The sequence below is a fragment of the Rhinoderma darwinii genome, chromosome 11 (genome assembly GCF_050947455.1).
Source record: "Rhinoderma darwinii isolate aRhiDar2 chromosome 11, aRhiDar2.hap1, whole genome shotgun sequence".
NCBI classification, from domain to species: Eukaryota; Metazoa; Chordata; class Amphibia; order Anura; family Rhinodermatidae; genus Rhinoderma; species Rhinoderma darwinii.
The window spans coordinates 57,466,509-57,597,477 of NC_134697.1; the positions used below are offsets into that span (position 1 = coordinate 57,466,509).

General features: G+C 42.4%; 2 protein-coding genes across 3 annotated transcripts; both read right to left on the reverse strand.

The window, feature by feature from the left end:
- Nucleotides 1-14,075: 14,075 nt before the first annotated feature.
- On the reverse strand, nucleotides 14,076-78,598 carry SEC31B (SEC31 homolog B, COPII component). Of its 2 annotated transcripts, XM_075841579.1 has the most exons (27): nucleotides 78,454-78,598; nucleotides 65,496-65,577; nucleotides 65,047-65,170; nucleotides 63,515-63,710; nucleotides 62,431-62,526; nucleotides 61,094-61,234; nucleotides 59,301-59,443; nucleotides 57,964-58,063; nucleotides 55,594-55,755; nucleotides 54,437-54,589; nucleotides 53,765-53,995; nucleotides 52,989-53,063; nucleotides 46,510-46,602; nucleotides 45,958-46,066; nucleotides 43,795-43,973; nucleotides 40,977-41,103; nucleotides 39,935-40,080; nucleotides 34,363-34,536; nucleotides 32,779-32,937; nucleotides 31,143-31,347; nucleotides 26,582-26,896; nucleotides 26,113-26,151; nucleotides 23,792-23,850; nucleotides 19,562-19,705; nucleotides 18,782-18,898; nucleotides 17,671-17,742; nucleotides 14,076-14,436 (listed from the first exon to the last, which is right to left on the reverse strand). In XM_075841579.1, the coding sequence occupies exons 2-27, from the start codon at nucleotides 65,572-65,574 to the stop codon at nucleotides 14,257-14,259; spliced, it is 3,618 nt and encodes a 1,205-aa protein (XP_075697694.1). In that variant the 5' UTR covers nucleotides 65,575-65,577; nucleotides 78,454-78,598; the 3' UTR covers nucleotides 14,076-14,256. The 2 variants fall into 2 exon arrangements, with proteins under 2 accessions (XP_075697694.1, XP_075697695.1); XM_075841580.1 differs by lacking the exon at nucleotides 26,113-26,151.
- A 13,040-nt stretch (nucleotides 78,599-91,638) lies between these two features.
- On the reverse strand, nucleotides 91,639-106,498 carry NDUFB8 (NADH:ubiquinone oxidoreductase subunit B8). The gene is made up of 5 exons (XM_075842731.1): nucleotides 106,341-106,498; nucleotides 103,612-103,738; nucleotides 102,707-102,806; nucleotides 98,616-98,771; nucleotides 91,639-91,802 (listed from the first exon to the last, which is right to left on the reverse strand). The coding sequence occupies exons 1-5, from the start codon at nucleotides 106,456-106,458 to the stop codon at nucleotides 91,707-91,709; spliced, it is 597 nt and encodes a 198-aa protein (XP_075698846.1). The 5' UTR covers nucleotides 106,459-106,498; the 3' UTR covers nucleotides 91,639-91,706.
- Between the last annotated feature and the right edge of the window lie 24,471 nt (nucleotides 106,499-130,969).

A 130,969-nucleotide genomic window follows, 5' to 3' on the forward strand; every position in this document is an offset into this window, starting at 1 on the left:
GTCACCTGTAAGTGCTCAGTTGTGGCAAAGCTGGCATCCTATGACTATGACACTGCTATGTTCAAAGTCACACTACTACCCATGTGAGTCTATGGAGATCGCATGGCTGTGTGTTTGATTTTATCCACCAGTTTGCAATTGTGTCTGAAACACCTAAACTCACTCAGGATGACTGTCCACATACTTTTGAAAAACCGTTAAATATACCCCAATATTATATCAGTAATCTCCTTGCCCAAATCCTGGGAACTTAATGTTACAAGACTATAAGTTAATCATTTATGGACTGCCCATGGTAAACATACAGTAAGTGGTCCTGGTCCTTAAAACAACGCCAGTGCACATTTACTACATGGGTTTGAGCTGCTTGACTAACATAAAGTGCCCAGCTATCAAAGACTGCCAGTCACCCAGACGAGAAGACAAAAGCAGTTTTCATAAATTCTAACCTCTGATTTCATGTAAAACAAGTACTCCATGTGTATTAAAGAGGCAGCGGGAGTGCCTCACACTCTATTGGCCCGTAGTCATGTGACTGATCACATGATCATGTGGCTGATCTAACTGCACTTAACAGACTGGGGGTTCTGCAGAGAGCGCTCTCAGTCTGTGTGTGTTATCGCGGGAGGAAACACAGCGCAAGCCGCCCTGACACTGTCCGTAGCTGATTGGACAGTGTCAGAGCAAAGAGATCACGCCCCATTGCCACTTAGATAGAAACGCCCCATTGACAGTTCAGGGGTTTATTTACATATCGCGCCCCAAATATAACGGCACCGATATATATATATAACAGAGGAAGATGGGAACAAAGTGTAAAGTCAGACCGTGTTTGTGAAGACCGGCCTATTACATGCTGCACTCAGTTACACATGGATGGGCAGGAGAAAGATTTTCTTTAACTTGTTGCTTCTTATGTTTTAAGAAAGTGTTAGAGACTGGTAGAGAATTATAAGAAACACCTGCTGGACTTATTGCTAAAGGGGCAATACTTACTTTTTCCACAGAAGGAAATGTAATCTTTACATGAGTTTCTTACTTTTCCACATGATTGAGTACTTACATTATGTCCCATAGAGCATGCCAAATATATGGAGACGTGCCCACAAATCTCTTTGGTCTTATGTATATTTTCCAATTAAATCTTCATGGGCTCATCGGTTCCATTACTTTCAAGGTGGATTTCTTCAGTCATGCAGTTTTTCCTATTTCTTTTAATAGCTGCTAAACAATCAATCATCCACTTTTTGTAAGAGATTGTTCCTTTGGTGGTACTAGAGTTACTTGGGATTTTAAAAAAAATAAATAGGAAACTTACATGCCTGCGTGACAAACAAAGTCCATATAGATCTGGAGACATCGGTTAGCTAATGCGGTTTATTTAACTTCTCTATTACTACATGAACTTTGCAAAAGTCCGACAAATATTGCCATGTAAGTGCTGCTGCTTAAACTATTTTATTAATCCTTGCTCATTTTTAATACTGTCCAAAGAGGCAATAAACATCTGTGGAGATTATATAAGCATGGACAAAAACATAGCCAGCACTGGACTCTACCGTTGGCTGAATATTGTGTTCGGTGGGTCTTAGAATGGGTGTTCGCATTAGATGACTGTTGCCTGATCAACACATAAAAAAAATAAACACAAAATTGGGAGAAGTAACTTTTTGGCATTGATGTAACCAATATTCGGTACTACCGAGCCACATCTGATCCCTCAAATATTTGGTAACCATGAAGGGCTTCTAAAAATATTTGGAGGTAAGATAGTCCACCCAATTCTATAATGAAGAAGACCTCCATGATTACTGGTGTGCCAACAAACTACTAATCTCTTAGTGTCTAAATACTGCTCACCAACAATGGAAATAAAATATGGTGTAGTGGTTGTCACTGACCTTCGCTATAGATAGGTTGGTTACGACAGTTGCCTTGCTCTTTTTCAGCATACCCTCTCTCTTACTTCCTTTAGCGTTTATGAACACATTTCTTCATATTTCTCCTGACTAAAGTGACACTTGACCTGTGCTTATCCTTGACCTTATTGGCGTTCCTGTGAACCTCCTTGGCTAATACTTGACCAAGGTTGCTAGTCAGGGACCTGAGCCCACCCCTGACTTTGTGACAACCTTGTTGCTATCCTTACAACATTCTTCTACTTCTAATTCACCCGATCAAGAACGTCAGTTCTGATTGTTGCAATCCGCAAGTTCCTTGTGAGCTCCCCAGTGCAGACCAGGGCGGACAATCTTTGGTCCACATATAAACTAACGGTAATTTCAGCACAAAAGCTGAGGAGTCATGTGAACAGCAGAAGATTTTTGAATATAAGCCACTTAAAAAGGTGACAATCCCTTTGCTATTAGAATTTCATTGGAGTACAGTAAATCCGCAGAAGTCTAGCTAGTACTTAATATTTGTGTTCTTCAAAACTTAAGCCATGAGAATTTTACATTTCTGGTATAGAACTTCTTTAGTCGTGATAATCTAACTTAATTTTGATCAATCTTGCAGAGATCCCATTTCTCTACAAGGAACGCAGCCTCGATAATTATCCACTACATTTAGAGCGTGGTTACAAAGCAAATGAAAGGTTCACTGGCTTGGTATAATTAAGCGTTTCCTCTACTCATAACACAGACTCCTCTTATGCAAAGAAAAACACAATCATGTTCCATTTCCCAAGGCATGTGTCAGTTTCATGCCTTTCAGAAACCTCCTCATTAACAGGAACATTCATCTTTTCTTACACCTTTCATGCAAGGGGAGGAAGAATTTGGATAGTGTCCAACACAAAGCCCAGGGAGGGGGAAACAACACAGATATCAACTCTCAAATTCCCTTTTCACGATCTGCTCAATCACGGTTTGTGTTTCCCTGTCTTAGCCAGCGGGCAGCTCGCAATGCTTTTCATACAGTGCCTGGTAGCACATCTCTTTATGGCATGTTTTCTTGTGACATGAACCTACTATGGAGGTTTCTATTCACTGCAGAGGCACCTGCTGCCAAGAGTAAAACACTATGAGCCCTCCTGTAGCTTCACCAAACCATTACCATGCTGCAGACTTTGTCACGCAGTTGTGCTGGTATTTGTTTCCCAGGGACAATGTGGCAGATTGAGGGGGGAAGTTTAAGGGGCAAAGGCCAAAGCAGCCAAAATCACCACAAAAAGAAATTGCGAAGAATGTTCTACATAGAACTCCACAAAATTGTGTTATCTTCTAAATTTCTTTCCAAGAAAAAGCGAGACAAATTGAACACACTTTATTTGGAAGTGCATTTTGACATTTCATGGATTTGTGTGACTAGCACTGTAGAACATTGGCTTTACAAATTTTAGACAGTTTAGTTAAAATTTCGTTGCCACCTAAACAGAAAGGAAACAATATTTGTGGCCTTAACCGAATATGAAAAGTCTAGGTTCGGACAGGATCGGTAAGGTATCCGATATATACTACAACATTACCAAGGCCGATTAGTTGAGGACATTCAAAGCTCATTTTGTCCCTAAATATGAAACATTTAAGTGCACTCTCAAGACAGCTCAACATTTTGTAATAATCGATTGTTCTTTGGTACAGGTATGGTTTGCCTTCAAGATGTGTAGGCAACAGTGGTAAAGACTTAAGTCCTTTGAAAAATCAGTTTTAAGTTAAAGATATGTCTCAGACATTGGTGGCATGATTCTGGGATATAGATAAGAGTGCAAGTATAGACTAACATATAGAAAACACACCTCCAGGTAGAGGCATAGCTAAAAGCTCATGGGCCCTGGTTAACAATTCAGATTGCACCCCTCCTCCTGCATCATATGGATAGGGGCTCATGCACACAGTCATAATGGCTCTGTACAACTATGAGTCAGGGGTGTAGCTAAGGGGGGCAGGCAGGGCATTTGCCCCGGGCGCAAGTCGGTGGTAGGGAAGGGGGTGGCGCCATTGGCATGGCCTAGCAGGCATTAACTGGGGCAGTCCTGGGGGCCTTTATTAGTCCCCCGGCTGCCATAGAAGACAATGACACCTTGCGATCACACGCAGGGTGCAGGTGGGGTTAGAGGGGGAGATCCCTCCCTCTCTCCAAATCCACTCAGATTCGGCGCTCGCTATTGAGCGCCGCATCTGAAGGGTTAAACGAGCGAGATCGATACTGATATCGATCTCGTCCGTTCGAGCAGGGACGCCCCCAGCTCTATCAAACACTGTAAAGTACCACACGCCCCCTGTAGAATGTGCCACTCACAATGCCCCATATAGAACGTGCCACTGTGCCCTATTGAAAGCGCCACTCAGTGCCCCTTGTAGAAAGTGCCATTCACAATACCCACTGGAAAAAAAAAAACATTACACACTCAGGGGTCATAGTTACCATTTTCCTCCGGCGACACAGGACTAGTCTCTTCTGACCAGGCCTGATCTGGCGCGAGACTGATCAATTGTATCCAGGTCCTAAGGAAACGGATACAATTGAGTGCAGGGGGACCGCTTCTCCGAACCGGCTGGAATTTTAAAAACCGGTTCATGAGAACTGGCGAGATCCCACCCCTTCTGCAGGTCCTTTTGCAGGAGATACACAAAAGCTGCTTTGTTGCTTTTTTTTGTGCCACGATTCGCTGCAGAGCTGCGATATACTTTCACTCTTTAGCCCATTTCAGTGGGCGTATTTTGCCAAGATTTTGGGATAATTCCAGACCAACATTTATTCAGATTCCCAGACTGGATACCAAAGTTAATTCAGACCCCAAAATAAATCTAGACCCTTCCATTTACCTACCGCTCCTTACTCCAGGATCTTTTTCACCTCCAGACAGCACTGCACTGGGATCAGATGCGGCACCTGCAGGTAGGTAGGTCTCGGGAACGAGATGGGTAAGTAAATTGAGGAGTCACTATAGAAACTAGTGTCTGTAGGCTAACCTAAAAGGAATCGACACAGGCCCCAGTTACTACAGTAACCCCTATAGCTACGCCATTGCCTCCAGTATTTTCTTTTATACTACACAAGATTCTCACAAATTCATTGTACTTGAATCTCAAATCTTTAGTGAGCGTAACAAATTTTTTTGTGAATAAGGAATCACATTTACAAAGCTCCATTTTAGCATAAATAGTGGAAGGCATCCTTGCAAGAAAATAGCAATAAGAGGTAATGCATACAATTTCACAACAGCTCAAATGAGCTTCTAAAACAAGAAACTTAACTTGGGTTCTTGTCAGAACTCCTCCACCTGATCAGCTAAATTACACCTGGGCTTTTTCCTCCTGCTGAAGTAACCCATTCACCATATTCCAAAATAGATGTGGAAAAGTCTTGGTACAGAACATGGAGCACTCGGCAGACTGAGTTTTTTTATGGAGTTAAGTTTGTGGTTCCTGTGTTTGTCTGGGTCTGGTAGAGATGGATAACTTTTTTTTTCCCCCTTAACCTGTATTTAAACAAAGACTTCAGAGTTCATCAACCTCCCACCGAAATTCACAGCTGCTGAACACACTAATCCCCTCTCCCTTTATTTATGTCTTTCAATGGGCTCCTTGCTTCAAAGACACTTTGGGAAAGGACTTTGCAGAGTTTCGTAGAACTCCCTCAAAAGAAGTTAGTGCAAGTATTATTCACAGAGCAAGTGGCTTTACAAACAAATATATCCTAACAATCCCCTCTTCCCTCCCAAGCACACACATGGACACAAAAACATTCTAGCCCCCAGACACGATGTTATCTAAAACAGGATTAGAGGCCTGATCTCTCAATGTGGTGGATCTGCCAACTAACACTCTATCACCTCTCCGTACCTTTTGTCATAACAAATCCTACTCCTGAATGCAATAAATGCTGGCCCAGCTCTGTTGCATCCGGATGTTTGGGGACACAAGTAACCGTGAAGGCTACTTTGTCACAAGACAAAATGTGTCATCATTTAAATATGCAATGAGAAGTATGCAGCGGATGCAATGCACAAGGAGCATGTCTGATGTACATTAGAAAAACGCAAAATAAAATTATATATTATATGCACACACATATTGGGAGAACATGTATTTTCCAAACAAAGTTAGGGTATGTGCACACACACTAATTACGTCCGTAATTGACGGACGTATTTCGGCCGCAAGTCCCGGACCGAACACAGTGCAGGGAGCCGGGCTCCTACGGTAGCATCATAGTTATATACGATGCTAGGAGTCCCTGCCTCTCTGCAGGACAACTGTCCCGTACTGTAATCATGTTTTCAGTACGGGACAGTAGTTCCACGGAGAGGCAGGGACTCCTAGCATCGTACATAAGTATGATGCTAGGAGCCCGGCTCCCTGCACTGTATTCGGTCCACTACTTGCGGCCGAAATACGTCCGTCAATTACGGACGTAATTAGTGTGTGTGCGCACATACCCTTAAGGCTACATTCACACGAACTAAGCCCACCTCGGACGTGAAAAACTGGCATTTTCCACATCCGAGGTGGACCGGTGCAGGACGCGTTCTCACGGATCCCCCAGACTACAGTCCATGGAGGGATGCGTGACACACAGTAAAATAGGACAAGTCCTACTTTTCAACAGAGCGTTCACACGCTCCATTGAAACGGTTGTGTGAACGGCCCCATTGAAATGTATGGGTCTGTGTGACGGCCGTTGTTTTAATGGCCGTCACACGGACGAGATTCACGTTTGTGTGTATGAGCCCTAAGTTTTCTTGCAGACTGCAGCAGGTTTTCTTAAATTGACATTCTATAATCTGCCTTCATAAGCCTTCCTGCATATGTTCACCCTATGGCAAATGTTTAAAACGTTGACATAACTACAGTGACTCTTTGCCCCGCTCTCCTAAAACTGCTAATGGGCATACAACCATTTCCCTGGTACTTCACCAGTTTCATCCATCTTAGACATGGAGGGAAAGTGTGAAAGGAGGCCACTAAGAGGGCTATTAAAAGTCAGTTTATAAGGTTGGTCTGATCTTGGCAGATGTTTTCAAGATGGCTCCAACTTTAAATTGTTCTAGCCAAGAGTAAAAGAGTTTGTAGAAATGGCATAAACCATAATACCCTAACAAAACGTTGTTTAAAAAAATTCTGGAAGCATTTCAATAGTAACCCACCGGATTACAGACTGCATTGTGTTTGCAGAGTATGTGCTGGGATTACTCTGTTGAGAAAATACTGGCTTCTATAAATGGTACATGTGTTCTGCTATAATGGTGTGTAGTAAAGGCGGATCCAGCACTCAAATTTAAAAGTTACAAGTTTTATTCAGGTCATGTTAAAACAAAAGTAAAACAAAGAATCCCGGGACAACGCTTACGCGTTTCAGACCGCTAGGGTCCTTAATCAAGCACAATGAAAAACGCATTGGAAACGCAACCATAGCGTGGTGGTTATGAGGTGAGCGAAACTTTCAGTAAATTTATTTTCTATTTTTGCCTGTGTTCTGCTGACAGACCTAGAGGGTAAGAGTAGGGGACTTGAAATTCCCAGAAACCCTGTAGGTTTATTCATAACACTCCTTTGGCCAAAAGAGGAAACTGTGATATTATATCAGGGAACTCCTAGTTATGTAATTGCCTGAGAGATTATCTTCATATGGGCCAACTAGAAAGTATAGAACTTGACTGAAATTCTTAAACACCACACTATTATTGCTCATTACATTTTGGAGGATGATGGAATGGAAACCACATACTATTTTGTAGCATTACATACATAAATGTACAACTACATATTCAAAGTAAAATACATATAAAAAGGCAAAATACTGAAAATAAGGAAACAGCATTCTCATTAATAGTTTTCACCTTGTGCCAGTGCTTTGATCTAGAGTCCATGTACCAGTTGTTTCTAAGAAGCTGGCATGTCCATTGATCAGGGCACAAAGCAAGGGGTATAAGCTACTTATGAAGTAGCGTCAATTACTAAGACTGTAATCCTGCTAGTTCAGACCTTTAAAAGAATAACACACCCCTAGTAAAATAAAAAAAATTGGCCAAATGTTTTAGCTTACCCTGGAGGTTGCAAGAGTTCAATAATACTAAATACACGAGAAAAGAAGTCAAAACTATTAAGCAAGAAGCGCAAAATATAGAAAATGACAAATTTTATTGGACAATACAAAAATACATGGTTAAAAAACAGACTACAAACCCAATAACTGCATATCTCCAAAGTAGGAGACAATGTGGAGCCACAAAGCTACTTTAATTAATACAGTTTTTATATGTCACATACATCGGGAAAGTTTCCATAAACAGGTTATCAAAAAATATGCTCTAAAACAAGTCCCTAGAACAATGTAATAAGGCTAACAGAACACTTGTGTCCAAAGTATTTTCTAAAACTTCCCAGTATAATGCGTCTCTGTAAACAGTAATAGGGGATACCGAGGCTTTCATTGGCCTGATAAATCAGCTGACTTCCCGACCTATCGTATTTAAGAGGTCTAATTTGTACAACTCAGAACACCCCTTGAAAAAGCAATCTACGCGAAACACGCGTTGGGGTTTTTCTCCATACTTGGGTGCTGTCACAACTGAGGAGCCACATGGGTTAGTACTTGCTGGTTTTTTCCACTAAACTACTACTTTTTGTCATGCTGTTACCGGGTTATCTGCATATTTAGACAATGTCTTAAAATAGGCTCTCTACACTATTGGTCCTTTTTGAATTAATTACTAAACTGGTACTGAGTGGATTAAATGTACTCACTACTATAAATAAATCACTATCTCGGTATCCCCTATTACTGTTTACAGAGACGCATTATACTGGGAAGTTTTAGAAAATACTTTGGACACAAGTGTTCTGTTAGCCTTATTACATTGTTCTAGGGACTTGTTTTAGAGCATATTTTTTGATAACCTGTTTTGGGAAACTTTCCCGATGTATGTGACATATAAAAACTGTATTAATTAAAGTAGCTTTGTGGCTCCACATTGTCTCCTACTTTGGAGATATGCAGTTATTGGGTTTGTAGTCTGTTTTTTAACCATGTATTTTTGTATTGTCCAATAAAATTTGTCATTTTCTATAATTTTGCGCTTCTTGCTTAATAGTTTTGACTTCTTTTCTCGTGTATTTAGTATATGATGTTTGGAGTTTCTATTTCATTATTGGGGAGCTGGGAATTTTTGCACTTGCTGGTAGCTCAACCCATATGACATTATAGTCCCATGAGACATTTGTTTATAAAAGAGTTCAATAATGCAAAGAAAATCCCATTTTAATTATATTTTTATTTTATAGAAACTGCATTTCATGTGCCCTATCCAAGCAGACATGTTTTAGTAATTCATCTCTATCACCCCAGACCGAACCATTAACATGTATCTCAACACGTAGATAATCTGAGGGTTTAATAAGTTTTAGGAATGAGAAGTACAAAGCAAAATAATTTAGCAAAGCAACTTTATTTTACTCAACAAAAATACAACATATTTAAAACGATGACATATACAATTGCCAATAACGGCAAAATACCTCGAGAGGTTCACAAATGAGGCACTTAACGTCGACGAGGAAAGTAAATGTAAAAAATTGCCAAAACACCAATTTCCCGTCACGCAGCACCAATACCTTTCACTTTACAAATGGATAATTTACATTTTCCAATTGGTGTATGGCATGGACATTTTCGGAGATCTTCCCAATAGGTTTTAACTAACGTAAAAGTATCTCAGATACCTGAAGTCGCCACAATGATCATGTATTTATAAATCTGTCCTAAATATAGATGGAGGTTTGAGGGATCTGCAAGAAGTTTGCTCCTTATCTCACAATCCAGACAATTAATCTTCCCTTTGTATAAGATTCATATAGAAATGGACATAAAATACCCAAAACAATAATGTGCTAAAACGGTATTTGCCCTGAATACAAGCATTATATGCAATTACTATGGCTGAATAATGATTTAAATAGAAGGAAGGATGGAAGCAAGCAACAAAGAGTAAAGGGATAATCGTAAAACTAGCCTGTAACTGTAATACACCAATAGTAATCCCGAGTGTTCGCTACCGACTTCCAGATCATGTTTCACTACTTACTGGAGAAAAAAAAAAATGCAGTAAATTAAAGAGGCTCTGTCACCAGATTATGCAACCCCTATCTGCTATTGCAGCAGATCGGCGCTGCAATGTAGATAAGAGTAACGTTTTTTTTTTTTTTTTAAAAACGAGCATTTTTGGCCAAGTTATGACCATTTTTGTATTTATGCAAATGAGGCTTGCTAAAGTCCAACTGGGCGTGTTTAAAGTAAAAGTACAACTGGGCGTGTATTGTGTATGTACATCTGGGCGTGTATTATGTGTGTTACATCTGGGCGTGTTTACTACTTTTACTAGCTGGGCGTTGTGTATAGAAGTATCAGCCACTTCTCTTCACAACGCCCAGCTTCTGGCAGTGCAGACACACAGCGTGTTCTCGAGAGATCACGCTGTGACGTCACTCACTTCCTGCCCCAGGTCCTGCATCGTGTCGGACGAGCGAGGACACATCGGCACCAGAGGCTACAGATGATTCTGCAGCAGCATCGGCGTTTGCAGGTAAGTCGATGTAGCTACTTACCTGCAAACGCTAATGCTGCTGCAGAATCAACTGTAGCCTCTGGTGCCGATGTGTCCTCGCTCGTCCGACACGATGCAGGACCTGGGGCAGGAAGTGAGTGACGTCACAGCGTGATCTCTCGAGAACACGCTGTGTGTCTGCACTGCCAGAAGCTGGGTGTTAACGAACAGAAGTGGATGATGCTGATTCGTCAGCATCATACACTCCCATTCCTAACGCCCAGCTAGTAAAAGAAGTAAAAACGCCCAGATGTACATAAACAATACACACCCAGTTGTACTTTTACTGTAAACACGCCCAGTTGTACTTTAGAAAGCCTCATTTGCATAAATACAAAAATGGCCATAACTTGACCAAAAATGCTCGTTTTTTAAAAATAAAAACGTTACTGTAATCTACATTGCAGCGCCCATCTGCTGCAATAGCAGATAGGGGTTGCAAAATCTGGTGACAGAGCCTCTTTAAGTAATTTCCTTATTCCAAATACAGGAGGAGGGGAGAAAAAACCCCGAAAACCATGGCTGGGAAACACAAGGACAACTGTAGAGTAAAGAGCAATGTACCATCCTTACAGATCCGTAATACACAAGAAAATAGAGGTCATGGATAATACCCTAATAAAATGATTACAAAAACACAGCTAAAAGATTAACTGAAACCCAAGCGCATCTGCCAACAGAAAACATTTCACAATGCTCTGATAGGGGGTTAGACCTCCATTTATTTATCTTTTTCAATTCAGCGCTCAAAATCCCCTTTTTCCCTTTAGGCTAGAACTACACAGCGACATGTGTCGTGGAGAAGAAAAAAAAACAACTAAATTAATTGCCATGTCGCTTGTGCGGTTCAGCTAATGATTGCCTAGGTGGTCACATTGCAACATGCGAACTAACCGGACTGACGCAGGAGTCTTAAAAAATCAAAACTCGCTGGATTTAGTGCCACGTGCAACACGGCTTTCCATTCACAGCAATGTAAATTGCGTGGTACGACGACTCCCGCGCAAATAGGCCTTTATATTTTTTGTCTTTTACAGACATAGAATATAATCATCATCACTTAAGGTCTGCCTGTACCCTCTACGCGGTGGTGCTTGTTGTATGCACATTTAGGCCTGGGGTTACACAGCATCTTTGGCTGCGACACAAGTCACACAACCAAAGATAGTTGTGTCGTGCTGCCTGCGTCACAGTTAATGAAAGTCAATGAGGTCAGTTTGGGACCTGCAAGTTACCGCAACACCACAGTAGCAGGGACTCTAAACCTGCTCGACTTCTTGCGACTGTTGAGACTACATTGACTATCCCTATAAAGATATCATGTAATTTAGGACATATTTGGAATAAAATAGACGACACAACTTTTAATAAGCAATCACTGAAAAAACAAAAAGGTTGACATGTAGATGTAGTGTATAACCATAAAATATCTATGGAGAAGTGTAACGGCAGAGACCACTTAAGAGGGAACTCATTGACAAAGCATGTGTGGCTTAAATGGTTTTAAAGAGTAGGATTACATTTGAGGAAACAACACGGATATAACAATGAACCTATATACACCCTTCTTAGCAATGTTTCTTTCTATTAAATCAATGTGTTATGGGTTTATAATCAACTTTCAAATGGACAGCTTGGTTGGATCCTCTGTACGTAGAAGCTCTGACGGCTCGGCTGAAGGCAGGTCCTGCACGTCTCTGACACAGGAGTCAGCGAATATCGATCACGTTTAGGTTCATGACTTAAATGCGATCGATATTAGCTAGATCCTAATCTGACAATCGGCTGAGAGAGAAGGATAGCTGTATCGTAAAAAGTTTTTTTGTTTTTTTTAGTAACAGTCAATTAAAAAAAGTGCTTAGAATATAAAATAAAATACACACTGATTTAATAAAAAAAATAAATGTGCTGACAAAAGGTGTGCATAGACTTTAAAGAAGTTCTCTATGTATTTTATATTAAAAAAAGTTAACCTAAATGTATCCCAGTCCCATTTTCTCCGAAAATAGTGACAAGATATCCATAGTGACGAGGTGTGCAGGAAACGGCAGCTAAGGTCATGTCAAGTAATGTCAATTCGGACATCTTGTCGCTACTTCTTAATGAAAACATAGGAACAGCAGTGGGGGGACCAGAAAGGAACAGTTTCAATTTCTCACCATTCTCAAGATCTCTGCTTGCTGTATATTAGACCCCTTTTACACTGCATTTTAGCCCTACATTTAATGTGTACATTGGGAAAGTTCCTGACGTACATGTTAAACGTTTCTATAGTGCTCTATACACCGACAGAGGCCAAAAGAGTGACGCCGGTGTTAAAATCTCCTGACATCACTGTGCATATAAAGACAGTGCCATAAGGAGCTTCCCCGGACACAGCGCTTCAGGTGACGCTCTGCCCAGGGGGGTTCGGGCAACGTATTCCACAGTATGACTATACAGTGGGATGTATTGCAGCATTCCGTTGGAGGTATACGTCAAGAGGCCTCTGACATACAACTCTGACACAAGGGAAAAAAAGCAGTGTGAAAGGGGCCTTACTGGAGGGCTACCACTGCTAAACACAATGTTCTAATCTACTCGGACTGGGCACTTTAAAAAAAAAAAAAGCATTGTGTGTTTCTAGCCTTGTATTTGCATTCAAGTATCCACAGAAATTAAGGTTTTGCCATTCCCCGTCTCATTTATACACCGGTAGTAACCAAAATGAGTGATGTGCATTAATGAACAAATATACAATTCATTTTATTTCTGAATCATGAGCCAATGAAGTGGATGACCGTGTGATACCTGGTGCCTTAATCCATTAACCTTGTATTCCAATTAAGTAGCAAGAGCCATGTTAAATGGTTTTATTCAGTATATTGTGCTTTTATAAACAGATTTTAAATAACGCAACAACTTAAAATGATAGACACTGCAGTAGCTACCTGAGTGCTTATTTTACAAACACACCAGATTCTTAAATAAGAACGAGGCTTAAATTGTCCACACGGCTAGATATAATCCCTGCATGGCGGGTTTTTTTTTTCTCTTTTTAATAGTAAATTTCCTTTAGTCCGGCACGTGGGAGTGGAGCATCTCCAAGAATATTACAGCCAGCACTAACCACCAAAAAATACAATCAAATCAAACTAAAGCCCCGCTGCACATACAAAACATAAAAAGCAGGCAGCGAGCAAATCTCGATTTTCTCCTGATGTTTTTTTAATAATAATAATAATAATAACCACTGCAAAGCCAATTGCTATGAAGGCTCATACCATACACGGAATTCTATGTCATCCAGATTGTCTTTGGAAACAGACGCGTTCTCCCATGCACAGTTGCAGCCTTTTCCACAACTGCTATGAATGGTGTCCTGATCACAAACCCTATTATTCCACCCAGGAACTGGAGCCATCTTGAATGTGACAACCTTCCGGTCTGGGCTAAAATATTTTACTTTTCTCTTTTGGTTCCATGAAGCACAAAAAGGAGCTAGTGCTAATTTTGAAAGAAAGACTGTGCAAATATCAAGATGGTGTCCTGCGAGATCCATGTTTTATAGGAAGAAGAATGTATTGCATTGCGTCCGCATGTACTATTGGTATATGAGAAATCTGCACCAGTATGGCACAGGATGATAACCCATTCTATAGTACGAAAAGGCTTTGTGTTCCCGGTTTACGAGTCCGCACCTGTAATGTCTGCGTCAGTTTCTAGTGCTACACTCCCAACTTGATGGCGATCGTCATAAGGACCTTTAAAATGGGCATGAAACCAGAGACTTCACTGAAGTTGCTGCCGCTGACCACATGCGTGTGTACTGTAAGACCTTGCTGGTAATTGCGATTCTCCATACAACAGGCAATGTCATGTAGTCCAGCCAGGATATGTGGGGATAACTGAAGGAAAGAAAAACCGGCACAATTAGATGTACTAGTGCACAAACCGCAAAATGGACTGTTCAATTTTAGATCTTCAGTTTACTAATCACAAACTATACAAGTCTATTTTTGGATCTTCATTATTACATACAATATACATACGCTGCTTTAAAATGACAGTAAAATTCCTTGAATCCAGTATCCACTAGTCCATGAATTTTTGACTGGACTGCAGGAAGAAGGAGGGCGTTCTGGGTATGATATGTTTTATTTTCTGTAGTTGCGATTTCTGTGGCATAATCGCTGCAAATATGTTGCAACACTGGAATTTCTGCTGCGGGTTTTGCATCCCCATTGAAATCAATTGGGGAAAACAAACTGAAAATCAATAAAAACGCAGCATAAATTGACACGCTTCGGAATTAAATTCCGCACGTCAATTTGTTAACATTTTCGCTGCAGTTTTTTCCCACAGCGGGGCATGAGTTTTTCAGAATCTCATCCAATTTCTTGCTACTGTAAATACTGCCGAATTTCCGCACAGAATTCAGTTGCAGAAATTCCACAGCGTTTAAGCTACGTGGAAACCTGGCCTTACAGCGCAATTCAATGATGTGAAATACTAAAGGTCTCAAATAAGTGTGCAGAACTAATGACCATAACATACTGCTATATCCCCATTACTGAGAAAAACAGTAACAGTTCTCCCATTTTCTGATTGGAGGCACGAGGTGCGATGAATTTTGAATGTGCCTCATATTAATAGTAATTAACCCCATTATGTTTCTCAGTCATAATGGGTTAATGCGTAAAGTACATGATGGGGTTAATTACTATTAATGTGAGGCACATGGAGGTTAAATTCATCACACCTCGTGCCTCACATTAATAAGTGAAAGAAGTTTTTAATTTTATTTTTTTACAGCGTACACATCATAAATGACGCAAAAAAATTGTTGTACAGGTTATTACGGCCGCGCCAATACCGAATATGTGTATATTGTATGTATTGAGACTTATTTTAATGTTTATTGCAAAAAAGGTGTATGTGTATTTTTTTTTTTTTACATTTAATATTACTTTGTTTTTACTTTATTTTTAAACTTTAATGTACTGGCATATATCTATATGCCAGTACATTAGCCTGTGTACTGATAGGTATGTCCAAACAACTGCCTGTGTACTAAGTGTGCCCTAACAGGAAATATGGTAGGACAGCCCTGGGGTCCTTCAATGGACCCTGGGCTGTCTGCTCATATATGGTATGTCCCTCAATCGTGTCACAGGGATTCGGGTGATGCGATCCGAGGGGCATCCCCGCTTCTCATTTTCCCCTGAATGCTGTGGTCAGCCTTGATCCCAGCATTCAGGAGAAGAGCGGCGGAGATAAGAGGTTTCTCGGACATCCGCCGTTATAGAGTGGGGCTGGGGCTGTGTAATACAACCGTTGCCCCGCTCCTGACATTAAGTGCGCGTTGCGGTCAGCATGAGGAGATGCGTCCGGCGCTGCACTAATGAGCGGCGGTTCAGGCACTGAAGACAGAACATGGGGGTGTTTTGCAGGGCGCCCACCATGTTCTCGGTCTTCAGTGCAGCGCTGGCCGCATCGCATCATCCTGACCCCGCGCACTTGTCAGGACTCAGGAGCGGGGCAATGGTATCACACAGCTGCAGCCCCACTCTCATACATTCATGTGTTACAATGCTAAGCTGCGCGGCCGTACAGCTTAGTATTGAAATACATGAAATAACGGTATCGAACCGTTTGGGGGTGCACGGTATCGAAACAGTATCGACGTTTCAATGCATCGTGCATCCCTACTTCATTGGTTGTAATAAAACGCTCTCTTGGTTTTCTTCCTATCTCTTTGTACGCTCGTTTAGTGTATCATTTACTGGTTCTACTACTTCTTGTCCTCTTATCCTTGCTGTTGCGGTTACTCACGGATCAGTCTGACGTCCTCTATACACAGCCCCTACTGGACAAACCATCAGCAGATTTGGCTTCCAGTACCCTCTCTACTCTGACACCCAATTATATACCTCTAACCACGACATCCACCCCGCTTAAATACAAAACAACAAGGAGTGATTGTCTGTCCGCTGTCTCTAACAATATCTTCACTTTCTATCTGGAAATAAATCTTTCAAAAACAGAGCTTCTTATGTTTCCATCATCTACTACCTACCTAAACCTGATGTCTCCATCTCAGTGTGTAGTACTACCATGATTACACAACCGAGATGTACAAAAACACCTTATCAATGTAAACAAAGGGTATACTCCTGCTAAACGGACAGGGGCATCAAACGTCACCATATATGACAGGTGCACGAACTAAACAATTAGACTACCTAAATTCAAATGTCAGTAATGGCATACAACTTGTATTAAAAAAGTAGAGAAACGCTTTATTAACATAATAATAATAATACTACAGGGATAAAAACGAGTCATGCGATGTTGACAAATGGTGTCAGCCCATGAAGGGAGGCAGTAATATAGACAAGTCTGCAAGGGCAAATGTATGAAAAATACAAAAGTATAACAAAGCAAAATGCGAATACATATTAATGTTGTGTACATGGCTGGCTGGTAGTTTACATAGAGTGAAGACGCGGTGTCACTTATTACTCTCACCCACAAACCTCTCCCCAGTGCTGCACCTTCTTACATCTCCATCTACCAGTCTACACGTGCTCTATGTTCTGCCAACAACCTTAGATTAACATCCTTCATAAGCCAAACCTCCGTCCAGTGGACCAGTTCTCAGAAATGCACTACCCCAGACAATCGGATTAATTCCCAACATCCAGTTTTAAGCGCACCCTGAAAACACAACTTTTTCTTAGACAGGCCTTTCACGTTCCCCAATCCGACAACTTTCCTTTACACCCCCCCTCCCACTACATTATTCTTCAGAACCTGACCCCTTCATTGAGCAGTATCCCCCACACTCCTTGCACCTTAATTCACTTTATATCTGCATACACATGCAGCTTTATGTGTCCTACCCCATATGTATAAATGATGGCTGGATCATTGCACTGAACAAACACTGTTACATTTTGTGTCTCCCCTATGTCCTCATAGATTGTAAGCTCTTGCGGGCAGGGTCTTCACTCCTCTAGCTTAAATTGTATATTATTTTATTACTATGTAATGTCTGGTATTGTCTGTACATGTTCCCTATCAATTGTAAAGTGCTGCAGAAAATGTTGGCGCTATATAAAGATTATAATTATACTCACAGTATTCTCTCTCAGCTTATCGTACAAACACTCCAACCTCTGCAATGCATCCTCAAGCTTTCGTTTAGTTTTCTGCAGACACAGAACGCATAGGAGAAAATCAACATTATTCTTGACCCAAAATATATACGGAAATGGCTTTTTTGTGCAAACTGTAGTGTGGGACAACGTGTTTGCTCGTTTTAAAATCTAATTTTGCAAAGCAAATAAAAAACAATTCATTATCTGGAGGCAGATGACATATGATCCCACATGAGACCAGAATCAGAATTCTTACAGAAAACCGGTCACTATGACAGTCCTCTTTAAAATGAGAAGACCAGCGCGATTCCCGTATATTAGTGCATGGCAAGTATGCAAGGAAAAAAAAAAAGAAGAAGAATGACTGAAGTATTTTTCTAGTGCATTCGATCATTTAATGGTAGCACATAATTAAAAATATGTAATCTGAAAAATTCCAAACCTCCGCCATGACAGACGTAAGTGAATGGAAGAGAATGAGCTGCATCCAATACTCCATGACTGGAGGTCCATACAGAGGCCACTCAATGTATGTTTTCACTGCTGGCTTTTGTCTCTACATCTATTTAAGATCTCATAAATGCAATTTTCCGTGCTGGGGCAGCATTATTCATCCTGCTGAGCCTCGTCCTTCCTGCTGCTTCCCCTCAGGCTGCGCTGCAGATCAACCATCCTAATGGCTTCTCTCTTCTACACATTCAATTTAACATTGAAGTAAAAACATTCTTTTACATCTTCCCAACAATCATTCCATGCCCTCCCAATACAGCACGGCCGTAATCCAAGCCTCTTATTATTAAGTAAGAGCTGTTGCTAATCTTGTTATGCAACTCACTAAAGGACTATGTCAAAGCAAATCAAGGAAATGACGTTGTTGTGATAAGCACGTATAGTAATGGCAAGGTACAGTATATAAATAAAAGCATGCCAGAAAATCTAAGGGTCACATTCTGACTGATCAAATAGGTCCATAGTATTGAAGAGATGAAATACAATATGCATTAGTTCATAAAATGTGGATTTAAAGTACCAAAGCCGGTCTTATTTGAAAACATATATATATATTGTGTATTCATATAAGCAGACTTACTGGGTCAGACGCCACTGTGGAGCAGCGCTGGACCAGACCACTGAAAGTTCTTTGTAGCCGTTGATGCTCTGCTGGCAACTCTTTTTTCTCTATTTTTTCAACCGGCATCCGATGGAACTGCAAACATAAAATTGTACAGGTTTGTATTTTATTAGCTCCAAAGAAGCTGCTGAACATCCTGAGCAATAATAAAAGCATCCTACACCTTATGGAATCGAGCCAGTAGGTGCCATATATCACATTTTATTCCCTTTTCTGAACCACTGAAGACAATGCATCTAGGGCAGACTTCAGTACCTGATGCGCGATTACATAAAAACATGCTGCCATGTATATACTTTCATACAACCATCGTGGCATCTTTGGGGTTAGAGGGCCGGGATCAGCTTTTTTTGGATCCGGCCCGTTACAGCAGTAGTCCAGCTGTCAATCACACCACCAGGACCACTGTACGTCATGTTTTGTCTTACATAAATTTAACAGGTTAAAGGGGATGTGTTACTAGAATATACAGTGCTATTAAAGGGAAAGCATATCATAGTGAAGGCCACAGTGTATCGGCCTAAACACAGCAGCCATCAATCAGTAGTGAGGGGGGCAGGGAGAGCACTGGGTTCATGAATACAGCGGACTTATCTAGGGAGTCCACTGCCTATTACTCAAACAGCACAATATTTTTTGTGCTGTTTCTTATAGCGGCCCAAGAGACCTGTCACAATAATATATTGCCATTATATAGAGCAGCATTTTATTCTGACGCGTTTTAATATTCACGCATACCTGCATGCTTGCTTCTTTAGGTGCTCCCGGAGGAGTCTGACTGGGGTCCAGATTGCTGCTGAGATGAGGCTGGAGGGTTTCTGGCTCAGAAGGTAGATTCATCACTGGAGTTGTAATAGGAGCTGGAGGGATCAAAGGGTTTGGCTGAAATAACAGTACAATTATTAGAAGAGTTAACATTGCTCATTTTGCAATCAACTTTTCGAACCATCTCGCTTTCTTATGCTTCTTTTAGGCCTGGTTTACATCCCATTATTTTGCTTCTGTTATAGGTATAGGTCGGGAGAGGTCCCGACGTATATCTCCAATGGAAGGTACCGACTTATCACACTGTATAGACATACAGCGAGTTACTTCGCCCGAAACTCCCAGGCTGAGCGCTACCTAAAGCGTTGTGCCCGGGAAGCTTCTGACGTCATGGTCCTTATATAGACAGTGACGTCAGGGGCTTCACCAGGGCTGGAATACAAGGGCCCAGTGCTACCAGATGCTCATCCCGGGGAAGCTCCCGGAGGTATATGTTTAATGTAAATCTGACAGATGCCACACAGTAGCATCCGTCACACATAGGCTCGCATATTAAAAAAAAAAAAACTTATACCGCGTGACGGAGGCCAAAAGGACACTCTTTTGGCCTCTGTTGAGCGGATGGAGCCATATGGACACGGTTAGCATGTACGTTGGGAGCTTTCCTGGCGTGCAAGCTAAATGTAGGACTCAAACGCAATGTAAACCAGGCCTTTGTCGTTCAAAATTAAAACATTAACTGAAAAGTCATCAATACAATTCTCTGCCTCTGACGAATTACAATTCTTAATATAATGGTATTCTCAGAATCCCGTTCTTTAGCGGAGGGAGTGAACTGAAGGGAACATGTAAAGGCTGTAGGGAGTTTAACATTCCTGGCAGCTTCCCTGCAGACTACAGCATGTTATAAATGCCACTCACAGAGCAGAGTATAATGCAATGAATGCCATGTCCAGCCTATAGAAGGCAGAATTAGTCTACCATCTGCTCATGTATTTTCGTGGAATGTAATACGCCTTGCAGCAATTGATTGGTTGGCATTCATGACACTTCTTTACATTAAGTTTGCAGCATACGCAGTATATTCATCTTTGCAGGATGTAAAATTATTAAACTTATGGCATTGTTCCTGAGGTGTATGAAGGGTGTCTCAGGATATCCCTGGGGGGGGGGGGGGGGGGGTGGAGTGCAGGAGAACAGTCCCAGCTGCCTGTTAAACAGCAGCACGAGCCACAACTGAAGATGTCAGAGACTAGTAAACTGCCTTATGATGTCAGCGTTCTGGAAGCTGTGGGAGGATTTAGACCTAAGAATACAAAGTCTTATTGCATGTGAGATTGAGAGGTGAGCGCATTACTCTGGTCCAGTCCAGAAAGATTCTCTCCAAGAAGACCACATCAAAAGGAGATGGATTTAACGAGAAGCTAATCCTGTTGTAGTGAGCACAGCCTGCAGCAGATTCCCAGCCAGGCCTTCAAGACAGCCAAAAGCCCCAACGTGTGAGACACCAGAACATGAACGCCATACAGAAAAGAATCTGCATAGCTTCAACGGCCCGATTTACGTAGGATACAGAGAAACTCAAGATCACATAGAACATCTCTGGTGACCGATGAAGGATAAAAATGCATGCCGCTGGCAGCTCTATATCGGTATATCTCTGACTGGCTCCACAACACCTCCGTATACACCTCCTCGCCTCTAGACTCCGCATTGTTCATGGGGAACCCAATGCCTGCGACATCATTTTTCAAAACAAAAACTACCTCAGGGGTCAAATCACTCGTAATTATCAATTTATCCACGTTCCCTTAGATTATTCTCAAACCCAAACCCCCCCTAACCAAATGGCAAACAGATGACCACACGCTCACCTACACAACCATTTTAGCGGCCCTGACACAGGCACATAAATTTCTCCCTTCGGCGCGTTTCCTGGAGATGAGATTGAAAGTCTCCCATAGGTCATATCTAACACCGCATATAGGGCACAAAATAAGAGTCTATCCCACCTCGCATTGCTTCAAATGCCACACACCGGAGGCTAACCTCTATCATGGTCTATGGTCCTGCCCAAATATCCAAACTTTCTGGTCCAGAATACAAGTATTCACCTCTGAACACCTCACAAACTTTGTTCCTAACACAGCGTTATGGGCAATCTTTGGGTACCTGGACCCTGATACACACCACTGTTCCCCCGGGGCGCATAGACTATTGCACTACGTGGCGGCAGCGGGGGTAAAGGCTATCCTACAAACCTGGCTTCACGATCAGGCCCCGCCGCTCAAAATGTTTCTTGACAAACTCTCCTATCTGATGAAGATGGATTGGATGGAGGCATCTCTCCACAAAGGTCAAGCAATTTTTCAATACTTGGGAATCCTTTATCTCACTCCTCCCGCGGTGTGCAAATGAAAATAAAACACTGCTTTGACTCCACTATATGGTTTAACGAACAGCTACTTATGGGGGACGCACCTATATTGTAACGTGTGTTCACTGCGAGATGATGAGTTGTCGGGGATTCGGATTCTTATGATGCCTGCGGGGGTCACGCCTCTGATCTGCTTATTGGCGATCTCGCTTCTCGGAGAAAGCTTTTGGATAACATATCGGTGAGACTGGCACAGGGTATTTGGCTGGTTCATGCCCATGCTATCGTCACACTGGGGTTGAAAACCCGCCGAGAAGGGGAGACCCTGCATTTGCTTGATATGTAGATCCCCTCACCTGACTTATTGGAATTATGGATATAATGAGCTTAATAGTAACGGTTATGACTGTTATGTTTTTGTTCCCCTCCCCCCCCCCTATTTTTGTTTACTTCTCTTTAATTTTATTTAATATATATATATATTTTTTTTTATTTTTTATTTTTCTCTCCTTTTTTATTTATTGTTTTATCCCATTATTTGATCTTTCTCAATGTCTTGTATATTTCTCAGCCCCCAACCTCCCCTTTCTACTTTTTGTACCCCTTATTGGAAAATGTTAATAAAAACAATTTTGAAAAAAAAAAAAAAAGTGCATGCCGCGTTGTGATTATTTATGGATATTTCCAACAGGTGTTAATTTTCTGCCATAAACATCCCACATGATGTAAAGATGTTGTTGTGTAGCCCTAGCCTCATACTACCAGGCCAACTCATTGTTGGGACAAAATCAAACTACTACCAATTTGTAATGGAAAAGTACTTCATTAATTATAAAAGCAAAAGTGTGGCAAAAACCGTACCATGGCCGTGTTATTCAAACGTGACACAAGCAGCAGCAGCGCTTTTGTACTTCCTTTTATACCCTATATGTCACCTGCTTGCAGGAACTATAGGAGGAGCAATGGAGTGATGTCACTGCATGTGCGCCCTGCTGGGCCAGAAGTCTTCCTTAAGAATGACTATCCATACTAGCAAGTAAAGGGGACATGCAATATTTATTTCTATTGCTTACATAGCACTGGCATATTCCGCAGCACTGCACAGATATGGTCATCACTCACATCAGTCCCTATCCCCAATGGGGCTCACTATATATATATATATATATATATATATATATATATATACATACACACACATACATGTCCTTTCTCAAACACAGTGGCACACGGGCGCATTTCATAGGAAGGCAATTAAACCTATCAGTATGTTTTTGGAGTGTGGGAGGAAACCCACACAGACACGGGAAGGACATACAAACTCCATGCAGATATGGATCATGGTCAGATCAAACCCAGGACCCCAATGCTGCAAAGCCAATAATGATAACAATGAGCCACCGTACGGCCCATATTAAAAATGTCTACAAGTTAGGGGTTCCCCCAGGTAAGGCTCTCTCCATTCAAATATACGGGAGTTCCAGAGACAACCCAACCAGCTCTCAACTCAATCTTCTACTGGATGTGATGGCCAGCAGCTGCCTCTTCTGGCGGAACAGGGAACCTCCGTTTTCCCATAGGTGGGACTTCCATCTATGAACATATTTATGGAATATCCCATGGAAATGCCATAATTGTCTATGGTGGAAAAAGCCCTTTAAACAGTGTGTATGTATGTGGTCTGTGCTTACTTATTTCATGCAAAGGTACATTTGGAGGAGTGCGGACTTGCTCACTTCTTGACTGAATAACACAGCCCATGTATTTTGCCGTTTACTGTGGGCACTACAGCAGACAGCTTTTAGTTACACAAATCATTTCATTACCTTCTTCCGTTGCAAAGCAGATTTCATTGAGAAGGAATCTGTCCAACTTTCTTGTTCACCTGATAAGAAAATAGGTAAGTCATACAAGGGCTGTGCAATTAATCGAAAAATAATAAAAATCTAAATTCAGCGTCATCTTGCGAATTTCGGTTTTATCAATTATTTTCTCCCGGTTTAAACTGTATCTGCATCTTCAGGACGCAAATACAGTTTAATCCAATGGTAGAGCAGGGGACCTTACCATTCACTATGCATTGCTGGACGTGAGGCAGTGACATGATCGCGCCTGTCAGTGCCGAGCTGCACAGACCAGAGGGATCTCCTCCACTTGTCATTGAAACTGGGTTAGGTGAGCATGTGTATTATTTTTATCAGGCACTATTGTGGGCAGCTGTGGGGGCATTATACAACGTGGGGGCAGCTATAGGGGCATTATATTGCGTGGAAGTCATTTATGGGGGCATTATACTGTGAAGGGCAGTTATGGGGGCATTATACGGTGTGGAGGGCAGTTATGGGGGCATTATACGGTGTGGAGGGCAGTTATGGGGGGGAATTACACGGTGTGGAGGGCAGTTATGGGGGGGAATTACACGGTGTGGAGGGCAACTATAGGGGCATTATACTGTGTGGAGGCAGGTATAAGGGCATTATAATTTGTGGGGGCAGCTATGGGGACAATATACTAAGTGTGGGCAGTGTCAGGGGGTATATTATATACAGTAGTATACAGCAAGCTCAGGGGATAGATATTAACTCAATGGCGTAACATGCAAATAGGGGGCGAGGCATGCAAAAAGGGGTGTGGCCTAAATAATCGCTCAGTAATCGTAATCTAGGTTACATGTTCAATTAATCTGGATTTTGATTTAGGTCATAATCGCCCAGCCCCAAGTCATACTAATATAAGTCATGAGCACAAACTCTATGCCATTCTTTACATCTGATAGCAGGGGGGCGCCTTTCTGCTAAAATAAATTACTTTAAATATGCCCTGCTCCTTGCAAAGACTTTTACTTCATATAAAACTCATATTTATGCAAATATACACGTATTACTTTTAAAAAGATTGTGATCGTAGATTTCAATCTGAATAATGTTAAAAAAAATTTTTATAGGAAAGTTAGCTGGATTTTTCTAAGACACTCATGTTCCTCTAGTGTCTTGTGTGCTCTTGGGTATAATCTATAGGCCTCAAACACACACACATTTTTTTTAAGGATCGGTGTGTACGTTCCGCAAAATTATAGAACATGTCCTATTCTTGTTCGCGGTCCGTCTCACCCATTCTAGGGTATGGGTCCGGAAAAAATAGACAGAACACTGAAGCGACTAGGATCCTTGTTATGTGCATCTCAAAACAGAGACGGTTGTGTGCATGATGCCTAAGAAAATGCCTTATAAGTTATAATGCACAGAATCTACAGAATACTACAAAGGACAATGAATGGGGTTTCCTGAAGTGACAATCCCTCCAGCCAGTCAGATTTTTCGGTCTTCCTCACCTAGATTAGCTAGAGTTAAGGGTGTGATGCCAATCATAAATTCTTAATTTTGAACACCATTTCCACATGGAACTGGTACCTTGGTATCTTAATGTAATGGTCTCCAAAACATGCAAACTCAAGCCGCCACATGGAAAGCACAAACAGAAACGTAAGTTGTATGCGAGGACAAAAGCCAATTGGTTATTGCATTTCATATAGTTTACGAATGTACCACGGCCATCAAACTGGAAGCGCAGGAACAAACAGCTTTGGCATGCTTGGAAAAGGTGCTTTCAATCCAAAAGGTCACATCTCAAGGAACTAGGGTACAGTGATGGCTATACGAAAACAAATACTTACATTTTATTGGACTACATAACCCAGAATGTAACAATGAAACATTTCACAGCCAGCCAACATTGGGTTAAGTCCTCACATTAAGCATAGGGCACGCAACACATATTTTACAAAAAGCTAGACAAAAGCAACTGGACTCAAAAGGGGGAGATTTATTAATAGTGTTGTACGATACATCCATTCACGATAAAAATAGGTGCAAATTACACACCAATATTTTGTGCCAAAAAAGGCCACACATGAATATATATATATATATATATATATATATATATATATATATATATATATATATATATATATATATATATAATGTCCTTCTTACCAACCTTTCAAACCTTTTGAAGTTAAAAGAAAAAGAAAAAAAAACGTGAAAAAAGAGTAACCATGCAATCCACCTTTTTGGCGCTACTTGCTTAGTAAATCTCCCTTAATGTGCATATACTAGAAAGCTTAAAGGCACTTCCCAATCTTTACCTGCAGCATCTTGTCTGTTCTCCAGCCAGGGAAAGGAACCTAGAAATCAACCGGTTATTCAAATATATCCACCACTCAAACGTTAAAGGGGTATTCCGAACTAACATTTCTGGCATATCCTGTGGATTTGCCATAAATGTTTCTGTTGGGAATAACCTTGAAGTTGGGTCAAGTCAATTCTGATTACATTATTCCACTACACATATGGACCAACTATAACCTAAAATTTCATCTACCTCTTGTTTTCTACTCATTGCTCCAGTTTCTCTTTCAACTCGTCAAGAGGTTATCTTTGTTGCGCTTCTACGATGTACCATGTATAGAATTATGTGCACTCATTCTACTATATTGTATGATCAATACCTTATTAATACCTTCAAAAGAGTAGCTTATATTGTACTTTTTAGCCTTTTCTGGTGAAATGAATAAAAATGTTGCAAATTTAACAAAAACAAAAAACAAACATCACCTGTAGGAGGTGGCGGCAGGATTGTTGGTGCTCCGGGTCCTCCTTCATGAAATCCCATGTTCGGTTGGTAGTTAAAAGGAGCATGGGATGCCGTCATAGCGGGTGGTGTTGGAGGATGACTCATGCCTGGTCGCGAAGCAGGATGGTAAGTAGATTGGTTTAAAGGAGGAATGGAGGTCTGAGGATATACATTAGAAACTCCAGGTACATTCATAGGAACATCAAGAGGTTTATTGGCCTCATATGGAGCTGGAGAAAATGTAGTATGGGTTGACATCGGGGGAATTTGTTTCAATGGTGGAGGCTGTGTGATTCCTGAAAAGTTTAATAAGAATTCATATCAATATAAAATTCTGTAAATTAAAATGGCCGTGCAATAAAAGTAGCTGTAATTTCACATTCTACTCAAAAAGCTTTACAGGAAATAGAAAATGAATCTTCTTTACTGTAGATCAGGAATACTAACTCTTCCTGCATCTATTCATCTGCATTTACATACCAAGCTTTATTTCAAGTGGCGTACATAGAGAACGTGGGGTCCAATAACAAAAGATAAAAATTAGGCGGCTTTCCGGTTCTGCCTGACACCACCACGCTCCTATCCATCCAGGACAGGGAGTCTTGGGGTTTCGATGCCATCTTCTGGACTTGAATACATTTTCCACTTCACTGGTGCTGCAATGTTAAAGAGGCTCTGTCACCAGATTTTGCAACCCCTATCTGCTATTGCAGCAGATAGGCGCTGCAATGTAGATTACAGTAACGTTTTTATTTTTAAAAAACGAGCATTTTTGGCCAAGTTATGACCATTTTTGTAGTTATGCAAATGAGGCTTGCAAAAGTCCAAGTGGGTGTGTTTAAAAGTAAAAGTCCAAGTGGGCGTGTATTATGTGCGTACATCGGGGCGTTTTTAATACTTTCACTAGCTGGGCGCTCTGAAGAGAAGTAACATCCTCTTCTCTTCAGAACGCCCAGCTTCTGACAGTGCAGATCTGTGACGTCACTCACAGGTCCTGCATCGTGTCGGCACCAGAGGCTACAGTTGATTCTGCAGCAGCATCAGCGTTTGCAGGTAAGTCGATCTTACCTGCAAACGCTGATGCTGCTGCAGAATCAACTGTAGCCTCTGGTGCCGATGTGGCCGACACGATGCAGGACCTGTGAGTGACGTCACAGATCTGCACTGTCAGAAGCTGGGCGTTCTGAAGAGAAGTGGATGATACTTCTCTTCAGAGCGCCCAGCTAGTAAAAGTATTAAAAACGCCCCGATGTACGCACATAATACACGCCCACTTGGACTTTTACTTTTAAACACACCCACTTGGACTTTTGCAAGCCTCATTTGCATAACTACAAAAATGGTCATAACTTGGCCAAAAATGCTCGTTTTTTAAAAATAAAAACGTTACTGTAATCTACATTGCAGCGCCTATCTGCTGCAATAGCAGATAGGGGTTGCAAAATCTGGTGACAGAGCCTCTTTAAGGCTCTTTTACACTGGCCAATGATCGGGAACGAGCGTTCATAAGGCCGCTCGTCCCCAATCATTGCCCTGTGTAAACAGCAACGATCAGCTGATGAACGAGCAAACGCTTGTCTGATCGTATCATTTATGCAGCAATAAATATTATCGTTGATTGCCATTATATTAGGATTTACATAGATGTGCCGGAATTGTAAGTGCTATTAAATCTCCCAAGATATATGTTATAACTGGTATTATCTTGGTAGTAGGTAATAATGTTATAGACATACTATCCACAGTAATGTATTGGTTTAAATAGTCATTTGCTATTTTAGTAGCGATATCATTATAGCACATTAACTGTATTTGGAGCACCTGTGCATTGTCTGATATCTTTAAACTTTATTGTATACTTGAGAAAAGAGCAAACCAGCGCCGATCAATGAGCGGTCTAGCTGATCGGTAGTAGTTTCCACAACCCATGTAGGGCCGTGTAATAGGACCCTGAGCAAACACTGAAAACCACATCCCCGTCTGCATGGCACACATATGCCCTTGCTTATTGCAATAATTTAAAAGGCAGAATTATCGCTGCATTATATGCTCCATTGAACAATATCTTTGAAACCTACATCATATTATGCAGAAGCCCAGCATAAGATCACCAATATTAACTACATCATTGTAAGATTTGTCAACGGCCATGGTTCTAGCCATATCCAGCAATCTAAATCAAAACTATACATTGTTATTGTCAGCACATACCCATGCTTCATTCCAAATCTATCAAGTCCTGATCAGCAATTCCCCGGAATTGATCTTCCCTCTATTACCACTACATATCATAAAGCAATGTCTATAGAGGACGTCAACAATAAGCTACAGCTCCTCTTCAGTATGGTTAGAAGCCCAGCTAACATTCATGGATGTTGCAACTTAGCCCTGTTGATGCCGATATGTAATGAAAGGGAAACTCCAGTTATCATATAACTTGATATTTATGACAGAATTGAATTATTGTAACATGGAAATGTCTACATTTCAATTAAAATATAATTTCATGAAGGGGGGGGGGGGGTACTGCTCTTCAACGTTTCGTTTAAGGCGCCACATTTAATACAATTTTAGAACCGTAACATTTGTCATACGTGCTCATTATAGACCATGCAACTCAGCCATAAAATCTTTATGGGAGTTAAATAGAGAAGTGCAGCAAAATTCCATTGCTAATACACTTGTCAACTGCCTCAAAGTCACAGGCCAGAAGAAAATGATTTCCCCATTGCTATTATATCTCCAGCCCCTTGTAAAGAGAAGGCCACAAAGAGCCAACACAGGAGAATTGTATTAGAACAAAGCAGCATCAAGGACCTACAGAAATCTCCCACAGCCACTGGAGTGTTTGGCAACAGTTGGCGGATTAAGCACTTGAGATGTGACCAGTGCCCGCCCACCTGGCACCAGTCTTTCAACGATCTAAATGGATTGCAGACAAAAGAGTGACAGACTTCATGTAGAAGTCTAGAATCAAACTGATGTTACCAAGCGTCTACTCCAAGAAAGTAAAAGCAATTATGTGAGAATTAAACTATAAGAAGGAGCCCAGCTTGCCTGAGAAGAGAAATTTATAGGATTACAACCTACATTCTCTTAAATCAGACTTTAAAAATATTCTTTTCAGTGTTACATTGCAAACAAAAGAAGTCGCACCTGCAAATACAAGGTTTCCTGATGGCTGTGCCAGAAAAGGCTGCACATACAGACTGGATAAGTTGCGACCCTACATGTACCATGGAACTGTATATAACTAATTCTATATGTAACCTAATGTATAAAGTGGCACAAAAACGAACTGCTAAATGAGATATCATGTATTGGCCATGAATTACAGCCTGTATCATAGCATAGAGCTGCATTCACCATTCTGTAGACTTCAGAGCTGAAATCTCATAGCATTCCTTGCTGGCTCGATGTCAGCACAGAGATTGCTCTGGTGACGGGTGTAAAGACTAAACTTCCCACAATACCAGTCACTGTACAGTAGTCTGGAATATTACAGGAATCAAGCGGTTATTGGTGTGGGTCTTGTAAAATTCCAATATCAACCAACACTGTAAATTGCTTTTCTAGGATACATACTTTTTACGGCTAATCTAAAAGACCAACTGTTTGTCAATAACAAAATGCACTTAGTGTACACATGAAAGAAAGCACATCATCAAGGAGCGCACACCTAGAATGAGGAAAAAAAAAAATGCAAATTGTATTTGATACAAAAAGCTAAAAACATCTAAAACACACAAAGACCTGATCAATGTAATATAATACTGGATACGCTACAGCACAAACTATCCCTAAATCTAGTCAATAAGTACATGGACAAAACTGCACCAGGAGGTAGCGATACGCATGGGGTAGACATCTTGCTACAGCTATCTCAGGTCATGTATACATTTACCCATGCTTTATATTGATTTGTCCTTTATACACAATATTTAAAACATTCATTTTTTTTTACCTAGGTACTCATGATGTCACATTGTTGAGACCAAATTCGGTCCTCTTCATATTAGGATACAATATTCAGGAGCTATAGTGACATTGCCAATTCCTCTTGTATGTTGCAGGTGCGATTTTTATCACTATATGTGCCATTTGAAATGGTGTGATTTTTTTTTTTGGGGTATATAATTATGCTTGACTAGATTTACAGTCTAGTCTCGAACATTTCAATTGCTATATTGTGTATAGGGTGTTCACGGCTTTGACCCAGGAACACTATTACATCTTATCAGGGATGGTTTGTGCTGTAGCATATCCAGTAATATATTACATGGATAAGGTATTTGTGCGTTTTAGAGGCTTCTAGCTTTTTGTATTGAATAAAAGTAGAATTTCTCATTCTGGGTGCGCTCCTTGATAATGTGTTTTCTTTCATGTGTTTGCTAGCTGTATATTCTTTTGCACATTTTTTGTAGCACCCCAATAAATATTTATTCAGTTCTAGTGGTGCCCATACATTACAAGCTTTCAATAGCAAAATGCATACATACATTTCTTCCTACAGTTTACTCTATTTGCTGTTGGCGCACTCACCTGGCACAGCTGGTTGGGACTGTGATCCTGGGTAAGGCTGCCAGGCTCCATATCTATGATAGATATTAGAAGACGGACCAGAGGAAGGCTGGAAAGGGATAGATGGAGGGGGCACCACAGTTGCAGGCATTGACTGAGGTACGAATACTGAAGGCACTGGAGGTGGAGGTGGAAATATACTGCTAACCGGAGACTGGGATAAAGCCTACAAAAGGTAAATAAAAAAATAGTTATTGCAATTCAGTACAAAACATTAGTTGCAGAGAATTTACACACACATTGATAGAAATGTTTTATTGTTATTCATTCTTTTTATGCAGAAGTGTTTTATGAGGTTTTTGAAGGTTTGATTTAATGCCTTAAAGGGTTTTACGGTTTCAGAAAATAAAGGTTTTCTTGTTACAGTACACAACTCTGATAACTGTACTGTAACTAAAATGAGCCATGTATATAAAATAGATTGGATAGCACTCCTAGTAGAGATGTTGAGGTGCTGTGAGGGTTCGGGTTTGGCAAACCCACAATAGTCATTCAGTAAATAACCCAAGCACTCAAAACGTATGAATGAATAAGATTCGTTTAATTCTTGTATTATTTACGAGCAGACACACATGCAGAGCGTCTGGTAGACGCCTCGTTACACAGTTCCACAGCTCCATTCAGTTTAAGCGATTTCGAAAAAGGCCAGAGTCGGCCGAAACGTCAAATTTACAATCGCTTGTCAGCAATTACTGAAGATTACAATCGCTTGTCAGCAATTACTGAAATTTTGTGAAGATTTATTTCAGTGTAAAATGAGCCATGCACCTGTGTGATCCAATTGAATGACTGCAAGCAGAGATCTTAAAAAAAATGTATAAATCGAAAATTTTATTTATTGAAACCATAATACACATTTAAACTTGTAGCCAGATAAATTAAAACAAAACCGTGTTAACTTTTCAATCAAAAAAAAAAAATGTAGAATGAAAAACGAGAGTTTAAATAGATTTTATTTTGTGAGAAGATGATAAACGATTAAGGCCTAATGCACACGACCGTAGCCATGTGCACGGCCGTGATTTTCAGGTCGGCCAGGGGCTGAGTGTCACCCGCAAGCCGTGCACATGGCCACATCCATTATCTGCTGAGCCTGGCTCCTGGGCCATGCACGGAGCGTGAAAACCACGGTCGTGTGCATGGGCCCATAGGAATGAATGAGGTTGCAATTCTCCCCGTGGATTTTCGGTGGAATTGCGGCTGTAAAAGCACGTTCGTGTGCATGGGGCCTAAGAACATAATGGCGATTAGGAGATCTCTTAATATAGGATTTATTTGCAATGAAAGATTTTGAGTTTCATTTGCATAATGCTGCCAGTTGCTCTTTCTGGGAAGGTGGAATACTAAAAATCTGATTTTCAAAGGTCAAAGCAGCTGTACTACTAATCTGTATATGTATTTAAAGACCAACAACTACTTGGGATGCAATATTACAATATACAAAACGAACCCATGAGGAAAATAGCGCAGGTGCAGCATTACATGGCACAGTACTGCCACCTACTGAAATAAACCCAGTAGCACAATTCTTTTACGATGCCATGTTTCACCTGTGAACACGTGCGGCATAAGCATATAACATGGATCAGACACCAACCTGTTTGCTTCCCTCCTTGTACAAGAATCCTTCTGAAGCTTTGCTTGGTTTGGCTGTAGGTGATGGAAAGCAACTCGAGGTGTTTGAAGGGTATTGCTGCCCATTTGCAGCCTGTCCCTGAGCATTCAAAAGACGATCTTGTAGTTCACGTACTGAAATCTAAAACAATAAAGAATAAATGGCGCCAATGGTGGCCCAGTTGATAAAGGACTTATCAGAAGTTAGGATATTATAGTGTTTTTCCTACCATAGTAAGTAATGGCATAGCTCTAGGATATACCAGCACTTACTAATCATGAGGGTCTGACCCCCACCAATGAAGGGGCTGCGGTGCCAGCTAAGCACTGCGACTTCTTTACAGTGTTTCCATGCACATTGATGCTTCTAGCCACCTGCCAAGCAGGGAATTACAACACAGACCCATTTGCCAGAGATCAGTCCCCCCAACAATCAGAACATTATGGCCTATTCTAGTGACTTGTGATAACACTCGAAGATGGACATGCCCCTGTAAAGCTTTGATCATCGTGAAAATAAGAAATCACAATTTTGCCCTTGTTCTTGAAATGTTTTCTGTAGTGTTGGTTTTCCGTAGTGTCCAATAAGGCTCTGTTCACACTTTGTTCAGCTCAAAACTTGCAGAACTGTATGCCTGTATCACAGTTACATAGGTTTTCCATTTAGTCCCATCAAAAAGTGTAGTCGACTACTATACAGAATAAAAAAGGTGTACTGACTTATAGCAGCCAAACGTATATGACAAAAAGACACTCATTAGGCATATGCCAATAGAAGCCTGTGACATTAGATGTATACGGCAGTAGCATTTCCTGACAAATACGTCAAATTTAGTGTAATCACCTTAGACTAATGCCAGTTACTTATTAAAAGCAAAAAAAAACAAACAACTGGACTAGTTCAAGGAATCAACTTTGCCCACACCAAAAGAAAATACATACATACCGTATTTCCAAAATATTTTTACTTGTATTGTAAAAGTGGGGGCTCATGCACATCACCATATTACGAGTTGAACGGAGATGTAATAAGGCACCCATAGAACTTCTGTGGGGCCTTACTGAGCCTCCATATGCCTCGGATTTCATATGGAGATTTATTTTCTGTCAAATACGACATGAATAAGTGCCTGCCGTTCTGTAGTGCGGAGCCACAGGGACATCGTGTGACACTACGCACAGCCACTAGCACACTTTAAAAAGGTTCCAAACTGAAGGTGCTATGCTAAACAGGTGATTTCACTGCTTTTTCTGTCCATATTTCTTAAATGGACCCCAGAACGATGAAGATGGTCAGTCACTGTAGGTCAGTGATCTATTGAGTTACAATTTCTGACAGTGCAATATGAGTAAAAGCTGCGGCATGGGAAATGTATTACGTGGCTGCCATTCAGATGCTGTATAGCAGCTCGCTCCTCTGGCTCATAGAGGAGGGGCTCTGAGCGGGGACCCTTTGTTATATCTATATACTCCAATAGGTCATATGGACAGGGGTCCAGATGGGAGAACCCCTTTAAGAGTAAAACATTAATGCTCGATTTACCAGTTTGAATATATATTAACATACCTCCTCAGAGTCAATGGGTAAGTAGCTCATGGCAGCAGTTAGGTTCCCCTGAGATGCCAGGAGACTGGCATACTGTGCTACCTTCTCTGCTAACACAGGACCTTGTGGTGGCAGTACTGACCCTCGTAGTAACTCAATGGATTTCCTTAGTACCATGGCCTTCTCCACTAGGTCCTAAAAGTACAAGAAGAAGTCACAGAATACATGAAATAACTTATTGTACTGAAAAGCATATGGAGACCTATACAATAATAAATCGTACTAGCACAATAACCAGAATGGATGATATGATTTTTTTGTTGCTTATCTGTTAAAACCTTTTCTGACGAAGTTCATTGGAGAACACAAAAGACAGTGGGTATAGGCTGCTGCCACTAGGAGGCGACACCAAGAAATAATAAAAAAATAAAATAAATTAGCTCCTTCTATACAGGCTGTACCTCTCCTGTAGACACTGAGCTAATCAATCAGTTTGTATACAAGCAGTAGGAGCAGATAAAAAGAAGCCAACAGAAGGTAAACAGTACATTTCGAACCAAACTCTTGATGGCTCAGAAACCAAAAACAAGAGGAATCAGTCCAGTAAGGAAAGCCATTGTCCAAAGGAAAAAAACACAAAACACTGGGTGGGAGTGGTGTCCCCCAATGAACTTCCCAAGAAAAGGAAAGCAAATAAAAAAATAAATATATATTTTTTTCCCGCTTGTATCATTGTAGGACACAGAAGACCGTGGGACGTCTTAAAGCAGTCCCCAAGGGAGGGAACAAAGGATCACCACCCAATCATCCTGCAGTTACTATACACAGGGAAAACACATCTAGGCTGCAAGTGTGCATCTTATAGTACTAAGGCCTCATGCACACCACCGTAGCCATGGGCACGTCCGTGATTTTCAGGTCAGACGGCCGGGGAGTGTCACCCGCAAATTGCGGGCCGTGCACATTGCCACGTGCATTCATTTCTAGGAGCCTGGACCGCAGAACATGGCCGTAATAAGACATGTCCGTTCTTTCTGCGGTCCAGGCTCCTGGGCCATGTACAGACCGTGGAAACCACGGTCGTGTGCACCACGGTCGTGTGCATGGGCCCATAGAAATTAATGGGGCCGCAATACTCCGGTGGATTTTCGAGGGAATTGCGGCCGCAAAAGCACATTCGTGTGCATGGACCTAAGTAAGGCGTGAGAGACAGAGTAGAAGTCTAAGGCCCCATGCACACGAACGTGCTTTTGAGGCCGCAATTCCACGGGAGAATCTATGCCCATAGCTGTATGATGGTTAGACCTCACGGCGCCTACACTGAGAGCACTAGAACCAAGCTTTGGCCTTGCATCTCAGCAGGGATCCCCCTTCTTCAGCTCGTTGGCGAGATAATCTAGATGATCTACACTAGATATGTTCCCACCCTACATGATCCCTCTCTCTCACCAAAGACTCATCTACCTTGACAGAGTAGAACACATCAGCACCACTTTCAATGTAAATACCATTTGTATACACATGGTTGCTATAACAACTTAATCCTCTTCATTTCACAACATACACCGTGATTGGGGCAAGTTTGTTGCTGCCCAGCACCTAGTATCTCAGGCTCTCGAATTAGTGCATTGCTTAATTGCTCATGATGTTCAAAGGTTACCCTGATCTAGGGACCAGGTTGAGGTCCCTAGGAATAGCAAAGTGGATCTAAGGGGAGATGAGAAGCAACCCCTTAGAGAAACGGAGGTCAAACCCCAGATCCAGACTAAGCTGGAGAAAAAAAGACAAAATTCTGGACAAAGAAAAGGGAAGAGGAAAACGAGTCACTCCTCCACTGACAGAAGAAAGTCCTGTGGGCAATACAAGGAGGGAAAAATCAGCTGGCCTTCAGCATGTTCGTGAAGACACATTCTGACAAACCACAAGATCTCCGGGCAGTTGTTAGACAAGAAGTGCCCAAAGTTGCGTGGAAAACTAGACCTAGAGAGTGGCGCGTCTCTGAGAAGCAGACGTCTGGGAAGTTCGGATCGAAATGAGAACATGGTCAAGCCACAGCCGAAAAGCGAATTCTGTACAAACAACACCACACACCACACACCAACCCCTGAAGTGGAAAACTGCCATTACCATGGCGAGTCTTGTAGTGGGGACAAGGTAATCGTTAGGCAGCGCTGTTGGACCGGATATTGAGATGTGAAGTCCTGATATCCACCTCAGAAGAAAATCTCGAACACTGTCCTCAGCGACTCCACCAAAAAGGGTCTCATCTTGACAAAAGTATAGAAGTGCAGGATAGCCAGGATAAGGCTTCTAAACATTAAAAAAAAGACAAACAAAAAAAAGAGACTAGGGAACAAGAGGACCTCCTGAGATGAGACTGATCCAAGAATCCTGAAAAGAAGGGCCCTGCCCACGAACTGAGCAGTTCTGAGTAAAGGCTGATTATCATGTGGAGTTGGAGGGAAATCCGGTGTCAATATGGGACAAGTGAGAGCTCCTGTCACCAGTAAACTTTAAGACAATCTAGTCTACTGCTGGACCAAACGTCAATAATCAGGAAACCGAGAGATCCGTGAGAGCATTTGGTAGCTGGATAAGCTGTCCAAGCTTAAAACCGGAAAGGCCAAGAGTTGTCTTGTATTCAGAGGAGCCTTGCTATGAAATTTCCTGCATAAGAAAATAAGGAAACGGCAGGACTACCACAGGCGAAAACGGCTGTTTAGCCAGGAGAACTTGAGATTTAGATGTTTGGAGTTCGGAGAAAAGTGGCAGTCATTAACAGAGCCGACCGAAAACAAACCTTAGGAGAGCAACAGTACTGTACAAGGGGAACGGCCAGGACCAGTGTGAAGAGGAAGGTACTGGGACCTTGACCTAGAGCAGGGGTCTCAAACTCGGCCGGGTAAGTGGGCCACATATAGAAAAAATGGGAAGTTGACGGGCCGCATTACTTTCAAATTTGATAAAATACTAAATTTATTGTTAATCAATTAGTTATTTGATCTACTATAACACTACATTACTATAATAATACCGCTAGGTTTAAAAGATATGAGATATTTCTCCACGTGCTTATTTCAACAATCCAGTTTAAGCGTCGCTAAATGCAGACTGGCGGCTCAGTTGGCAGTCACATATCAAGATTGGGCAGCCCCTTTTTAGATAGTGCCACAGTGCCCTCCACCGATGCTGCCACAGTGCCCCAACTAGGAGTGGAATCCCCAGCCAGAGCGTTGCGGATGCTTTGGCTAGGGATTCCTCTACTGTTGGAGCCCCTGACGTCACTGTCCATACAAAGTGACGTCAGGGGATCCTCCTGGACCAGAATGGGATATCAGGGGCAACCCCAGAGCCGGAGTCCCGGAGCAGAGAACTAGTATAGGTTCTGTGCCGGAACTCTGGGGAAGCCATTAACATCAGTGTCCATATATGGACAGTGATGTGAGGGGCTTGCCTGGAGCTGGAGTCCTGGAGCAGAGCCACTTCTAGCACTCTGCCTGGGATTCCAGCTCTGCTCCTGACATCACTGTCCATATATGGACATGGATGTCAGGGGCAACCCCAAAGCTGGAGTCCCGGGCAGAGCGCCAGTAGGCTCTTCCTGGGACTCCAGCTGTGCTCCTGACATCACGGAGACTCCTGCTCTGGAGATGCCCCTGACATCACTGACGATGTATGGACAGCGATGTCAGAGGCTTCCCCAGAGTCCCAGAGCAGAGCCTATACTAGCGCTCAGCCCGGGACTCCACCTCTGGGGAAGCCACAGACATCAACATCGCTGTCCATATGTGGACAGCGATTTCAGAACATTCCACAGGGTCCCGGAGCAGAGCCTATACTAGCACTCTGCCCGGAACTCTGCTATGGGGAAGACCCTGACAACACTGTGGAATTCCCTGACATCTCTGTCCACATATGGACAGCGATATCTGGGGCTACCACAGAGCCGGAGTCCCGTGCAGAGCGCTAGTATAGGCTCTGCTTCAGGACTCTGTGGAATTCCCTGACATCGCTGTCCATATATGAACAGACTCCGACTCTGTGGTAGCCCCAGGCATCGCTGTCCATATATGGACAACCATGTCAGGGAATTCCAGAGTCCCGGAGCAGAGTCTGTACTAGCGGCTCTGTCACGCGGGCCGCAGATGACAGCCCCAGGGGCCGCATGCGGCTCGTGGGCCGCGTGCTTGAGACCCCTGATCTAGAGCATCTCCAGGACTATATTAATAAGGCTGTCTCAGAAGACAGCCATAGGAGCAATAGCAGGTTGTAGCTGGAAGTATAGTGTCCAGAACTCGTCTCCCCTATCTTTATTTGCAGCCTCGACCACTGTGCTACAGAGAGCCTACTGAAAAATGGGGAACGTCTCGTCGCCAAGCTGTGACCACTCCAGTAGCCGTCAAGTACACAAAAGAGAGAGAGAAAAGAGAAAAAGGGAGAGGACTCAAAGTATTCCCAAGGTTTACAATCCAATGATCCCCCCCTATTACCAGCATGTAAAGTTTTCCTTCAGTAGACTAAGGCCACTGAAATTATGGCCTAGTAGGCCTCAGAAGATGCAACATAAATTTTGATGCACGCGGCCGGCAAGCGAGGTTTAGTAGATCGCAGCGAAGCCACTGGCTACATTTTTAACACAACCAGACCTCAAGGTCAAAATCGGTTGGAGGGCTGTGAGAAAAGAAACTCAGCCTAAAGTGGCCCCACCCCCGGAGGAGAGCGGGCGGCCTAGCAAGATGTGGACTAAATTATTGATGGGGCTGGGCAGCAAGGTCGTGCGCCTGCCAACAGCAATGTTGCTCCCCCCAGGGGAAAAAAAAATAAAAAAGGCATCATGTGGCCTAAAGTATTGACTCGGCTGGGCCGCAAGGTGCACGCCTGGCCAGAAACCTAGCAGGCCACAGTGAGCACTGCAGCCGAGATTATATAGGGATACATCTGAACCATGAAGGTCGTGCACCGTGTCGGGGCAAGATGGCACCCAACTGGGAGAAAGTAATGGTTTCGACCTAGTATGCCACTGGATAATTAAATGAGGTGGCCGGACTGCCGTGAGTGGAAAGCCCAAAAAAAAGGGCAGAGGAGAAAAGGCTTATACGGAAGGGGGGGGGGGGCAGTACTTCTCATACTCACCCTCTGACATCTTCGGTTGCTGACAGGGTCACTTCTTCGGTAACGTCAACACATATATAGGTGTTACCGGCACCAGCAGAGGGATGACTAGGCTAATAACACTGCAGCTAGGATAAATAATAAAGACATAAAACAATAAATGCAGATAAGGTCTGCCTTTTACAGACACAAAGATAAAAAAAACTGATTGGCTAAGTTTCTGTAGGAGACTATAGCCTGTGTAGGAGCTACTTTTTTTTTTATTGCTTAGTTTCGCCGCCTAGTGGCAGTAGCCTATACCCACGGTCTTCTGTCCCCCCCCAATGATACGAGCGAGAAATTTATTGTACAGCCCCTTGTATTTTTTTAATAAATGTCAAAAGGGGTTTATTGAAGATAAAACCTATTCTTCTGATGATCCCATTGGTATATCTAAATATACACAAACGGAAACTCTCCTAACTAAAACCACTTCTCTTACCTGCAGTGCAAGAGGCGTCGAGGTTTCATGGCTCTGGACCCAGCACTCGGTCAGCCGGTCCACATTACCCGAGGATATGTAGCACAAGCAAGCTTGAGGGGACAACTTTCCTTCTCCTTCTGACTCCAAGCGGTTTCCAAGAGCATCTAAAGGCAAAGTACTGCTAAGGCTCCACAAGTCAACACAAGTAACACTACTTAGGCCTCATGCCCACGACCGTCCATTTGTGGCTGGATACTATCCGCAATTGCATCTAGTATAGAACACATGCTATCCTATGAGGCCATGCATGACGTGGTTTCTACTGTCCGTGCATTGCCCAGAGCCCGCACTGCAAAAAAAAACCCACAAAGGACACGTTATCTTATGGACCACAATTGCAGTCCGGGCTCATTGAAGTCATTGCACATCTTGTGTGTGCACGGTCCATGATTGCGGATGACTCTGTGGTCCGTCCATGCTGTAACCACGGACCGGGCACACGGCTACGGTCGTGTGCATGAGGCCTTAAACAGCACCTGAAAACTTACATAACCGTTTCATAATGATGTGTAGTTGTGGTCTGCACATAGTAGATTGGTTGTAAAGACAGCTGAGGGCTTGCTAAAATTGAATCAAGTCTACAACATCCAAATAGACTTTATGGGTAAAGGGCTTCTGCGGAGTGGTTACAGCTCTACATGTATAGAAGAGACTGACAAAAAACAAAAAATTCTATGTCGAAATCTACATGTGAAAGAGTGTACACTCCTGAAATAGGAGGCAGATAGCGTAAGCACTGCCGTGATCACCAGTCTACCAGAATTTACTTTCTGACAAGTCAATTTAGAAGTGACAACCTGGCTGCACTTCCTGTTGTCACATTTGCGAAAATGGCTGCTGCAACAAAACAGAAAACTACCAATATCTCTGTAAGCAACACAAATAGAATTTACTAACAAAAGGGCAATTTTATATATTTGCTGGAAAGCCTCTTTAAATGCAGGTAAAGCAATGAAAGAAAAAAAAATCCTTAGTAACCTCCAGCAGTACAAATACTTACCACAAAGATCAGCATATTCCTCTGGTTTGGAATATGTTAGGAGTAGAGCTAATGCTTCTTTCCAGCTCTGCAAGTTACAGCTCAGAACTACATCTCTCCACTTGTGCTGGACTACTGAAGAGAGAAGCTGCAGATAAAAAAGGACAAATGGTTACAAACTATAAGTAAGCAGCGGCACACAATGTCAAGCAGCAGCTGCAAAAGCAAGCCTCTGGTCTTTAATTGCACCTAACACCAAGGGAACTCCAACCGCCATCAGGCAGGAAGGAGTCTGTCACAAGGGAGTCCCCCGGGGGAAAATACGATAAGCCAATCATCTGTGTAACCCCCTCATCACTAGCTGTGAGCAAGCCCTGAGAGAGTGGGAAGGCCTGTTATTAGCCACCGTGATCCACGCGGAGGGCCCAGCCGGCAACCGTTTTGTGGGTCTGATTGAAGGAACAGGGGGAGTAGGAAAAGTAGTGTGTTTCATAGATATAAAAAATACTTTATTATTAAATTGTTATTAAAAACAATGTTGGATGTAATTTACGTTGCGCCAAAGTCCCCTAGATTGGCACAATATGACAAATTATGTCTAAATTAAATTGCTCCAATTCTATAGTAGTATATTGATTTATATAGACGACTGACCTCTCAGTGTTGGTGAGAAAACAGTCAATTGCAAGCAAAAAATTATTAATAAGGTTCCTCCAACGGGCTGTAGATAAAGCCCAGCGATGGGATACCTTGGGATACATACCGAAATATCAACATAGTTCAGTACTATGGATCTATGAGTTTATCCTTACCCGATATGGTTATACCCATTGACAGTAGTCTCTTTTTGAAACTCATTCATTTTCTCGTCTCACCCATGGTTATGAGTGATTGAGATTGATCTTTTTAGTATTTTTTTTGTCATCAATAAAATGACTAATGGACTATATTTATGCAATATGTTCTGGCATTATCCAGGGATGGCTTATGGTGATGATTTTTGTCATGCATTTCCCTTTCCCCTTTTCTCCCTTCCACCTTTTCTGTCACATCGTTATTACATTCACATTCAAACTATCGATCCTGCAGTATAACACTGTGTGTACTCTAATTATATATTATAGTGTCTGGATCTAACTTCTAACTTAGCTTCTTGTTACAACTAGATAGGTTTGAGCTTGGGCAATGTTATTCTAGCATGGATACAATCCTGGAACTAAACGGAAGTATCATGTTGCACTGTTACTTTGTCTCCACTCCTAAACTGTTTGGATTGGTCACCATTCCTGTCAATCAGGAATTTTTTTTGCATATCTGGCCTCTGATTCCGGCGGTCACCACCCCTGGAAGAAGCCGGAAGTACCGGCGAAACGCGCGTCGGGTGTTCTTTTAAATACCACTGTCAATGTTGGATGCTTAATATTGCTCCGTACTGCCTACTAGCAGTTCTATTCACCATCTACCCTGCAGAATATCTGCTTTAGTTAGGGACAATGGCCTGCCGAGGCTGCACGCTGGGCAACTGACTTAGTTTGCTCCGCACAGGGGAACGGAGCCGAGCTGTGTCTGAGTAAAGTCTGTACACAGACAGCTGATAGCGGCTCTCCTTCCCCCAGCCCTCACCACGTGTGTGTGAATGACCTGGCAGCTCAACTTACATAATAAAGAAACTGTGCTTCAGTATACTAACTGCCTGACAGGCAGAGTACTCACCCCTGCAAGGCACTGGAGCTCGTTGTTCAGGCACACTGCCTGTGTGGCCGCCCGGCCGATCTGTTACTCCCCCTTGCAGAGCTGTCACAGCATAGCAGTTTCAACTCTGCTATGCCGAGATACACATACATGATAACACACAAGCTGTGATTCGCAAGTCATCGACTGCCTGACAGGGCAGAGTATTTGCTGATACATCATTCACAGGTCACTATCTAGGCAATTCAACAGTGCTGTCACTTGTTGTGGCTTGTTCCTTTCCTACTCCTGTGTAGTTGCTGGCACGCAGCAGTTTCGACTCTGCTGTGTCGTGTCTGCTCACACAGGATATTTGTGCATGCAATCTATGCAGTTATATGCATGTACATGGAACCCATTGCAGCAAGATTGATGTAGGGGTTTCCCCATCGCTGGGCTTTATCTACAGCCCGTTGGAGGAACCTTATTAATAATTTTTTGCTTGCAATTGACTGTTTTCTCACCAACACTGAGAGGTCAGTCGTCTATATAAATCAATATACTACTATAGAATTGGAGCAATTTAATTTAGACATAATTTGTCATATTGTGCCAATCTAGGGGACTTTGGCGCAACGTAAATTACATCCAACATTGTTTTTAATAACAATTTAATAATAAAGTATTTTTTCTTTTTTATATCTATGAAACACACTACTTTTCCTACTCCCCCTGTTCCTTCAATCATACATTGACAATCGGTGGTGTACACCTAGTGTGAGTTACTCCGACATATATTATATATAAATTGTACGGGGGTAATACCCATCCAAATATATAACGTTTTGTGGGTCTACAACTTTCCCATCCATTCTCTGGTCTCACGTTCGCACGCTACACTATGAGCACTGATTGGACAGTGTCAGTCTGTGTAGGGACACACCCCCAACTGTTAACACTCAGTTGTTTATTTATTCATACATTTCTAGGAGGAATAATAGAGGAATGGTAAAACACAGAGTTCTAAGAAAAGATGCTCCAGAATTGTTATTTTATGGAGAATAGAATTATTTACTTAAACAGACATGTCAGGAGTGGTGACCAGTCCTCTTTAATAATTCACTATAGAAATGGTATCTACTGAATTAAGGTGATATTGTCGACTTACTGTAGTTATTTTATTTTTCTGGCGAGCAAAGTACCATTGTTGTGTCTCCCTCAGCAAGTCTTCCCCTCCTGCATTAGCCAGTATAATGGCATCAGCAAAACGACCATCCTTCAAGCACAAGTCCACAGCTGCCTCAAAGTTTCCAATCAACAGTGCCTGGCTTATCAGGCCGTCCGTGTCTGCAAGAGTAACACATAAATAATGTAGTTTATCATTTAAAAAAAAAATAAACAAAATAAATATGCAACATTATGGTGCAAGATGTATAAACACTTAGGGGGGATTCACACGAACGTGTATTGGGTCCGTGCGGCAGCGTGGTTTTCACGCGCCACGCACAGACCAATACAAGTCTATGGGGCAGTACAGACAGTCCGTGCTTTTTGCGCAGCGTTTGTCCGCTGCGCAAAAAGCGCGACATGCTCAATATCTTCGCGTATTTCGCGCATCACGCACCCATTGAAGTCATTGGGTGCGTGAAAACCACGCAGGTCGCACGGAAGCACTTCCGTGCGAACCGACTGTTTCGCGCACCAGCTGTCAAAAGGATGAATGTAAACAGAAAAGCACCACGTGCTTTTCTGTTTCCAAACAACCAAACGGAGTGTCTTTGAGATGAGCGAACCCGGACAACCGAACTTCACCGGGTTCGGCCGAACTCGTTTTGGCCGAACCCGGCAAAAAAATTTCCGGTACGCGACGTCAGGAGATAGTCACTGTCCAGGGTGCTGAAAGAGTTAAACTGTTTCAGCACCCTGGACAGTGACTTCCGATCCCAATATACATGAACGTGTAAAAAAAAAAAAAAGTTCTGACTTACCGATAACTCCCGGCATCTTCCTCCAGTCTGACCTCCCAGGATGACAATTCAGTCCAAGTGACAGCTCTAGCCAATCACAGGCCAAGCACAGGCTGCAGCGGTCACATGGACTGCCGCGTCATCCAGGGAGGTGGGGCCAGATGTCAAGAGAGGTGCGTCACCAAGGACGCGTCACCAAGGCAACGGCCGGGAGGGAAGTTCTCGGTAAGTTCTCGGTAAGTACAAACTTTTTCTTTTTTTTTTTTTAACAGGTTTCTGTTATTGTGATCGGCATTCACTGTCGAGGGTGCTGAAAGAGTTACTGCAGATCAGTTAACTCTTTCAGCACCCTGGACAGTGACTGACGTCGACTAGACTCATCTCTATGATGGTGGCTGCGCGAAAATCACGCAGCCGCGCATCATACACGGATGACACACGCAGCTGTCAAGTGGTTTTTGCGCGCGCAAAAACGCAACGTTCGTCTGAATCAGCCCTTAGAGTGGCTGCCGTCACTCAGGAGAGAGAAGAGCAGGAGGAGGCGGAGTCATGACTACTCATGAATACAGAATGGAAATCAGGAATTTGCTGTATTCTTTTTATTGAGCCATTAGACAAAAGGCGCAATGTTTTTCTGTGCTGTTCAGCATAATAGCTCTGCTGACGTACTCCTAATAGGCCAACTTAGCTAGGGCAGCGTATTTAAAATATGCGACTACATGCCGGCACCATTCTGAAAGAATAAAACATCAGATAATTAAAAAATCAGTCCAAGATAAAACATTGAATTTATAAAGTTACCCAACCTTTAAAGTAGGATACAGCTATGCGGACCGAAAAATTAAATAAATCCGACCGGCAGAATTGAAGAGTTGGTGAAACCCTAAGGTCTAGTTCAGACGGCAGATTTTGAATGGCAGGCCCCGCCGCAGAACTATTCTTGCCGAGGCTTGGGCGGAATCCATCCGAAGTTCGAGCAGGACACTTTTTTCCCGTTAGGTGAAATAATCAGCTAGCAGGAAAAAGAAGCGCCCAACTCCGATTGAAATTAATGTAGATGGAATTTTCCGGCAGAATCTGCCTGCAAAATTCTTCTGTGCGAACAGGGCCTTAAGCCTGAAATTAGTCTAAACCATTTCTGATATTAGAAGAGGGTTAAGCTTTTCTTATTTTTTTCTCCATAAAAACACCACTCCTAAACTGCATTACCAGACAACGGCAATGGACAAGAGTGGTGCGGTTTCTGCGAAAAAAAAACCAAAAAAACAGACCTTTTTTATAACCTCAAACAACCCTTAAAAGGGGTAAACCTCTATCTGCAATAACACTGGAGCAGAACTCATAGACTTTACATTTGGACATACCGGATGTTACAGAAATGTCAAACTTGGCGGTCTCCTGAGGAGGGAGATTAAAAAACTCCATGGAGGAGGAGGACGACGACACAGTTTGCCCAGTAAAGCTACTTGAAGCCTAAAGAAACAAGATATCAGACAATATGATCATGGGGAAAAAAAAAAGAAAGAAGTGCGCGAGACCAAACTAGGCTAATTTGAAGAACCCCTTTATACATAAACATTTCATGTTAATCAATCCGATGGCCTCATGCACACGACTAATTTTCATCCGTATTTACGAATGAAATTGTGGACCCATTCATTTTTATTGGCCACGGACACCTTTCCGTATATTTACAGATGTGTGTCCAGGCCATAGAAATGATCCGCAAAATATAGAACGTGTCCTATTCTTGTACGCAATAGCGGCATGGACTCGCCTATAGAAGTCTATGGGTGTTCACTCAATTGCGGACGGCTACAGATGTGTATCCGTCGGATCTGTATTTGCGAACAGTAAAAATTACTACGGTCGTGTGCATGAGGCCTTAGTCACACACACACGCACACGCACATTACCTGGCTAGACACGGACTGGATACTCTGTACAAGCTCCTCTCCGTCTGATGGGCTACTTTTATTTTGCCAATTATCCCCCAGAGCAACAGAGATCTGAAATAAAGAAGTAGCATTTCATGCCACTACAAAAGAGCCCCATTTGGATACCACAATAGAGGTCAATATTTTATCCAAAAATGGCCATAGACCAAAAAACAAACTCAATAAATGTAAAATATGGTGTCAAAGTATGGACCAAGATACTAAAAATACGTGTTCCGGAAATGCTTTGGGAGTCACGAAAAAACGTGGACCGAATGAAAGGTTATTGGATACCTTTAAAGGATATTTAACCAAGTCACAATCGCAGTAGACAAATGGAAATCTCCTCTATTCACGGTCCTTTAAACATTTCATAGTATTCGTCATGTTCCTGCACTGCTGTGAGGCCTGGCAAGTATCGGCTTCCAGATTGAAAACAATAGTCGGAATATACAACCAAGGTATTAAAACACCTTCCCAACCCATGACGTGGTGCAGGGGGGGTGATGTTTGGTGTCCGGTTTTAGCGGAGTATCACAGCTGACACGCTGCTCTAACGGCCAGGAATTGCGATCACAGTGTTGCTGGCCAGTTAACTAGTTAAATGCTGTGGTCAATAGAAACCACGGCATTTAAACTGTTAGGACGCAATTGGGGGGACACCGATGGTAGTCATGGCAGCCCAGGGGCCTAATGAACGTCCCCAGGTCTGCCTTCTGTCTGCGGCAAGGCTTAGCAGAAGCCTGTAAAAATGACCAATATAATTCAATACATTCAACGATCACTGGTTCAAGTCCACTAAGGGGGACGAATAAAATGCGTAAAACGTTATATCCATTTTTATTTTAAGAGAGTGTAAAAAACAAAAAATAAAATATTAAAAGTTAAAAAAACAAAACCCTTCTCCTATTTTTCCCCAAGCACCATGTAAAAAATAAACAAAATTGGTATCGCCACGTCCGGAAAAGTTTGAACTATTATAATATAACATTGCTTAACACGCACAGTGAACGGTGTAAACATTTTTTTTTCAAATAAATAAATACCAGAATCATCGTTTTGGTCACCTTAAAAAAATAAATAAATAATAATGTAATAAGTGATCAAAAAAAAAAAAATTGTACGCACTAAGAAATGGTTCCAATGAAAACTACAGCTCGTCCCGCAAAAAAATAAGCCCTCACAACGCTCAATTGACTGAAAAATAAAAAATAAAAGTTATTGCTCTCAGAATGTGGTGAAACCGAACACTTTTTTTTTTTAAACAAATTGTTTATTTGTAAAAGTAGTAAAATATAAAAAACCCATATAAGGCTCTGTTCACATCTGCGTTGGGGTCCCGTTCTGACGTTCCGTAGTCGACTACTCTGTTGCTTCTGGCAAAACGATGGATCCGGTGCACAACAGAGACAAACGGAAACCATGGTGCATCGGATCCGTCACCATTGAAATCAATGGTGATGGAAATGGAAACTTCTGTTTCCGTTCATGTCAGTTTGTGTCTGTTCAGGGTACCGTTGTGACGTCAGAACAGGACCCCAACGCAGATGTGAACAGAGCCTAAATTTGGTACCACCGTAATCGTATCGAGGCGCAGAATTAAAGTTGTCATTTTTACCACACGGTGAAAGCCGTAAAAACAAAACCCAAAAAACAATGGAGGAATTGAACTTTCATATTCCACCCCACAAAAGATTTTTTTTTTTACGTTTCCCAGTACATTATATGGTAATTCAAACGCCAATAGAAACTACAGCTCCTCCCACAGAAAATAAACCTTCACACCGCTCTATTGACTGAAAAATAAAAACCGTTATGGCTCTTGGAATGCGGGGAGTGAAAAACTAAACCGTAACAATGAAAAACGTCTCTAAAGGGTTTTAAAGAGCATCAGTCACCACCTATTTGATGAGGGCAGCATAAGATAGTGGCAGAGATGCCGATTTCACAATTATTAGGGTATGTTCACACGCTCAACCAAAAACGGCTTTAAAATACGGAGCTGTTTTCAAGGGAAACCAGCCTCTGATTTTCAGCCGTTTTTTTATGTATATTTTAGGGCCGTTTATGGAGCGTTTTTTTTATTGAGACAATGAAAAACGTCTCAAGAAGTGACATGCACTTCTTTTTTTTTTTTTTTTTACAAACGGCGCATAAAAAGACGCCCAGTGGGAAAGAAACTCCATTTTTCCCATTGAAATCAATGAGCAGATGTTTGGAGGCGTTCAGCCCCTGTATAATAGCCATTTTCTGGGGCGTTTACAGCCCGAAAAATGGCTAAAAATAGGCCATGTGAACATACCCTTAAGGCTACATGCACAAGTTGCAGAATTTGGTGAAGAAAATTCTAATCAAACCCGCGGGTAAAATCCGTACTGAATAGTGCGTTTTTTTTAAGAAGTTTTTATATTTTGTTGCAGAAACAGGTGGTTTTATGCTGCCGATTTTGATCTTTTTTTAATTTTTTTATAAACTTGGCAGATAAAATTCGCAAGCGGAAACGCAAGATAAATTGACGCATGGTACGCCCGCAGGTCAATTTATGTGCGGAAAAATTCTGGCACATGAATATGAGATTACTTGAAATCTCATTTAATTTGCCGATACTTTTATAGGGGTTTGTCTACACGTAACGGATTTGCTGCAGAAAATTTCCGCAGCATTTCCGCATCAACTAGCAGACAATACGCTGTGATTTTTGGTGCGTTTTTTCATGGCTGTGTGATGGTGATATTTCTTCTTCTTCCTGTGATGTGATTTCCACCCCTTGTAAGAAATTCTGCAGTGTTTCCGCAGCAAATTATACAGTACATGAGAAAAACGCAGGAAATCAGCCCACTTTCCATAGCAATAACGGACATGCTGCGTAACTAAAATTACGAACTGCAGGTGAATTTCTGGACTGAAATTTTCTGCAACGCGTGAATGACATTTGTTAACTCTCAACCACGTGGCTGCGAATGTATTATGCTGCATATTTTCCGTCTACAATTCTGGATGAAAAATATGCAGCAATTCAGTTACATGTGGACAAGCCCTTAGGGCAGCAGAATACAGTAGCAGCAAAGTGGCTGTTACAACAAATCTCATCCACACGCTGCGGAAAAATGCAGTCCAGAAATTCACCTGCGGTGCGTAATTTTAGTTCCGCAGAACGTCAATTACTCCAAAAAATAAAAAACTCATTCCGCAAAAAAAAAATAAAAAACAAGCTCTTTGACCGATAAAGAAAATAAATAAATAAATTAAAAAAATAAATAAAATAAAATAGATGACTGCCCTCAAAACGCACGGATAAGAAAACTAAAAAAAAAATGCCATAAATTGCGGCTTGTTTTGACATTCTCCACCCTTGGCCATCTCATATGACTACTGGATGTATTTGTGCACTCATGTTTATAGACCCATAATGTAAATCCACATACTGAAAGTGACTTTTGCAGAGTTTTATTATTTAGATCAACTACTAGAGCAGGCAGACAGAGGAACGTTTAAAGATCAGTGGAATCCACATCGGGTAAATCTGTACATGTCAGCTGCATCTAAATTCAGCAGGGCTGGATAGCATTGCAAGGAAAGTGCTGTGCGGACGAATTGCTGCAGTACTGCGTTAGGTTGTATTATGTTTACATCACTTCTTCATAGATTAGCAACGGACCAAACAGTCAGTACAGGCTAAGGAATTTATCCTCTGGAGTCCCTCTGCACAGTGAAATGTATATCCTCGGAAGTTCAAGCCGTCCAGAATTAAGGATATATGTTGCTGGATAAGCAGCCTTACAACCAGCAGCCCATCTGAAAGCTTTCACTGCCCCAAAAATCTAAATAAAAGGTCTTTCAATAGTTGTAGTGTGCAAACTACCGGTAATTCATGGATTTCCTAATCTACCATGTATAATTCTGTCCTTGAAGGTCTCAAAGTAATTCTGAACCACTAGTCCTCCTATCCACATGGCTGACGGTACACCGGGGTCAGCAACCTACAGGAAGTGTGCCACAGATGGCACGCCGAGTCCTAAGCCCTGCAAGTGCCCTCCAGGCTAAACCTAGCCCAATACTGTCCCCTTGGCTTGACTAATGGCTCTAGCATGCGCCAACGTCGCTGGTTTCTTCAAGGACAGTGAACACAGCGCTTGTGTGAGATTTTACTAAAGAAATCAGAAAAATCCAGTGTCATCATATTGAATAGACCACGAAAAAATATTTGCACCATATTAGCCAAAAGTGGGGCTATGCTTTGTGACGTCTCAAAATAAGATTACGGTGTCCAAGATAGGACATAGTATCCAGCATCCGACGCATTTCGGAAAACACAACGGTTTCCTTCATCAGGGCTGAAGTCTAGTGCAAATAGTTTTCCGTGGTCCACTCCATGTGATGACACGGTGTTATCATTTGGAGTGGAGAGAATTCTCCATTCAGGATTACCTGCTCTGAACACAAACAGATAGGAAAGGATTCTAGTTATTGAGACTCACAAGCGGACAGAAGGTCAGTCTGGTTCAGTCTACTATTGAACCCCATTGCCATTTGAGTGGTTTCTTTTTTATGAATTTTACCATCCACGGTGTGATGTATACATACAGTGGATATAAAGAGTATACACACCCCTGTTAAAATGCCAAGTTTTTGTCAGGTTACAAAGTCAGTCCAAGATGAATCATTTCAGAACTTTTTGCACCTTTAATGTCACCTATAATCTGTACAATTGTATTGAATAACAAAATGAAATTCTTTAGGGTGGAAAAATAAAAATAAAGAACAGAAATAATTTGGTTGCAAAAATGTGCACACCCTTAAACGAATACTTTCTTCTTCTGGATAGCCATTCTTTTGTTGATTTGGAGGTGAAATTCATCTTCAGCTTTTTAGCAGAGCCCTACAGGTTTTGTGCCAATATTGGCGGATATTTGGAACGGTTCATAATACCCTTCACCTTGACTAAAGCCCCAGTTCCAGCTGCAGAAAAATAGCCCAAAGCATAATGCTGCCTCCGCCGTGCTCCTCCAGAATGCTGCCCCCGCCGTGCTCCTCCAGAATGCTGCCCCCGCCGTGCTCCTCCAGAATGCTGCCCCCGCCGTGCTCCTCCAGAATGCTGCCCCCGCCGTGCTCCTCCAGAATGCTGCCCCCGCCGTGCTCCTCCAGAATGCTGCCCCCGCCGTGCTCCTCCAGAATGCTGCCCCCGCCGTGCTCCTCCAGAATGCTGCCCCCGCCGTGCTCCTCCAGAATGCTGCCCCCGCCGTGCTCCAGAATGCTGCCCCCGCCGTGCTCCAGAATGCTGCCCCCGCCGTGCTCCAGAATGCTGCCCCCGCCGTGCTTCACTGTGGGTATGGTGTTCTTTTGGTGATGTGCAATGTTGTCTTTGCGCAAAACTTATCTTTTGGAATTATGGCCAAAAAGTTCTGAACACAACCACATCCCCAATTATAAGAGGGTGTTCCCACTTATGCAACCGCATTATTGTAGTTTTGTTATTTTTCCCCTCTAAATTTGTTTTTCAATGGAATTGTACAGATTATGGGTCACATTAAAGGTGGAAAAAGTTCTAGCGTTTTAACAGGGGTGTGTAGACTTTTTATATCCACTCTAACTCAAACTTAGTTGTCTGCACGATAGGAGAATTGGTTTTAATATTTGATCGGATACGGAGATCATTCCCAGTTTATTATATTTGCTTTTCCTTTAATATTACTATTATTGAGCGGTATATATGTGTGCAATAGTGTTTTTATCTTTGTACTGTTCAAGTTATTGGGCTTGGCGGACGGGTCGCCTCCCTCTATTAGCAGCCCCCACATACATATACTGTTTTTTATGTAGGTACATTGGTGTTATGTTCACGGTCCATAGGCGCAGGTAGCTTTATAAATATTTAGAAGATCGTTGACATTTCACATTGAAGAGATTCAGCTCTAAAGTGCTCAGCACTGAAATAAATAAAAACTGATAACACTACAACACCTAAGGCTACAAATATTATACCCATTACTGAGCAATACACAGGAGAACCCAATGTGTAACTGCTGAAACATAATAATCATATTCTCAAGATCTAGTGGATTATTGGACAACACGGAGAATGCAGCCAGAAGACAACCATCGATAAGGCACGGTCAGCTTTTAGCTGCAACAAGAAATTGCAATGGTGCCAGCAAACAATCCAGGCAGTAAGACTCCAGGTAAGTTCACACGTAACATAAATACTGCGGTTTTTCAGCAACAGATTTTGTTGTGGAAAATCAGCAGCATAATACAGTAGCAGCGGAGTGGATGAGATTTGAACAAATCTCATCCACGCGCTGAGTAAATCATGAGCGAAAAAACACTCAGAAATTGACCGATGCGTTTATTAATCCGCAGCTGGTCAATTGTATTCGTGTAATCGCTGCTTATTTGTTGCAGGTTTTCCCCATTGACTTCAACACACACACTTATCTGTCTGACATAATAAACCAGACCTTCTTATCCAGCTCTTCCTTGTTGTATCCAAGCAATTTTAGGAATTTTTCCCTTGCATCCTGTTCAAAGTTAACCTGAAATGTAATAAGAAACCAGGATAAGTCATACAGATAAAACTGAATTTCAAAACAAGAAAATAAACAGAAAAAAGAAAGAATAAAAACTCCACTGACCACAGCCCATAAATACTGGGTAACGGGGCAACGTCCGGTGCATGGTTCGTTACAATCACAGTACAGTTAACAGAGCGGTGTCTTGTAAAGAATCTGCATGCATTTGTATAAATCAAAGATATGTATTGCTCATAAACTTAAGGTAGTGAACTTTAGACTTCAAGCCTCGAATGACAAATAGTACCTAGATACGCCAAGAAATGCAATTACCATTTCCCCCATGATCACTATGTACTTTCATCATTTAAAATAACCGGTCACTATAGAGTTCTCATCCGGATCCTACCCCAATAGAGTAAAACCAGTACATTCAATACACAGATCCTCAAAGAGCTCAACATGGAGTTTAAAAGAAAGAACTTCCTGCCTCCATGGAGTTACGATCCCTCTCACAAGCTCGGAAAAGGATATGATTCGTGGAGTGTATGTCACATGACCCTTTCCAGTGCTGCCAAAGGGATGAAAGTGTTTAAGTGACTCCTCCAAACCAGAGGGGCTGTTTAGTGGATACAACAAAAAACTCCCTCTGTTAGGATATCACATTGATGGTCTAATTTAAAGATCCCGGTCATAGTGACAAAGCATTGATAGATGTACAATACCTTGAGGAAGTTCCAGATATTCTTGTCAAAAGCATTTGAAGAATTGTGAACTTTACTTTGGCAAAAACACAGAAGATTGCCAGTCAGCAGCGCGGTTTGCAGCTCACTAGACCGCATCAAGAACTCCTTTTCTGTGGTCACCTGACTGATGTACACTTGGCGAGATGCGGGGTCTTGTGTATGTTGTACAGCTGCTTTGGGACAGTCAAAAGCAACCAATTTTCCGCCAAACTGTCAGGAGAGACACATGTAAACAGATCATACGTCATGCTGCAAGTATTTGTGGTAACCACCAGGAAATCACCAAATAATTAAAACGATGATGATGAACTAAGGCTCTGTTCACATCCGCTTTGTGATTACCGCTTATAATGGAAACATGATGCATTGCTGGATAAGTCTTATAATGGGGTCACGCAGCACTATTCCGCCAATTAAAGCTGAAGTTGAAGGAGCAATCTGACTCTGCTGCATGTTTAAGGCCAATTAATAACAATTATGCAAAAGATATGCGCAGAGTAAACTAAAAATGATAATTCTTTTACATGAAAAATGATCAAAGTTAATAATTACGAGTGCCGTTAAATTGGTGTAAATCAACTGTAATGCCGCAAGACTGGCCAGGAAATAAGAAAGAAAATTCACAACTAAGTCTGTATTATGACAACTCACCGCAAAAGAAACACCAACTGGCCTTCTAATCCAGCGAGGAGGCTTTCTCAAGGGAAGAATTACAGTGGTCTGTGTGGTCTGCTGTGGCACTTGGAGAGGAGGTAGAGGCTGTCCTGTCCCAAATGGATCCAAGCTGTTGAAAGTGGAAGATATCTAAAAAACAAAAAAAACAGAGAAGAAGTAGAAAAACCACATTAATTCTGGATTACTGTATAGCAAAAATGAAGCAAGGATAAAGACAACACAAAGAATCCGGAATGTCTGAACTATCGGAGGACCACTTCAGTCAGCCGGGCAAGAATGTTCTTCAGACTGTAGCTGAAAATCTACCTGGATCTTCAAGAAATCTAGATTATGTAGTAGGAAGTATATATGATCACATGACATTCTGGCAAGAACAGATACAGCTTTGCCTACAGTCGTTTTGTGATGCTGCAGAAAGCGAGGCTTTGTACAAAGTTTGTAGAATATATAGTATCATGTGCAAGGTTTCCTCAGCAAGTATCAACATTCTTGTCATTCTGGGATAGCATAGATGGATTACCAATAGAGGGAAGGAATTCTTTCCACCCCTACTGAATAAGGCTGGGTTCATACTGTGCACTTTTTAGCATGCCTGTTTTTTTTTTTGTTTTGATGGATGTACTCCAATCAAGAAACATCAGCGTTTATCTACCAAAAAACAAAACTGCATGCTAAAGGACGCAACAAAAACAGTGTGAACCCAGGCTTATATTGGTGGCTTTTCTGGGGCACACAGCCAAAACACCTTAACCACTCTGGAAGACGAAACATTACACAGGAATTGAATCCGGACAGTCATAAAAGAAGAAATAAGCAAATCTTTGCTTAGGTCCTGTTAGAAAACTATACAATGAAGAAGGTAGGTAATGCAAAAAAAGATAGAAAATCTGCTGGACCAGGCCTGCTTTGTCATATAAGACAGGTCTTGATTCAGCATTGCACACATTACCATTAAAAGATTAGGCTTATTTCAATATGTCTAACCCTGGATGATCTGGAAACCGTTTATGCCAAAGGGAATGGTCAAAACACTATAGTCTTGGCATAAGAGATATTATCACTTCCATAAATTGTTGGCCACCGATTGTTACAAGCAACAATTTATATTTCTCTAGAAACAGGTTGAGACGCACCCTCTCAGCTTGGCTCCTCTGCTGAGCTTCTAGGCTGCCACCCATGACAGAGTACACACTGACCCATCCATCAAAAGATGCAGCGGAGAACACAGATGGGTTCCGTGGGCACCACTGGACATCAAAGCACCACTGGTTCCTGACTGGTAGCTCATAGACCACCTAGATATACACATGAAAATAGAAATCAGGGAATAGAAGTGCCACCATATAAATAATGGAGATATGGTTAGATTTGTGTGTACAGTCAAAACATCAGACTAGGAATCTTAATATTTTCTACCAGAGTACATTTCAGAGGTCTTCTTAGCGTTTTGAGTGAAGTTCTGAAATTATATTGTAGTAAAGTCCCAGATCCCAACTGATGGTAATTTTATGGCATATCACAATGATATGCACAACCTACAACTTAACCTCTATACAAAGCATAAAGAGGCGCTTCTTAAACAAACAGCAAAAATCTAAAGGATCAAGCGCCCAAGATACGTATAAATGGTACAATACACGAGCTGAGCCAAGCACAGGTAAAAGAAATATAAATCATAAACATATGGTTATAGTAAGACTTTGCAACATACCGTTGGTCATGAGGAGTCTGGGACAGAGGAGGGGCGTAAGCTACAAGCACGCCCCAACGGTATGTTGCGAATTCCTACTAGATCCATACGTTTATCATTTATATTTATTTTACCTGTGCTTAGTACCATTTATACGTATCTGCCATACAGTATTTGTTCTGTTCATGGGCTATTTACTATCTATGACCTGGCATCACAGTCTGACTACATGCTTAACGGAATATAGGAACTATTTTGTGCAGAACTAGTTTATCCCCAGATATTTCCAGTCTTACCCTTCCTTTATTTGCTTGCACCCAGTTGGATGTCCTTGGTCATTAGTGGGTTTATCTTTGTGCATTATATGTTTAGGATTTACTTTTTGTACATAACTTAGACCCAGATATGTTATAACTGGTATTATGTGGTACTCTTGTGTACCGGTTCTTGATTCTGGGTGTAGACTTTGTGCGGCACCATTTTTATGAGTCTTTGGACATGTGTTTCAAGATGTCCCTCTTATTCTCTCATTTTTCACTGTGCTTTTCATACAATTTGCTATTTAAATTATACATTTAATATAAGATATTATTTATATATCCGTTTTGCCGCTTGATCCTCCTTTTGTGGTACATATGTAGGTTTTTGCATATCACAGTGATATGCCATAACATTAGAAAAAGGAAATACCCCTTTAATAGTATTTTAATGACCGACCCCCATTAATATACAGATTTAACCTTGGACACACACATACACATATATATATATATATATATATATATATATATAAAATTTATTTCAGAATGTATTCAATTCCCAGGTCATTCTCTTACCCTTATACTATGTAGAGGGGGGGGGGGGGGGTGTTTGTGATTGGTTTTACTATTTTCTGTAAACTGTTAAAACTTCCATCCATATTTAAGATAACGGACTTGATTCCAGTTAACACAGAAAATGCTTTGGATAGATCTAAAATAATAAAAAGTTTTGAAGACGTATGTCAATTTAGTACATAACTTTTTTGTGAATGTTGAAGCAAAAACACAAATAGCATAGATGGGAGACAAAAGGCCAAGAGTGCATTATTCTGCTGCTGATCTCAAGTCATCTTGCATTTTAAGGCCCCATGCACACGACCGAGCCAGTAATCGCAGCCTAAGATTGCGGGCATGGCCATCTACTGACGGCCGCCCACATTTGTCGGGCCGTGCTCCCATACAAAGTATGGGAGAATGGCCAGTAAAATATGAAAAAACGGACATGCTCCAAGATTCCCGGCAGTTGTACGGCACGGACACCCATCCGTAGCAATACAGAAAGGTGTCCGCAGCCAATAGAACTGAATGGGTCTGTAAAATCGGACCGTGTTACGGTCCGCGGTTTTACGGTCGTGTGCATGAGGCCTCAGTAAAAAGTCTCACTGGCACCACTGACATTTTAACCCCAGAAAGCAAGACAACTAGAACAGTGACATTATTTTCTTTTCCTAAAAAGTTTGTTCCAACTAGGTAACCCTTACCCAAAAGCAACTTTCCCTGGTGAACAGCTGAAGCTGCTGGTGGCCACACATTCCCCTATTGTTGCAGCGACTCTCCACAGATTGGTTAATAAGCAGAGGGCTTCAGGTCATCAGGAGTTCTTGATCTCTCCCCAGTCATGGCCACATTCTCAGTCTGGCCACCATTATAATAACACCTCCTCCTTACTACACAATACTGAAAATATCCGCTACAAGGGAATATCTCTTATTCCAAAAAAATAAATAAGCCATATAAATATAGGTCATTAATTTACAGGAATAATAACTAACCTCACTTGTACTTGGATTCCAGCATAGTATCCGATGATCTTTAGAACTACTGAGAAGTAATTCTGGGTCATCTTTACTCCACGAAATTGACAGAATACCCCTTTATAGAGCAAATATAATACTATTATAAACAGCGGTGATTAGTGTTGTGAAAAATTAACATGTAACCGACCACAAAATGACACCATCTGGTTCATATAACTGCCAGTCAAATAAATGGTGGCATTTAAAGGAGTCATTGCATTAAAAAGAGCAGCTACACTTCCAAACTTTTGATATGTCAAAGAGACATACCAAAAGTTTAGATCGGTGGTGGTCAGAGTGCTGTGACCCCCACTGTGGCTAAAACGAAGGTGCTGAGCTACGTGAGACGTCTCTGGCCCCATTATAAGTGCTGATCACAGCTGAACGAGCAAAGCGCTCAGCTAAGCGCTTTTGAACCTTCGTCACAGCACCTGTATCCCCACTTTTGATATGTCTCGATGACATAGCAAAAGTTTAATGAAAGTGTAGTTCCTATTTAATCATTTTCATACCAAAAATCCCTAAAGTGCTGTTGATAGCCGCATTTCAAACACTAAAACTGAAAATAAATAAAATATACTATGTAAGTAAATGTTATAACTCTTCACCGGATCTAATTCAATCCATCAGAACCAAATATTCTGAAAATTTCTAGGGACATTTTCTATTTATATGCAGAACTTTATACAGAGGGACATATTGGTTGACAAGTTGTATACCATGAGCCAGGGCGGGGAGGGGGGGGGGGTTCAAGGCCTTCCAGGCCATTGTAATGACCTAGTAGAAGATTTTTATCATAAAATTAATGACATTGTCTATCAAGCTTGAGAGGCATGCCTGCAGGGTTAAAATTCTAGGTAAACTAAAATGAGTTGGCCTGAAGGTCAGAATTTTACATAAAGTGAATAAACAACCCAACCTCCGCCCAGCACCTAAAACACAGATTTAATGTGGAGACCCCTTCGTACATTCATTTGACTGGAGTATGTAATTCCTATTCAGGAATTTATTGAATTAAGAAGTCCAGAATAGGAGACCGCAATCTCTTTCCAGTCATCAGAAGATAAATCAGGAAAGTCCACTATCTATTTAGAATTAGATGTGTCAAAGGGCTTAGGACTGACACTGGATTATTTTTTAACAGCATATTAATGGCAAATATGGTTTCATTTTTTATAATCTATACAAGGAGTATGATATTTAATGGTGGAACAAACCCTGTAAGTTAGGGAAACAAATATTTTTTTATTTTTTAGTAATTTTAGGTGATATGATGTAATGTACAACTGTGCAGGAAAGTAGACATTCATTACCTTTCGTGATTCTCTAGCACTTTCAGTGGGGAACTAGCAAAGCGGAGATCCCAAACTTGAATGACTGGTAAACGATCATCTTCAGATGACAGGACAAGCTGAGTCGCTATCTCTGGGTGCCACAGCATTCCTGATAGGTGCATCTAGGAGGGGGGGGAAAAGGGAAAAAAACAAAAACTTCAGCATATGTGTAGGATATAGACCGAAAAAGGCTTCAATTACCATCAGGTCATTTTTGACAGAGAACATGAATTTTGAACACTCCGTACTAAAAAACACATTGGTTGCTCATACAAGGAATGTAGGCTCCTGAACACTGTACATGGGTCTAGCAGCATCTTACATTAAAAACATATTAATAAAAAGTCTGATCAATTAGAAGTTTGGTTGATAACATCTGAGCGTGAACAGCTGTCAGCATCACTAGGTAAAGATGTTCTTACTCCACAGAAGTTGTTTTCATAGCTTTAACAATTAAACTTCACCTTCCATTATAAGTTCCACTGTTCCAGGCCGTGACGAAACTTTAAGGGGAAATTCACTTTACAAACCTGACATTCATGAGCCACACCAATATTATGTTCTGACATAACCCAAACGTACATCAGGAAATAGAAGAACTGAAAATATCCTTTGAAAAGGGAATGCGGCACCAGAAAATTACATTATTTAAAATCAGGTTTTTACTATAAACATTCTTTTAAAAATGTCAGTGTCTCTTTTAATTTTTATGTGACGACACACATAAAAAAATTTTTTTAAAAGGATCTTAAAAAAATATTCCACGCTGGCCACTTATTTTTACTTCTCTATGGGGCTGCCATTTTTTTTTTCATCTCTGTATGTGTCGATTAACGACACATACAGAGATGGAATACGGCACATACAGCCCCATAGAGAATGCGAACGGGAGCCGTTCCATTCTCTGCAGCGTACGCCGTCTGTGTGGGAACGGCGCATGCGCCGCTCCCACACAGACCAAAACGAAGCTCGTTCGAAGAGCGAAATCCGGCGCCATTTTCGTGTGGACCGGAAGCCGCTGCCAGACAGTAAGATGACGACTTTCGGCCATATGTTCAAGGAAGCGAAGGCGCAAGGAACAGGAGCGGAGGCAGCGGCAGGAGATGGTAATTTATGTTCGTGTATATGATGTGTGTATTATGTTCATGTGATACTGTCTGCTGAGCCCTGTATCTAAGATTAAAATCCCTCCTTCTCCTGGCACTAGCCAGAAGAAGGGAGGGGGGGGATTGTGTGAGGACACTAGAGCGAGTGTGTCTACCCCAAATTTGCAGTATAAAGCAATGAGGTTGCTTTACCACATTGACCATGCTGCAATTTTGGGAACTGCTACCTCTAGTGGCCAGCACATAGAAATGTTATAAATCAGAATCTAAATTTATAATATTTCCTGACTTGTGAAAAAATTAAAACAATGTGTAATTACTTAAATAATAATTGTTTAACTGAAAAAAAATAAAAACAATTCTAGCGACACATTCCCTTTAAAAAGGGGTATTCCCATCTAATAGAGCATATCACTAGAATATGCCATAACATTATGATCGGTGTGGGGGGTGACCTCTGGGATTCCCACCAGTCACGGGAACAAACGGACAAAGTGCCATCTGCTTATTCCCTGCACAGCTGCGCAATGAAAATCTGTGGAGCATCAGCACTCAACCAGTGCTGCAGTTCCTTCATTCTGAGAATTGTGAGGGTCCAGGCAGTAAGACCCCCACCTATTAATAACTGATGGCATACACACACACATGCAGGACTCATACACTTACCCGGTTACTGTGATCACTGACTTTAATGACGGGTTCATTTTTACGGAGGTCCCATACCACAGCTTTACCACTAGGATGTGCAGAGGATAATATGTGTTGAACCTGCTGGTTCCAGGAAACAGCACTGACGTCTTCTACAGGCTGAAGATATAAAAACATTACAAATTTCACACCTACAATTTACCCCCAACCCCAATATTTTAATGACACTGTGTATTGGTGAATAAAAAAAAGTGAATGTCAAATTACTTATCCAAAGCTAATGCATGGAAAATGGAAAATAAACCTGTCACTATGACGGACCAATTATACAATAACATCAGTGTGATGTCCTAATAGAGTTCTACTAGCGGGTGCAACGACACCCACTAAACATCCCACAAAAAGTGCGAGAAGTGCCAAATAGGGGTGAAAAAGAAAGCCTGTCACACACATGATCCCCTTAGACAGTTAGCAACTCTACATCACACGATTGTTTTCACAGTATGATCCTTTACAGAGCCAACGCGAGATACACCATGCAACTCGACAAAACCCATTTGTCCCCTTGGGGGAGTTTAGTAGATGTAATTACAGTTATTGTATAGCTCTACTGGGTTTCATGTTGCTAATGAAAATGAAAGACCTCTGTCATAACAAAAAGTTCTCCTTAAATCATCACTTTGTGCTGGGGATTGTGGGGGTTTCAGCACTCAGGAGATACACGGTCAGTTCACAGACTGCAAAGGCTCAACAGCATTGCTAACTGACTGACGATGAATGAGGCCAAGGGAATTCGACTCTCAGAAGAGCAACAGACGCCTTTGTTCGCTAGAAAAAAGAAAAAAAAAGGGGCGTTTCACCAATTGTGAGAAATGCTATACCTCCAACCGGGAGCCAAAAGGAGCAAAACGCATCCTTCTCAATCTAGCGATCAGTGGGAGTCTCAACCCTCAGACCCAGTCTCTGTGACATGGCAGAACAGAAGTGTTTGTGCACAATATATATATATATATATATATATATATATATATATATATATATATATATACACATACATACATATTTTACAATAATAAAGTTTGTCACTTACTAATGTGAATTCTCTAATTCTTCCTCCTTGTCAAGATCTGCAAACAGAGCTGTGGGGTGGGGGGGGGGGGGGATGCAGCATCCACCGCTGTTACATGCACCCCGCTCCGCAGCTCTGTTTTCCTTGTCCAGATCTGCATTTCATGAAACGATGATGTATTTCCACTAGGAAACAGCTCTCCTTAGTTTTGTGCAATTCTCAAACATTCTGCATATCTACAACTGAATCGGACAAGGTACATTCCCACGTATCATTAACTACTTGCCTGGGATTTTGCTCCTGGGGTCATTGGCACACTGAAATTATTTAGGTCCCATATGAAAACTTCAGAATCATTGGCACCAGAAGCCAGGAGATTGTTCTGTGAATAAAAATGACATGAAAGTTTAAAAGAAACCATATACATTTTTTTTTTTTTATGATCGTAAATCCTGATGCCTTATTGCCTCATAAATCCTTGCAAATATACTGGACGGAAATTAACCATCCAAACCCAGTCTTGAAAGTAGACATTGACACGACCAAAACACAATTTCAAATCAGTGCACAAAAATGGGACTGAAAAGCTACCTAGCCGCAGAAAATGTTATACCAATAATATAAATGCATAAATAGCTACACTTACTAGAATACATGTTGTTCCAGCATCGCAACGATTGGGAACCGAGTCACGTACCCCCAGCACTCCTGTAGTTAGTGCCATTTTGAGGACACAGACACATACCCACATGACCGAGAGCCGTCTCCCCCTCCAATTGTGTCATCGTGTCAAAGCACATGACCACTAGTGGGCTAGCACTGCGATGACGCGGAGGAAGTAACCCAGCCCCCTATTTCCACAGTGATGTCTCGTACTGGAATTTCCCGGTGCATGCGCGTTATAACAGCTAGCAGGATGGGCAGGGATACAGGATCACAGGAAAAAGGGCAAGATGAGACTTGTAGCTTTAAGTGTGCACCGAAACGGCAAGTCCCGCCATACCCAGAAGTTTGTGAGCGGCGACAGTGTTACATTGAGGAGCGATAATGCTGAAATGTGCTGATTTGTGCAGGCAGAATAGTAGTAGTATTGTATAAATGTGTTAAAACATATTTGTGAAATGTTCTTTTTTTTGGTGGTGGTCCCCAGATCATAAAGTCCATCCACTGTTTATTGTATAACAGCCCTAGACAGTCAGGTCTAGGAGCCAACAATAATACATGGTAGGGCAAGATACACACAACCCAGTTGAGGACCAACAGTTGCAAATTTAAAAAGAAAAAAACAAAAAAGACCACACCACGTGCCTTACACATGGCTTGAGGATTTGCCCCTCTAAACGCCACTTGCATCAAAAGGACTACAGTACCTGAAATGGGTTTAGGTCGAGTGCACGGACAGGACCCGTATGTTTGCTATTCTTAGCGATAAGCGGTTCTTTCCCAGAGGTCAGAACTTGTGAAGCGCTGTATAATGTTATTTCTCCATTATCTCCTCCACCTACAATCACGCCAGAATTACCAATCGAATCTCCTTCAAAGCTGCCCCAAAGGATCTTATGAAATCTGAAAAAGAATGCAATATGGAGTCGACAAAATGAAGATATAAAATGAGCACTACAACCTTCTAAACTCTGTATAATGTAACTGGGAGGGTATAAAACCTGCTGAAAACGAGGGATTCTGGGTTTTGTCCATACATTACTCAAGATAAAAAAATAACAGAGCATAACTGAGAAACGCCAAGGGGACGTTTTGTGAGACCTCATGCACACGAACGTATTTTTTCCCTCCCGTAAATACTGGCGTAAATACGGGTCCTTGGTCACACGTATTCGACCCGTATTGCACCAGTATTTACTGGCACGTTTTCTCTGCAAAATTGAACTGCACTAATCGGCAGCCCCATCTCTCTATTCAGTGCAGGACAGAGAGAAGGGACAGCCCTTTCCGCAGTAAAAGAAATTCATACTTACCCGGCCGTTGTCTTGGTGACGCGTCCCTCTCTTGACATCCAGCCCGACCTCCCTGGATGACGTGGCAGTCCATGTGACCGCTGCAGCCTGTGATTGGCCTTAGCGGTCACATGGGCTGAAACGTCATCCCAGGAGGCTGGACTGGCGGAAGCAGGGAGTTCTGGGTAAGTATGAACGTCTTTTTTTTTTTTTTTTTTTACAGGTTGATCTATATTGTGATCGGTAGTCACTGTCCAGGGTGCTGAAAGAGTTACTGCCGATCGTTTAACGCTTTCAGCACCCTGGACAGTGACTATCCACTGACGTCGCCTAGCAACGCTCCCGTAATTACGGGAGCCCCATTGACTTCTATGGGCCTGCCCGTGCCGTAATGACGGCCTGAAATAGGACATGTTCTATATTTTTCAATGGCACGGGCACCTTCCCGTAAGCATACTTAATAATTACGGGCGTTTTTACGTTCGTGTGCATGGGGCCTTAATGTGTCACAAGTGGAAGAACACATCTGCGGCACTATTGATCTTCGTCATTCCAAAGGAGCTAGATTGTAGTTTATGGATCAATGTTTAATGGCAAATGTTAATATGTATGACAGGCGAGACCAGGCACAGAGCTTGTTATAGCAGTCTGAAGTCGAAGACACTTATGTGAATTATTAAAAAATATATATATTACAGTCGTACGGCATATCCATGTCAATTTTTCTAATACCTGTCCCTTCAACATCATTAATATATCTGCTCGATTTTCGAGTAAAACGTCTTCAACACTATCTAACCAAAGAAAGTGGTTACTGATAACCGTATTTTTCACGTCATCATTTACAGCGCAGCATTACTAGTAATGGATCTAAAGATAAAGGGGGAAAATCCACGCATAAGTCACAAACAGCGAGAGTCTATGAACTTAGACCGCGTTATTTATACCTGTTGGCTACTGGGAAGACGCTGTTTCGTTTCATTTCAGGATGAGGGTCCCCAAAATCCACCTCAAATATCTCAAGGGCTGCACTGGTGTTAAAGGAGGCATCCAGCTGTTGTGCAGATGTACCTGGGTGAGATGAAGGACAACATTTAGATGGACGATGCATTTCATAGACCTCCAGATAAAGGGGCTCATTTGATTTCATGAACAGTCTATAATAAAATATAACTCTGGAGTTTGTAAGATATCAACCCAAGGCGGTCAATGCTCTCAGGTAAATCTCTCTTTGTATGTACATTGCAGATATACATTCAATAAATGCCGGTGCATGTATAATCACAGAATAGCTATATACTTTATTATTCCACATTAACCCTGTATTGACAAACTTTGAATTGAAATGAATATTCTCTTCACACACGAGTTGTACATTATGGATATTACAGCGTACCTGTTGCTAAGTAAATTGGGTATTGTTTTGCTGGACTCCAGGACTGGACAGCAGATCGTTCTATTTCTTTCAACTTCATCTTCTGTGTTGCAAAAAAAAATAAATGTAAAGCGTTTTTTCAAAAATTAAATCCACGCCGACTTATCAAGCACCCAGGCTGCTGCTCCCCCCATCAAGCTTTACCATGAGATACACAATCCATAACAAAATACGATCGGAGACCGCTGCTAGTGGTCTTTGACCGTTGCCCTGAAGCCCGAGGCTGTTACTAACAGCCCGGGCTTCAGCAGCACCCCGCACGATGCGGGGGAACGCTCTTCTGAAGTGCCGACGTACAAACACTATACGCTGGTCGTTAAGGGGTTATCCCATTAATCATTTTTTTTCCAAAAGTCCAGAAATGCTGTTAATAGCGGTTTTAAAGTAATTTGCACTTGGTGCTGCTGTTAATCGGTTGCTGGGGGAGGGGTTCTGAGCAGAATCCGGTCTCCTTCCCCCTCTGGCAGCTGACCATACAGTTCCTTTTTACTGCCCTGCAGAAGGAGTCTCCTCAGCTATACTGCCAAGCTATTGCAGAGGCTTTGCTCCTTCCCTGACAAGCAGGGCAGAAATGTATTTCTATTGGCTGGAGGATCACTATGCAGAGTACTGACTGTAAGGAGAGTGACTGAGCATGTTTACCAACACAACTCATTAGCACCTGTGCACACTGAGTTTTTTTTGCAGGCAGAAAAATCTGCCCAAAAATTCCATCTGGAATGTTGAGGCAGATTTTGACCTGCCTGCACGCTGTTTGCCATGTTTTCCTTGCCTCCCATTGATGTCAGAGATGGAACCGGCAGAAGGGCATGTTGCTTCTTTTTCTCACAAGCGTTTTTTCCCGCTCGCGAAAAAAAAAAAATGCCTTTGTCTCCCATTGAAATCAATGGGAGGTGATTATGGCCATTTCTGCCATGGTTTCCGAGGCAAAAAACTGTGTGAACAGGGCCTTAGGTGGACATGCACATTGCACATTACATTTTGAACACGAGGTGGTGCCATACTAAATAAATAAAAGGTCATGACTTCACTGAATCATTTTTTCAACAGCATGTAATTGGCAAACGTTCTTTATTTTTATGAATACGATATTGAATAGTGGGACAACCCTTTAAAGGCTATGTACACCTTTGAAAAAGTTTTTTTTTTTTTTTAATACATATAAATGTCTATCAGTGTGTTTGGTGCAACTTTCTAATTACTTTTTATTAAAAACGATTCCACCGTTATGAGATACAGCTGCTTTGTATCCTGCATACAGAGCAGCTGCATCTAGAGCGGAAACCTGAATGCGTCAGGTCAACATCACTGACTGGTTCAGCATCAGTGGGTCCCAATAAGGACCCGCTGTCACTGAACCCGGCAATGCCGTTGACCAGACGTGTTTAGGTCTCAGCCCTAAATGCAGCTGCTTTGTATACGGGATACAAAACAGCTGTATCTCAAAAAGTACAGTAATTAGAAAGTTTCACCAAACACACAGATAGAGATGATCGATCGATCTGATAGATAAATCTAATATAAAGATCTAATACACTACCGTTCAAAAGTTTAGGGTCACTTAGAAATTTCCTTATTTTTGAAAGAAAAGCACAGTTTTTTTTCAATGAAGATAACATTAAATTAATCAGAAATACACTCTATACATTGTTAACCCCTTAAGGACGCAGCCTAGTTTGGGCCTTAAGGCTCAGAGCCCATTTTTCAAATCTGACATATTTCACTTTATGTGGTAATAACGTCGGAATGCTTAAACCTATCCAAGCGATTCTGAGATTGTTTTCTCGTGACACTTTGGGCTTCATGTTCGTGGTAAAATTTGGTCGATATATTCAGTCTTTATTTGTGAAAAATTGCAAAATTTAGAGAAAATTTACAAAAAATAGCATTTTTCAGAATTTAAATGCATCTGCTTGAAAAACAGACGGTTATACCACCCAAAATAGTTACTAGTTCACATTTCCCATATGTCTACTTTAGATTGGCATCGTTTTTTGAACATTATTTTATTTTTCTTGGACGTTACAAGGTTTAGAACATAAACAGCAATTTCTCATATTCTTAAGAAAATTTCAAAAGCCTTTTTTTGAAGGTGCCAGTTCAGTTCTGAAGTGGATTTGAGGGGCCTATGTATTAGAAACCCCCATAAAAAAACCCCATTTTAAAAACTAGACCCCTCAAAGTATTCAAAACAGCATATAGAAAGTTTTTTAACCCTTCAGGCATTTCACAGGAATTAAAGCAAATTGGAAATGAAATTTGCAAATTTCATTTTTTCTGCTGAATTTCAATTTTATTCAATTTTTTTTTAGTAACAGAGAAGGTTTTACCAGAGAAACACTACTAAATATGTATTGTCCAGATTCTGCAGTTTTTAGAAATGTCCCACATGTGGCCCTACTGCGCTCGTGGACTAAAACACAAGCCCTAGAAGCAAAGAAGCACCTAGTGCATTTTGAGGCCTCTTTTTTATTAGAATATATTTTAGGCAGCATGCCAGGTTTGAAGAGGCGTTGAGGTATCAAAACAATGGAAACCCACCAGAAGTGACCCCATTTTGGAAATTACACCCCTCAAGGAATTCATTTATGGTTTTTGTTATCATTTTGACCGCACAGTTTTTTCACAGCACCTATTTGAATTGGGCTGTGAAATGAAAAAAATGATATTTTTTCCAATAAGATGTCATTTTTGATCAAAATTTCTTATTTTCACAAGGAACAACATACCCCATTTTGTTGCCAAATTTGTCCTTAGTGCGGCAATACCCCATTTGTGGTGATAAACTGCCCTTTGGGCCCATGGGAGGGCTCAGAAGGAAAGGACCACCATTTGGCCTACTGGAGCTTTTCTGGTGCTAAGTCATGTGTGCAGAAGCCCCTGAGGTACCAGTACAGTTGAAACCCCCGAGAAGTGACCCCATTTTAAAAACTACACCCCTTAAGACATTCATCTAGAGGTGTAGTGAGCATTTTGACCCCACAGGTACTGTGTAAAAGATAATGCGCAGCAGATGGTGCAGTGTGAGATTTGCAATTTTATATATGTATATGCCATTTCAGTGTCCAATATAGTGTGCCCAGCATGCGCCACGGGAGATATACACCCCTTAAATTGTAATGTGGGTTCTCCTGGGTACGACAATACCCTACATGTGGCTGTTATCAGCTGCCTGGGCATACGGCAGGGCTCAGAAGGGAAAGATGAGGGGGGTAAGCTGTGCGGAGTGCATCAGGGTAAATTAAAAATCAAGGGATGTATGATACATTTTAAAACAATCTTTTATACAGAGCCCTGGTTTTTCGGGACACGTGTCACATTGGTATATTGTGTTATTCCTTATCCCCCTCTTATAGCAGACTCTGCACCTCTTTTGACTCTTTCCCTTTCCACCGGTTTGGGGACCTTCTCCTGGAAAGTGTTGCCCTGGTACGATGCGTGTGGCCTCGCTTCCAGAAGTACTGGGTGCCCCCCCTTCCTGGTCCCTAAAGATTAGATCTTGAAATTCCAGGAAAGTTCCCCTCTGGCCTGCACATCGACGTAGCACATACGCATTGTACAAAGCCATCTATATGATGTTCCCGGCCAGCTTCTTATACCACACCGCATGGCGCTGTAGGGCTTCAGGACTTGATTTGACAAGTCCATCCCTCCCATGTACCTATTGTAGTCCAGGATGCAGTCTGGTTTGGGGGTGGCCTTTCCTTCATATATCCTAAATATGTAGGTATAGCCTGATGCACTCTCGCACAGCTTATACATCTTCACGCCATACCTTGCCCTCTTACCTGGCAGGTACTGGCGGAATTGAACCCTCCCTTTAAAATGTACCAGGGACTCATCAATAGAAAAACACTTCTCGGGGGTGTATGCTTGGGAAAACCGGGCACTGGAACGGTCTAATAGGGGTCTCCGTTTATACAAACGGTCAAAACTGGGGTCATCTCGGAGTGGGCACTGCTCATTATCAGTATAATGTAAGAAGCGAAGTATTGCCTCATTTTTTTTTTTTTTTAGGTTCCAGTTCATTTCTGAAGTTGCTTTGAGGGGCCCATATATTAGAAACCCCTATCAAACACCCCATTTTAGAAACTAGACCCCTCAAAGTATTCACAACAGCATTTAGAAAGTTTATGAACCCTTTAGGTGTTTCACAGAAATTTAGAGCAAAGTAGAGGTGAAATTTACTCTTTTTATACCATTTTTTTTATAACACAAAAGGATTTATCAGAGAAACACAAATTAATACTTATTGTCCAGATTCTGCAGTTTAGAGAAATATCCCACATGTGGCCCTCGGGCGGTAATGGACTGAAGCCCCGGCCTCCGAAGCAAAGGAGGACCTAGTGGATTTTGAGGCCTCTTTTTTATTAGGCACCATGTCCGGTTTGAAGAGGTCTTGTGGTGCCAAAACATTGGAAACCCCCCAAAAGTGACCCCAATTTGGAAACTAGACCCCTTGAGGAATCCATTGTAGTTTTCATGGGGTGCATGCGGCTTTTTGATCAGTTTTTATTCCATTTTTAGGTGGCGTGGTGACTAAAAAACAGCAATTCTACTATTGTTTTTGTATACTTTTTTTTTTACAGCGTTCACCGTGCGCTATAAATGACATATTCACTTTATTCTGCGGGGCGATACGATTACGGCGATACCAGATGTTTATAGGTTTTTATTATGTCTTATGGCGTTTGCACAATAAAATACGTTTTGTAAACAATCATTCACTTTTTGTGTTACCTTATTCTAAGAGCCAGAACGTTTTTATTTTTCAATCAATAAAGCCGTGCGAGGACTTATTTTTTGCGTAACGAACTGTATTTTCCATCAGTACCATTTTTAGGTACATGCGACTTTTTGATCTCTTTTTATTCCATTTTTTGGGAGGTGAAGTGACCAAACAATTGTGATTGTGGTACGGTTTATTAATATTTTTTTTTACGGCGTTCACCATGCGGGATAAATAACAAAATAATTTTGTAGTTCAGGCCGTTACGGACGCGGCGATACCAATTATGTATAGTTTATTTGTTTGTTAATATATTTTTATTAATAATAAAGGACTGATAAGGGAAAAAGTGGGACTTTTACTTTTATTACTTTTAAAACTTTTATTTTCTTATTTTTACACATCTTTTTTTAACTTTTTTTTAACTTTATTACTTTGTCCCACTAGGGGACTTGAGGGCAGGAGGCCCTGATCGCTATTCTAATACACTGCACTACATGCGTAGTGCAGTGTATTAGAACTGTCAGCTACTCACTGACAGCAAGCATAGTGGGTCCTGACGTTGTCAGGACCCACTAGGCTTCCGTCTATGGCATAGCCGGACGCCATTGTTTGGTGTCCGGTTGCCATAGTCACCATCGCCGGCCGCTATCGCGTAGCAGGCCGGCGATGGCAGCTTAACCCCTAAAAAGCCGCGATCTCTATAGAACGCGGCTTTTAAGGGGTTAATCAGCGGGGACACAGCGATCGGTCCCCGCTGTAGGAGCTGTGACAGCTGCTGAACAAGACAGCAGCGTCACAGCTCCTGTATGTGTCGGGAGGACGGCCGAAACGGCCGTTACTCCCGAGACGTACTATTACGGCATGGAGCGCGAACGATACAGCTGCCATGACGTAATAGTACGTCAAGGAGCGGGAAGGGGTTAATGTGGTAAATGACTATTCTAGCTGCAAACATCTTGTTTTTAATGCAATATCTACATAGGTGTATAGAGGCCCATTTCCAGCAACCATCACTCCAGTGTTCTAATGGTACATTGTGTTTGCTAACTGTGTTAGAAGGCTAATGGATGATTAGAAAACACTTGAAACCCTTGTGCAATTATGTTAGCACCGCTGTAAACAGTTTTGCTGTTTAGAGGAGCTATAAAACTGACCTTCCTTTGAGCTAGTTGAGAATCTGGAGCATTACATTTGTGGGTTCGATTAAACGCTCAAAATGGCTAGAAAAAGAGAGCTGTCATGTGAAACTCGACAGTTTATTCTTGTTCTTAGAAATGAAGGCTATTCCATGCGAGAAATTGCCAAGAAATGGAAGATTTCCTACAACGGTGTGTACTACTCCCTTCAGATCAGAGGACAGCACACACAGGCTCTAACCAGAGTAGAAAGAGAAGTGGGAGGCCCCGCTGCACAACTGAGCAACAAGACAAGTACATTAGAGTCTCTAGTTTGAGAAATAGACGCCTCACAGGTCCCCAACTGGCAGCTTCATTAAATAGTACCCGCAAAACGCCAGTGTCAACATCTACAGTGAAGAGGCGACTCCGGGATGCTGGCCTTCAGGGCAGAGTGGCAAAGAAAAAGCCATATCTGAGACTGGCTAATAAAAGGAAAATATTAATGTGGGCAAAAGCACACAGACATTGGACAGAGGAAGATTGGAAAAAAGTGTTATGGACAGACGAATCGAAGTTTGAGGTGTTTGGATCACACAGAAGAACATTTGTGAGACGCAGAACAACTGAAAAGATGCTGGAAGAGTGCCTGACGCCATCTGTCAAGCATGGTGGAGGTAATGTGATGGTCTGGGGTTACTTTGGTGCTGGTAAAGTGGGAGATTTGTACAAGGTAAAAGGGATTTTGAATAAGGAAGGCTATCACTCCATTTTGCAACGCCATGCCATACCCTGTGGACAGCGCTTGATTGGAGCCAATTTCATCCTACAACAGGACAATGACCCAAAGCACACCTCCAAATTATGCAAGAACTATTTAGGGAAGAAGCCGGCAGCTGGTATTCTATCTGTAATGGAGTGGCCAGCGCAGTCACCAGATCTCAACCCCATAGAGCTGTTGTGGGAGCAGCTTGACCGTATGGTACGCAAGAAGTGCCCATCAAGCCAATCCAACTTGTGGGAGGGGCTTCTGGAAGCATGGGGTGAAATTCCTCCCGATTACCTCAGCAAAGTAACAGCTAAAATGCCAAAGGTCTGCAATGCTGTAATTGCTGCAAATGGAGCATTCTTTGACGAAAGCAAAGTTTGAAGGAGAAAATTATTATTTCAAATAAAAATCATTATTTCTAACCTTGTCAATGTCTGGACTATATTTTTTAGTCATTTTGCAACTCATTTGATAAATATAAGTGTGAGTTTTCATGGAAAACACAAAATTGTCTGGGTAACCCCAAACTATTGAACGGTAGTGGATAGATAGGATAGAGTTTTCAAAGGTGTACATAGCCTTTAAGGTTTTGTTGAGCCACTAAGCAAACGAGACTTGAAGCAACCTGAAGCGGCACCCGACAACTGCCAGGGAAGACAACGACTATCAGCGTTTACTCCCTGTTTCTGTGGTCTTAAAATGAAATGTCAAGACTTGTTGGATGAGTCACTGAAGGTGGAGGTTCTTTGCTTCAGACCTATAGAATCATTTAATGATATTTAACAGGTGAGAAAGCAAATACTCCAGCACTTTTCATGTGACATAAATTCTCCCATAGTAGTAATGGTTTAATAAAGAACGATAGGTCTTAAAACTTTGCAAGCATGGATATGTACCAAGGCTGGTCAACTCCAAACTGCGAGGTAGCCAAAACGACGAAAATACGTAGACCCATTCATAAGGAGTCCTCCAGGACAAGGAACATGTTAGGCATTATATAGGACATGATCAAACGGGGCTAAGATCTTATGGATGGTTGGGGTGGCAGGGATTGCTTACATCGATGTGGAATAGAGCCACGGAGAAGAAGTTTATCACATAATATATATATATATACACTCTTCGGACTTGGAGGATACGATGGTTTAGTAACAAAATGCAAGAAGTACAGAGCAAAGCATGAAGTGCAGAATTTAAAGAAATACTCTGGCAGAAGTGCACCCCAATCTCAAGCGGTCCCTGGTGTCCACTTTCCAGGACTGTGACCTACCCGATGTCACTTGTAACATCAGTAGTACGTTTTCTGGGATTGCCCAGCCCTGCATTATAGTCAGGAAACTTTTACTGTTCCCTACAAATGGTTCTATGAAATGCAACATTCAGACACTTGACATAATGTATCCGGATCTGTGGACACTGAACTGGAAGAGAAATCCCGTTTTACTGCTGTAAATGGTTTTAGAACGCGGCGTCCCTCTGCGGTCATTCTCGGGAGGTGACAGAACATAAATATAAAACATGTCACTTCATATACAGTGGTCGCCCTCCCAACTGGAGATGGCACGAGGTAGATTGAACCTGGCATGTGCTTTGTGCAGCTGCGGCATTTCTACATCACAGACGACAGACGCCATTCATACCTGGGACAGGGAGTCAATACGCCACAGGCATCAACGTGGGGAATTGTTCAAATAAATCCCATTTGTCATATGCTGCCCCAGAGGCAAAACCTCTTTACGGGAAATGCGCCTTTTCTGGCTTGTACAAAGAAAGTGCAGCAGTCAGAGAGGACATTTGAAAGATGAATATCTGACACTCTCACTAAAAACCATGACTGGAGGTATGAGCCTCGCCTGTATACGCTTATATTGTGTATTCAAAAAGGTTTTCACCAGAAGCATTGACGGCATATAGATCAGGAGATCAGTTTCTGATCGGTGAGGGTCCATAAATCGTATTCTTCCACTGTATTCCTAAGGCTTTATTCAGACGAACGGGAATTATGTCCGCGCAACGCGCGTGATTTGCACGCGCGTTGCACGGACCTATATTAGTCTATGGGGACGTGCAGACATGTGCGTGATTTTTACTCAGCGCGAGTCCGCTGAAAAAAACTCACGTTTTGCGCGAATCACGAAGTCAATGGGTGCGTGAAAACCACGCATGTCACACGGAAGCACTTCCGTGTGAACTGCGTGATTCGCACAACAGCTGTCAAAAAGGATGAATGTAAACAGAAAAGCACCACGTGCTTTTCTGTTTACAAACATCCAAATGGAGTGTCATGATGATGGTGAATGCGCGAAAAGCACGCAGCCGCGCATCATATGCTGAGGCCACACGGAGCTGTTAAGTGGCTTTTGCGTGCGCAAAAACGCCACGCTCGTGTGAATCCAGCCCAAAACTGCAGCACACCCGACTAATGGGCCCCAGCCTCTTTACGGAAACATAGGCAGGCGCAGACACAAGCAGTGTTGTTTTCAGCATGGGGATGTAACAGTACGCTTTGGGGCTTACACAGAAAAGCCTTCACTAAAACCCTGCTTCCCCCAGACCCCTGCTCTAAGGGGCGGATTTGGAAAATTCTGGGGCCCCAAGCATAGTTACGTCCGAGGGTCCTATCAAAGACACCTGTAGAGAGTGCCACACAAAGTGTCCCCCAGTACATAGCGCCACACACAGTGCCCTATCTGTAAACAGCACCACATACAGTGCCCCATCTGTAAACAGCACCACACACAGTGCCCTATCTGTAAACAGCACCACATACAGTGCCCCATCTGTAAACAGCACCACACACAGTGCCCCATCTGTAAACAGCACCACATACAGTGCCCCATCTGTAAACAGCACCACATACAGTGCCCCATCTGTAAACAGCACCACACACAGTGCCCCATCTGTAAACAGCACCACATACAGTGCCCCATCTGTAAACAGCACCACACACAGTGCCCTATCTGTAAACAGCACCACATACAGTGCCCCATCTGTAAACAGCGCCACACACAGTGCCCTACCTGTAAACAGCACCACATACAGTGCCCCAAATAAAACATACTCACCTAGCCCCATTCCCACGACAAACGGAGCTACACAGCAGGCCTCCTCAGACATGTGAGGACACACAGTTGTAAGTTGTGGCTCTGTCAGGGAGCCCGAAAAGGGCCCCCTAACCTCGGTGGCCGCACGCTATTGAAGGGTTTGCGTGGAGGTAGAGCCCGCCACTGCTGCCAAACACCCACCACCACTGGATACCACCAGAGATGCCATCAGGTAATTGTTCCGCTAATCTGGAATAGTTCTATTCTAAGTCACAACCTGGATTCTGGACTATTGGATGCCGGGTTAACAAAATGTCTCTGTGTATAAAATTACTAAATGACTTTTTACTTAAACTATAGGTAAAAGTGCAGCGTTCCTGCAGTAATGGGTGCAGCACAACCATACCATTTGCTGTGGATTTCGGTGACTGAATAACGCTGTTGCAGAAAATCTGCATCATATCTGGCCCGCGGGAACATGGCATAAGGGTAAATTTACACAGATTTGTTACAGATATTCTTGCAACTTCCATTTATCTGAATGGGGCTTGGAGAAATGCTGCAGAAACAACCCCATTCAGACGTATGGAAAGGATTTTTATGCGTGTGAACATACCCTTATCTGTTTATCGCAGAAACAACCCCAGTCACATGTATCGGATGGATTTTTAGTTGAGAAATTTCTGCAACAAACCTGCCACCTGGTTGTGTTTTCCCGCAATATCAGCAGGATTTACATAAATGCGGATTTAGATGCAAATTTGCTGCAATGCATGCAGGTATATGAATATCATAGAGGGGGGGGGGGGGTTTACCAGCTTGGATCCCCTTTTATGCCAGCTGTCATTTAAGACGGTGTAGACTTGGTGAGACAAGTGCTTTAGAGGGGTTGTCAGCTTTTGAGGATTCCTGCCCTACGTGTTGTAGTGATCAGTAATACCGCACTCATAGCCTGTGTATAACCCATATCTCAGCATGCATACTGGCTGTATAACAGCACATACATGGCACGGCACTGGTGATGTGCCGTATACCCGGATGATCAACACAGTGGCCAGAGAGTGACGTCACCCGTCATGTACCCCACGGCAGCATCTGGAAACTGTAAGTACATTACAAATGTATTTACATTCATAATTTAAAAGCAATAACACATACACATATCTTTAAGAGGTACCATGCAGTGTCACACGGAGTCCCTATGTGTCTGTAATACTGACCTATGGGGACTGTGTGTGCTGTACAGCGTCCATGCAGCGACTTTGCTAGATGCATGAATCCTCGGGTAGGATGCCTGATCAGTAACATGCGCTATTAGCTGCTAGAGTCTATTCCCCATTAGTTGAGAGGGCTCCCAGCAAACAAAGACAACAGTTCAATTCTTCATCAGATAGACCAGTAATGAGCCTTTATAGGGCGACTTGCGCACGTTGCGGAATTCGGTGCAGAAAATCCACAGGTAAATGCAGGAAATTCTGCAAGTAAAATCTGTACCTAATAGTGCATTTAGGTGCATTTTTTACAATTGGATAGGAAAATAGGTGCAGTTTTAGGCAGCAGATTTTGGTGCGTTTTTTTTTTTTTTTTTTTTAAAACTAGTCAGATACAATTCACAAGCAGAAACGCAAGATAAAATCACATGCCGCCGATTTTGAAATACAGGTCAATTTCCGTGCAGAAAAAAGATTTGCCGCACGAAAATCCACATGGAAAATCTGCACGTAATACGCATCATGTGCATTTGGCCTAAAGGTGCTATAACGCGTGCAGCCAAGCTGCGGTTTACCACTAGTTGCCCTGCTGCACCTGTACTTGCCGTCTTTTGATTAGCGGTAGTCCGCATTCAATACTGCGGCTCGGCTGCGTGTGTAGTAGCCCCCTAAGATTAAGTTTACACAAGTCGAATACGCTACATAAAAGTACACAGCGTATCCAACCTAAATCCCGCAAGGAATCACTGCTGCAGAAAAACAAAACAGCCAATACTTAACTTCACTGGCGCTGCCATAGCGAAGCGTTCCTCTAGTCTCTGTGCAGCCGTCCTCCTGTGATTGGCTGCAGCAGTCACATGGGATGAAACGTTATCCCAGAAGGCCAGCAGCACGGAGAACAGCCGGGGGAACAAGGAGCCGCTGCTCTGACAACGCCAGGGGGTAAGTATAGACTTTTTATTACATTTAAAATCTTTTTTTAGGATATATGATTTTTTGTGGGATAATCACAGCTTTTGCGCCGCAAAAGTCGCAACATTTGCTATTTGTTGCAAGCTTTACCTCCCAGTAAACTTAATGGAGAAAAACCGCAACAATGTAAAATTGTGGATGAAATCTATTCAAATCTTATCCACTCCGCTGTACAGAAATACGCTTTTGATTTTCTGCAATAAACTCCGCTGCGGAAAATCCACAGCTAATCTGCCAAGTGTGAACATACCCTAACTATAAATTATTATGTTTACAGTACCAAAATGATCAGTTCAGATCAACTGTAACATTTATATAGAAAATTATTAAACACGCTATAAAATTAGAGGGATCGGCGTCATCCAGACATTCTTAAATAAGGTGGAATGTTGTAAAAATAAATAAATAATAATAATAATAAATAAAAAATAAATAAATAAAACAACATAGCAAAGTCCGAATCGTCCCTCAGCCCACACCATCGGATCACCACCACGTCACCAGGACTACATCATCACGGAGGTCCAGTCATTGCTCCACCGATACAATAGAAAGGTTTATTCATTTCTACAGGTTCCCATTATATTGCTGGAAGGAGTGCCGTAGTATCAGACTTTCTGGATTATTGGAATTACGGTGATGAAGACTGGATTACACATGGGCAGTAACATCTTATTATAACCCCACAGGAATATACGGACTCTGCCCGTGTATGGAATAACAATGTGCCAGCATTACACACCCTACATAGCAACAACTCCCAACATTTCCTGTATACCCCATGCCTGCCCTCTCATTATTACACCCGCTCAGTACCCGGGCATGAGGTTACTACCCTACTGAGGAGGCAGTGATGCCCTCACCTGCCCTGGTCAAACCCACTCTATCCACATAACGCTATATCCGCCCGCAGGCTCAGTCCAGTCATTACTACGTGGCCATGCTCAGTCCAGGGCACCGCACTCTCCCGGTGACAGGCCCGGTAACTACGTCACTTGCGGTCAGCAGAACTCCGAAGTAGCTAGGTGTTAACTCCCGTCATTCCCACATTACCCTGCCCCGGTGCAGCGCCTTACCGGCCTCGGTGACCTAGTTGTCCGGGTTGGGGTCTTTACGGCGGCCGTAGCGGGACGCACCGAAGAAAACGCGTTGTAGCAGAGCGCACCCAGCCGCTGCCCTGTCTGCGCTGTGTATTGGGGCTGGCCGGTCAAGGCCAAGGGAGGAGGAGGTGGAGCTGCTGCCATCTGCTGGTTCCCCAGCTCAACAACACCGGGAAACTCAGATCTGAACAACCTGTGTTCCAGTCATTTAAAGCAGCAGAGATACAGACTTGTTACCTGAGAAGTTACATCAAAACAGATACAAAGTTCCAGAAACGTCCCCAATTTAGGGTATGTTCACACGAGGGCGTCCGTAACAGCTGAAATTACAGGGATGTTACAGCCTGAAAACATCCCCGTAATTTCAGTCGTAACGGCATGTGCAGGCGCTTGAACGTCGCGTCCATTACGGACGTAATTGGCGCTGCTATTCATTGGAGTCAATGAATAACGGCTCCAATTACGGCCAAAGAAGTGACAGGTCACTTCTTTGACGCGGGCGTCTATTTACGCGCCGTCATTTGACAGCGGCGCGTAAATATACGCCTCGTGTGAACAGACAAACGTCAGCCCATTGCTTTCAATGGGCAGATGTTTGTCAGCGCTATTGAAGCGCTATTTTCGGACGTAATTCGGGGCAAAAACGCCCGAATTACGTCCGTAATTAGTGCGTGTGAACATACCCTTAGATTGAAAAGAATGGCGTTTATGCTGAACACATTGGCCCACATTTATGCAGTTTGCGCAATTATTTTTGGTCATTTTATGCAGAAATGTCGCGGAGCAAAAACTTAGGACAGAATTTATGAAGAGGTTTCCTGTAACAAATTGCGCAATTTTTTTAAAACTTTTTTCTCTTTTACGGCACACTTAAAAAAGTGGGCAGGGCTTAACAGACGAGGCGGGTCACCTGTGGCCCAACAAATTGGTGTCAATTATACCGGAAATCCACACCAGCTCGTTGCTCGTGTAGATTTCGCTTTGTGGGGCACAGACAATGTGCCCCTTAATAAATTTGTCACGTCTTACCTCAGCGGTCTGCTGTCTAAGATTGTCGTATGAAACGCTTGTCTTACTTAATCTGGGCCAATAACATTTTTTATGCCACCTGCCCACTTTTTTTTTCTACCCAAGGAGGCATTTTTCGCTGATTTTCCTAAATAGTCGATGCAAATGACAGTCAGTATAATCTTCAAGCAATCAACCCTTGGTGTATAATGCGAATTTTATTGAACAAATCTCCTAATGATAACAGATTTTTTTTTAGAAGTAAAAACTCAAAATGCACTGTTTCAAATTATTATGCAAAACAGAGATCAAAACATTTTAAAGGTTGTAAAGAGAACTAAAATGGTAATTTGTTGAATTTGCAGCATCAGGAGGTCATATTTAGGCTGGGTTCACACGACCATGTTACGCCCGTAAAGTACGGAACGTATTTCGGCCGGAAGACCCGGACCGAACACAGTGCAGGGAGGCTGGCTCCTAGCATCATAGTGATGTACGATGATAGGAGTCCCTGCCTCGCTGCAGGACAACTGTCCCGTACTGTAATCATGTTTTCAGTACGGGACAGTAGTTCCACGGAGAGGCAGGGACTCCTAGCATCGTACATAACTATGATGCTAGGAGCCCGGCTCCCTGCAGTGTGTTCGGTCCGGGTCTTCCGGCCGAAATACGTTCCGTGCATTACGGACGTAACATGGTCGTGTGAACCCAGCCTTAGGGTATGTGCACACGTAAACTGCATTTACGTCTGAAATTACGGAGCTGTTTTCAGGAGAAAACAGCTCCGTAATTTCAGACGTAATTGCTCGTCCTCGGATTTTGTGAGGCGTCATTGACGGCCGTAATTTACAGCTGTTCTTAATTGAATTCAATGAAAAACGGCTCAAATTACGTCCAAAGAAGTGTCCTGCACTTCTTTGACGAGGCAGTCATTTTACGCGTCGTCATTTGACAGCTGTCAAACGACGACTCGTAAATTACAGGTCGTTGGCACAGTACGTCGGCAAACCCATTCAAATGAATGGGCATATGTTTGCCGACGTATTGTAGCCCTATTTTCAGGCGTAAATCGAGGCAAAATACATAATACAGAAATCAAAAGCTCTTTCAATCAAAAAAAACTTAACAGGCCAAGTTACATGTTAACATAGGACCCCTTCTTTGATATCACCTTCACAATTCTTGCATCCATTGAATTTGTGATTATTTGGACAGTTTCTGCTTGAATATCTTTGCAGGATGTCAGAATAGCCTCCCAGAGCTTCTGTTTTGATGTGAACTGCCTCCCACCCTCATAGATATTTTGCTTGAGGATACTCAAAAGGTTCTCAATGGGGTTGCGGTCAGGGGAACATGGGGGCCACACCATGAGTTTCTCTCCTTTTATGCCCATAGCAGCCAATGACACAGAGGTATTCTTTGCAGCATGAGATGGTGCATTGTCATGCATGAAGATAATTTTGCTACGGAAGGCACGGTTCTTCTTTTTGTACCACGGAAGAAAGTGGTCAGTCATAAACTCTACGTACTTTGCAGAGGTCATTTTCACACCGTCAGGGACCCTAAAGGGGCCTACCAGCTCACTCCCCATGATTCCAGCCCAAAACATCACTCCGCCACCTCCTTGCTGACGTCACAGCCTTGTTGGGACATGGTGGCCATTCACCAACCATCCACTACTCCATCCATTTGGACCATCCAGGGTTGCACGGCACTCATCAGTAAACAACACAGTTTGAAAATTAGTCTTCATGTATTCCTGAGCCCACTGCAACCGTTTCTGCTTGTGAGCATTGTTTAGGGGTGACCGAATAATAGCTTTATGCACACTTGCAAACCTCTGGAGGATCCTACACCTTGAGGTTTGCGGGACTCCAGAGGCACCAGCGGCTTAAAATACCTGTTTGCTGCTTTGCAATGGCATTTTAGCAGCTGCTCTCCTAATCCTATTAATTTGTCTGGCAGAAACCTTCCTCATTATGCCTTTATCTGAACGAACCCGTCTGTGCTCTGAATCAGCCACAAATCTTTTCACAGTACGATGATCACGCTTAAGTTTTCTTGAAATATCCAATGTTTTCATACCTTGTCCATGGTATTGCACTATTTCACGCTTTTCGGCAGCACAGAGATCCTTTTTTCTTTCCCATATTGTTTGAAACCTGTGGCCTGCTTAATCATGTGGAACGTCGGGGGGCGTGGCCGCAAGCGCATGGAGTAGGACGTGTGTTGTTCCAGCTCCCTAGCTCCTAGGCTATAATCGGCTAACATCGGCTCTCACAGGACTCATCCGTGATTTTAAATAACAGCACCAATAACCGGACACCGTAAGGATACTTACCCTGTCAAGATGGGAAGGATTCGTAAGAAACCGGCCGCTACAAAGATGACGGAGTTCTTCCCGGCGGCGAGGTCCCAAAATGGCGCCGGATCGCCGTCTTCAGAGAGGTCAGAGGAGCATGTAGCTGACCGCAGATCTTCTGGGGCTGTTAGAGGTGCAGGCCTCGCAGTCTCCTCACCTTGCTTTCCTCGATCCTCGGACCCTGCATTGCTGCATACCGGGCCTCAAGCTGGACTGTTCTCCTCCAGGATGCCATCTTCCCCAACAGTGAGTACTGATAACTCTCCTCCAGACCATGTGCTAAACATGGCGTCTGAGATGTTACACAGCACAGGGGCTGATAAACCAGTGACTGAATCTGCACTTAAACACCTGCTGCACGATTTCCATGCTTCTATACAGCAGTCTATTCAGCATACATTCCATGATTTACAAAAAGATTTCATGGCCTTGGGGGATAGAACCTCTCACATTGAAACTAAGTTATCAGAATACTCTGTGGCCCATAATGATTTAGTGGACTCTAATATCTATTTGGAAGAACAAGTGGAAGCGTTGTCGTGTAAAATTGCGGACTTGGAGGACAGGTCACGTCGAAATAATGTGCGCTTTGGAGTATTCCTGAAGATATAACAAATGCTCAACTGGTGGAATACTTAATGGATCTATTTGTGGCCCTGCTGCCGGAGACGCCGCAGGTAGATTTGCTGGTGGATAGGGCGCATCGTATCCCTAAACCTAAATCCCTGCCGGCATCGACGCCAAGAGATGTGATTGCCCGGATACACTTTTACCATTTCAAAGATAAGCTTCTCCTGGCAGCGAGAAACGCAACCTCTCTACCTAAGAGATTTAAGAATATACAGCTATTTGCTGATCTTTCAGCAGCTACACTACTTCGCAGGAAAGAATTTGGCCCCACAACACGTGTTTTACGGGACTGCCAGATACCTTATAAATGGGGGTTTCCTGTTAAATTGGTTATCTTGTACAAAGAATCAAGGCATGTTGCGGACACTCCGGCTAAAGCCGCGGCACTCATCACCAAGTGGAATTTAGAGTCTGGGGGACTACCAAAAGGGGGATCTTCTCCACGGCTCCGAGCTGTCAACAAAGCTACAAAGTTTCACCGCCTTGAGGAGGAATGGCGCGAAGTGCGCCATCGTCGGTCTTCATTATCTTAACCTCCAGTGGGGGTTCCCATTTAAATTCTCTGTTATTACTTACACTGCTGGAATGCATTGTTCATGTATAAGTAGCCTCTGTGGAGGCAGTTATTCTATGCCAGTATTGGATGAGCTTTATGCTTTATGCTTTTTGTTTTGAGGGGATGAGCTCTCATTGATATGGCCTAGGGTAGGGTCATGTCTGCTATTGTTGATGCAGATTTCCCTCCCTTCTGGGGTTGTACTGTCTGCTTGTCAGATAGGACCTAGATCGCTATGTTTAGTTGTTTGTTTAAGGATCCGCGGGTTGGATCCGGTGGTTCAGTTGCTCACACTCACAGGTCATAAGATACTAGATCTCATAGCTAGTTTGAGATTACAGGTGGTGTTGTTACACCGCGAGAAAGGGGCCTTTACGCAAGTATATTTTAACCGTCAATATGGCACTTAAATTTTCCTCCCTGAACACTAAAGGGTTAAATAGCCCTTTCAAACGCTCCATGTTATGGGCTGAAGCTAAGAAATTGCAGGCATCGGTGCTATGTGTACAAGAGACACACTTAAATCAGGCAGACACATTTCGTCTAAAACACAAGCATTTCCCCCACATATATACAGCCCCAGCAGTTGCAAAGAAAAGAGGTGTGTCTATTATAATTAATCACGCGGTTGCATTTGTACAGGATCATATACATATTGATCCTGGAGGCCGGTATATCATTCTAGTGTGCCATTTGAATAATGTACAGTATACTATTGTCAATGTATATGCGCCAAACATTCATCAGATCCGATTCCTTAATAGACTTTTTAGAAAGATTCATCAGATTCAAAAAGGACATCTTATAATAGTAGGAGACTACAATAAAGTTATGTGGCCGTCTTTAGACACTACAACACTGGGAGCGGTGCATTCTCCCTCGGAATTATTCAAAACTATGTCAGGGGAGGGTCTGGTGGATGTTTGGCGCTTGCAACATTTAAATGAGAAGGATTTCACATTCTTTTCACACCCTCATGGCACATATTCGAGAATTGATATGGTATTCGTGGATAGGTATTTGTTTGATAAGGTCTCTTCCTCTCAAATTGGACCCATTACGTGGTCTGATCACGCCCCTATTCCGATTTCAATTTCTGAAAATTTTAATAAACCCCCTTCATTCCCCTGGCGGATTAATCACTTTATCTTAAATTCCCCTAAATATCAAGACACTCATGTAACCAACTTGGAAGAGTTCTTTCAATTTAATGTATCCCCGGAGGTATCTCCCACAATGGTTTGGTGTGCCCATAAAGCCTATATGAGAGGGCACTTCCTTAGTTTAGCAGCTAGGGACAAAAAGATTAGGGAAGCTAAAAGAATTCAACTATTAGAAGATATTATCCGACTTACGCAGGTAAATAAAGTGGCATTTGATACAGGAAGAGCCCGCGAGATTGGACATCTCCATACACAATTGCACCAACTAGACTTATACAAATACGATAAAGCTTTAAGACGACTGAAAGTCAAGTATTACAGGCACAGTAATAGGGCGGGAACTCTTTTAGCGCAACAATTAAAACGTCAAGACTGTAAATCTAGAATTCCCTTCCTTTACAACCAACAAAACGAGATTTTATTTAATCCACAGGATATTGCGAACTCTATCGCACAATATTACTCTTCTCTCTATAATTTAAAACAAGATCCAGTGGTTCCCCAACCTTCCTCGTCGGGCATTGCAGGATTTTTGGACTCTGTAGAGCTTCCGTGTGTCACACCAGACCAGCTGGAAGCCTTATCCCAACCTTTCCAACTGACAGAAATTGGAGATGCTATAATTTCCCTGAAGTCCCAAAAATCTCCAGGGCCTGATGGGCTTACTAATGATTATTTAAAAAAATTCCCGCACTATTCTAGGCCCCCAGCTTTTATCTTTATTCACGCATATTCACACGACGGGTCAAATGCCTCCAGAAATGCTCCGAGCTACAGTTATAACATTACCTAAACCGGGCAAACCTGCGGATAGGCCACAAAATTTTCGTCCCATTAGCCTACTTAATACAGATTTAAAGTTGTACTCCAAAATCTTAGCCACGAGATTGGCTTTGATACTTCCTCAATTGATACATCAAGATCAGGTTGGATTTATTAGGCAGAGATCTTCGGTAGATGGGACGAGAAGGTTTGTAGACCTCATCGATTGGGTGGGGAGAAGTCGGACGCCTTCTCTGCTTCTATCTTTGGATGCGGAGAAGGCGTTTGATCGGGTGCACTGGGGTTACCTGGAGGCTGTTCTTACCAAATTTGGCATCGTGGGGAAAGCTCGAGACATCATTATGGCACTATACACTCATCCTTCTGCTACGGTGTTGGCCTCGGGGTATCAATCTTCCCCATTTCTTATCACTAATGGCACGCGTCAGGGGTGTCCGCTTTCCCCGCTCATTTTTACTCTGGTGATGGAGCCATTGGCGGAGGTCATAAGATCAAATACAGAAATCAGAGGGGTAAAAGTTGGGCGAACTGTACACAAAATAGGTCTATTCGCCGATGATGTTCTTATGATTCTGACAGACCCCTGCACCTCCCTTCCACACATTATGAATATTCTAAATGCGTTTAGTACTATTTCTTATTACAAACTAAATGAAAATAAGTCCCAAATTATGAACATGGGCTTATCAGATTCGGTGGTTCAGAATTTGCAATCTTTGTACTCCTTTCAATGGTCGACTCGAGGGCTGACTTATTTAGGGATTAAATTAGCTTTCCCAGCCTCTCAGATGTATGCTCTTAACTACCCCCCGCTACTGAACCAGTTATTCAGCGAACTAGAGGAATACCTTAAATTTGAGGTTTCGTGGGTAGGGCGTATTGCAGCACTGAAAATGATGATTTTACCTAAAATTCTCTACCTGTTTAGGAATTTGCCCATCTGGATCCCTACCTCATATTTACATAAACTACAAAATTTACTGGTGAAATATGTATGGAAAAAACAAAGGGCCAGAGTCGCGGCTCAGGTTCTTTACCTACCAATCGCTCAAGGCGGTTTAGGCTTCCCTCATATTACAGCGTACTATCACGCCTGCATTTTAGATCAGGTTAGACAATGGTTGCACCCTACAGTCTTTGCATTGGGTTCTCATAGAAAAAGCACGGGAAAATGTTAACTCCTTGGATTCATACCTATGGGCTATGGCACTTAAACAGCCCACTCCCACCCCAACTATGTTAACTACCAAGGCTGCTTTAGCTTCATGGAAAATGATGGTAGTAAAAAGAGGCCTGGTTCCACTAAGGGTAGCAGAGTTATCCATTAAGAATCTCTCATACTTGTTACCTGATATGAACCTGTCAATGTGGGAATCGGAGGGCATTGAGAAGGTGGGGGACGTGTGGAGTGAAGGTCTTCTTCTTACCTTTGCGGAGCTATCTACTAAGTTTCATCTGCCAATTACAGAATTTTACAAATATGTTAGAGTTCGTCACTTTTTGTTGGGAATGAGTGATACTCCTTCTCCCCTTAAAACGCCTTACGAAATATACTTTCACCAGCCGGATAGAAGAGCAAAAGGGGTGTCCAAAGCCTATCAGGCTATCTTGGAAATGTTGAACAAATCTAACCTTCTATTCGTTGATAAATGGGAAACGGATCTTGCATTGCCCACGGGTAGTGTAGACTGGGAAGCTACTTTCTCCCTGGCCTCTCAACTATCCAACTCCACTCACCATTTAGAAGCCTCTAGGAAGGTATTATACAGGTGGTATTTGACACCTCACCGCCTATCTCTCATCTACCCTAACTCATCTAATATGTGCTGGAGATGCTGTAAGGAAATTGGTACTCTTAAGCATATTTTTTGGTTTTGTTCAGCTCTTAAGACGTTTTGGAAGAAAATAGATAAACTATTAACCAATGTCCTACAATTTCCGCTAGAATGTACCCCGGAGTTGGCATTACTTAATGTGGGATTAGGCGACTTTCATACACATGATAAGACCGTAATCTTTCATGTGTTGTGCTCAGCAAGAATATTAATTGCTAGGTATTGGAAGAAGACCTCCACTCCTATGCTGAATGAGGTGATTCAATGTGTTAATCTAAATTGTATTATGGAACGTTCGATTTATCAGCAGAGAACCCGAGTAACCCAGTGTCTTCATTGGGATAAATGGACTGATTCTCGTTATTTTGTTGATGCTCTCCACACATAAGACATTTTTCCTTACAAATGTATGATCCTGTGAGTAAGGTTTAGTGTTATTTTTTGGTTCTGTTTTTAGTTAATTTTGTTTAGTTTGATCTAGATGTTTTTTGTTTTTTTTTATTTTTATCAAAAACCAAGTAAAACAAATATATTACTAAAGGAGTACATATGTTTTTAGTCCTTTATATATCATTGACTGTTCATGTTACAACTTTATATGGGCCTAAGATGTATATTTATGTATGCTCTGAACATCCTTGACTTTTATAAGTATGATCTTCATATATGACTGTCAGCGGGGGTTGTCCCGATATACTCTTGTAAAGTGTAATATATGTACATCAGATGTTTTCTTATTTTCTCAATAAAAACCTTTGTTTCAAAAAAAATAAATAATGTGGAACGTCCTTCTTAAGTAGTTTTCCTTTGATTGGGCACACCTGGCAAACTAATTATCACAGGTGTCTGAGATTGATTACAATGATCCAAAGAGCCCTATGACACAATACCATCCATGACTTTAAGGGTGGATTTACACGAACGTGTAATACGTACGTGCAACGTGCGTGTTTTTCACGCGTGTCGCACGGACCTATGCTAGTCTATGGGGCCGTGCAGACTGTCAGTGATTTTTGCGCAGCGTGAGTCCGCTGTGTAAAACTCACAACATATCCTATATTTGTGCGTTGTTCCCGCATCACGCACCCATTGAAGTCAATGGGTGCGTGAAAATCACACGCACCACATGGAAGCACTTCCGTGGGAGAAGCGTGATTCGCGCAACAGCTGTCAAACTATGAATGTAAACAGAAAAGCACCACGTGCTTTTCTGTTTACAAACATCCAAACGGAGTGTCATAATGATGGCAGCTGCACGAAAATCACACAGCCACGCATCATACAGGGCTGACACACGGAGCTGTTAAGTGCCTTTTGCGCACGCAAAACGCACACGCTCGTGTAAATCCGCCCTAAGGGTATGTTCATACGCAGTGAGAAAAAACATTTGAAAATACGGAGCTGATTTCAGAGAAAACAGCCTCTGATTTTCAGGCGTTTTTGAAGCTGAAAATTTAATTTGGAGCTTCTTTTCAGGCATTTTTTGAGGCTTTTTCAGTGTTCAATGGAAAATCAGCACCAAAAACCGCCTCATGATGTGACATGCTACTTCTTTTTACGAAGCGTTTTTACGCTCCGTTTTTTTACAGCGACGCGTAAGATAAAGGCTCGTGGGAACAGAACATCGTAAAACCCATTGCAGGCAATGGGCAGATGTTTGTAGGCGTAATGGAGCCGTTTTTTCAGGCGTAAAATGCCCGAAATACGCCTGAAAACAATGCTTGTGAACAAACCCTAATTGAAAAACTAATAATTAAATGTTTATGACACTTAAATCCAATGTGCATAATAATTTGGAACACGGTGTAGTAGCCAAGGTGCAATCGGGCCCTGGCTCAGTCAGTGTGCTTCCCAATTGGATGGGCTACCTCAGTTGTTATACTTTATGTTAATTTAATAAAGGTGGCTTGCGCCACAAATTTTGCCACGATAGATGTGCCTATATAGTTGATTAGGAGGTATACTGTATATTAATATCCCATTGCTTTTATAGCACAAATATATAACGCAGAGTTTTACAGAAAGTCACCATTCTCGAGTACTGTCACAGGAGCATACAATCTTATTTCTCTACCTCACACAGTCACTAGGGCCAATTTTATTGGAAGCCAAGTGACCCATCGTTATGTCTTTGGAGTTTGGGAGGTGTGTCAGCAGCGTATGATGCATGATTTTCACGCAGCCGCCCTCATTATGACACGGTCTATGTTTCTTGCTTCATTCATAGTTTTGACTACTGTAGCGCGCGGCACGCGGAAGTGTGTCCGTGTGCCATGCGCGGTTTGAGGCGCAAAAAACGGGCAAATATAGGACATGTCGTGAGTTTTACACAGCGGACTCACGCTGCGTGAAAATTACAGACAGTCTGAACGGCCCCATTGACTAACATAGGTCCGTGCGACGCCCCTGAAAATCACACGCGTAGCAGACGTATTATACATACATCTGAATAAGCCCTTAAACTCATGTTAAATAGTAGTCAGTGCACAGCTGCCATAATTTAAATGATTTATCTGACATTTTCTTTATTGCATGTGACAGCAAAAGCCATGGTCCGTAAAGATCTTACAACACATCAAAGGAATCGGATTGTTGAATGGCATCAGTCAGGCGAAGGGTACCAAAGAATTTCCAAGGCATTAGATATACCATGGAACACAGTGAGGACTGTCATCAAGAAGTGGATTACATTTGGCACAACAGTGACATTACCAAGAACTGGACAGCCCTCAAAACTTGACGAAAAGACGAAAATTGGTCCGGGAGGCTACCAAGAGGCCTACAGCAACATTAAAGGAGCGGCAGGACTTTCTAGCAGGTACTGGTTGTGTACTGCATGTGACAACAATCTCCCGTATTCTTCATATGTCTGGGCTGTGGGGTAGGGTGGCAAGACGGAACCTTTTCTAACAAAGAAAAACATCCAAGCCCAGCTACAGTATGTTTTGCAAAGACCTACATCAAGTCTACCAATAGCATGTGGGAAAACGTGTTAGGATATGTTCACACGCACTGTTTTCAAGCGTATTTCAGGGCGTTTACACCTCAAAAAATGTCTAAAAAAAACAGAAGCTGAATGCCTACAAACATCTGCACATTGATATCAATGGGGAAAAACAGCATTTAGTTCATACGAGGCGTCTTTTTACGGCAGTTTTAAAAAAAAACGTCCTGTGACCAGCCCCGCTGTACTACTGCTTGTACATAAGAGTCGGGGGGACCGGAATATATATTAGTGAGTGTACTCCAATACTGCAGTGAGTACATTGCTAAGGGTATGTTCACACGACAGCGACCATAACGGCTGAAATTACAGGGATGTTTTCAGGAGGAAACATCCCCGTAATTTCAGCCGTAACGGCATGTGCAGGCGCTTGCACGCCGCGTCAGTTACGGACGTAATTGGCGCTGCTATTCATTGGAGTCCGCGGGCGTCTATTTACGCGCCGTCATTGGACAGCACCGCGTAAATATACGCCTCGTGTGAACAGACAAACGTCAGCCCATTGCTTTCAATGGGCAGATGTTTGTCAGCGCTATCGAGGCGCTTTTTTCGGACGTAATTCGGGGCAAAAACGCCAGAATTACGTCCGTAATTAGTGCGTGTGAACATACCCTAATACTTCTCGGTACCCACATATTCCCTTTAAAGAACACACTGGCACTTGCCTATCATGTAGTATGTTTCTCTTTGGGCTGTGTCCGCAAAAGGCATCCTCCATGGCTAGTAAGGCTGGATTCACACACAGCGTTTTTTTTAGTGTGGCCAGATGTCACATTGAAGTCTATAGTAAAGTATCAAATGAACTACACACAACTGCGTTTTGCTTTCTGTCAATTTTGTGGTCAGTGGCGTTTTCTTCCAAATTCAGCATGCACCGGGTATGGCGTTTTTTTTAAAGTGTTGTTCTCATAGGCTTCTCTATAAGATTTTAAAAAACGGCAGAAAAAGAAAAAACACAAAAAAAAAAAAACGCAAGTACAGAATGAGAGCAAATGAAAACATCACTCAAACGCATGTTACATTTAAAAACTCCTAACATTTTTAGAAGCTTTTTTTGATGCAGTTTAAAATGGCCTACAATTCTGTGTGAAGGCCTAAACCGGGCTTTTTTTTTTAGGAATTGTTCAATACATTGCCTGAAGACGCCGCATCTACTGTTGCCCCAAATACCCCTGAAGACATCATACTTATGGTACTACAAGTCGGGGGGAATTGAAGGTTATTAACAATAGCCCAAAAAAAAACTTAGCCCAAGACTAAAATTAAGGCTCTATTCACATCTGCATTGTGGCTTCCATTTATAACTGAAGCCGTGACGCAGTGCCAGATGTCCTTAAGGCCTAATTCACACGAGCGTGTTCGGTCCGTGATATCTGGTCCGTATATCAGCCGCATTTCCCGGACCGAACACACTGCAAGGAGCCGGGCTCCTAGCATCATAGTTATTTATGACGCTAGGAGTCCCTGCCTCTCCGCGGAACTACTGTCCCATACTGAAAACACGATTACAGTACGGGACTGTTTTCCCGCAGCGAGGCAGGGACTCCTAGCGTCATAGATCACTATGAAGCTACAATGTGTTCGGTCCGGGAAATGCGGCCGACATACAGACCGAACACGCTCGTGTGAATTAGGCTTAAGTCTGTTGAGGTGCCCATTGTATTTACGGACACCTCAGCCACAAAGCTATTGTACCATCAAATGTCAGAATCTGTGACGATAGTGCCTCCAACGCAGATGTGAACATAGTCTTAGATATAGCTTACATACCCAAAACCTTTAAAAAAAATACAAACAGATACAAATAAGTTAAATAAATATTTGTTTAGGGTGCCACTTTATTACATAAAGAATAATGGCAGCGCAGCAGTCAACCATTTATTTTACTCTATTTGAACACGTAGTTTTTCTCTTCTGGAGGAGGCTTAGCAGGATCCCCACCATATTCCAAGTTCAGGTTGTTATAGGGATATTGCTTGGGAGCCTAGAAGGGAAAATAGACAATGACATAAGTAAAAGTACACGTAGAAAATAGTGGATATTTAAAAAGGATCATACAAGAGGCTTTTAAAGGGAAGCAGAAGCTTCTGGCATCCACAGTTGGACAGAGCCCTTTATCTTTATTGCAGCAAGGTGATGCCTTGATATACCTCAACCACACGCTGCAATTATACTTATATAACACGCAAATATATTGGTTTCTTCTGGCTCGAACATCCACAACGTGTAGGACTCAGACCGGAGCAGGTAAAATAAATTGGGTGAAATCTAAAACACCCTAGACAACATAAAATAAAAAACACTGCACGGTTTTACCGCTCAGACGGTACTTGTCATCGGTATAGACCGTCTCTCCCAGTAAATATGCAATAGACAGTCTGATCCAGCGAGGGCGTGGATGGTTATCCTTATACCTGTAGTTGCTCAGAGCTCCGTACGGTCTCCCGAAGTTCAAACTCCTGGTAGGATAAGATCCTATATCTCTAGTATGTAAGCAGGAGAAACCTAGTGCAACACCCTCTGAAAACCATCCGCTCCGCACTGGTTTAAATCCACACTCCATGTTAACAATGAATAAAAGCATCAATTATGATAAAACTGTCAAGAGTTCGAAAGCGGCACGCCAAACACTCTCGCCCGAACCTGGGTTTCGCCCTTCTGGCTTCCTCTGGGGCATGTGATGTGTCTAATTGACATGTTTAAAAAGCCGCTAAACCATTCATATTCACATACAAATACATTACACTAACCGCGTAATACTTAAAAATATGTAAGATTTAGACCATAACATTAAACAGGCAACAAACCTTATCGTAATATTATGTATACTTCTATTTCTGGACAGTTTTTGACTCAGCCGCAAAAAATAAATAAAAATAAAATAAACCACCATATTAGGACCTTTTTAACACCCATGTAATTAAAGAATTACATATGTTACATTTATTTTTTACCATTTTGTATTTGCCTCTAATCACCCAATAAGTATGTCGCTAATCTCTGCACCAATCAGAGCCAAGGGTAGCTACACCAATCAAGAAACGTCCACATTAGTTAATTGAGAGAACGCAAACTACTACGTAATGCAGACTATGCACAGTAATGCATTGTAAGAAATACACTTCTACATAATCGATAGAGACTTAAATTAACATTATCCACATTCCGCAGAAACAAAATATCTAATGAAATACTGCATATAGCAATAGTCAATTTAGCATATATAGATCGATTTAAAAAAAAAACAAAAACAAAAAAAAAAAACAAAACAAAAAAAAACCGCTTTCGTTCAAAGTCTGAATTAAGTGCCAGAGGTTGGAAGGTTTTTAATTGGTATATCCAAAAACTTTCTGGTTAACTTATTTTTTTTAATGAAATCCTCCCCTCTCCAGTGATTATCAATAACCTCAGTGGCTAGGAATTTAGTATCCTTGGGATCTTGACAATAACGTGCAGACACGGATCTAATTTACCCTCCCTGATATTGTTGCAATGTTCCGCTATCCGTGTTTTTAATTTGCGGGCTGTTCGTCCCACATATAGATACCCACATGGACACTGCAATACGTATAACCCCTTTAGTGTTACATGTTCTAAAATGTTTGTCATAATTTCTTTTTTTATTTTCCGCATCTAAAAAAATTAACATTTCCCTTTCTATTATAATAATTTTTGTTTTTTTAGCGGCGGAGTCAAAAACTGTCCAGAAATAGTATACATAATATTACGATAATGTTTGTTGCCTGTTTAATGTTATGATTCACTGAGTATATAAATGTCATGTAGTTCTCCCTAGTACAATACTGAAATTCACTGATTTATGTCTTTAGGGATATATATATTTTTTTAAAGTGCCAGTATCATTGCAATATTTCCAAATTGCAATCTGCCTGTGTCAGATGCACAGCACAGATTGCAAAAAATATATATCAACTATCAGGTTCAACTGTTGATGCGCTTTCTTTGCCACTATGGTTTCAGTGATTTATTGGAAAAATTCGGGTGGATACCCATAAGCTCACAGTTTGTGTCAGCCGAACACAACGTTGCTTTATTATACTTGGTTTTATTTTTATTTTTATTTTTGTTTGTTATATTTTGTATATATATTTTGTTTTTGTTATTTTATGTTTTTTATTCCAAGTTGTGCAAAGTTTGTCCGAATATGAGCTTAAATACCCCCAGGGATATCTCCCCGTTGGTATAAATATTCAGCCTGATAGATGCTGTTGGAGTGTGTCCTCCGTCTGTTGCATCTATATTATTATATTGAGACTGGATAGCTGCACTTTGTATGGATATCAGCCTGTGTTGGCTGATGCAGCTATCAGCTGCTAAGTCCTTACAGGGGCTGCTGCTGTTGTGCTGAGTCTGGATAGCTGCACTATCTAGGGATGTGAGTCAGTGTTTATCAGCTACAGAGCCCTTATAAGGGCTGCTTTCTCGTTCCTGTCACTGGACTCACTCTCGTGCTGAGACTCGGTAGCTGCACTGTCTGAGGCTGTAAGCCAGTGTATATCAGCTGGTGCAGCTGCTAGCTTCTAAGTCCCCCTAGGGGCTGCTTCCTCGTTCCAGTCTGTCACTGGACTCACTCTCGTGCTGAGACTCGGTAGCTGCACTGTCTAAAGCTGTTAGACAATGTTTTTCAGCTAGTGCAGCTGTCAGCTTCTAAGCCCTTATAAGGGCTACTTCCTCCTTCCAATCTGTCACTGAGTTTGCCCTACGCGTTTCCTTGCTATTACTGATGTCTGCCGCAATTCTTCAGGGGCCTGCGGCTAGCAAACACAAGCGACGTCAGACATCACTGAATGTCTCCTTATGCCATTGTATGCTAATTATCAAACAAACAAATAATACTTACCTACTGCAGGCCCCTGAAGAATTGCGGCAGACATCAGTAATAGCAAGGAAACGCGTAGGACAAACTCAGTGACAGATTGGAAGGAGGAAGTAGCCCTTATAAGGGCTTAGAAGCTGACAGCTGCACTAGCTGAAAAACATTGTCTAACAGCTTTAGACAGTGCAGCTACCGAGTCTCAGCACGAGAGTGAGTCCAGTGACAGACTGGAACGAGGAAGCAGCCCCTAGGGGGACTTAGAAGCTAGCAGCTGCACCAGCTGATATACACTGGCTTACAGCCTCAGACAGTGCAGCTACCGAGTCTCAGCACGAGAGTGAGTCCAGTGACAGGAACGAGAAAGCAGCCCTTATAAGGGCTCTGTAGCTGATAAACACTGACTCACATCCCTAGATAGTGCAGCTATCCAGACTCAGCACAACAGCAGCAGCCCCTGTAAGGACTTAGCAGCTGATAGCTGCATCAGCCAACACAGGCTGATATCCATACAAAGTGCAGCTATCCAGTCTCAATATAATAATATAGATGCAACAGACGGAGGACACACTCCAACAGCATCTATCAGGCTGAATATTTATACCAACGGGGAGATATCCCTGGGGGTATTTAAGCTCATATTCGGACAAACTTTGCACAACTTGGAATAAAAAACATAAAATAACAAAAACAAAATATATATACAAAATATAACAAACAAAAATAAAAATAAAACCAAGTATAATAAAGCAACGTTGTGTTCGGCTGACACAAACTGTGAGCTTATGGGTATCCACCCGAATTTTTCCAATAAATCACTGAAACCATAGTGGCAAAGAAAGCGCATCAACAGTTGAACCTGATAGTTGATATATATTTTTTGCAATCTGTGCTGTGCATCTGACACAGGCAGATTGCAATTTGGAAATATTGCAATGATACTGGCACTTTAAAAAAATATATATATCCCTAAAGACATAAATCAGTGAATTCCTGTTTAATGTTATGGTCTAAATCTTACATATTTTTAAGTATTACGCGGTTAGTGTAATGTATTTGTATATGAATGGTTTAGCGGCTTTTTAAACATGTCAATTAGACACGTCATGTGCCCCAGAGGAGGCCTGAAGGGCGAAACCCAGGTTCGGGCGAGAGTGTTTGGCGTGCCGCTTTCGAACTCTTGACAGTTTTATCATAATTGATGCTTTTATTCATTGTTAACATGGAGTGTGGATTTAAACCAGTGCGGAGCGGATGGTTTTCAGAGGGTGTTGCACTAGGTTTCTCCTGCTTACATACTAGAGATATAGGATCTTATCCTACCAGGAGTTTGAACTTCGGGAGACCGTACGGAGCTCTGAGCAACTACAGGTATAAGGATAACCATCCACGCCCTCGCTGGATCAGACTGTCTATTGCATATTTACTGGGAGAGACGGTCTATACCGACGACAAGTACCGTCTGAGCGGTAAAACGGTGCTGTGTTTTACACTTATATAATAGTCGGTAGCTATGGGTGCAGGAAACCAACTTAAAAAACACAGATTATACAAGTTCAATCTGATGCCCAATCAAGTGTAGGTAGAATGAAAATCTAAATTTTATTTTTTTTTATTGGTTACAGATTTTACACACTAGTGTTTTTCTCTACAATAGGCCACATTTACACGAGCGTTTTGCGTGCGCAAAAGGCACATAACAGCTGCGTGTGTCATCAGCGTATGGTGCGCAGCTGCTTGATTTCCGCGCAGCCGGCATCATTATGACACTCCGTTTGGATGTTTGTAAACAGAAAAGCACGTGCTTTTCTGTTTACATTCAGAGTTTGACAGCTGTTGCGTGAATCACGCAGTTCGCACGGAAGTGCTTCCGTGCGGCATGCGTGGTTTTCACGCACCCATTGACTTCAATGGGTGCGTGATGAGCGAACAACGCCCAAAGATAGGACATGTCGTGAGTTTTTTTTCAGCGGACTCACGCTGAGCAAAACTCATGGACTGTCTGCACTGCCCCATAGAGTAATATAGGTGCGTACGACACGCGTGAAAAGCACGCACGTATATCACGCTCGTGTAAACGAGGCCTTACTCTGTGGGTATTTGGCATCTTCTGACAAGTCTCCGCGATTTTCCTCTTCAATAGAACAGATCACATTCAGTGAAGAAAAACACAACTGTCTCCCTGTAGGAAGGTTCAGCGTCTACTCCCTGAGGACCAAATCTGTGACTCACAGAAAGGACCCTATGGGAGATCAATCAACAGATGGATTTACAGGACTGGATCTTACTGTAATGCTAAAAATAATATGAGAGCGATTGCTTTGCATGGCAAATTGGTATCTAGGTAGTCCACGAAATGTAGTTTTCAGCTTCACATTAGTCATTACAGATTCTTATTATTTAAAGAGCACCTGTCACAATGACAGACCAATAAAAAGGAGGTTATTAGCACGATACCCAATAGGGTTCTACTAGCAGGTAGAATTACATTCATTGCACAGCAGCCCACAGAGCCAAACAGCGTGCTGAACAGAGAGCACTTTCTGGATCGAACGTATTCACGTGAATAAGGCCGAAGCCTCATAATAATGCTTAGAGAGACTTTCAGTCCAGACATATGAGCCGGTATGATTTGGAGAGTCAGAGTCACGTGGTACAACAGAGGACTGAAACGGAGCTAATAATTCATTAAAAAAAAGCACTCGGGCGTAGTTCAGTTAATTTTCTGACCATGTACGTAAAACATTTTTCGGCGTGTTTATTAAATAGGTCTATCCTAGTGACAGGTGTTTTAAGTAGGGAAAACTCAGGAATTCTGCTATGCATACAATATTTTCATTAATTATTTCACCGACATAAAATTCACAAAAAATATATATATATTTGTTTCAGCAAAATAAAGAAAAATACAAAACTGCCCATTCTGTGCATCCATGTCAATATACTGACAGATCCGCTTTAATCGGCTATAACAGGCTGCCCCATTTACCAGAAACATATTAGTCCAGGTCCAAAAGACAAAAAAAAGTGCCGTCTAACAATTATTTACTAACATTACGCTAGACTGATGATTGAGTCTGAAATATTGTTGTGAGCGCTGCCCCGTCACTGCTGAGTGTATACACTGTATACACCGACAGTCAGTAGAGGCGAGGCAGTGCTCTTCTCATGAATACACCAGTCTCAAACAGAAGTCCGACCTATTCTCTGTAAGTGGTTATTAGAGAAACTGCACATTGTTTGTTTGTGCGGTTTGTCCTAGTACCTTATTGGACCTGGACTTCAAAGTTTCCCATAACTAGGGCAGCCTGTTATACGGAAATATCTGCCGTTAGGCCTTATTCACACGAACGTGTCAGTTTTGCGCACGTAAAAAACGCAGCATTTTTCTTACATTGCAGTTCCGTGTGACATCCGTGTACGGTGCGTGACTGCGTTTTTTACGCGCGTATGTCACGCATTATTTACGTCAACAAAATAAACTGAAGGTGTTTCTTTTTCTCATCATTTCTTTAGAAACTGTTGTGTGAATCACGCACAGCACACGGATGACGTCCGTGTGCTGTCTGATTTTCACGCACCCATTGACTTCAATGGGTGCGTAATGCGCAAAAAAAAACAGACAAGTATAGGACATGGAGAGTGTCGTGCAGCGGATACACGTGGTGTGAAAAAAACTGAATGTCCCCCTTGAATTGCACAGGTCCGTGTTACGTTCATTGTTTTAACACACGTAACACGGACATGAAATACACTCGTGTGAATAAGGCCTAAGTTTCAGTGGTCTATTAGGCAGCATTGCTCCTCTAAAGTCAGCTCATTTAGAAGTGAAAACATACATACATACATCTCCCATTCTCCTTTGTTGTGTCCGACAGGGACCAGGGCAGGAGTTCAAATTGTGAATTTATTGCAATGTACATGGATTAGTCATAATTTTGTTACAAATGATAAAATACTTACAACAGGCGAATAAGATGGAAACACGTGGCCAATATAGAACAAGGTAAACATTGTGCCCAGGAATGCAACCAAAACTTTACACATGGTATTAAACGGTACAGGAGTGGGGGACGTATCAACCCGAACACGGATGAACTTGTCAAAGTCCCAGTGCATCTAATAGAAAGGGAAAAAAAAAATAGTCGTATGAACTACCAAAAGATTAAACATGAAAAAAGATGACATTAATGTAAACTGGGTCTAATGCGGACATTTTATTAAACGCGGAGATTAGAGCTGTTCGATAGGAGACACATCAAAGCACAATATTAACGAGGTTGTCCACGATTAGAAAACCATTGGTTGTGTCTGGTATGAAAGACAAAGGAGTCAATGAAACCGTTTTTAACATTCGCTTTTCAGAAATCTGTCCCCGTGACGGCCATTAAAAACTGATCATTGCCTCCCTGGCCCTCACAAGGGGACCACGTCCTACAATTGACAGTGCTGGAGAGGCAAGGGAACCATTGGTATCCGTCTCCGCTACTCATCGCTTTCTTGTGATGCAGGCGGCGCTACGACGTTAACAGGGGCATAATGGCATTATCTACATGGGCACTGTGGTGTTCTTAGGGAGTTGGGGCAAAAAAAAAAAAAAAGAAGACTTTTATGGCTGTTAAAACCGGTCAGATGGCTGGAAAACAGATGAAAATTTGGAGACACACTGATGCTAAATGTCCATGAAAAACAAAACGCTTGATCTATCCTTAACCCCTTACCAACATGCGCCGTATATATACACACAGCGCTGTAAGGCAGGGCTTCCCGCAAAGTTCAGTACCATTACGTTGCGGTGATAGTGCGGGCTCAGGAGCTGAACCATCGCCGCTGGGTGGCAGCTGTATGTCACCCTGTTGTAACGGCCAGGACCGGAGCAAGCCTCTGATCCGGCCGATTAACCTCTCAGATGCTGCGTTCAGTAGAGATCGCAGCATGTGAAGGGTTTTTAGCCACCGGTACCCCACCAACATGATTGCTGTATTGCCGGTGGCTGCAATGGCTACCGGGGGCCTAATACTAGCCTCCCGGTCTGCCAGCAACGGACACCTCCTATGCCCCGCTCAAAAGCGGGGCCTAAAATGCTTCCAGTACCATCGTCAAGATGGCAGCGGCTCAGAAGCTGAGCCAGTGTCATCAGTAGTGGGTGCCCGCTGTATGTTTCTGCAGACACACACTGCTGGAACGTCAGGAACCGGAGCTAGCTCCCTACCATCCCTACCATTAACCCCTTAGATGCAGCGATCACTGCATATTAGTGGTTTGTAGCAAATCAGCAGCCCTGCCTTGTGATGGCAAGGCTGCCGACTGCTACTATGGCAACAGGAGGCCTAACAATGGCCTCCTGTCTACCATTACGGAAGCAGATTAGGCCCCGACTGGAGGTGGAGCCTGATCGGCTTGCTGTCAATGAACAACTGACAGTTCTAATATATTGCACTACATCAGTAGTGCAATGTACCAGAACATCAATCAAGCAGTTGGGCCTTCAAGTCCCCTAGTGGGACTAAAGAAAAGTGTAAATAAATAAAAGTTGAAAAAAAATAAAAGTTTCAAGTAATAAAATATAACAGTCGCCCTTTTTCCCCCATCAAGTTATTTATTGAAAAAATAAAACCATACATACTTGGTATCGCTGCGTCCGTAATAACCTGAACTATAAAAAATATGTTATTTGACCCATGCAGTGAACGCCAAAAAGAAAAAAAAAACTAAAAAAAAAAAACTGCCAGAATTCCTGTTTTTAAGTCACGGTCTTCCAAAAATTGAAATAAAGTGATCAATAAGTCGCATGTATCCAAAAATGGTACCTATAAAAACCATAGCTCGCCTCGCAAAAAACAAACCCCCATACCGCTCAGTTGACGAAACAATTACGGCTCCTACAACTTGTAAAACCAAACCAAAAAATAGTGCTATAAATTTGGTGTCGCCGGAATCGTACTGACTCGCAGAATAAAGTTAACATGCAATTTAGAACGCGTGGTGAACGCTGTATTAAAAAAAGACTATGCCAGAATTGCCGTTTTTTTCGTTAACTTGCCTCCCCAAACATTTTTTTAAAAAAAAGTGATCAAAAAGTTGCATGTACCCCAAAATGGTACCAACAACTACAGCTCGTCCCGCAAAAAAAAACAGCCCTCATACCACTGAGTCTATGAAAAAATAAAATAAGTTAAGGCTCCAATAAGTCAGGAATAAAAAATATGCAGTTGTGTCGGCCCGAGGGGAACATTTCTTCTGTTTCAAGAGGCAAATTATTAAGGAAGGTCAAAAATGGCCAAAAGCAGGAAGGGGTTAAGGCCATTTTTTTCACTGTCAAGTGAATATAGCCTTATATACATTTTTTTTTATCACTTTTCACAGAGATATGGATCAACTAATCACATACGACCACAGCGGGCTCACCTATTTGTAGTCCAGTTTCAGCAAATTTTATATAATGACAAATGATACAATTTTCCAATATATTTTCTGTATGATTTCCTCAGGTTTTTAAGATCACTGCTTGATGTCAGAGGGGAAAAAAAAAAAAAAAAAAAAAAAGAAGAAAAGCATTCATTGTTTAATCCCAGTGGCTATAAATGTGTCATGGTCATGTGATGGACACACGGCTACTGGACAGGTTACAGTACAATAATCAGAGCTCTGCCCCTATGTGTCAGTCACATGGCCGGAACAGATTTTTTTTATACCATGGGAGTAAACCATGAACGTTAATATTGACTGACTGCTAGCAGAGATCTTAAACTGCAAGGAATGGATACATAAAGTATATTGGAAAATGGTTTAACTTTTTATTATAAAAAGAAATAAAAATTACATTTGACAAAACCTCAATACACCCTTAATGCAAAAAACGTTGCACTGTAGTAAGCCAGCTTGCCCTACAGAAAATTTAAAATGGAGACTTGGCTAGATCTATAATTTATCGCAAAAGCTGCTATTTTATAAACATATATGGTTTATAAAATATATACACATACGTTGACTTCCCAATTTTAAATAGACACTAACTTTTCAAACAACTTATGCTGATCTAATAGTAAACCTGATATAGAATGACTTTGTAAACGTACTTACTGCTAAAATTTAGTTGTTTTATTCATGCAAATTCTGTGTGAAGTTACTGCCACTAGGTGTCTCCCTTCCTGTAATCTGCTGTCCACCCCTGTTGTAAAACAAAATCTGTCCCTAGTTACAGAGCAGAGGAGTGGGACTGCATTAAGTGTGGGGGGGGGGGGGTGTCTCTTCACTGCCTGCCAATACAAGTCTATGAAAAGGGGAGGGGGGGCAGGAAAGACAGACAGATATGCTGCCCATAGAGGTCTATGGGGAGGGTAGGGAGAAAAATACACAGACACGCTGCCCATAGAAGTTAATGGACAGGTGAGGGGGGTGCAAGAGCAGAGTCAGAAAGACAGATGTGCAACAGATGCTGGTAAGATTTATATCTCACCCCAGTGCTGGATTCTCAGCTTCACTGCTGTATAATCTAATTCATGCTGCTGAAATATATATGTGATAGAGCAGGATACTCCTCTTCTATGTGTGCAGTGTAAAGAAGACATGATAGCAGTTAGGCTCCGCCCAGTAGCTCACAGACAACTGAGAATTAGAGAGACAGAGCCTGATGAGGGGAAAACTGCTACAAAATGCAGAATACAAGTTATGTAATGGCCAGAAATATTATTATTCCTCATGTACACACGTAGAACAGCTTATTCTGAATTGTCATCTGAAAAGTTATGTACACTTTAAACCGGATCTGTCAGATTTTGGACCATAGGACCGCAGCGCTGGCCGTGTGCCACAAATATAACATGCAAGTTCTCAGAAACTACAGAACATTAATAAGTGACAGCACGCTAAAATCATAATGTGTGCGACTGCTGACAGGGTACCAGAAAAATATGACAGACCCGCTTTAACGGACTTCAGTGGGATCCAAGCACACACACTGCACGCACCAACAGCAGTTTGCCTTGCTGCCCCAAAATGTCTATGCTAGCAACATTACGTTATATTCATTCCTCAACTAGACAAATTCCTACCGCTTCTCCCCAATTTCTCCTAGGTACACCATAGTCCCATGTATACCAAGGATCTCTTTCTTCCTGTGATTTGTCAGGCAGCATTGGATAATCACCATATCTATAATAAAAAAATAATATCTTACATTATACAATGAAGTGATGACTTCAAGTCACAAACAAAATAGATGATTTTTACTCTACATATAAGAGCAAAAAAAATAAAAAAATCATGAAATAAAACAAAGAAATCACATTATGTGTAGAAAGTTTCACTAGTCATGTAGCACCTCCATTCTTCTATGCTATGTACATTTGGAAAATATATTTTAGGAACTGCAATAGTTGGATAGGAATTTATAACTGATGTGCACCACTTTAAAGGGTGACCTTACTTCACCCCTGTAAATAAGCTTGCCATGCTACACCATGCAAGGTCTTCCCTATAGCTACCCCCTTCTAAGAGAAGAAAAAAAACATTTCTTTTGGAGATACTCAAAAACATTTTATTGGGGTACTCCAGACATCACCACGTCCCCTTTTTTTGTTTCCACAGGCACACGGTCATAACTACAGGTGTGGCTACACCTAGTACGGCAGCTCAGTCCGATTCACTCTATATTTATCTAGTTTGAGGTCATCTATATCAGTTATCAACATCGATCAGATACTAGTATGGTCTTTAGCAAAAACTGGAGTCTCCCTGTGCCTTTATTCATTAGGGTGTCATCTGTTACTTTTGTTTGGCAGAACCCAAGGCGGTTAGTACTATTGCGAAAAGGCAAAAGTGACAACATTTGATGTTCTTATGTTTGTGTGACTAGAAACGTTAAAATAGCCGGCCGACGTGTAGTAATAGCCAGTGCATACGCCCCTGCAGAAAAAGCAAAAATTATCAACACAGAGGTTTATATGAATCCACTCACCCCATCCCATCATCTGGGTATGGCTTGTAGTCCTCTAATAACATATTATATTTCTTGGCTGCAGCTGCCCTTTCTGCTTCGGTCTTGGGATAGGGTCCAGGTAAAAGATTCTTTGGAAGGTCAGATGCTGGAAAACACACAAAAAAAAAATTGTACAAAAAACAGTAATTCGGCTTGTTGTGCGGAGAGGTTTCTGCGTCAAAAAACTTGTCAAAAAACTCTGTGTGAACATACTCGGGATGCCAGCAGGTCAGGTGCCACTCACTTACTGCACCAACCTCATACTGGCTGCCCTGCGCCCCGGCCGCCGCTCGCCCTGTCCTGCGTCCTGAATGACGAGACAGGCGTGATGACATCATTCAGGACACGAGACAGAGAGGATACACCTGTGCGCTTCCAGGGCTGGTGGAGATACCGAGGGAACGTTTTCTCCAGGGCGGCTCCAGCAGGCAGTGTTTACCAGAAGCCCAGCAGGTAAGTCACTGACTGGATTTTGTTTGAATGTGGGAACTGATGGGGTTCTAAAAAGGGCAATAATGGCAAATGGACAGAGGATTCAGTGCCACCTTGGTGCCCATTTGCCACTTATTGCCCCTTTAGTGTCCTTCTATTCAGTGCCCCCTTGATGCCCATTTGCCATTTTGTTGCCCCGTTATTGTTCTTCTGTGACAAAATATGCTAAAGGCTACAGGGGCAGTAAATGGCAAATGGGCACCAAGGGGCCACCAAGCAAAAGAACGCTAAAGGGGCGATAAGTGGCAAATGGGCACCATGGTGGCACTGAAAGGCACTAAAGTGTTAATAAATGTCAAATGGGCACAGAATTCAGTGCCTTAATAGTGCACATTTACCATGTGTTGCCCTTTTAAACCCTGTTCAGATTACGTGAAAAGCTATGTACACCTTTGAAAATGTTTTATTTTATTTTTTATAAAAATCAGTGTGTTTGGCGTTCCATCTGAGCTTTCCGTCAGGACGGAGCCCTGACTGAAACCATAGGTATCCATTTGCATCACCACTGATTTCAATGGTGACGGATCTGGTGCAAATGGTTTGCGTTTGTCTTCGTTGTGCAAGGGTTCCATCGTTTTGACGGAATCAAAACCGCAGTCGACTAAAATATTGATTCAGTCAGAGTTCCATTCTGACGGAAAGCTCAGATGGAACGCCTGAACGGAGCCCTGACGCACATGTGAACGGAGCCTTATTAAACTATTTTTACTTTGAGATACAGCCGTTTTGTATTCTGTATACAGAGCAGCCGTGTCTAGCGCTGAGACCGTCAGTGTCAGCGGGTCCTGCGTGTCGACGGTTCATAACTTAGATGTGATCGATAACAGGTGGATCCTGCATGTCAGACACAGGACCTGCTGACACTGAACCCGTCAGTCCCACTGGCCTGACGGATTCAGGTCTCAGCGCTAGATACGGCTTCTCTGTGTACAGAATACAAAGCCGCTGTATCTCAAAAAGTTAAAATTGTTTTTAATAAAAAAGTATTTATTTAGAAAGTTGCACAAAACGCTGATTAAAAAATAAAAAAAATATTTCAAAAGGTGGGCATAGCCTTTAAAGTGGTTGTCTGGAAAACAAATTAAACATTTTGTTGTAGCAGCAGGAGTGAAAATAAAAAAAATATCTTATACTTACCTCTCTCCTCCCAGACGTTCCTGTGCTGGGGGCTCCCGTCAGATCTGTTCTCTGTTTGTATATAGCGGTGACATCATGTTGACAGCACACCATCGCTGCAGCCTATTAATAGCCTCAGCGGCGTTCAGCTGGGACCAGTAATTAGCTGCAGCGGTGATGTACGGGCACGTGATTTCACCGCTATATACGAACAGATCTGACGGGAGCCCCCAGCGCAGGAACGTCTGGAAGGAGAGCGGTAAGTATCAGGGCCCCGGCTCCAGGTTTGTGTGGGCCCTTGGGCGACAAGACTTAGTAGGCCCCTTTGTGGGGGTACTCACGGCAGCAGTAAAATGGCCGAAAATGTCACTTTGTGCCCCCATAGACATTAGGCCCCCAGTTTGTACCCCCATAAGTTTAGCACCCTCGGTAGATAGTGCCACACAGCCCCCCCTCCACCTCCATGGTAGTGCCACACAGCCCCCCCCCCCCCTCCACCTCCCTGGTAGTGCCACACAGCCCCCCCCCCACACCTCTTTGGTAGTGCCACACAGCCCCCCCCCCACACCTCTTTGGTAGTGCCACACAGCCCCCACCACACCTCTTTGGTAGTGCCACACAGCCCCCACCACACCTCTTTGGTAGTGCCACACAGCCCCCAACTCCCTGGTAGTGCCACGCAGCCCCCTCCTCCCTGGTAGTGCCACGCAGCCCCCTCCTCCCTGGTAGTGCCACACAGCCCCCTGCTCCCTGGTAGTGCCACACAGCCCCCTCCTCCCTGGTAGTGCCACACAGCAATACATAGAAACAACAGAAAATACAATTCTTTTCAGGCAGATTATATATTTACTACAGGTCAGTGACGTATATACAGCTGCAAACATGCTACGTTTTGTGTATAGTATTGTATAGCCAAAAAAAAACATAACTAAAAGTACACAAACCATACAAATACATAATGCCTCACTCACAAGTGCTATTCCACATACGCAGCTTATCCACAAGCATTGGAGCGGTCACGTACACTGTGAAGGTGACTCGTAGAGCTTCCCAAATGTCTTCCAGTGGACGCCCATTGGATTTTACCACATGTCACCTACCTGCCCGGACAGTAGAACATTGGAGGAGCCGCCCGGCACCGGCTGCCCGTCCAGGGAGAGATGCCAGCGCAGCCCTGCGGGTCACCGCAGCCAGCAACCCTGCCCTGAGCGCCGCCATGATTGCAGTGTGCAGCAGTCCACTACGCAGGCGCAGACAATACGGAACCCGCGGAAGGACATTCTAAAGACCTGCTTGAACTACAGCGGCTGCGTGTGGCCAAAATAAACTTATTGCGGTTTACAGTGTGTTAACCAATTCATGACCGGAAAAGTCAAATTTTATCCTGTGAAATTCTGTTGTAAATGTAAATATTGTGGGATTGAATTTTTGTTTTGATCTGTTACATTTGAAATAATGTGCTATAAAGAGCAGAATTAGATAACAATAGAAATATTTATGGTAACTACAGGTTATATTCAAATATTTTGGTAAATAGGTAAAAAAGTTAACCCCTTGAAGACAGCCAATTTTCGTTTTTCCATCGTTACATTCCAAGAGCCAGAACTCTTATTTTTTGTTATGTCAAAATAGATGTATGAGGGCTTGTTTTTTTTGTGGGACGAATAGGTTTTTTTTTGTTTGTTTTTTTAAACATTAGATTTTTATTGAACTTTTTAAAGAAAATACAATTCAAACCACTGGTCCAAAGGCCTCTAAGGGCCTGTTCACATCAGCGTTGTCTTTCTGTTGAGGGGTTCTGTCTGAGTTTTACGTCGGGGAACCCCTCAACGGAAAGGTAAACGGAAACCTTAGCTTTCATTTGCATCACCATTGATATCAATGGTGACGGATACTTTGCTAATGGTTTCCGTTTGCCACCGTTGTGAAAGGGTTCCGGTTTTTTTGACAGAATCAATAGCGCAGTCGAACAGTACATGGGCGACATGAATTACAACTGCTCATTTTCTTACAGCAGTATAGTGACCATAGACCAACTTCTTATGGCTCTTCAGAAAACTCCTCATTGCTGTACTAATTTACTAGTTATTGTCAGATATGGATAGGAAAAAGCATAGCCACCTACATTGCCACCTTATGTGCCTGCCATAGGTGCCCCCTTTATTATTTGCCTGTCTAGCTTTTATACATTTTTTCCATCATTCCGTCATTGTTTTTGAGTTTTATTTTTACGGCGTTCACTGTGCGCTATAAATGACATGATAAATGTATTCTGCTGTTCATTACAATTATTGCTATACCAATGTTATATCATTTTGTTTTACTACTTTTACACACTAACAATACTTTTTTACAAAAAAAACAACGTATTTCTGTGTAGCCGCACTCCAAGACCCACTATCAGTGGCGTAACTATAGGGGTCGCAGCGGTCGCAATTTTGACTGGGCTCCGAAGCCAGGGAAGCCCGCGGCCCCCCGCACCACATCAATGAAAAGTTACTATAGTAACTGGGGCCTATGTAATAAACTACACGGGCCCCCGTTACTATAGTAACTGACTACTTACATTTCTCCTTCCGGAGCGCAGTGGCGGTCCTGATGTGACAGCGCCGTGCGCAGCGCATGACGTCAGCAACGCTATGCGCTGCGCACAACATCCTGACCCTGGATGGAGTCAGGACCTCCGCTGTGGCCGAAGAGGAGGGTAAGTTTAATACCACTGTCTGCTGGACCTGATAGGTCGGGGTCCGGCTCCCGGGACCCGCCAATCAGCTGTTTTGAAGGAGGTGCAGCGCTTGTACGAGCGCTACTTCCCCTTCATTACGGTCACTTTTTCGCACAGTGAATCACTGACACGTAAGTGTCAGCAATTCACAGTGTGAGCAAGTAAGGGAAATGAAGGGGAAGCAGCGCTTGTATGAGCTCTGCACCTCCTTCAAAACAGCTGATTGGCAGGGGTCCCGGGAGCCGGACCCCGACCCATCAACTATTAAGGGCCTATCTTGAGGATAGGCCATCAATGTTTAGGGACTGGACAACCCCTTTTAAGCCTACCATAGGGTAGGCTTAGATACAGGGCCCCAGCAGACAGTAATCTTATACTGTATAAGATTACTATGTGCTGGACCCTGTATCTAAGCCTACCTTAGGTTTAGATACAGGGTCTAACAAACAGTATCACACATGCACTTGGGGGCCCTGTATCTAAGCCTACCAGTCGTCTGCGCTATTGATTCAGTCAAAACAACGTAACCCTGTCACAACTTTAGCAACGTTTCCTTGAGCATTGAGATCAATGGTGAGGGAAACAGAAGCTGAGGTTTCAGTTTGCCCTTCCGTTGAGGGGTTATCCGACGCAAACCTCTGACGGAACGGCAGCGGGGATGTGAACAGGCCCTTACTAATGTTTTTTTTGTGTTTGTGTTTTTTTTTTAAAGGTTCGGTCGTTGGACTACGTCGGATTCCAGGACTACTTCAATGAGAGTTTTTTTTTTATTATCAATAAAATGGTTAATGGAGGGTTGTGTGTTTTTTTTATTTCAATAAACCTGTTTTTTCTATGTCTTTGTATTTTTTTAAAAGTTTTTTACTACTGCCTTATTAATAACTGCTGACTGATTGACAGCGTCCATTACTAAGGCGGGGCTTAGTGTTAGCCGGTGCAGAGGCGAACACTAACCCCCATTATTACCCCGGTACCCACCGCCACCAGGGGTGCCAGGAAGAGCTGGGTACGATCCAGTACCCTACAATCTGTAATGATAGTCGGGCATTGGGGCGGGCCGCAGGCTGGTATTATTAGGCTGGGTAAGGCCAAACACAGTAGCCCTTCCCACCCTGGTAATGCTAGCCTAGGCTGCTGCTGTGTTGTATTTGGCTGGTTATGAAAGATGGGGGGGAACCCCACGTCATTTTTAAAAACAAAATAAAAAATAATTGTAAAGAATGATGTGGAGTTCCCCCATTTTTATAACCAGCCAGATGCAACATAGCAGCAGCAGCCTAGCATTACCATGGTGGGAAGGGTCACTGGTTTTGGGCTTTCCCAGCCTAATTATACCCGCCTGCGGTCGCCCCAGTACCCCTCCGTCACTACCGATGGTCGGGTACTGGATCGTAGCCGGCTTTTCCTGGTACCCCTGGTGGCAGTGGGTACCGGGGTAATAATGGTGGTTAGTGTTAGCACTTCATGTCTAACATTAAGCCTCGCTTTAGTAATGGACGCTGTCAATCAGCCAGCAGCTATTAATAACGCGGTAGTAATAAAGTTTAGAAAAATACAAAGACATAGAAAAAATATTTTATTGAAGTAAAAATCCCACGCACAACCCTCATTATCCATTTTATTGAGAATTAGAAGTAGTCCTCGAATCTGAAGTAGTCCAACAACCGAACTTGTAAAAAAACACAAACACAAAAATAATTAGTAACACATAAAAAAGCAAAACAATTATTATTCTTATCTTTCCTGGGTCCAGCGCTGGAGCCGCAATGTCAGCGCGCTGGGCCCAATATCTAATCCTATCATGTGTGATACTCTTCTGCTGAGCCACTGTATCTAATCCCATCATGTGTGATACTGTCTGCTGAGCCACTGTATCTAATCCTATCATGTGTGATACTGTCTGCTGGGCCTTATAGCTAATCCTATCATGTGTGATACTGTCTGCTGAGCCACTGTATCTAATCCTATCCATAGCTATAGGGTCGTAGTGCTATAGATATGCTGTCTCCTATATACACATATACACACACACACTTTTTTCGGGGGGGGGGGGGACGGGACGCATGTATTGGGGCTATTTCCCCTGGCGTTTCAAGACCTCAGCGACGCCCCTGGCTGCAAGTGCTGCATCGTTGGGTCACTTAGGAGACCCAGCGATGCAGCTGAAAGCTGCGGGCCGTCGGTCATGAGAAATTTGGGAGGGGGGGCCCACGAAGAACCTTTGCATCAGGACTCATTTAGCTATGCCCCTGCCCATTACATTTATATTTATATATTTATATTTTTCCATCAATGTAACTCTTATGAGGGCTTGTTTTTTGTGGGACAATCCATGGTATTCATTAATATAATTTTTGGGTACATATGAATCTTTCATCACTTTTTGTTTAATTTTTAGGTGGCAGGATGATTAAAAAACAGCAATTCTGGCAAGAGAAATATCTTAATTTTATAGTACGGGTCATTACGGAAGTGGTGATGCCAATTATTTATGGTTTTTCCCATATGAAAGCATTTTAGTGTTTGGGTTTTTTTCTACTTTAATTTGTATTTTTTGATTTATAAACACGTTTTTTTTTTACAATACTTATTAGTCCCCCAAGGGAGCCTAAACATGCAACCATTTCATGGCTTATGTAAAAAACTGCACTGCTTATGCCTGCCTGCCTGTCAGTATTTTACAATATTCAGCTGGCATACATGCCAGATATGTGGGCCTTTGTTAGGCCCCTTGCTGCCTTGGCAATCCATCCTCACCCCCCTGATTGCATTGCGAGAGCACCAATGGGTTGACAGTGGCCGCAGCATCTAAGGCTATGTTCACATGTCATGTGTTTGTAGCACAAAAATACAAGGCCGATTTCAAAAGAAAACAGCCTCTGAATCCAGACGTTTTTGAGCTGATTTTAAAAGCGTTTTTTGCCGTTCGAGAAGCATATTTTGAGGCATATTTTTCTAAGCGTTTTTTTGTAGTGTCAATAGAAAATCAACTCTAAAAACACGTCAAAAAGTGACATGCCACTTCTTTTTATGAGGCGTATTTTTACGAGGCGTTTTTTAATTCAGCAGCATAAAAATATTCTTCATATGAATTGCACAGTATAGTTCACATTAAAATAAATGGGAAACTGTTTGCAGGTGTATTTCAAGTGTATTTTTGAGCGTAATACAAGCGTTTTACGCTCTGAAATACCCCTGAAAATAAGTGTGAGCATACATTAAGGGCCTAAATGACACTATATTACAGCCGACTCCCACTTGCCGGTTCAGGGCATGATCCCCGAGCCATCAGATCAGCATACATGTACGGTGCTGTGCGTTAACTCCCTTCCTGGCGAGATGCAGGAAGAGGTTAAACACACTCTATGTGCACAAACCAGGCAAAGCTTCAGTTAAGACATAGAAGAGGGTAGCAAGGAATCTCCCTGCATGGTGATAAGTAATAAAATAAAAGGGGGTATATGCAGCACCACAACTCTGGGTAAAAACTGAATTTTTGACTACCAAGATTGGGGCTAGTTGAGTGACATGGATCTCCATTTTTCTTATGAAGGGGATGTGGTAATTTGAAATGTTACAGACGTGCTGGTAGAATTCATGCAAAAATATTCCCAAGTGAAGGACAAGACTGTGTGTGTGTGTGTATTAGGGTATGTTCACACGAGGGCGTCCGTTACGGCTGAAATTACGGGGATGTTTCAGCCTGAAAACATCCCCGTAATTTCAGCCATACCGGCATGTGCAGGCGCTTGAACGCCGCGTCAATTACGGCCGTAATTAGCGCTGCTATTCATTGGAGTCAATGAATAACGGCTCCAATTACGGCCAAAGAAGTGACAGGTCACTTCTTTGACGCGGGCGTCTATTTACGCGTCGTCATTTGACAGCGGCGCGTAAATATACGCCTCGTGTGAACAGACAAACGTCTGCCCATTGCTTTCAATGGGCAGATGTTTGTCAGCGCTATTGAGGCGCTATTTTCGGACGTAATTCGGGGCAAAAACGCCCGAATTACGTCCGTAAATAGGCCGTGTGAACATACCCTAAAGGGCACTTGCATACCAATATAGATACAAAAATGACATACAAAGTTTATTTAGACCATGAGTACCATGTGTGCTCAAAACATAAAAACATTTAAAAAGATGTTTCTACCACATGAGGTATTCCTGAATAGTGATAAACCTCCTATATGGACACTACCTGTCACGCAAAAAAAATAAAATATATAATTAAATATATTAAATTTATACATATACTGTGTATATATATATATATATATATATATATATATATATATGTTTATATATATATATATATATATATATATATATATAAACATATATATATATATATATATATATATATATATATACACAGTTCTGGCGTCCCCTGAGAAAGCTTCAGAGGCGGGGATAAGCGTGGGGTATCAGATGAGAAGCCCATTGTTGTTAGGTAAAAATAGATGAGAAGATTAGGGATTAATTTTCCAAGATAAACTATATTTGATTATATGCTTATTTAGTGTAAGGGATGCAAGTAAATATGATGTTAGTCATAAGACAAACTCATTAAAAAGCACCTGTCTGCTCTTTTGATATGTCTGTTTTATTAAATACTTGTATTTCCCATGAAACAACAATTCTAAAGCATCTTTTTTTATAACTCTATGTTGTGCCATTCCTCTGTTATTCATCCGGGAAACGAATGAATACATTGACTGTTTTGATTAAAAAATAAACTGGGTGTTACCATTCCCCACAGTCTGATACTGTCAGCACTGATTGGACAGTGTTCGACTGTGTAGGGACGTGCACCATTGACAAACGATATGGTAATGCCCAGTTGTCAATTTATACATAGAGGGGTAATATCAGAAGATTGGCACAATGTAGAATTCCAAGAAATGAAAATGCTGTAGAATTTACCTTTCATGGGGAATACATGTATTTACTAAGGCTTTATTCACGACTGGGTGTCAAATCGGCCGTGTACAACGGCCGTTTTTGACGGCCAACTTGCACTCATGCGGGACCCGATTTCATGGATCCCTCATAGACTTGAGTCTATTGAGGGATTCGGGAAACCGGGCAAAAATAGGACATGTTAAAAAAACGGCCGTGTGAATAGCCCCATTGACATGCATTGATTTTAATGCAGCCGTGTGTCGGGCGTTAAAAAAAAATGTCCGTCACCCTGTTGATTATCCCTGTCATATGAATAAGGTTTAAGACAGACATGTCAGGAGAGCTGACAGCTCTACAAAAATTGCATTTTTCTCAAAAAATGCAGCAGAAACTAAAGACCATACGGTTTTAAGGCCTGATTCAGACGATGGTGGTGTTTTTGCACACGCAAAACACGCTGCGTTTTCACGCACCCATTGACTTCAATGGGTGCGTGATGCGCGAAATATGGCCAGATATGGAACATGTCGCGCTTTTTACGCAGCGGACAAACGCTGCGCAAAAAGCACGGACTGTCTGTACTGCCCCATAGACTTGTATTGGTCCATGCGAGCCGCGTGAAAACCACACGGCCTGCACGGACGCAATGCACGGTTGTGTGAATCCGCCCTAAGCCACATTGAATGAAAGGAGTTTTAAAAAACTCTGTTGACTACAACTAAACACCTAGATATTGTGGAAAAATATCCCAGTGGCCAAAACAAATAGAGGTTTTAAATAGGAGGATTCAGTATTTCTCTGGCCCATTAAAATTCAAGATATGTATTACCCACCCTATGCTTTTTTATGCACACGGTAGCAATGAAATAGAAAAATTAGGCATTTCTTATAATCTATATATAATTTACAAAAATATGATAGGAAACTTCATTATCAAAATACGTGTTTATCCACCCTGACTTCTTATCGACTTCACCCTTACTGTTATACTCAGTCACCCAGCATTGAATATTACAGCAAATAGATATAAACAACAATGTCCCATTTATTTCCCAGGTAATCATACTAAAATATTTTCTGCAAAGCTGAAATCCGTGGATGCCATTTTCCTACTTTACTTTAGATAGATTGGCTCCAATTGATTTTCATCCTTTGAACACATTTATTATTGATTTTCAAACTGCAAATACATCTGCTTTCATTTTTGCAATGTTTTTTTTGTCCATTTGTGTTCACTTTGAGCTCATGTGTCTGTTGCTTAATCTTCCATCACATGCAAGTTGTCTTAGTAGGGCCACGTCTGCATTTCCCAATCAATAATTCAAAGTTTTATTTCCGACATTTGCTATAACAATAATAACCAGTTACAAAACATCAGTGCTCTTCATATACTACATAACGCTACATAATGTTATGTTTACTAACAAAAAACATTCTTGTTGCCTTTAAAAAAACACTCCCTTTCTTTATGTATGTATGTGTATATATATATATATATATATATATATATATATATATATACACACGACAGTTCCTTTTTTTATATAAACTGCTTCATATCCCCTGTTGTCCAGCTTCACACTCCTCACCAATAGCTGCCTTCTGCTCCTGTGCGCCACTCTTCTGCTCTGCAGCGTTGCCCTCTGGATCTCCGTTTCTGGCCATTACCAGTTTTCCATGACAAACGGTGCAGCCTGATGACATCATCAAGGTTTTTTAAAGGTGACATGGCCCTTCAGATCTTGCCTGGTTCTTAGGTTATCTGTAATGTCCGTGGCTACGGGCTGTCAGCTCCAACCTCCCCCTGACAGCCGCAGCCACGAGTCGGCAAGCGCTGGCCCAAGCCTCCTCCTCAGGAGACGCCAGCGCGCGCGTCCACTCACCTCTGCCAGATCCCGTAGGGTGCGCGCGCACGCTCGTGCCCGCTCTTAAAGGGGCAGTGTGCGCACCGGACCTCATGGACGAACTTTGACCCGTGAGTACCCTGGACTATAAGAGGGGTCCAGCCCCCCTAGTTCTATGCCTGAGCGTTGTTGTGTTCCCTATAGTTTGTCTATGCAAATGGTCCCCTAGTGTTTCCTGCTCCCAGTGTTTCCTGTTCCTGTAACCTGTATTCTGATCTAGTGCCGTGCTTGCTGTAGACGTGCTGTGCTGGATACAACGCCTGTCTGCTTCTCCACGCCTGACGTCTACCTGCTGCCTAGTTCCTGCCAAGCTACTGTCCGTGCTGCCACAGGTACCCTATATACTATAGACTCTGACCTGCGCCCTGTTGGCCAGCTGCCTTACCGCCAAGGCGGTATAGGCCCAGTGGGTCCACAGACCTTCGTGACAGTACGCTCAGGCCATGGACCACGCTGGTCGGTTCAAGACTATGACGACGACACAGGAGATGTGAGCGGATATGCTGGACCTCCGGTCTCGATAGGACCAACTTCTCCAGGCGTTGAATATTCTTGCGCATCGGCAGGAGGCACAAGTTGCCATTCCTCCTACTACACCTCCTGGCAATGTGGATCCTCAGTCTACACCTCTTGGCAGTATTGACCCACGTGTTTCTTTGCCACTTCCTGACCGCAATGATGGAGAAGCAAGTACCTGTCGTGTTTTTTTTAATCAATGCCAGATCCACTTCAGCTTGTATGCTAGGACATTTTCGTCTGATGGTGCCAGGGTCGCTTTCATCATTTCTCTCCTCACCGGACAGGCTCTTGCATGGGCGAAAACTATCTGGGAGAGACAAGGACCAGAGACCCGTGACTTCTCTGTCTTCCTCCGAACTTTTCGCATGGTGTTTGAGGAACCTAGACGGGTCTCATCTGCAGCGGCCTCTTTGATTAACCTACGCCAAGGAGACACCTCCGTGAATGAGTACGCCATCCACTTCCGTAACCTGGTGGGACAGCTCTTATGGAACAATGAGGCTCTGGTGGCTGCATTCTGACACGGACTATCTTCCAGAATTAAAGACAAACTTGCCGCCCAGGATCTGCCGTCTACCCTGGATGACCTCATCCTTCTGTCTGCCCGGATTGATATACGGGTCCGTGAATGCCTCCAAGAGGTTCAACGGGAGGGAGCCCGTCCTAGTCTGGTCCCTACGTTGCAGCAAGCCCTGCTGTCCTCCAATGTCGATCCTCCCAAGAAGTCGGTAATAACGGATCAGTATAAGTTATCTACCCAAGAGAGACAACGCAGACGCACATCTGGACTCTGTCTTTATTGTGGTCTCGATGGCCATCTGGTGCGCCTGTGCCCCCAAAAATCCCAAAACCTAGGGTTGCTTGGAGTGACGACCTTGGGTAAAGATGGACCTGTGACCATAGTGTCCGGCGAGAGAACGCATTAGGTCTCTGCGTATCTGGACTCTGGATCCGCTGCTAATATCATCCACAGAGATCTGGTGGACCTTCTGCAATTGCCCACCACCCTTCTGGAGAGCCCGTTGACAGTAGCTTTAGTAAATGAACTACCTCTGCCAGATCCTGTTTTGGCTGTGACCAAGCCGCTGAGGCTCCAAGTGGGAGCTCTTCACTCCGAACTTCTGCCTTTCTATGTCCAGCCCAAAGCTGTTAACCCTGTGTTGCTGGGCCTGCCTTGGCTCCGTCTGCATGCCCCAGTTCTGGACTGGAATTCTGGAGAGGTTCTCCAGTGGGGCCCTGAGTGTCAAGGTCGTTGCCTGGTACGGATTCATTCGGCTCAGTCTTCGCTGCCTCGGTCATTGGCAGGATTGCCGGGTCATTATGCTGCCTTTTCGGACGTCTTCAGCAAGAGGGAGGCGGAGACATTGCCTCCACATCGGGCGTATGACTGCCCTATTGAACTGATTCCTGGTGCATCCCTTCCCCGTGGTAGGGTATATCCTCTCTCCTTGCCAGAGACTCTGTCCATGTCCTCCTATGTGAAAGAGAACTTAGAAAGGGGCTTCATACGAAAGTCTTCCTCCCCGGCAGGAGCCGGGTTATTCTTCGTCAAAAAGAAAGATGGCTCTTTTCGTCCTTGCATCGACTACCGTGGTCTCAACCAGATCACGGTGAAGACTAAATATCCGTTGCCACTGATCTCCGAACTGTTTGATCGTATACGTGGTGCAAATTTTTTTTATAAACTAGACCTGCGTGGGGCTTACAACCCAGTCCAGATTCGCCAGGGTGATGAATGGAAGACTGCATTTAACACCCGTGATGGACACTATGAGTATCTAGTAATGGCCTTCCGCCTGTGTAATGCTCCCACGGTCTTCCAATAGTTTGTGAATGACATTTTCCGTGACCTCCTCTATGTTTGTGTTGTAGTCTACCTTGATGACATCTTGATTTTCTCCCCAGATCCTATGACGCACCAGAGACATGTCCGTCAGGTTCTGCTATGGTTAAGGGAGAATCGTCTGTACGCCAAGTTGGAGAAGTGTGTATTTGACAAGGATACTCTACCCTTCCTAGGCTACATCGCCTCAAATCGAGGTCTCGAGATGGATCCTGAGAAGGTAAAGTCTGTTCTGGAGTGGCCATGTCCTCAAGGCTTGAAGGCCATACAGCGCTTTTTGGGATTTGCTAACTTTTACAGGCAGTTTATTCCGAACTTCTCCTCACTGACTTCTCCCATCTCTAACCTTACTAAGAAGGGTATGAACGCCAAGGTGTGGACTCCCGAGGCAGAGTCCGCATTCAATAGCCTGAAGTGTGCCTTCACCTCTGCCTCTATCCTCCATCATCCGGATGTCTCTCTGCAGTTCTTGTTGGAGGTGGACACATCCTCTGTCGGTGCTGGTGCACTCCTGTTCCAGAGAGGTCCCAAGGGCAAGTCAAGGGTATGTGGATACTTGTCCAAGCTCTTCTCTTCTGCAGAACACAACTACTCGATTGGGGATCGGGAGTTACTGGCCATCAAATTGGCTCTTGAAGAGTGGAGACATCTACTAGAGGGCGCAGCTCATCCGATCTTGATTTTTACAGACCACAAGAATCTGACCTACTTCCAGATGGCCCAACGGCTGAACCCTCGTCAGGCCAGGTGGTCACTGTTCTTTGCAAGGTTTCAGTTTGAGCTTCATTATCGCCTGGCCGACAAGAATGTGAGGGCCGATGCCTTGTCCAGGTCTTTCGAGACAGAAGACACCATTGAGAGTCCACAGAACATTATCGATCCATCTTGCATTGTCTCGGTCAATCCCCTGCAACTTGGGGACATTCCTCCAGGGAGGACTTTTGTGCGCCTGGCTGATCGTGGAAGAATCCTCCGCTGGGGACACTCCTCTAGACTGGTAGGTCACGCGGGGTTACGTAAGACCTGGGATTTGATTGCTCGTCATTTCTGGTGGCCCACTCTGCCCAAGGATATTGTGGACTTTGTTTCTTCCTGTGCTGTATGTGCAGCCAACAAGGCCACCCACTCCAGACCTGCTGGTCTGCTCCAGCCATTGCCTGTGCGCAATGCTCCCTGGCAGCATATAGCGATGGACTTTATCACGGACCTGCCTCTCTCTGCTGGTTGCAGTGCTGTCTGGGTGGTGGTGATTTTCGAAGATGGCCCACTTCGTTCCTCTGACCGGTCTTCCTTCTGCTCCTCAGTTGGCCAAGTTATTTATTCAACACATCTTCCGCCTGCACGGCTTGCCGCAGCATATTGTGTCTGATCGGGGGGTTCAGTTTACCTCGAGGTTCTGGAGAGCCCTCTGCGGACTTCTTGGCGTGAAGTTGGACTTTTCTTCTGCCTGCCATCCTCAGTCTAATGGTCAAGTCGAGAGGATCAACCAGATTTTGGAGAACTACCTACGCCACTTCATCTCCAAACAGCATGACGATTTGGTGCAGCTGCTCCCGTGGGCGGAGTTCTACTACAATAATCACACCAGCGAGTCTACTAGGTATACACCGTTCTGCATTGTCTATGGCCAGCACCCACGAATTCCTCTTCCGATACCTGATACTTCCGAGGTACCTGCAGCTGACTCCACGTTTAGAGACTTTTTGCAGATCTGGCAGCAGACTCGATCCTCCATCCTAATGGCAGTAGACCGCATGAAACGGAAGGCTGATACAAGGAGAAGAGAGCCTCCTCAGTTTCTTCCTGGCACTAAGGTCTGGCTGTCGTCTAGGAATATCCGACTGAGGGTACCATCATGTATATTTGCCCCCAGGTTCCTCGGACCATTCGAGGTCCTGCAGCAGATCAACCCTGTCGCCTACAAGCTTCGGCTGCCTTCTACACTCAGTGTTCCCAACTCCTTCCATGTCTCCCTCCTGAAACCAGAGATCCTGAACCGCTATTCCAAGACTCCCAGCCCTGCGGTTGCTTCCAGCGGCCCCTCGGACATCTTTGAGGTCAAGGAGATCTTGGACACCTGGAGAGTGAGAGGAAAGACTTTTTACTTGGTGGATTGGAGGGGGTTCGGCCCTGAAGAGAGGTCCTGGGAGGAGAACCTCAATGCCCCTACTCTTCTGAAGAAGTTTCTCTCTCGCTCTGGTCCCAAGAAGAGGGGGCGTAAGATGGGGGATACTGTAATGTCCGTGGTTGCGGGCTGTCAGCTCCAACCTCCCCCTGACAGCCACAGCCACGAGTCGGCAAGCGCTGGCCCCAGCCTCCTCCTCAGGAGACGCCAGCGCTCGCGTCCGTGCTGCCACTGGTACCCTATATACTATAGACTTTGACCTGCTCCCTGTTGGCCAGCTGCCTTACTGCCAAGGCGGTACGGCCCAGTGGGTCCACAGACCCTTCGTGACAGTAGCTTTACTTGACTACTTGTAACACTACCTTATTTTGTGTCTATTGTTTCCTGTTACAACAACCAACTGGAGTCTCTCAGTCACTAAAGGTTTTGACTGGTTAAACCAGGAAGCAGAGTCTAAGGGATGGTGTGTTCTTCACCCTTAACCCCCCACAAAGGGATATGGACTTTCCCACAGAGAATCCCCAGGTCGATATCTTGGAGTAGTCTCCATTAGTTTCCGAATCGCGGTTCCAGGACTGAAGGCGGAAATTGTAGTCAGACGGAGCAAAGGTTCCTTTACACAGTCGAGGCATAGATGAGTCGGTAGAAGTGATGAAAATTTGACATAATCAGGTAATTGCGTTCCCAGAGGTGGAACCTAGGCCAATGCTTTGGCAGATAGCAAAAAAATAATATAAGTTTTGTGGAAGTCAATGGCTCAAAATACATTAGACTAAAATTTAGACAAGTTTTCCAAGAGACACTCACGTCAGGAACTTTATCAAGCATCCTAATCAGGAGATTTCATACCGATATATAGAGAGAGGAGAAATAACACACAGACGCTGCTGGTATGCTCAAAGTACTCCTCTGGGGGTTTATTGACAAACTCAATTACAGTAATATCATTCAAAAGAGGTGTTGGCTTGAGGTTAACCAATCAGAGGCAATGGGACAATAATTCTTATTCAGCCAATAGCATACAATAAGAATATTTCAAATACATACAGTGAAGGAAATAAGTATTTTATCCCTTGCTGATTTTGTAAGTTTGCCCACTGTCAAAGTCATGAACAGTCTATAATTTTTAGGCTAGGTTAATTTTACCAGTGAGAGATAGATTATATTTAAAAAAAAACAGAAAATCACATAGTCAAAATTATATATATTTATTTGCATTGTGCACAGAGAAATAAGTATTTGATCCCCTACCAACCATTAAGAGTTCAGCCTCCTCCAGACCAGTTACACGCTCCAAATCAACTTGGTACCTGCATTAAAGACAGCTGTCTTAAATGGTCACCTGTATAAAAGACTCCTGTCCACAGACTCAATTAATCAGTCTGACTCTAACCTCTACAACATGGGCAAGACCAAAGAGCTTTCTAAGGATGTCAGGGACAAGATCATAGACCTGCACAAGGCTGGAATGGGCTACAAAACCATAAGTAAGACACTGGGTGAGAAGGAGACAACTGTTGGTGCAATAGTAAGAAAATGGAAGACATACAAAATGACTGTCAATCGACATCGATATGGGGCTCCATGCAAAATCTCACCTCGTGGGGTATCCTTGATCCTGAGGAAGGTGAGAGCTCAGCCGAAAACTACACGGGGGGAACTTGTTAATGATCTCAAGGCAGCTGGGACCACAGTCACCAAGAAAACCATTGGTAACACATTACGCCGTAATGGATTAAAATCCTGCAGTGCCCGCAAGGTCCCCCTGCTCATGAAGGCACATGTACAGGCCCGTCTGAAGTTTGCAAATGAACATCTGGATGATTCTGAGAGTGATTGGGAGAAGGTGCTGTGGTCAGATGAGACTAAAATTGAGCTCTTTGGCATTAACTCAACTCGGCGTGTTTGGAGGAAGAGAAATGCTGCCTATGACCCAAAGAACACCGTCCCCACTGTCAAGCATGGAGGTGGAAACATTATGTTTTGGGGGTGTTTCTCTGCTAAGGGCACAGGACTACTTCAACACATCAATGGGAGAATGGATGGAGCCATGTACCGTCAAATCTTGAGTGACAACCTCCTTCCCTCCACCAGGACATTAAAAATGGCTCGTGGCTGGGTGTTCCAGCACGACAATGACCCGAAACATACAGCCAAAGCAACAAAGGAGTGGCTCAAAAAGAAGCACATTAAGGTCATGGAGTGGCCTAGCCAGTCTCCAGACCTTAATCCCATCGAAAACTTATGGAGGGAGCTGAAGATCCGAGTTGCCAAGCGACAGCCTCGAAATCTTAATGATTTACAGAAGATCTGCAAAGAGGAGTGGGCCAAAATTTCATCTAACATGTGTGCAAACCTCATCATCAACTACAAAAAACGTCTGACTGCTGTGCTTGCCAACAAAGGTTTTGCCACCAAGTATTAAGTCTTGTTTGCCAAAGGGATCAAATACTTATTTCCCTGTGCACAATGCAAATAAATACATATAATTTTGACAATGTGATTTTCTGGTTTTTTTTAAAAATATAATCTATCTCTCACTGGTAAAATTAACCTAGCCTAAAAATTCTAGACTGTTCATGTCTTTGAGAGTGGGCAAACTTACAAAATCAGCAAGGGATCAAATACTTATTTCCTTCACTGTAATTATGATTCTTCATTAAAATGCTGACATCAGGTAACACCTGGAAACAAGCATACAATAGAGTGGTGTTAACTCTTCTTTCCCATGAGGGAGTTTGTTGCGATAACGACAAATAGTTGCACTTTATGTTTGGGCGTTCAGCCAACCTGCTAGCCATGGCTGCATGAAGACCACATGATGAACACATAGAGACAACACATTTCTTTGAGACTTGAGCAGAACTATGTAGAGGAAAGTTCATTAAAATAATGGAGAATAAATATCTTCGTAATTCGGCATCCTGCTTGATAATTAATAATGTAATTTAATAGAGAGAATATAAAATAGACCATCCTTGACATAAGTGATCATAGCTCTGCAAAAAGAAAGAGAAAATCCAGCGCTGTGTTTGATTAAAAAGGAAAATTGTTCCCAATTTTATTGAAAAAATGGTTAAAAGTTACACGGAGACGCAGTCTCAGGGTGTATATATAGCGGGCTGGATGACCTTGGCCTATGCGTTTCGAGCAAGCGTGTTGCTCTTAATCATGGCAAAAAGGATATGAGTGCCCCCAATGCTGTGTCTGCTTTATATACAAAGCAAACTACTATTCCAGAGTCAGCATAGGCTGACATTGATTGATAATTAATTCCGCAGGTGGAAACTTTAACCCATGTAGTGAACATGGGTGGAGTGTGTTTTAGTTACTTTGTATAACATGGTAAATTGGCTCTGAGTATCAGCGATCCACTGGTTGGTTTTTTACAAAACCAGAGCACTAATATAATGCTCTGGTTTTTCAGATCGTATTTGTTGAACCTTGTATCGTTTGATATTGATTTTATTATGAGTACTGGCCAGAAATACAAATTGAGATAGTCAGCGAACAGAAAATAGACTCAGCATAAAAGGGGCAAACATATATTAAACATTCCAAATATATAACAAGCGAAATAAGAATAAAAGTAAAAATGAATACAGATATAAAAAGACATTTACAGATCATGATCTAGTAATCTAGCTTCTAATATATCTGAATCACATTAGGATATAAACAAAAACAACAAGACATCCGCTTGTATATAATATTTAAACAGAACATTGTATTGGCACATGTGGTTTGATTAAAAAGAATGAGGGAAGAAAGAAATTTCCCTGCCACTATGACCCATTAGACTTGAAATTTAAAATTTAGTACATATGTATATATCCAAGGTATAGGAATTACATTTCTCTCGAGAACATTTGTATATTGTATATAGAAAATCAAACATGCATGGTTTCGTATGGATCAAGATGTCCTATCAATGTATCTTACTATAATTGTAGGCTAATAATCGCGAAAGATCTTTTAATAGCGTACTAAAGCATACTTTGAATGTAAGTGTGTATGATTCACAACATTCCCCATGTTTTCATTATTGTTATGTTTATTTTGAATGTGGAGACTAAACTAGTTCGAATACACAGGGCTGATGTCTATTACAAAAAAAAAAAAAAAAAATAAAAATATTACAAAAATCTACCTAGCCTCAACCAGCACAAAAAGCAGTCCGACAACCGCCTCATGTGAACGGTGAGTACAATTCCACTATACATTTTTGTATTGTATTTGGGTTTATTGGATTTGTAATAGAACTAGATGTTGTAAGTATTTCGGAAACATAAAGTGTGTGTATACAAGGATTCTTCTAGTACAAAGTTTACAATACCGAGACTAATATGTATTTAAAGTGCATCTGGATGAATAGCTTGAATCCTCGGGCTATGTTAGACAATTGTTAAAGGAATGTCCTGGGGAATATGTGAACTGGATAATAAATTCGTTATGTCCCATAATCCTGGGATTATTCTACTAATTTTCTGGGCATTGATATATATATTTTATTTATAAGATCTTTAATCTATATCATAATCCTAGTAGCAAAAATTATATGTATCCAGTGAGTATAGTCCCTATAGACATGGGACCATTTTTGATATACACAATATCTAAACGAAGTTACGTATAATATTAATTGATATGTATGATGCATACTAATAATTTATATAATTGATCAGTATAGATCTTTGTAGTGTTATTTTGTCTGGATATTTGAAACCACGCGAAATTGAGAAACTCTTGGACCTGTATGGAGTTGGATGACAATGTGGCTTATTTAATAATGGAACATGAGCTCTTTTTTAAGATTCAAACCTGCAGGGAAACGTGTCTGTAGATTGTATATCCAGAAAGCCTCCCTGGTCAAAAGAAGGTGTTTGAGATCCCCTCCCCTCACTGTACCTCTGACTTTCTCTATTGCGTATGTACTGAAAGAATTTATATTTCTATTGTGACATGATATAAAATGTCGGGCAGCATTGGATATATTGGTTATATTAGGATTTCTTATATAACCTAGGTGTTCTAGGATGCGTACCTTGAATTTCCTTGTTGTGCATCCCACATATTTTAGATTACATGTGGTGCATTCAATAATATATACCACGTTCGTACTATTGCAGTTGATATATGATTTGACTTGAAAATTAGTGTCCTCCATGGAATTAGAGAAATGTTTGATGGTTTTAGATATATTGCATGTTTTGCAAGGATGTACTCCACATTTAAAAAAGCCCTTATGTGTTAACCAAGTGGGTTTGGAGTTACTACATGTCAAAAGTGACGGGGACAATTTATTGCCTAAGGTGGTTGCCCTGCGGGATACCACTCTACAACCATTTTGCAAAACTTGTTCTAATTTGGAATCTTCAAACAAAAGAGGGATATACTTTAACACTGTTTTTTTAATTAAATTGAATTGGTTACTGTATTCTAGTACCAAGGTTGGCATGTTGGAATTGATTCCAACCGACTCGGTAGCTTCCGTCTTTTTGTCAACCTTTAAAAGGGAATCTCTTGTTTTGGTGCCCACTATTTTTTTGGCTCTATCTAACATCCAATTTTTATAACCTCTGGCTTTTAATTTGTGACATGTCTCAGATTCCTCTTTGGCATAACCTATTTCCGTACTGCAATTTCTTTTTGCACGTGTTAGTTCACCTACTGGTATTGCCGTGATAGTGTGTTTTGGATGGCAACTGGTGGCGTGCAAGATGGTATTCCCTGATATGGGTTTATGAAAGATTTCTGAATCAATATGGGAACCTACAGTAGATGTAAATTTTATATCGAGAAAATTGATGGTATTTTGATTATAAGAGTAAGTGAATCTCAAATTGAGATCGTTGGCATTTAAGAACAAAATGTTTCCGAAATACTTACAACATCTAGTTCTATTACAAATCCAATAAACCCAAATACAATACAAAAATGTATAGTGGAATTGTACTCACCGTTCACATGAGGCGGTTGTCGGACTGCTTTTTGTGCTGGTTGAGGCTAGGTCGTGCCATCGGGTGGCTCTGATTGAAGAGTGTCACGATATGACCGTTGTTCAGTATAGGCTGCGCTGTATGGACAAAGAAGGTGCCGCGGCGATGGTAGCGTGAGGTTTTTTTTTTTTGTTTTTTTTGGAAAAAATTTTTTTTACATTTTTGTAATATTTTTTTTTTTTTTTTTTTTTGTAATAGACATCAGCCCTGTGTATTCGAACTAGTTTAGTCTCCACATTCAAAATAAACATAACAATAATGAAAACATGGGGAATGTTGTGAATCATACACACTTACATTCAAAGTATGCTTTAGTACGCTATTAAAAGATCTTTCGCGATTATTAGCCTACAATTATAGTAAGATACATTGATAGGACATCTTGATCCATACGAAACCATGCATGTTTGATTTTCTATATACAATATACAAATGTTCTCGAGAGAAATGTAATTCCTATACCTTGGATATATACATATGTACTAAATTTTCAATTTCAAGTCTAATGGGTCATAGTGGCAGGGAAATTTCTTTCTTCCCTCATTCTTTTTAATCAAACCACATGTGCCAATACAATGTTCTGTTTAAATATTATATACAAGCGGATGTCTTGTTGTTTTTGTTTATATCCTAATGTGATTCAGATATATTAGAAGCTAGATTACTAGATCATGATCTGTAAATGTCTTTTTATATCTGTATTCATTTTTACTTTTATTCTTATTTCGCTTGTTATATATTTGGAATGTTTAATATATGTTTGCCCCCTTTATGCTGAGTCTATTTTCTGTTCGCTGACTATCTCAATTTGTATTTCTGGCCAGTACTCATAATAAAATCAATATCAAACGATCCAAGGTTCAACAAATACGATCTGAAAAACCAGAGCATTATATTAGTGCTCTGGTTTTGTAAAAAACCAACCAGTGGATCGCTGATACTCAGAGCCAATTTACCATGTTATACAAAGTAACTAAAACACACTCCACCCATGTTCACTACATGGGTTAATGTTTCCACCTGCGGAATTAATTATCAATCAATGTCAGCCTATGCTGACTCTGGAATAGTAGTTTGCTTTGTATATAAAGCAGACACAGCATTGGGGGCACTCATATCCTTTTTGCCATGATTAAGGGCAACACGCTTGCTCGAAACGCGTAGGCCAAGGTCATCCAGCCCGCTATATATACACCCTGAGACTGCGTCTCCGTGTAACTTTTAACCATTTTTTCAATAAAATTGGGAACAATTTTCCTTTTTAATCAAACACAGCGCTGGATTTTCTCTTTCTTTTTCCTGATATACCTACCGCTGGCCGTTGTGGGGATCCGTGCGAGGTGTCTGGAGACGCAACTACTGGTGAGCTGGAGGTCTCCTCCTTTCTTTACTATGATCATAGCTCTGTCTGTAGAAAAATGATGGGCCAGAGCTTCAAACTGAATAGTGGACTGGTTCAGGAACACCCTGCAGGTTTTTGGGTTACCCTCATATCGTGGAGGAATAGGCAGGTGAAGCTGCGGGCTGCTGGGAACTGGAGGAACTGAAACTGACAGGAGGTACAAAAGGAGCTGAAGCACCAGCGGCAGCTAGAGACAAGGCTTCTAATTGTGCTGTGATGTTTTGGAAACCATGAACTATCTCTGCCTGTCAGGAACATTGCTGAACAAACTCGGTAGCCATCTCATAGGTGTCAGGAAGAGGAGCGTCAGCAGGGTCCGAGGCCTGAGAAAACGGTAATAATGGCCATCTGGTTCACTAATTGATTTGACTTGGGGCTAAACTATGGAGCGGAGTCAAAAGGATTGTGTGTTATTCTCTTAAACCACCTCAAGGGGTTATGACATTTACCACAGGTAATCCCCAGGTCACTTCCCAAAGTATTCTCTTTTAGCATCGGATGACACACAGACAAGATGGAGTTCCCGAACCACGGTACCATGACAGTAGGCAGAAATTGCAGTCAAATGGAGCAATGTTGGAGGCGGGCAGAGTACTGTCGTAAGTGGAGACCAAGCAGAGGGCAGGACCGTCAACAGACAAGTGAACGTGATTGAAAAAAATCTAGGTTGAAAATGTAGCGAGCTGAAACAAAGACACCGTAGCAGACTAGGAACCAAATGGACCTTATTGCTCAGGCCATGAGTGGTGTGGGAGTCACCGTGATAATGTCCAGGGTAGAAGGCTAGGGTTAGGGGCGCTTAGTGCACACTAACCCTTTAAGAGACTAGAAGCCGACCCATGCTTGCAATCTTCGCAAAGAGCGGCTGGGCCCCAAGAGAGAGTGGCGGCTGGAACCAGAATAAGGCTAGCCAGAGAGGTAAGCCACGGTAGAGCTCAGAAGGGAAGGAGCGCCATTTGGATTTTGGAGCGCAGTTTTGCTGGATTGATTTACAGTGCCTTGTCGCGTTTGCAACGCCCTGGAGGGACCAAAACAGTGGAGACCACCCAAAAGTGACCCCATTTTGGAAACGACATCCCTCAAGGAATTTTTCTAGGGGTAGAGTTAGCATTTTAACCCCACAGTTGTTTTGCTGAATTTAGTGGAAGTAGACCGTGAAAATGAAAATCTACTTTTTTTCTGAAAAAACATAGACATTTTGACATTTTACAATGAATAAAGGAAAAAATTTGTAAAGCAATTTGTCCTGATTACAGCAATATGCCATATGTGGTAATGAACTGCTGTTTGGACCCATGGCTGGATTCAGAAGCGAATGAGCAATATTCGGCTTTTGGAGCTCAAATTTAGCAGGAATAGTTTTTGGGTGTCATGTCGCATTTGCAAAGCCCCTGAGAGACCAAAACAGTGGAAACCCCTCAAAAGTGACCCCATTTGGGAAACTACACCCCATGAGGAATCTATCTAGGGGTATAATGAGCATTTAGACCCCACAGGTTCTTTGCATAATGTATTAGAATTAGGCTGTGAAAATTAATATCAACATTTTTTTCCACAAAAATGTTCAATTTTTTCATTTTCACAAAGGATAAAGGAGAAAAAGCACCCCAACATTTGTAAAGCAATTTCTCCCAAGTACGGCAATACCCCACGTGGTCATAAATGCTTTTTCATTAGTAATTAATTAAGCGCAAAAAGCACAATTTATGTAATGAGGCTTGCTATAGAAGCTGGTAATGATAATATTGATCCAGTTTAGGATAATATATTGGGAACATCTGAATAATAACAATAATAAGGAATTACCTATTTTCCTTCCAATTCTTTCTTATAATCACTGCCAACCTGCAAAGAAATATAAAGTCTGAATTGAGTCTAAGTATTAACCTTAATATTGATGGTAACACAGAAGAGGCAATTTACGTAACAGAGCGAGCTATTAGATTATCCTTATGTAGTATTGATTATTTTTTCCATTTGCTTGAAATATTGTAATTTACATCAGTTATCCTTACACCTGTTTAACCGGAATAATGTAGAAGACTGAAATAATTTTAATTTATCCCCTGTGAATATCAATACTGAGTAATACTGGAGTCATAGAATATTATTTTTAAAGAGATTGTGATGTTTTTAATACAGGTATGGTGGTAAATACCCTTACAAATATGATTGGATAATCACTGGATTATTCCTGTTTATTTTAATTATTGTAAAAAAACATGCAACATTAGGAGGAGAGCATTGTATTTACCTCCTTGGTGTTTTCCTGTTTTATTGCATTACAACCTAAAATTAACGGACTTGACAAAATAGCCCAAATTTTTACAGTGGAATGAAAAAAATGATCTTATTTTTTTTTTAAAAACAAAAAAGGTCCTAAAAACTGAAAGTTGTAAGTGCATATGTATTCACCCCCTTTGCTATTAAATCCTTAAACAAGGTGTGGTCAAATCAATTACCTTCAGAAGTCACACCATTAAATGAATAAGGTCGCCCTGGGAACACAACAATGCTCAGGCATAGAACTAGGGGGCTGGACCCCTCTTATAGTCCAGGGTACTCACGGGTCAAAGTTCATCCACGAGGTCCGGTGCGCGCGCTGCCCCTTTATGAGCGGGAACGAGCGCGCGCGCGCACCCTACGGGATCCGGCTGAGGTGAGTTGACGCGAGCGCTGGCGTCTCCTGAGGAAGAGGCTGGGGCCAGCGCTTGCCGACTCGTGGCTGCGGCTGTCAGCGGGAGGTTGGAGCTGACAGCCCGCAGCCATGGACATTACAGTATCCTCCCTCTTACGCCTCCTCTTCTTGGGACCAGAGCGAGAGAGAAACTTCTTCAGAAGAGTAGGTTCATTGAGGTTCTCCTCTGGCTCCCAGGACCTCTCTTCGGGACCAAACCCCCTCCAATCCACCAAATAAAAAATCTTTCCTCTCACTCTCTTGGTGTCCAAGATCTCCTTGACCTCAAAGATCTCCGAAGGGCCGCTGGAGGCAACCGCAGGGCTGGGAGTCTTGGAATAGCGGCTCAGGATCACTGGTTTCAGGAGGGAGACATGGAAGGAGTTGGGAATCCTGAGGGTAGGAGGAACGGCAGCTTGTGCCTCCTGCCGACGTGCAAGAATATTCAACGCCTGGAGGAGTTGGTCCTGTTGAGACCGGAGGTCCAGCATATCTGCTCGCATCTCCTGTGACGTCGTCAAAGTCTTGAATCGACCAGCGGGGTCCATGGCCTGATCGTATTGTCACGTAGGGTCTGTGGACCCACTGGGCCGTACCGCCTTGGCGGTAAGGCAACTGGCCAACAGGGAGCAGGTGAGAGTCTATAGTTCTATAGGTACCTGTGGCAGCTCAGACAGCAGGCGGACGTCAAGCGAGGTGAAGCAGGTCAGACATGGATGTAGCGCAGCACGACTTTGGCACAGCTCAGTGCTAGACCCGGAATGTATGGATTGCTAGGAACAGGAACTGGAAACAGGGACAGGGACAGGGACAGGGACTGGAACAGGAAACACACTAGGAGGCCATCACATAAATAAACTAGGGAACACAACAACGCTCAGGCATAGAACTAGGGGGCTGGACCCCTCTTATAGTCCAGGGTATTCACGGGTCAAAGTTCATCCACGAGGTCCGGCTGAGGTGAGTGGACGCGAGCGCTGGCATCTCCTGAGGAGGAGGCTGGGGCCAGCGCTTGCCGAATCGTAGCTGCGGCTGTCAGGGGGAGGTTGGAGCTGACAGCCTGCAGCCACGGACATTACAGCTGTATTTGTGCTTGTGCTGTATATATGTACTGAGCTTGGTTCTGGTGTTGTATTTATGTACTGAGTTTGATGCTGAGGCTGTATATATGTAATGAGCTTGGTGCTGGAGCTGTATTTATGTACTGAGCTTTGTTTTGGTGATGTATATATGTTCTGAGCTTGGTTCTGGGGCTGTATTTATGTATTGAGCTTGGTTATGGTGCTGTATATATGTACTGAGCTTGGTTCTGATGTTGTATATTTGTACCGAGCTTGATTCTGGTGCTGTATTTATGTACTGAGCTTTGTTCTGGTGCTGTATTTATGTACTGAGCTTTGTTCTTGTGCTGTATTTATGTACTGAGCTTTGTTCTTGTGCTGTTTATATGTACTGAGCTTTGTTCTGGTGCTGTATATATAGTGAGCTTGGTTCTGGAGCCATATATGTGAGAGCTTGGTTCTAATGCTGTATATATGTACTTAGCTTGGTTCTGGTGCTGTATTTATTACTGAGCTGAGCTTTGTTCTGGTGCTGTATGTATTGTATGTATTGAGCTTGGCTCGGGT

Bases quoted from the DNA above. Each gene is read 5' to 3' on its own strand.
- SEC31B (XM_075841579.1), bottom strand. From the start codon at position 65,574: ATGAAGTTGAAAGAAATAGAACGATCTGCTGTCCAGTCCTGGAGTCCA. The intron at 31,348-32,778 runs GTTGGTGTCTGA...TACCTTTTGTAG, and splicing joins ACAAGGAGGGAAGCAAACAG to GCTTTATCCCAGTCTCCGGT. The intron at 26,897-31,142 runs GTGAGTGCGCCA...TAAACTTTTCAG, and splicing joins GTCCCAACCAGCTGTGCCAG to GAATCACACAGCCTCCACCA.
- NDUFB8 (XM_075842731.1), bottom strand. From the start codon at position 106,458: ATGGCGGCGCTCAGGGCAGGGTTGCTGGCTGCGGTGACCCGCAGGGCT. The intron at 102,807-103,611 runs GTGAGTGGATTC...TTTTTATTATAG, and splicing joins TACCCAGATGATGGGATGGG to ATATGGTGATTATCCAATGC. The intron at 98,772-102,706 runs GTAGGAATTTGT...CCTTTCTATTAG, and splicing joins GGAGAAATTGGGGAGAAGCG to ATGCACTGGGACTTTGACAA.